General features: G+C 44.3%; 2 protein-coding genes across 5 annotated transcripts in view; both read left to right on the forward strand.

Annotated features, from left to right (window-relative positions):
* Nucleotides 1-37,283: 37,283 nt before the first annotated feature.
* Nucleotides 37,284-120,038, forward strand: PINX1 (PIN2 (TERF1) interacting telomerase inhibitor 1). 2 transcript variants are annotated; one of them, XM_004270718.3, is made up of 7 exons: nt 37,284-37,442; nt 41,727-41,836; nt 43,406-43,498; nt 45,229-45,307; nt 56,230-56,322; nt 62,392-62,468; nt 118,417-120,038. In XM_004270718.3, exons 1-7 carry the CDS (start codon nt 37,424-37,426, stop codon nt 118,888-118,890), a joined length of 945 nt encoding a protein of 314 aa, XP_004270766.1. In that variant the 5' UTR covers nt 37,284-37,423; the 3' UTR covers nt 118,891-120,038. The 2 variants fall into 2 exon arrangements, with proteins under 2 accessions (XP_004270766.1, XP_033285763.1); XM_033429872.2 differs by lacking the exon at nt 37,284-37,442 and adding an exon at nt 37,497-37,655.
* A 22,127-nt stretch (nt 120,039-142,165) lies between these two features.
* The window catches only part of SOX7 (SRY-box transcription factor 7), a 14,125-nt gene continuing 12,111 nt past the window's right edge, over nt 142,166-144,179 (forward strand). For 2 of the 3 annotated variants that reach the window (XR_007478006.1, XR_004483715.2), the window contains exon 1: nt 144,057-144,179. This exon is cut by the window's right edge and continues 612 nt beyond it. The gene's annotated coding sequence lies outside the window, so the exon portion shown is untranslated. Of the gene's footprint in view, nt 142,299-144,056 lie in introns of those variants that run through there. The other variant, XM_033429871.2, reaches the window with a different exon arrangement.

Here is a 144,179-nt window from a genome sequence, read left to right on the forward strand (position 1 = left end):
GCTAAGCAGGTTGGAAATCTAGCCCCAAATCAAAGCTTCTGGAAGTGCCCGCAGTCCCCTATAGTTTCAGGAATGCTCTTTCAATACCACTAGGGCTGTCTCCCAGAATCCTCAGAAATCTTCGTGCCCCAGAAAGCCATCCTCAGAGCTCAGCGGGGCTTCCTCTGTGTCTTAGAACCAGAGTGAAACCACCTGTTACTCTGAAAAGTATGATATGATGCCAGTCTTTAGGGAAAGAAGAGAATTACTTTCTCTGCCTTTCAGAGGGAAGAGGGAACAAAGAGAAAGGGAAGGTTATTAGGTTTGAAACGTGGCTCTTCTGTGGCTGAGAAAAGATGTGGGACTCAGTGGTCCACAGTGGTCCCCTCTACCTTGGATGCGGGATTGGGGGATCCCCGTGTGAGTTCCTTCAGGAACCCAAGGTAGTACAGGGGCTCTGGGTCCTTTCCTTCCGACCCAGGACCCGAGGAAAGGATGTCTTCAGCTTTGGCGCTGCCTGGCCCCAGAGCATCTTGCGCTCCGCGGCCGTCTCTCTGCCCTTCTCTAGCCTGTGCTCTCCTGACAGCTCCCAAAGCCCGGCGTTGATTCCAAAGGGCCTTCTTTCCACGAGGCCAGTCCTTACGCGCACACAACTTCCGGGTGGGGCCGCTTGTCCAGACTCAGCCCCTTCAGCCTCTCCCTGGCCTGGATGCCTCCACTGATGCGTGCTTCCGCTAACTGCGCAGGACTCCGAGCTGTGGCCCCAGCCTCTCCGCTGGCCAGCCTGCCTGAGGTCAAGGACAGGCTCCCTCTCTTCCTTCAGTTAAATACATACGCCTTTAAAAGGCACGGCCCTGGGTCCCAGCAGAGACGCGCGAGCTGGAGGGTGGGAGAGAGGGGCTGATTATGTTACTTAAACAGCCCGGGACACTCTCCAATAACTTAGGAGGCCAACTTGGGCCTCCAAGTGAAAATACAAGTTTTCTCAGTCCCTGGGCTACCTAGGGCATCCTCTCATCAAAATAACAAAAAGCCTTTGTGGAAGTGATTGCCCACAGCTCGGTAGGGGCCCCTCCAACCTCACAGGGGACGCTGTCTTCCTCCTTACCGAGGGCTTCATTTTTATTTGTTTGGAATTATAGTGATTATGAAATGCTTGAGAGAGAGAGTGGACACATAAGCTGTGAGGTGATCTGAGATTTTGAGATTATGGTGAATTGTGCAGAAGTGAGGGTCCTGATTGAAGTCCATGATCATATAACTGCATTGTAAGCTTCTTAATCACATCGAGATACATAAATATGCCAATCTTGGGCACGTATACGTATATATATACACAGACACGTGTGTCTGTGTATAGATATGCGCACACACGCGCACACACACACACACATTTGTATATGTCATTTTCTTAAAGGGCTTAAAAAGTTGCTCTAACAGAGTATTTTGATGTTAGGGCTCTTGCCGGACTTGAAATAGACCCAGCCTAGATGGGCTTTTCTTTCTCCCTGGCCGGGGCCATGAAGGCTCCCCTGGGCTGGGATGTGCCTGCTTCTGCTACACCTGGGACGGGTAGCAGGTCTCCAGAGCAACCCGGAGACTCCGGGCAGCAGCTCACTGAGGAGCTCCCCACTTTTGAGAATTCAGATCACACCTAGGAACTCTGATCGTTAGCACGGTGGTCCTCAGAGCGGAAGGAGAGGGAGGCACAGGTGGACAAGGAAGGTGGGAAGTTACTGCTTGGAGCCCAGGCAGCATTAGATGTCCTTCGGCCACCAGCGTCTCCGGCCACTGAAACTCACGCCTGACGGGTGTGGTCGTGCAGTATGAGTATCTGCAGATGGCGTGAGGCTGCCTAGTGAAGCCCCCAGCGACTCGGGGAATGTGACCCCCTTCCTGGCGACTCTAACAGAGACATTTCAGAGCAATCGCCCTTAGGAGGCAGAACCGACTTCAGAACCGGGCCACATCCCTCCCCAATGCAGTGACAGTCACAAGTCTGGGGACAGACCTGGGAAGAAACAGGTGTACATGGAGTGGAAAAGTCATTCGAATTCCCTCCCTCTCAGGTGACAGGATGCACGTGACCCAAAGTGCCAGGGGATGTGGCGATGCTGGAAGGGTCCTTCCACAGAGGGGAAAAGAGCTTTGGGAGGTACCAGGACGGAAAGGGTGCTGAACTTGTGCTTTGCGTCACAAGCCTCTCTTGACCTGCATCCTATTCTGAGGTTTCTCCTCTGACCGGAAGAGTGAGGGAAGCCAGGGGCGGAGCCATGTCCTAATGTTTGGGATCCAGACAAGAGCTGCCACCCAAAACACCTGTGTCAGGTGGGAGAAAAACCACAGGGTCTGAACAAGACCCCTGGAAACCTTTTCAAGCCCACTCCAGAGGAGCAGCTTTTGGGGTTCCCTCCCCTGACCTGTCACATGTGCACGTCTGTGCCTCCCAACCCCCGGTGGTGTGGCACGCTGCCAGCTGCTGCAGACCACCACGCCAGGAGCATGCGTGACACCTCCTCCCCCAGTTTTTTGTCCCTTTATCCCCAGCACCAGTCCCCAGTGTATAGTAGTTCCATTATCTTTTTCCCTGCATGGACTCTCGACAAGATGTGTTTCCAAGAAGGCTCTTTTCTATTGGTGTTACAGGGAGGGAGATGCGGAGGTGGGACCCAGGAATGTGGGAGTACCATCCTGGAGGGACTAATGTGGCTTTTTTCTTTTACTTAAAAAAAAAATGTGCACATTCGAAGAAAATCCATGAGCAGGAAAGGAAAGGGAGGGAGGGAGCAAAGGAAGGAGGGAGGGAAGAGAAGGAAGGAAGGAAGGAAGGAGGGAGGGAGGGAGGGAGGAGGAGAGAGGGCAAAGACAGAAAGAGAAATAGACTCTCATCAAGTCCCCGCCATCTCTCAGCATCTGCAGGTCGTCACTGTGGTTTGACAGCTGCTGGAGCTTCTCAGCGATCCGATTCTGTGTACGCCTGGCAGACAGGCCACAGAATTGTGGCTCCGGCCTTGCTGAGCTCACCCTGCAGGGGTGTTTGGGCACTTCTGGGCTCACCTGGTCACTGGCTCTCCCAACCCATCTGCCTGGTGAGGAGAGGCTGCCTGCAGGGTCAAAAGGCTGGAATCCAATCTCTCTTCCCCAGATAATGGTTAATTTTTAGGACGTTTCCTGACAGTTGCTTAGTTTTTCTAGGATACTTTTCTACCAATCATTCTTCCAATTTTAACCCCAATGAAGCTGATGACTTGCTAACTGACTCTTTATAGAGCAAAGCTATTCGAAATTCTCAGGTAATTCAAAGCTTTGAGTGCATAATATTTGTAATTTTCCCTAAAGGGCTAACACAATATTCTCTTCACTACTCTTGAGTGTGAGCTGGGTCTGAGAAACTGGTTTGGATGTGTATTTGAGGGTTTGAAGGAAGCAGAGTCATAAACACCGTTCATTTTGAGATTCCACCTATTGCTGCCCCCATCCCCCCCACTGAACAAATGATCAGACACGCACCTATAAAAGGAACGTTCTAGAACTTGGCAATTCCAATCGGATGATAAGTGCCCTAGTCTCTCTTGTTTTGCCGAGGTGGGAGTTTGCTGCGGGAGCTTTAGTCATCCTTCTGAGACTCGCCCTTGCGTCCCGCTGGGAATCTTTTCTTCCTCCCTTCTCCTGTATCTCATCTTCATCATCAGTTCCTCCGTTTCATGAAGCAGCTGGGTGACTAAATACAGCTTCCACCGCTCAGACCATGCCTTCCTTTACTCTTGAGTTTGCTGGTGTTAAAGATAACTTACAGTGAACTCTAGGCTGAAGGTTAAGCCTATCAGCTGAACCTCCCAAATACAGCAGGTTTATGGCCACCTTGCTGTCGACAAAATTCTCAACCTAAGGGAATGTAAATGAGCCTATTTGTAGCCCCTTCTCTCCTGAGCAGCTCTATGTGGAAGTGCCTTAGCCAGAGGTGGGGGACGGCTAAGGAGGTACCCTTGCCCTTTATCACACCTGACCTGCACAGGTACTGCGTATGGGAAGCCTGTGTTACAGGCCAAGGAGAATCCTTATGTCTTTGGCTGATAACCTAGGCTGCCTAATTAATGGACCCCTTTGGATGGAAAAGGAAGCTCTTAAGAGCACCTGTTGTATACACAACACAGTCCTGGCCCATGGGTGATGCAGCAAGAGAGGAAAAACAGTGCCTGGAACCGTGGAAGGTGTAAAGGCTAAGAATGGCATTCCACCTGTCTTAACGGGGCAGTGTAAAGACTCCCAGTAGGAAATCAGTGTGATCTTAGACCAATGATTTAGCCTCTCCAGTCATCAATTTCTTTGTTTCCAAAAAGTTCCTTTTGGCTCTAACACACTCTGGCCACTATGACTCAGCTGGAAACTCAAAGCACTCCACCAGAAGGCGGGCTGATAAATACATAGAGATGCAGAGGGAACGCTGAGCCCCTCCAGCCGAGGCAGCACTTGACTCTGAGAGTAAGAGGAGACCTCTGAGCTGGGCCCATCAGTATTTCCCTTCTCCAGAGCTACAGACCAACGGATCGCCTGGCCCTTGGTCTCGTTTAGGGACACATGTGGGTTTCCCTTCTCTCTGCCGTCTCTGCTGGCCGGCAGCGGCAGGAGAAGCTGGGGAGGCTGGGGGCGGGGCCAGTCCTCCCTGTCCTGGCAGCTCAGCACTGCACGTTCCTGTCCAGACTCTACCCGCTGTGGTTGCTGGGACTGTGGTCAGGACGCCAGTGACCTTGAGTCAATGGAGAGGCAGGGGCTTGGAGGGCAGCAGTGCATTTCTTGTCTAGAAGGAAGTTTGAGGAACCCCTGGAAGGAACAGATGGGCAGAGACCGTTCTCCTGAAGCCATGGGCAGACTGACTCCCAAACAGCCAAGTCTGTTACTGCAGGAGGCATGTGGGTGGAAAAGAGCTTGAAAGGAGACGTGGGGGCAGGGGCAGGTGGTGTGTCCAGGTGGCTTCTCTCTGTCCCAGGAAGGTGCTAGAAGAGGCCCTTTACAAACAGAGGTTTCTTCTGTCAAAAGCCTTTTGGTTGTCCCTTGTTGTCCATGCCCCCAAAGTAGGTTTGGATAAATAATTCAAATTGCTGGAAGGTGGTAGGAATAATTCATTTTTCCTCATACTGAAATGGGAGTATCAATTTCAGTATAGACAAGCATCAGAATTTGAACACCAACTTAGGCAAAACAACAACAAAAAACCAACCCCAATTCAAGAAACCAGAAGGAAAAGCAATAGTTCAATTTAAATACGCATGCCACTGAGACTGCTGTGTCAGACTCCCTCTGAGCAGGATCCTGTGTTGTCACATTGACTAGGGTTTGGGAAGAAGGGTCCCTGCAAGCCTTTTCTTTTTTCTTTTTTCTTTTTTTTTTTTTTTTGCGGTACGCGAGCCTCTCACTGTTGTGGCTTCTCCTGTTGCGGAGCACAGGCTCCGGACGCGCAAACTCAGCGGTCATGGCTCACGGGCCCAGCCGCTCCGCGGCACGTGGGATCTTCCCGGACCGGGGCACGAACCCCTGTCCCCTGCATCGGCAGGCGGACTGTCAACCACTGCGCCACCAGGGAAGCCCCCTGCAAGCCTTTTGATCCTGGTCTCAGGCGCCCCCATCCTGTCACCGTGGGCTTAGACAGCAAATCCCGGGAGCCTTGCAGGTCACACCAGCATGCCCAGTCGGCTTTCCTTCTTCCAACCCAGACCAGGTGCGAGGGAAGGAAAGTGGCTGGTGAGGAAGGCTCTGCCCCCCTCACCCCACGTCCAGACCTTTCTGCAGCAACCCCGTGTGGAGTGTGGCCCTCGCCTGCAACGAGAAACATACGAAGGGCTATTTCAAGGCCGGCAAGTCACTAATAAAAATTAAGATGCCATTTACCATGCACTCTGCAGTCCGCCCCCTCTTCTTTTCTGGTTCGTCAGTGGCACACATCATTCTCGGTGCTCCGAATGGCCAACGACTTCCCGTTTTCTTGGCCAGACTATAAGGATGGAGTAGTTCTAATGTTGATTTTAAGCCAACACTCATGGTTCTCAGCGATGTGGACAGGTGTGGACATCTCTCTGTCCTCATTAATCTAGAGCCGGTGCTATTTGTGGCTAACAGTGCCTACGGATGTAATTCCTTCATTTTCTCTCTTTTTCTTCCTAATGCATTGTACCACCAAGGAATCATATTAGAAAGACAGATGTCCGTGGAGGACTTTCCTTAGCACAAGATTTTGGTTCTTATTCTCACTTTTTTAGGAGGTATTGGTTTCTAGTGTCTCAGTAACCGCCCCTCCCCACCCCCGGCTTCTTTTAAAAAATGGAAACGTTTTCCTTTTCTATTAGCCAAAAAAAATTTACTAAAAAGAACCACATCAGGCTCTTTCTTCCCTCTCTCCCTGGTGAGTTGAAATGGACAGGTGTACCTGAGTTGGGGTCATTTTTGAATCACTTGCCCCAGGGTTCTTCTAAAGATGAAAGATTTTTCTTTTCACCTACCACAACGAGGTCAGGGCGGTGACGACAAACAATTTAACTTCTCGAAACCTTGTGGTGCCTTTTCTCGTGGTGCTTCTCTCATGTAACTCCAGACAAGGCAGCCACCTGCAGCAAACAGCAATGCCAGTGCTTTTCCTTGGTATCGTGTGCCCGTGCAGTAAAAGACTTAACGTATACATGTATAAATAGATATATAGAGATATCACTATAGTTATATAATTATATAATTGAGGTTCTGATGCAGCTTTGATGGGAGTTGATCATTCCTCTGCAAAAAAAAAAAATCGACACTACTCAACTGGAACTCACAGCTCTGGGGAGAGAGTTTTGACTTCCGGGAAGGACACCAACAAATGAGATGGGTTACTCCTGTGATGAGTTTTCTTCTCCTTTCTTGTGAAAGTTGCTGTCTCCATAACATGGAATGTTTGCTAAGGGAGCAAAGAGCAGCTTCTTTTGAACTTCCTTTGGTGCTGATATTTTTAAAATTGTTTGTTTGTTTTGCTTCCTCATCAGTGGCCAAAAAGCTGCTTTTCCAAAATCTCAGCTCACCAATCAGAGGTGACAGGGGACAGTCTGGGAATAAGAGGCTAGATGTTGGGGATCCCCGACTCTGTGACTTAATCCAGACGGTTTCCTCTGTGACCTGCATACGTCTCCCAGGCTCAGTTCCCTCATCTAAAATAGACTTCATATTTCCTTACCTCATAGGGAAGGGTAACTTCAAAGGATGCATCTGTGGCACTCAAACGTGAAAGCATTATTAATTTGGAGACGGCAACTTGACATGTTTTTAAGATTTTGTTTGTATGTTGCTAAGATTTTGATCCTGGGGTTTTGCTTTGTCCCCCTCCTGCTTCTCCATCTCCACCACATTGTATGCCCTCCCTTTGGCAATACCTATGAAAATCGTGTAACTGATAGACCTCACCTAAAGGGGTGGGTAGTGCTAATTTCTCCCAAGGAAACAACGTCACTAACACTGTATAAGGTGCTAGAATCAAACCTCATTTTATAGACTTTGGTTCTTAGAGAAAAACAAAACATGCAGAATTCTTTCTGTGAAGCCTTACTATTGATTGTTATAGCCAATTGTTTATCCAAAAAGAGAGAGAGAATAGAAGATAAAGATAAGATGCAGTGATTCTGTATAAAATGTAACTAAAAGACCTTTGCTATTTCCTATATTGATGTAAACTATCATATATATGTGTGTGTGTGTGTGTGTGTATATATATATATATATATATATATATATGCTTGAGGCAGATAGAAAGAATGAAAAAGTGTAACGTATGTTCATCTTTATTCTAATTTTCAGTTGGTTCACAACTTTTAGGACATGAGCAAGAGAGGTTTATGGTAGGATGAGATAAGGGATGCCCAGTATGATATAGGAAATTACTCTTATTTCTGTTCTGTTCTATATGCTATTAGAAGGAGTTTGGCTGAATGAGAGGACAGGAAAATCAATTAAAACAGAGACGTGCTTTCTAAATGTTCTGAGCATCGACGTTAGACTTCGGTGTTGTTTCCTCCTTATTCTAAGGTTTCTGATAGCACTGTAAAACACGTCTGCCGCCTAAGGTGTTAACAAATAATGTTTACCTCAAGAAAGCTTAAAAAAAGAGGCAGTTGTCTCCCCCCATCTCTTAGAAAGCAGTGAACCCCTAGGCAAAATGTGAGGCCTTTCCACAGAAGTTCAATAAGAGAATAGAACCATTTCTGGTGCTTTCCTCAGTGCCCCCATTCTCACCCGCCCCTTCCTTTGCTAAAGAGAGAAATAACCCAAAAGATGAGTTTTGACAGGAAATGGGGTTAGGCTGTAGCAAAAGTGTATCGATGAATACAGACTTTGCCCAGAACAAGTGTTGTGGGGTCCTTTTAAGTACGGCTGTGTAATTCAGGTGTTTAGTGCTAGCATGTGTGTGTGTGTGTACTGTATATATGCTTCAGTGGATGAAATGTTTGATGGACAGAGAAAAATACCATAAACAGACATGAACAGAAAAAAAAAATTATCAAATGCTATTTTATCAGACGACGCACTTGTTCACCTTGATGAGAAGCCACTGTTTCACAACTATGCAATCCCTCCCGCCTTCACCTCCACTCTCCACCTCCCGCACAGATTTTCCTTTGTACCAGAACCACAGTATCCAACCCCTGGTTCAAGGTGAGCGTGCTACAGTGATTCTTTTCCTAAATTTAAGAGCTCCCGAGAAAAATTTTCCTTTTCTTTCATTTTCAATGATTCAATGTAACCCTGTTTGGTTCTATAAGTGAACTGATGTGTATTTTTATGTTTCGGTTACATGTTTACAAACTGGTTTCCATCCTCTTCTTGATTCAAAATAATTACTTTCTTTATAAAGTGTAACTTTTATAGGAAGTTTGGGGGATGTGTTGACTTAACGCAAGAAAAAAAATTTGGCTTAAGTGGAACAATGAGCGTGTGACCTCGGGGGTTGGGGGTGGGGCGGGGAAATTTTGTGGACCTGCAGCTAAATTAGCACCTACACCTTGGTCCTGAATAGAGACCCTGGCGGGGGAGCCGGCTACTCTGGGCAGGATTTGACCTGGGGATTTTTATTTCCTTATGTGTGGTCCTCTATATGGAGTAACCTATCCCAGAGGGTGAACTCATATGTCCTACCCAGCTTTATGCCAGCCTCATCCTTCCCACCTACCATCCCTCCGCACTCTACCCAGTGCCAAATCCCAGTTCCCTGCCTTTGCGCTGCTTCCTGCTGATCCTTCTCCTCCCCTGGCAGCCACTGACTGGGGTTATTGCATCTGCTTTCAATGTAAAAGATAGACATAAAGAAAGTCTTCAAGAACCTGACCTCTAAAACGCTGAGGAAGTCAGTCCTCAGTTGGCATGTCATTTGAGGGTATTTGCAACACACTCTTAGCTACAGAGAAGAGCGGGTCCAGGTTCATTTACAAACTACCCAGCTTGGCCAAGCCCATCTTCACGAGGTGTTAAAAAGGAGTCGCTGGGAAGAAGAGAGATCCTGAGGTTAGACAAAGCACAACTTAGGCAGGGGCAGCCCTGCACACAGAAGTCAGGTCCTCTACTTCTCTGGTTGTCTGCACAAGTCTGAGTTTTGCACACGGTTTACAAATCTTGCACAAGGTGGCCGAGCCATCCGAGACAGTTTTCAAAAGATAAATTCAGACACTGCCTAACTGCTCCGGCACAACCTGCTTCCACTCCACGGCTGGTGGGAGCTCGGATGGAGTTCCTCTGGAATGAAAAAGGTCGGTTCTTTGACAAGAGTGCATTTTCTCTGTCAGCCTCATTCCTCGCCTGCTCATCCTACACATATTCTTAGTGACTCAGGGGATCTTACTTAAGTGCTGTGCATTTGCTTTCTGTCCTGTTCCATAGGTCACACCTGCTAAGACCCATCCCAGGAAGTTATCACTCACTCTTTCTCGTTTCCTCCTGAAAAGGAGTTCTCTTACCCTTGGAGGTACCATTCGAGACACTTTTAGGTCTATCAGACACAGACCCAGGAGCCTCTACCAGAAGCCAGCTTGTCTTTACAGCTCAGAAAACATCAAGGGAATTAGCTCCAGGATACTAGGAGATTTCTCAACTCCTGTCCTTGCTTAAAAAGTGGCTGGGGGGGCTTCCCTGGTGGCGCAGTGGTTGGGAGTCCGCCTGCCGATGCAGGGGACACGGGTTCGTGCCCCGGTCGGGGAATATCCCACATGCCGCGGAGCGGCTGGGCCCGTGAGCCATGGCCGCTGAGCCTGCGCGTCCTGGAGCCTGTGCTCCGCAACGGGAGAGGCCACAACAGTGAGAGGCCCGTGTACCGCCAAAAAAAAAAAGTGGCTGGGGGCTGGCGGGGCCCTGTCGACGTTGTGACCCCACTCTTCTCCTGCCTGCCCAACCGAGCTCAGTCCCTGGTACCAGCCTAGAGGACCCAGAGGCTCTGGGTCTTCTAAGAAGTTCAGAGTTCAGGGCCAACAACAAAGGTAAAGGGTGGAAGTGGTCTTCATCCCCCACTCCTCAACCAGGGCCGAGTCAGAGCGTCCAGCACCTCTTTTGGAGCTGTGACAACCTGCCTCTTTGGGAAGGGACATGCCCACCTCTGGGGGCTGTGGCATCCTTGAGTTTCCGCCAGAAATCTAGACCCGGGGATTGTGCCTGTCTGGAGGTGGCAATTCACCTGCAGCACGAACAGAACGTTTGCCGAGTAGAGCCCTCCCCCTCAGAGGGGATGAATCCTGCTGTGGGGTGGGGGCTGACCCTCTGTCAGGTGGGCTCTGGCCATCGACTGGCACCTGAGACCCTGAGGGGCCCAGAGGTATAGAGTTCCAGATGCCACGATGCCAGAGAAGTCAGGCGCAGCCCAGAGCCCACCTGGCAGTGGAGGAGGAGTCCCGTCAGAGATGTTGTGTGTCCTTCTCTGGGGGAGGGGACAGCTGCTTTAGAGGAAAGGAGTATTTAGGACTCCTGGAGTCTCAGGAACATCGAGGGTGTCAGAGCAAGACCAGCGTGACCTGCACAGGTGACGTCAGCCCTTTGGGAGGTTGGGAGAAGTCAGATGCAGCTAACATTAACTGAGGCCAATGATGACGAAGGCTTTGTCCCAGTGCCTTCATACAATGATCTCACCTAAATCCTTCTGATACTCTGGCAAGGTGAGAAACCCCACCCATTTTACAAATGAGGAAACTGAGGCTTGGGGAGCTTCTGTGATTGCACAGGGTCCCGTGGTCATCCAGGGGTCCAGCTGGGGGTCAGACCTGGATCTTTGGTCCCACTGGTCTTCCAGGCTCCCCCTCGTGCCATTTCCCAACAGTTCACAAAGGCCAGGTAGCTCAGAGTGCCTGGTAGGTACAGCTTGGGGCTAGGGCTGTCTTGACATTTTTGTTTCCTTGCAGATGGCCATAGAAGCTGGAGAAGTGTGAGGTTTTAGGGGACTAAAAGCTTAGTGACGTTTTATGAAATAGGGTATCCCCATGGAAAAGGACGCCTGTTTTCCATGTGAGTTCTTGGAGAGCTCCTCCTGCAAATGCTGTGAGATGTCTATTTTGGTGTCCTGAGAACTTCTGTATCTCCTTCTTTAGGGTTTTGTAGTGGTGGGTTTTGTGTGTCTGATCTTGAAAGGTGAGGTGACTTCCGGACAAGTGGATTATTTCTCTAAGGATCCCGTAGAAGAGTTGAACAGTTGGAATTAGGACAGAATCAGAAATTTAAGCTTCATGGGATAAATTTTGAGAAGGTTTTTAAAGATACTGGCTATGACATGACAGAGGGAAGGAGAATTCTAGACAGGAAACTCCCCATGCAAGGCTGGAGCAGGGAGCAGCCTGGGAACCTACATCGTCTTCCTGTCCCCACTTCCTGGGCCAGTCAGTTGCCTTCTGTGAGCCTCGGTTTCCTCATCTCTGAAACACAGGTGAGCTTGGTGACCTCCATGATGGGTCCCAACCAGAAAGGTAAGAAAATAGCGAGACAGGCAAATGCATTTGTGAACGTCTTGACAACTGAACTGATCCATTGGGATTTGGGATGATAGCTGTTGGGACCTACTGTAAGTTCTTAAGCCAGGGGATGAAATGACCAACATGAAACTACTCAGCTTAAGAAAGTGATTTTCACTGTCATGTGAACTGATTAAGGGAGAAAAACAAGATAAATGAGAGAGGAGGGGAACCCGGGAGAGGAAAGGGGCAGGAAAGGGCAGAATAGAGAGAGTTGGAGGAGGGGAGAGAAGAACCCTACGTGCTGTTTCCCCACAAACATAGGTCAGCCTCCTGCTTCATACGCTTGATTACAGTTATGTCAGCTTGATGCCAACTGGGTGTGCGCACACGTGCACACACACACACACACACACACACACACACGCTTAATCCTGCTATAGTCACAGCAGTTACCCACGAGAAAAATCCCTCAGTCCTTGGGCAGAGCTCGGGCTTCTTCAGAGCACAAAGGAGCAATGGAATCTCAGGGTTTGAAGGAGACTCAGACACCACCTAATTTTTGCTTGTCCGCACAGTCATAGACAAAATGATATCAATTTTTTTCTCAAGGCCTCCGAGGTAAAAACTCTTTGCCTTCGCTCCCTAGTGAATGCCTGTGGTCAGACAGTCCGCCCTTGTAATGACTCCAATGCTGTCTGTTGCTCACCAGACTGATTCCTTTTGCTTTGGGTCTCCGAGGGGACAGGGATCTAGTCTCTGGATTACTGAGCCCTCGGCCTCCCCTTCCCAGGGAACTCCTGGAGGGCAAGACTGGGAATCAATTGAGAAGGATGGTCATAAGCTCACCTTGTCTTTGCCTGCTGAAATTATGTGAACTTCAGATAGATTGCGCCACTCCCTCACAACCTGCTGGCCCAGCCGTGCTGGAGACAGCGGTCCACTTTGCTGTGACTCAGTTTTCACACATCCTCAGACAGATTGTTTTTAGTTCCTCTCCCGCTGGGTCCTGCCACTGTATTATTCCTTCTCAGGATAATGTTTTATGTTCAAAATTCACATGTGAGTCTTGCCTTGAGATGTACCTAGGAAGACAGGAGGAGGCTCCTGGGTATGGTCTGGGGGGAAAATGTAGGGTCTTTAAAGCTCTTACAACACTGTGGACACCTTCCCTTCTTCCCCAAACCATTCTCTGGGTGCATTTTCTAAAAACGCAATCCAGCCTAAGTGATGCCCTCCACGTGCCAGCCGCTGTGCCAGGCGCTGGGGAGGTAGAGGGGAAAGAGGGTCTCTTAGGGTATCCACAGTCCAGCAGGGGAGAAAGAAGACCCACAGACAAACGGGACAGTGCAGTCAGCACTCTGATTCTGGAGAACAGGGCCTGGCCGGGCCTGGCGTGGGTTGACTTCAAGCTTCCCTGGTGTGCACTTGCTCGGGTACCAGGCTTCCCACCCCGTCCCCTCCCCCATCCTGCCATTCTCCCAAACTCACCAGGCATTCTTCTTGGACCCCTCTGGGTTCCCTCTTGCTCGAGCTGACCTGTTCCCAGCTATTTCCCGGTAGAGCAAATCCCAACCAGAGCAGGATCACATCCAGAGTCAAAATAACTATTGAATAGTCTGAGGAAGCTTGATTCAATTCCACTCTTAGGCCCATCGGTGTCTCTGAGCCTCACTTCCTCTGCACTTTCTCTAGGGTCTCTGGAGCCTTTGAGTCACTGGCAACAAACTCAAGTTTCTCCTTGGCTTGCTGGTTGGAGCCCCTTAGATCTCCATCTGCTCTTGTCTGAGCTGACCCTTCCTTGGTTCGTCATTTCATGGTTCCGTCCTCCCACCGGTTGCCTCAATCAGCCAGGTGTCCTCTCCTGGTCCCTTTCCCTCACTCCATCCTCCTCCCGTTCAAGACATCAGACAAGGACGGAGTTGGTTTTTTCATCAGCTACCACTGCCTGACAGTGCATTTTACAGTGAAAATGCATTTATAGTAAAAACTGAGGCTGAAGATGGCCTTCTTCGTGGCCTTTTAAGCTCTCCATCGGAAAGACTGTAAATGGAAATGACAAAGGGAAAGGGACAATCCCAGCCACCCAAACCAGTAGGTGCTTCTGACCTCACCCCCTAGGAGAGCAGGTGATCCTAGGAAGGTAAAGTCATGCCAGAGACTTCAGGGCTAACTTGATGTCCAGCTGTTCCCAGGCACGTGTCAAGGGCCCTCAGAGGCTAGCGGTCCCTGGCACAGTGGCTGCAGAGGTGAGGATGCATCTACAGACCCTTACTGTCATCCCCCAAGCGCTGAGCTCCCAAGGCTGCTGCAACCCCACCCGCAGGGATACAAAGGAGAGCCCTGTGGGACAGGTTACTCCAATTACATAGGTGAAAATTATATATATCTATATATATATATATAAATATATAATTATATATATTTTCCTGGGCACAAAAGCAAAAACAAAAACTTTATTACACCAGGGCTTTTAATTGAACACGTCTGATTCCCTGACTTAAAAATATTTTTCTTTTCATCTTGAAGCAGGTGTTTTTTCAATGGGGCTTATTTTTGGGTTTGAGATCACTGGGCTTCTCGCCCTGTGAATCCATGCTTGCTGCTGTGTTGAAAATGCGTACACTGGTGACTGCAGTATTAAGCCAGATTGGAACTCTTTAGTCTCCTCCATCTGTAAGTGTTATGTATCTACCTCATTATGAGTTTTTTGGTTTCCTGTGCTTTCGTGTTGTGTACGATGTCAGAGGTGAAATGTAGATAAAAATATATATATAAAAAAATATATATTTTTTGCTTTGCAATAAAGTTCAAAGCTATAACACAGACTCTTCATGACATGTCATAGCCTTTTATTGTGCTCTATCCTCTTAGTTGTGAACTGTCCTGGGAGCCCTTTTGCCTATTCACTAGAGTCAATATTATTGTTTGTGATCTGATGAATTATTCTGATTATTTTAACGGTACTTTTTTTGACACGTTGAATAAGAAACTAGGATTCTTGAACAACTCTTGGTTCCAAAGGTGCTTTATTTCTGTGGACTCATGTGATCAAATGGAAGGCAAGCGTCTCTGCAGACTTGAATCTTCCAGATAGAAGTATCGATCTCGATGCTGTTGGGTTTAGAACAAAAGGTTTGTGCGTAGGGGGAAAAAGGAAACATTGGTTTGGCTTAGACTTCTTGAAGCTTTCAATGTTGATTTATGTCCAACTTCGGTTCTTTCATTTCGATCTCTCGGCATGGAACATGGTACCCACTGACTCCCTAGCATCCTCACCTGAGTTGGCAGCTTTCAACTTTTTGACTTCGCCGTTTTCTCTCGGTCGATTTTATGTGTTGTGCTGTTTGGTGGTCAAGTGCCCTGTGCCCAGCCCTTACATATTCTCCAAACCTTGTGAAACCCTCTTCCATACCATGTGTTCAGAGGGATGGCGATCTGGAAACATTTGTAGTCTGCAAGCCAGCGATGCCATAAAGACCCAAGTTCTTCAGAAGAATCCTGACCAATTACAGGACAGGGCGAAGGGATCTTGAATAGAAATCGCAAGGTGGATTGTCTGCAATTGATTCCCTTCTTCTGTAATTTGAACAGAATGACTTTCCTTTAACTAAGCAACTTAGGTCGTGAGCCCTAGATACTCTGTATGGTTCAGTTACCCTTGTTTTTCTGCATCTTTTGCCAAAATCTGGAAGACATTTCTCAACTTCAACGGGATAAAGAAAGGTCTACACGTTAAAGATCCTTTAAAATGTTACTTGAGTGAACATGTGTTTTTATCCCCCAGCTCCAGAGAGCTAGGGAAGAGTTGTAATCGAAGCGGGGGAGAATCATTTCTACATGTGCAGTGTTTTCCCTTAAAGTACTTACAATGACTACAAAAAAGAAAAATGCTTACAATTCAATTTCATAGTATGTTCCATTTTCCTCCTGTTTTGTTTTCTTCTGAAGATCATAAAGAATTGCTTGTGTGTATTAAGAAGAGACATTTTCATTTGTATTTGGGGAGGTTTGCTTTTCTCCTTAACAATGCTGAACCGGCATTTAAACAACTCTGGCTAGGTTATACTTTGCCTGTTCTCAGCTATTTCTCTCTTTTAATAGTATAATGGTCTGTGTATCAGTCGAAATGCAGATAAAATATGTACTGAAGTTGGAACACACTGGTGTTGACCTGAAGGGGGAAAAAATCTAATGATAAATATATATTTATCTATCTATCTATATCTATATGTAGGTGAGTGGAAATATATGATATATTCGCACACCCACACACAAAACACACACGTAGGCACAATGACAGTATACTTCCAAAGTTGGTTTTTGGTTCTGAGGAATTTGCCACCTCACTGAGCTTTCCAAGATTCCCAAATTTCTTTTGAAATAATTGTTTAAGAAAGGTTTTGCTTTGTGTTTTAGGTACTAGAAAGCACAATTCTAATTATTCCCTGTTCTTTTGGGGACATAACTATTGTAGATTCAGAGGAGCCCGTTTTTAGGTGAGTTTCTATGGGATCCTTTCTTGTACCACCACCTTCCAGCCCACCCAATGCCAGAAGAAAGTTACCTACAGAGCCATCCATACCGTCTTATCTTTGCTCTGTCTTTCCGCTCATCTCAGGTCCCCAGTTTTCCCACAGGGGAGGCCTTGTTTGCTGGAGACCCTTCTGAAGTTTGGATACTGGGCTGACTTCTCTCTCCATGTAGGTTCTGGGCATTTCCACACTTGGTGTCACCTTTCCTGGATGACCAGACCCGTTGTACCTCCAGATCTCTACAGGACACAGCTAACTAGGAGGTTCCGGGGTGAACAGAAGGAACTTCTTGCTGCAGCTGGGGTAGGTGTGTTTGTAGTCCTGAGCACCAGGTTTCGTCTGTTTCTTACAGAGGAAGGATCCAAATGGACCAGACGCTATAGGTGAGGGCGTGACGCGACTTCTGATCCAGACCAGCCAGTTTTGTCCACGTAGTGTCCCACTGCTGGCTCCCAAGCCAAGCTCCCTTGGTGGAGAGGGAATTCCCAACATGACAGAGCGAGCCTGGGAACAGGGGAAAGGGCACTGAGCTTCACCTCATTGTGAAAAGGTATTTTCTTCTCTGCCCTTCGTTTTCTGTCCAGAGACCTTGTGTCTGCGTGGCGGGTTGGTCTTTGGTCTTGACGTCGTTGTCGGGTCGTTGTGGGAAGTTTCTGTACTGCCGTGAGGATGCTGTCCATTTTCTTTCATTGTGACTAGTCTGGGTGTTTCTCCATCCCTGTGAAGGGAGAGGGCGCTGTCCTGGGATGTGATGGTTCTAGATAGAGAAGCTTGCAGCCCTGCTTACCGTTGTTCGTTGCTCCTGAACCTCCGGGGTAATCTCCAACTTGGAATCCACTTCTGACTCTTTGGCTGCTTTCTAGGTGGGCTGTTGTGAGACAAGGGCAGCTTCTGTGCCTGAGATACTTTGAAATCGCTTTGAAATTCGAGGTGGGAAGTGTATTTCAGTGGGATGTGGCAGATGGTTTAAGGATTTCTCTTACCTTGAATTTGAAGTATGGTACAGCAGTGGTAGAGACTTGTTGACCTTGGACCACTGGGTCTGCCACGCACTGACGCTCCTTGCGAGGACAAGGTGGTGGATGATGAACTGATTTCACCGCACCGGAGCTTTCCTGCCAGACAGTATTCCCACTTCAAATTCAGTCAGTCACCTGGCTCTCAAATATTTCTTGAACACCTACTATGCCAAGTGCAGGGCTAGGGCAGAAGGGGCTCCAAAGAGAAAACAAACCTCAAGGAATTAAATATGAGAGGGAAGAAACGTGCATAAATAAGTATAATACAGTGAAGAACAGAGCCCTAAGAGAGTGCACGGTGCTAGGGGCACCTCAAATGGGAAGCAAGGTTTCCAAGTAGCGATATAAGAGGAGACTTTAAAAAGACTGGGATTTGAGTTGGGTTTTGGAGACTCCGTAGGATGCCTGAAGATGGGTGAGTTGAGTTGACTGTGCCTACAGTCATGTGACGTCATTCATTCGAGACGTTGCCTGCCTTCTGATGAGAAAGCAAGACAATTTCCAGCAATGTCACCGTCTGTTAACATTCACCCAACCTCGTTGAAAGAATAGTCCTTCAAGCTGCAACCGGTTTCTCTGCAGTTGGTAATGTGATTCAGAGAATGGCTTTCCCTTGTCGCTAAACCCTCTCCCTCCTCGAAGGCTTCACGGAGCTCCCAGAGCCGGGCTTGTGGGTCCTCATGTGTGTTCACGTGCACATCTTGGCTCAAAGTTTAGTTCCCTGCAGCTTTGGTCTGTTTAAAACCCATTCCTCTGGTCCACCCAGTGCGGTGGAAGCCAGAGGAATGAGGCCTTCAAGTGGTGGTGATGGGCATATCTCCGCGGGTGAGGGCGAATCAGGGGATTGGAGGGTGTCCGTTGACCATTCCAGGTTTGAATTAAGGCCAAAGGGGAGGAAGGCTTGAATGATGAATGGGATTTCTGAAAGCCCAAAGCTGCCCACGAGACACAGAAGAGCCCAGTCTCTGTTTCTTAATGAGGTTTCAGTTCAGTCCTGCTCAGGCCAACCTTCCAGAATATTTGAGACCACTGCAGCCTCCCAGAGGGACTCAGGCCTGCAGACCTCAGCCAGCTCTGGGTGCTCCCTGTAGCAGCTGGTCACTATGGGCACAGCATATCCTAAGGGGGTCTGAGTCTTTGGGATCTGGGGAAGGGCCCAGTTTCTTCTATAATTATTGTGGTGGTTCTGGGCCTTTCCAGATACCACGAAAAGAGTATCGATGAAAAGGAGGCCAAGAAAAATTGGGGTTTGTCCGACCCTTTCCCCAGTGGCGCCCAGTTCCTTCAGCCTTACACACAGATTACCCCAGTTTCTTCGGCTTAATTTCATGTTCTGAGAGTAAATAACAAAAGACATTCAGACACTGGATGAGAGATGCAAGGCACAAAGAAGCAGGGCAAGCGTGAGACCCTACCCACTGATGGGTCCCTTCCTGGAATTCATGTTTCCCATTCGGAGTGGCCTGGCCTTTGGTACAGACCTCAGATTCTCAGCATGTCTAAGTGGACATGCAGGGGTGGATGTTCTGAACATTAGACCCTGTTAATAGAATACACGGGCTTGGCCCTCTAATTGGAATCCCCTAATTTCCTTGGTCTGGTTCATTATAGTCATTCCCTCTTTAACCTCCATAAAATAAGTCTTTGCTGCCAATCCATGGCCTGGACTCTTTCTAGAATGAGAGGGATGATGACCCCCTGCATCCCTGAGGCTGACAGACTAAACGTATCCGCCTAGCCTCCATCCAGAAAAGGTGGGCTGCTACTTTGCGCAAGTTATTTTTAAAGAATGAGTTAATAGTGACCTTATTATCTGTGGGAACCTCATGTAGGGCTTTATTTTACAGAGGAGGAAAGAGACATAGGGGTTTGAATGATTTGCCCAACTTCCCTTGATTAATGAAAGACAAACCATGACGTGGGCTCAGGTGTCTTGATTGAAAAGGCGCGCACCCCTACTTAGACTGGTGGGGTCATCTTACCTTTCTTTCCTTCTTGCTGCCTAATGGAACTCTGAGGGTCCACCCTACAGCGAGACGTTTATCTAAGCCTGTAACAACCCAAATGGCTTGACTTGGGTATAAACAACTCCTACTGAAATGGGCAAAGAGTAGGGCCCCTGCTACTCTATCAGGGTACGAGGCCCCTGATGCTCAAGGTATCAGCTTGAGTCGACATATGGGAAAGAAACCCTTTCCCTGATTTCCAGTGGTGCTCTGGAAAAAAAAAAAAAAGGGCCTAAACAACGTATTTTTAAGTCAATCGGTGTTCCTCTGATTTCTCCCGAGGGCCTTTTGATCAGGATCCACCCGTGTTGTAGAGAAGAAATCAGGGCATTGAGTGTCACCATTATCTTTCGGAGCCCAAGCTGCTAAAAAAAATAAAACAAAACAAAACAAAAAATGCAGACAGCAAAGCTCTGCCTTCAACAAGAGCTCCTGCCTCCAGAAGGACTGCCCCACAGACCCGGGACAACCCTGGCTCTAACTCTGCTTCAGGAAGCTTGTGAAGACCTGGCTAGGCCTCACCCCGGCTGTCAAAGCTGCAGCAATCTTTCCTGAGGTGAAGGAGAGCCCCTCCTTTGAGAACCAAGGGCTCAGGACTCTTGACTCACGGCCAGTCTGTTCATTCTCTTCATAATTTAGTCTCCTTATTTACTCACTCACCCTTCAACCAGAAAGTATCCCAGGCATTGGACTAGGCCCTGTCCTCAAGTAATTCACAGTCTGGGCGGGGAACTAAAACCTGTACATGGAGGGCTGAAGGGTAAGCCTGAAAGTGATGAGTCCAGATACAGCTCTCTGAGCTCTAATGGGCAGGAGATGACATGGGTGTTGTCAGCTCTTTGCCTCCACCTGTCTTTCTGAAAGACTGCTGAGCCTTCCTCGTGGGTGGCACACTTTGGATTTAGGACCTTAACACAATGTGTCCCCTGCTCTTCCTCTCCTTTCCCTAAAAGTAACCCCCAGTGTGCGCCAATATATTGGTTCCCTTGACCACCATTTTTAGCAGATACCTCTTGTAAGATCACCAGGAGCCCTGCTCAAAAGCGATGCTCTCTTGGGAAAAATGGCTTGACCGGAAAGAAGAGACAGAGACAGGAGAGTAATGAGAAGATCCCCCTTTCCCGAAGAGAGATTGCTCTAGAAGGAAAACAGGTTGCTTCATCCATAATCATGTTAGCCTTGACCTGGAGCTTTAAAAGGGATGCAGATGAGGAATTCAGGAAAGGATTCTGTCTTAGTTTGGGTTTCTATAATAAAATAACATAGACTGGGGGTGGGGGGTTGCTTAAACAACGAACATTTATTTCTCACCGTTCAGGGGGCTGGAAAGTCCGAGATCAAGGTGTCATAGGTCTGGTGTCCGGTGAGAGGTCTCTTCCTAGTTTGCAGATGGCTGCCTTCTTGCTGTGTCCTCATGTGGCAGAAAGAGAGAGCTCTGGTCTCTTCCTCCTCTTATAAGGGCACTAATCTCATTACGGAGGCTCTACCCTCATGACCTCATCTAAACCCAATGATCTCTCAAGGACTCCACCTCCAAATACCATCACATTAAGAATTAGGACTTCAACATTCAGTCCAGGAGACCTCTTTCCTGCCTTGCCTCCAGGAGATGTGAAACTCAACATTCCTACCCCATTCTAGCTGTTGTTCTTAGCCATCATTTCTTCATGTCCACGAACACATACCTCCATCCTGAGTTTATGGGCTTACAAGGTGTAGGTTCTGCAATATGCTATGAACGTGTACATGGGTTACAGAGAACAAGAGAGAAGGCTATTCCCTTAGGAAGAGCCACGAGAGAAACGAGGCGCAATTGCATGACTGTATCAGTCAGCTAACCTTCTAAGGTTCCCTGTGAAATACGAAGCCCTGGGCTGGTCCCCACAAAACACTCACAATGCCCCTTTAGGCCAACGAAGGATTGTCATTAATTCCTCTTAAGAATGATCCTTCTGGGGGCACTGTTCTGTTCTCATGGTGAATGCTGAGGTATGTCTTGAGGTCAAGGCATATAATGATAATGAGGTCTGCATTATCAAAAGAGTTTTTGAAGTCAAGACATGTCACACTTATTGCATCCATCACTAACCAGGTGCCCATCTCTAAAATATTACATATTAATCTCCAAGTAAGTTCATTTTAAAGCTACAGATTATTCAGTAGGTGGTGGGTTTTTTTTTTTAAGTCCTCGATGTTTAACAGTGATGAGAAATAGTGGACTTTTAAAAGTTATTGTTAATTCATTAATTGTTAATTCCTAGTTCAGTTCAGCCACCTGGACCACTATAAGCCTATCAGTAGTTTATCCAGTTGCTCTAAGCATGGCTGGGTGAGAGCAGGGTAGAAGGACTTTGGTGGCAGAAACACAGATTGTTTAGGAAGATGTGCTGTTACATCACAGGGCCAAGGAGAGCTGTGCTCCAGCCCCATCTCCCCTCCAAGCAGGGTCCCGCTTCCCTGCAATCCATCTGCAGAAGCAGGGCCACTGGAATCACCACCAACCCACTGAATCAGCTCAAGGACAGTTTCTCTCCTGCCAAATGAAGACGACACTCCCTAAGGTCCCTTCCCAGCCTAAAATTCTGTTATCAATACACCCACTCACTCAACAAATGTCTGTGAAGCTCTTAATTGTCTCCAGACTGTGAACTAAAATACCCCAGGGGAAAAAAGGTAGCTTTTCCTTTTAAACTCATCCTCATGTTTATAAGAACCTAGGAGATCTTCCTTAAATGGAATGTAAACATCTCCGAAATCAATTCAACTATATTTCTCTTGCTTTAAAAGAAAAGATGAAGCCAACTTCTCACCGTCTTAATAAACATACTCAAAATATGTATCTTGAAGGTAAAAAACATTTTGTTTCCCTCAATCCCTCTTCTGTTGTGGTTGTCAAACAGTTTAAGTGTATTGGGCTAACGACCAGAGCATCTGCTCGTCATGAGAGGAGAATCAGCCGTATTGGAGGTGCAGAGATTACTGACCACCCCACTTCCCCCACCATTGTCCCCGGGATGATGGTACCTATGCTCTGCAACACCACTCCTGGAAATCTCTTTCAGCCAGGGCAGCTCCACAATTAATGGTAAATAGTACGAAATAGTCCCAGGAACCCAAAACAGGGCGTCACAGCCCAGTTCTGTACATTTTCACCAGGCTTCACGTTTGCCTGGGGACAGCAGTAGGAACTCAGCACAGAGGGATCTTGGAGCATTTCTTTCGCCTTCAAGCCACACTACATATCATTTCATTCCCTAACTTCATCCTGTCTCTTCGCTCGTGTAAATACACCTGTGATCACAAATCCTCAAATGATATTTCAGTGGCCAACTGCCAGATTAGAAACACACCACTTGGAGAGAGCAGATCTAGCCGGGCAGAGCTTCTGGAATTTAGCTCAGGAAGAACGCAGGCGTTTGCTGAGGCCATTCGGGCAAAGCAGCTTGCACCTTTGAAAAGTCCTCCACTGGAGGGGAGACCCATGGTCAGCGGTCCCTGTAGACCGCAGCCGGCTTGGAGGTAACCAGCCCCTTAGTGGCACCCAGAGCTGTGAGCAGAGGGCTTGTTTGGAGTCCCACCACCTCTGTACACCAGAGGACCAGGCTGTGGGCTGTATTTCGAGTCAGAGCTGGGGGACGAGCACAGAGAATGTTTCTAGAGCAACTGCTTTGCTAGAACAGGTCGGGTTGGGTAGTGAACTCTGGGTAGGCTGGGTAAGAAACGGGATCGGGGAGCCTAGGAAGGCGCAGGGTCTCTTATGGCCAAAGGGATAAGGATGCGTGAGCATCTTATGCTAAAAACGATGGACACACACACAGGGTCTGCCTGATTCCACAACCCCTAGGGTCAGAACAAGCCAGGGAGGTGTGCTGGGGGGAAGCCTTGTGCTTCAGCTGAGCATGGCCGTCCACTTCCCCACTGGGGAGCAGAGCCAGAGCTGTGCGGAGGCACTGGGCCTGCAGGGTCTGGTGGAGCTCTCTTTTCTTGAGGAACGTAGCAAAATGTGCAGAGCAAGCCCAGATTTCCTCCAGTGACCAGATCACAACCAAACAGTTGAGTGCAGCACCTCACACTCTATTTCGAAGGTAGAGGACGGAGGAATGTGTGCTTCTTCTCTTTCTCGGGGATGTGGGTATGAGTAAAGGGGTCGCTCACCTACGCAGGTCACTCGTGTGAGGCAGGTAGATTCCGCCACCCGGGCCACATCCCAGGGGGATGGGAGACTGGGCTGCCCACCCCTTATGCAGGACTGGCGGATCCCAGGCCCTGAGTGACAGCCTTGGCTGTCGAAAACTGTCCCTTTTAATTTCAACAAACCTGGGAAGAGTTTGCCCCACTGAGTTAGGAAGAATTCAGAGCGAGTTCTGCGTGGGTCTGGGCTCGAGGATGAGGCTCGAGACGGGCTGGGAGGAACGGGGGCTCTGTGTGGCCCCCGCAGGCTTCTGGCTTGATGTCTGTGCCCACGGCTGCCAACATCCGCCCGCTCCCCTTGGAACGGAGACAAGGGCTCTTTGAGGCTTTCCAGGGTGTCTTGCATCTCCTGACCCAGGCCAACGGTTGGTTCTAGAGTGGGAAAGCATGATTCCTCACTACCCTTCCTTCTTCTCCTCTCCCACAGCATGAACGTGAAGGCTGTCGCCTTGTCACTTCATTTAGCCAGCGGCCCTCTTTGGGCCACTGGCGCACCTCCCAAAGGCAGGCTCTGGGGCAACGGTGGCTCTTCCTCTGAGATATGATTTGCGGTTCTTGACTCCTTCCTCTGCATCCTTTCCAGAACTGGCTCTGAGAGTGGCCTTGACGAGGGCCGTCCTTTTGCCAGACGAAGGTTCCTCAGTCCCTGCCCCCCCGGCCCCCCGGCCCTTCTCAGCAGTTCCGTTGTCCTTTCCTGGGGGGCGATTCTTGATGGTACAAGGCCGTGACCTCCATCACGGTTTCCTTTGACCCCGTGAGGTGGTGCTGCTTCCTTTCCCAGCAGCCTGGGATGGGGGGTGTGGAGCGGGACTGAAGCACAAAGCAGCATTGCCCGAGGAGGCTCATGCTGAAACAGTTCTTTTTATTTTTAAGTACAATGGGAAAGCTCAGTGACGCGGGAAACTCCCTTCAGATGCTCTGCCCTTCAGCCCCAGATTTCCAGTCCTTTTCTTGTTGGAATTTTAATACCATCCGTTTCTTTTTCTTTTTTTCAACGGAGGAAGAAACTCACGCTAATGAGTTGCGCAAAGGACACCATCTTTCGTTACAATTCGAAGGGGTGAAAGCCCTGGTGAACTGTGTTTCTGTTGAGACATCCTTTTCTTGTGCTGGGTTGATTTCAGACTGGTGCATCCTCACTTATCAGGGACCTCTGATTCCAGCAGAGCAAAATCAGCTACTTACTCTAGTTACTGTAAGCAGACACATAACTTTTACTGTAATTTGAAAACACCTTGCACTGTAATGGTTTAAAAACAAACAGACACACGAAAAGCAAATCTTATCGAAACTGATTTTGTATTTTTGATTACATCTGAATTTTCACATTTTTGTATCTAACCGTGACCATGGTAGTGCTTCCATAGCTTGTGTTCAAGGTCTTGTTTCTTTCCAGGTTGAATTCTTAGGATCGTGTTGACGCCAAATATTTCAGGGGCAGGACTGGGGCCTGGCTAGCAGGCCTGTCAGTGGGTTGTGCACTCCCTCCACCAGATCACCAGCTGGCACGGGGAGCTTGGGGACCCAGTGAGCCGACGTCGCATTCCACTGCGTGAATTCCCACAGACAGCTCATATCTCCAACTAATCTAAGGCCAACGGTTTTGGCCAAACCTTTGCCAAGGACTCTCGAAACTCAGCTGCCCCGACCCCTGCACTACCCAGCTTCTTGGGTAAGGGAGGACATTTTTAAAACAAAACTTGTGAAATTAATTTGTGATTATGGTTTTTTTTTTTCTTCTCGCTGGAAACGTGCTGGGAACCAGACAGCATGATGTCAATCGCTCTTTCTGCTTTTCCAAACCAATACACCTGTTGTGCACTTTTGCTTCTTAGTGAAGAAAATTCTAGACACAGACCTAACTATGAACTCTCTTCCTCCTGTACTTCTGATTAGCAATTCTCCCTATGTATTCCTAACTTGTTGAAGTGTTTTCCTTCTTAGCATTGCTTCTCATATTTTTACTTTATTTTTTTTTTACTGAACAGCAACAAACCCACCAAGGAACAAATTATCTCTTTCTCTTTTCCTCTCTTTCTCTCTCTGATGTGTAATGTTGTGTTGTCCAGATTCTGTATAAAAATATGTATATGATATATCTGATACCTGGCAGCCACTGGCTGTTACTTTAACCAATATAATTAACAAAAAAAAAAAAATGCATATTGTTGGTGTTTGATTTTTTTACAAAAAAAAAAACAACCTAGTTAAGATGTCTGTGTATTTTTGCATGGTTAAAATGTACTTAGTGCATTGAGAAATGTCGTGGAGGTACTCAGTGAAAAGGCCGGTTTACTTTTTTGATTCTAACGATGATTGGTTGTTGACCAGACTATTCCCTATGATGTCCGTCTTTAATTTAGCATAATTCTATTTACAACTTGTTTTATGACTCGAGATTCAGCATAGTGTATCTATCTATCTCTATTGTATTTACTGTTCCTTAAAACCAGGTGGTGGAAGTTCACGTCATTTGGCACAGATGTCTCCATTGCTGATTTCTGATGAGTTGTGTTCCGTTTCATTTGCTGTACAGTCCAGATCTGAAGCACCCCCAGCCCAACAGACAAAGGCTGTCATCTCTCCTTCCAGAGGTCTGTTCCTCTGAGCAGTACTGTGGTTTTCCCTCGCCATGGAACATCTATTTTTGTTTCCAAACCAAGTTATGTAAAGGAAGAGAAAAGGACAGGGAGTTAAGCAGAAATCTACAAATTATTTATATTTTATACATAAGAGAACATATATTATAGATAAATAGACAGGTAGACAGACTTTAAATGTGAATGAAGCAGAAAGGCAATGGAAGATATCAAAAGAGAGAGAGAGAGAGAGAGAGAATGAGAATGAGAGAGGGAGAGAGAGAGGGGCCCTGGGTTCTCCTGCCAGGTGCGTCACTAGATCAGTATGAGAGCTGCAGAAAAACTGTTTGTCCTTGCTGTGCCTCAGTTTCCCCAGATGTAAGATGAGGAAGGGCAGTGTTTGGGGTGGGACGAGGGGAGGCAACTACAGTTTCCTGAATCTTCAGTGCACTTACAGCAAGAGTGGTCTTTACCTAAGAGATGTGACTGCCGTGTGTCTGGAGACCGTGCTGGTAGCATCCTCTCTCCTCCTCAGGACATCTAGGCCTGTTCAGGGGAAAGACGTGTCTTAAAAGGCACGAGCCACCCTGGTTTGGCACTACCCTGGCTTCTGAAGTCTTCTCTTCTGTGAGGTGGCTCCTGCCCAGCTTGGAAGGAGGTGGGATTGGTAGGCAATATCTCTGGTGAATGGAATTGACTTTCTGTCCCCTGGAATCCTATCTTTTCTCTAATCGAGTCAAAATCACAGGCTTGCTTTTCCCCGAGCACACAAGGAGATTGCTGCTCTATTTTTTCCCACCAAAAACTGATAGACTCTCCCTACCCTGCTAGGAAACAACATGCACAGTTGGTATTAGAAGCACCTGTATTTCCAGCATTTGTGGTTTTGCAGACGTTGGTCTTTTGGCAGAAAAATTCAACTGTCTCCAAATGGGCCTTTCCTTCCACCTCAGATCTAGAGACACAGCCAGTTCTCTGAGGTCTTCAGGCTTCTTGGCTTTGCAGTGAAATATCAGTCCTGACAGGCAACCAGGTGGCAACAAGCGCTTACTGCTCTTTTCACTCTTCTGAGTGGAGACCTCAGAGCTCAGTTGCTTGTCATGGGCACTTCATCCTGTTGGGACGTACGTGACCGTGAGCACCGAGCCCATTACTGACCATTGCCATGGACATCTTTCAGGATATATTGACATTTTCATTAGGTTGAGTAGCACTTGCTACACTCCCTCAGAGTCAAGGTTGACCGCATAGTGGCAAGATGAGGAAACTCCAGTCCAGAGAGAGGAAGTAATTTTCTCAAAGGAACACAGTTAGAAATTTACATCAGATCCCCAAGGCGATGCTCGTTTGTCCCTCTCCTGACTTATAAGCGGTAGCTCAGAGACCTTCTTTTAATTTGTGAAATTCAGATGATATTTCCCAAACCGTCATGTTTTATATAAGTTTCTGGGGAAGAAATGCATCTATTTTCTCAGTTACTGTGGGCAATGTGAACACACACATAGACACACGCCCTCTCCAAACCCAGCCCCCTGTAAACCAAGTTAAGAAGCTTAGGGTATTGAATAAAAAATGAGCTGATATCTTATTTAACCTATATTTTGAGGGACAAGGAAGAACAATGAGAGTAAGAAATAGCAGAGTTGAAATCTATAACTTAGTAAGTCTCTTGCCAGAACAGATTTTTCTAGATAATCGGAGGGGTCTGTCCATCCACCCAGGCACCCCATCTCTCCTTCAGCCATTACAACTTTCCTGGACATCTTCCATGCCCAAGGCATGTCATCTCTCTACGAGAACATTCCACAGTTTCTTTTAGCTGTTTCGGGAAGCCCACACATTTAAAATCCAGGCTCATGTTCATAATTCTTACTATAAATTCCTTCTGTTTTTTGGTTTTTTTTTTTCAATCTCACTTCTCTCTGCTAACTTGCATCTCAGCTGAGCCACCAGAACCCAAAGCGTGGTTTCCTTGTGCAGAATGATGGACCCGGAACTTTCCTGGGTGTTATTCTTCTAAAATTGGTGCAGGTCTTCTGACCTCACCTTCTCCCTGTTGGGAACATGGAACTGCCTGGCTTTTATGGCCTGATTTCCTTTGGGAATACACCCTTTGAGGTGTGTCCTCATAAGCTTACAAGGATGTATCTAGAACATTTTTAATTTTCAAACTAAAGTCTACAACTTGCTACCGAGGCCCCTTGGTTCCCTACCCGTGTCATCACTGTGAGAAGAGCCCCGTCTCCTGTCTCCCTTTCCCAAGCCTCCACTTCTTAAAAGTCTTTTTCTTTTTAAATGGATGAATGTCTTTGATTCCAATTAGATTACAGTGCTCTTTCTCTAAAGAGATCGAGTAACCTGGGTTGAAGATTTTTAAAGGGATTTATTCCCTTCAATGGCTGCCATAGCAGCCCTTTACACCTCTACCCCCCCCACCCCCCCACCCCCCCAACCCCCGTCGTAAGTGTGACACTCCCCTCCCCCTACCGGGCCCTCAGCCAGGCTCCAGAGAAAACTGCACACGGCCAGGAGCTCAGGAAGGACATTCAGTGCCCTTCCTGGTGGTGGTTCCCTTGAGAAGCAGCTACAGTGACTGCTTTGTCCCAGGAAACCTTAGGGGACAGTGTTTCCCTTTGAAATGCTGGGACCAAAGAGAGCCTTCACAGAAAGCGCCACTGGTGGCTTTATGGGAGAAGGGTACTTGCCATTATTATTATGTTCTTAGGGCTAATTGGCAGGATTTAAACCCAAAAAACAAAAGAATCCCTGCTTCTCAGCGTGGTAAGAGCAGAGCTCAAGAACCTGACATTGATTTAAGTATGTCAATCCAGCCCATGTATCTTAATCCCTACAGAAAGAACGCTGGGTTCTAGTACCGGTACTGCCTGAACTCCCCATGTGATTTTGGGTGCTTAACCACTGGGTTCTGTCTGGAAAATGAGGGATTAAGTTAGAGAACGTCCAAGGGGCCTTGTTTTGTATTGTGGATAATTTCAAAACATATATTTAAACACAAATGAAAACAATTGTACAGTGAATTCCCACAGAACTCCCAATGGGCTTCAACAATGATCAACTCCTGACCAGTCTTGTTTCTTCTGTACCCTCACAGCTCGATGATCACATTGACTTTATTATAGATTTGTTATTATAATCCTGGGATTCCTGGAAGAAATGTTACCCATTTTGCTTAGGACCAAAATCATACGGCTTCCACAAGAGAAAAGTCAGGCGGGGCACTGGCCCCCCAGACGGCATTTCTCGTTCTGCACATCGGGTCCCCATGAATGCCCCCTTTTGAGGGGGTGCTGAGTAATCAGATCACAGCTGCCACTGTGTCCAAGTCATTGCATCCTCGGGCCCCAGGCATCTCACGGAGAGCTCTGGCATTAGGCTGTAACCTAGTGCTACAGGATAGAGGGGATATTGCCTTGTTTACTGACCTCACATTTGCTGGAGTGAGTAGCTGTACCTTTTAGCAACTGCCTGAGAGTCAATTCTTCAATTCTAGGCCTCAGCGGTCAAATCACCCTGCGTTTTGCCAGCAGCCTGCCCAGAATGGAGGCAACTGTTAAGGTTTATCCTTCCCGTAGCATGTCAAGGTCTATTTCCTTCACTCCAGAACACGGGCAAAGGAAAAGATTCTTCCATCTGTTCTGTTCAGTCTTCTGTACGTTTCCCTGTGAGTGGATTCAGGTCAAAGGAGCTTCTTTCACTCCCCTGAGGACCCAGACATGAGCTCACAAACCTTCCCAGGACCTCACATTCCCATGGACTTCGTAGCCGTCATTCCATCTGATGCAGGGGGAACATTTCTGAACCCTGAAGGGCTAGTCCTGTTCTCCAGCTGAGCATAGGTCTCACGGGGGCATTCGAACAACAGGCCTTGCTTTCCAGGACACACAGTGTTCAAGGCCACTGGGATGGGCCAGATGGTCTGCGGCCAAGGACTTGCCCCAACTCTGCATGAACCTTGGTGCTTCCACTTTTCACTCAACAGCTGGGTGACCATAGCTTGCCCTCCTGAGAGGACCTCAGGAAAGAGAGTCTGGAGAAAGGAAACTTGGGTCAAGTTGCCCAAAGCCAGGGATGAGCCTTCTTTTCCATGGAGCTTCCAAAGGGCAAGCCCTCTGCTACCGCGTACTATAGATTCAGAGCTTTGTGAGCTGAGACCTCCCGTGCTTGGGGCGGGAAGGTAGCCGAGGAGAAAGGGACTCTTTCTCACCTTTTGTTTGCCTTCAATCTGGCTGAATTTAGCTGCCCTTAACTTCTAGTTTGCTGAAGTCCTTATTGCCTTAACAGCCACCTAAGACGGGAACCAGAGGAGGAAGCCCCTTCCGTGGCATTCATTGAAGCCCCACACCCGTCCCCGTCTCCCCCATGCTGCTGTGCCTGAAAAGAGTCCCAGCCCTGTCCCCAAAGCGCTGGGTTAGCCTCTTGCTGAGACAGAAACGTTCCCAGGCTGAGGGCAAACCCAGAACTGCTCAGGTGGGGAGACCACCCTGCCCCACAGCAGCCACTGTTTCCATCCTGCCCACTTGCTTTGCTTCAGGTCTGGACTCATGCTCTCAGCGCCAACACTTGCTCCAGAGACCCTCCACACCCCCATTCTCAGAGGCGTTCCTGAAGACCGTCCAGACTTTCTGTTCTCCTGTACATCCTACCACCTCCACCTCAGCATACTCCTTCAGCCTCTCCACCAAGCTCTTTAAAACGAAAGGCAGCTGCTGTCTTCCCGTGGACAATACTGAATGTATCTACTGTTAAGTGCAGACCATGTAGAGAAGTGGCCGGGTTCATCAAAAAGAGGGTTTTTGTAAAGCCTGTTTATTTTTTTAAGTCGGTTTTGAGCATTTCTATTTTATCACCCTTCACATGGTTTTGGGGAACCCAAATTGTATCAAGGTCTCATGCCAAAACAAGCCAAAAGTTGTTTTCTTTACCTTTTTCCTCCATGCACCATGATTTAAATGATTGTTTCAGTGTCATTTTAAATGTTTTCTTGTGACATGTACTGACGATAAAAGTCATCTTGACAAAAAAAAAAAAGATTTATACATGAATCAGAAAGTATTTATTTCAATTTTGTACCTTTCCATTTTAATACATTATAATGTATTGACTCAACTGAGATATATAAACAGTTCATTTTAATAACATGTGTGTACGTGTGCCTTTTCCTTTGTTCATGGAGGGGGAGGGACAGATGAGTGTGGAGTGGAAAACTCTGGGTGCTTACTGGCAGCAGTGTAAGCTGAGGTGGCCTCTGACTGGACCAAAGGCTTCTCAGAAGCAGCTGGCAACCCCCAGGAGAGGAAGAGACCTTACAGGGGGCGGGGGGAGGTCAGTGGGTGGGCCCTTCAGGCCCTGGCCACCTCCTGATACGCTGATACCACCCCCCCTCTCCAGGTAGGAAAAACCCCAGACCCCAGGCTACTGGCTCTTGGAGTCCGAATGCAGGCTGGCAATCAAAAGTTAGGATACGGGGCCATGTAGGGGACAAAAATCCTCCCTAAAATTGTGTTTACCTGCTTTGCTAAATGGTTTCATCAAAGGCAATGTAGAAGACCCTTTCCAGCTACATGGAGAACATGAGTCTAGAACGTCAGGGTCTTCCCCTGTGCCGTATGGATTTGCACTTGGGGATCTGTGATTCTGGGCCCTCTTTTCTGCGTTACTCGTAAAGACAAGTTCGGCTGTCTTGGTCCCTAGCAGTTGGAGTTGGGTGAGGGGCTAACTGGGTGAACCACTGTCAAGTTCCTACTTGCTGACCACACACACACACACACACACACACACACACGACACTCTACTCCCAACACACCACCCATCAGCCCCAGGCCCCCTAGCAAGTGCTGCTGAGGCCAGTTAGACTCACTTCTTCTGTGCCCTGCCCCGTCCCTCAGCTTTTCCACCTCGCTTTCTTCCTTCCAGCTCCTTCTTTAGCTTCCTGTGTAGTCTGGGCCTGGTCTGATCGCCTCTGTCCCCAGATTTCAGTCCATGCATTTGACTTGTGGTCCCATGAAGACCTTGAGTGCCACAGGAAGGGAGCGCTCAACCCAGGACTGGGAGTGCCTTGCACACGATATCACTATACAACGAAAATAGTGACAACACCAAATGCTGGAGAGGCTGCGGAGAAACCAGAGCACTCATACACCGTGGATGGGAAAGTGAAATGGGGCAGCAACTCTGGAAAACTTTCTGTCAGTTTCTGGGAATTCCCCGGTGTCCAGTGGTTAGGACTCAGCACTTTCATGGCTGGGGCCCCGGGTTCAATCCCTGGTCGGGGAGCTAAGATTCTGCAAGCCACATGGCTGCGTGGCCAAAAAAAAAAAAAAAAGTTTTGTCAGTTTCTTACAAATTTAAACATGAATTACCCGATGACTCAGCAATTGTACTCTTGCGCATTTATTGCAAGGCAATGGTTTTTATGTTCACACACGGGAATGTTTGTAATAATAGTTCAGAACTGGAAACAGCCCAGATATCCTACAACAGGTGGATGATGAAACAGTGATACATCCATACCTGGGAATGCTGCTCAGCAATAAAGAAGGTACAGACTGTTACACATGCGACAACTTGGATGAATCTACAGAGACCGAGACCATAGATGGCTGGCCTGCCTGCAAATACTGCAGATGTCATTTTAATCAGAAGAGAGTTGCAAAGCCATATGACTGATGTCTTCGCATTTGAAGCTTCCCTCTCAGATATCTAGAAATTTCCACAGAGTTGTGTCACAGGCCAATGCCAGGCAGGGCTGCCCGAATGGAGCCAGACAGGTGGTCGTGGTGTCTGAGCACCTGGGGCAGGAGAGGTCCTCAAGAAATCAGGGACCAGAAAACCAAAGAAAGTCGAGCCAGGATCAAGAAGTGGGAGCCTGGAGGTCAAAGATCCCCCAAAGGGAGAAATTCAGAAGTAGGAGCTGGAAAGCCACAGAGAATCAAGGTTGAGGGGAGTCTGAAGTAACATGGACTCGTGGCAGAGCCCACAGGTCCACAGGGTCCGCTGCTGTACCGCTGGGCATCATTCCCAACGGTTCCCTCTTTGTCTGTCTCTGCCTCAGGAACATGCTAAAAGTGTCCAGTGGTTTCCAAAATGTTGACAGATTACTGTCACCTGTGCCCGTGACAGGTTTCTAGTGTGTCTTGGATTGAGTGGATAAGATGGGATTAAATTTCCAGGCAAGATATTTATGTCTGTTCCACCAGACAACACTTCTATAGGGAGCATGCATATTAATACATAGGATATATATATATTTAAACTATTGTGATATAATAAAGAAGTAACGTGTTATTATGATTTAAAAGTTCTGATGATATACAAATATGTATTGCAGAAAATGAAAAGTCTTCCATAATTCCTTTCCCCACTCCCCTAAAAATGCCAGTATTAAGAGTTTGGAATATAGTCTCCCCCAGTTTTTCCATGCATATGCTAACTGTATATGTAGACTATTATATATACTTTTTATTTTTTAAGTGGAATTTTAAAAAATGGGGCTCCTACAGCTTTGCGAATGGTATTATTTACTTAATGGTATCTCTCATAACAAAGTTTTTTAAAAGAGATCAAATGTGAATGAACTCTGTGTAAGTAAAAGATGACCCTAAAACACTTATAGAGATTTCCTTAAAGTAAGATGGTGGCCTTGGTGTGCAGTTAAAAAACAAAACTGTGTGCACTCAAATACAGACAGAGCCATTTCTCGAGTTCCTTCTCCATGCCAAACACTGTCCTCCAGTACTTCAGAACTTCGTTTAAGACATTCATTAAATCACTTCATTTAATCAGCACCACAACCCTTTGAGGCAGGTACCAGCATTATCCTTATCAGCTAGATGTGGAAAATGATGCACAGGACATTTAGTGAGCTGCCCAAGGTCAACAACTGGTACTCGGTAAGAGATGAGAGAGGAACATGAAGAATAAGGATGGGGCAGATTCGACCCAAGACCTGCCCGTAATTCTCAGGGTAAACAGCCATGGCTGCCTACAGTATTATAGTGCTGTAGCCCACAAGGTGTCCTCATGTGTTTTCTACCTAATCCTCCCAGCAACCCCATGGGATAGCAGATGAGGAATCAGAGAGCAGACATAACTTGCAGGTGTCAGAGCCAGATCTGAACTCTGTAACTTTGGAGCCCATTCTGTTAATTACTGCACCAAGGAAAATCATGGTGGGGGGGACAGACCACGTGGACATAGCTCCCTGGGCTGTGCACTGCTTACCCAGAGAGCAGCAGAAGCCGGAAGGAAGATGCCAGAGGGGTCAGGGAGAGCCACAGTGAGGCTCGGGGAACCTCCTAGGGGATCCCAGGGTGTCCATCATCACTGCCACAGTGCAGTCCCTGCCTGATATGATGCTTTCCCACCCTCAGGACAGGGGTCCTCGGCCAGCAGCTCAGGTCTGGAAACCCTCTCACGTGGTGACCAAGTCAGCCCATCCTCCTTCATCATCCAACTCCAACCCTGTGTCTACGCATTCCCTTTGCAGGCATCTCCCTGCCCCCATCCCCCATCACCCTCCCCACTACCACCTACAGTCCTAAAACTATCTCAAGACAAGGAGACTGAAGTGTCACCACCTTGCTCCAAAACTAGAGAAGGCTAACCTGAGACAATAAAGAAAACGATCATAAGGCAGTCAGGAAATCAGATTTTTTTTCCCTTTGATGTCATTAGGTGATTTGATCTCTGGACACGATGTTCCATTGTTGAGCTTTACAGATTTTGTGGAGGCTAAAGCTTGAAGTCATAACATTTTTTTTTTTCCTTCGGTACGCGGGCCTCTCACTGTTGTGGCCTCTCCCGTTGCGGAGCACAGGCTCCGGACGCGCAGGCTCAGCGGCCATGGCTCACGGGCCCAGCCACTCCGCGGCATGTGGGATCTTCCCGGACTGGGGCACGAACCCGTGTCCCCTGCATCGGCAGGCGGACTCTCAACCACTGCGCCACCAGGGAAGCCCTGAAGTCATAACATTTTGATAGGGAGGATCAACAGAGGAGGAATTGCAGGCCAGAACTGCTGTCGGGGAGCCGGGAGGTGTTCCTGGACTAGGGTCAAGAGAGAGTCTTCCCTGCACAAAGCAGTTGGCTAGGGTTTGTCTTCCTATTTGAGCTTTGACAACAGACAAAGACTGCAAGAGAGGACAAGATAAACTACTCGGGAGGCCTGGAGGATGAGAGTCCTGAGTTGGCATTCACTGGCTTGTCGACTTAAGAGAAACAGTATCAGCGACACATTCCCCTACTCAGAGGCATAAGCAACAGAAATGGGGTGGAGTTTAAAGCGGATCGCAGGGGGAACAACCTGGCAAAACCAGACACCCCCCGCCCCCTCCCCCAGGATGGGTAAATAAATCTCAGCAAGACATCAAGCATCCATTTCTAGGGTACTGGATCTCAGGGTGGGTAGGTGCTTCTCAACTTGTGTTCCTTGTGGGGCCTGAGGAAGATTCGGTGAGGACCGCAGGAGAAATCCTCCAGGGAGAGATGAGCCTTCCACTCTCTGGGTAACAGCAACCGGATTGGATTAAAGTAATTCTCTGAAAGTCTTTTAGATTTGGAAATAATCTGAGATCATCCTTTTTTTCATAGATTGAAACAGTGATATCAAAAGAGGTGAAATGACTTGCCCAAGGACTCACCCCAAGCCGGTAGCAGAATTTAGGCTCTGTCATGTTCTCTGACTGCTCCCCTCCCCTCCCCCACCCCACCCCAGCCCTGCATTGTGTCACACTGGTGCCTCTTTAGGAATGAGCTAAATTCAACTGGCAAGATTCAGCTTTATTTCTTTTATAGATAAACTGTTAGTGATATATCTGGAATAGAATATAAAGATGTAATGCAACACATTAAGAATTCCTTTCTGTGACTGTACAGAATGTGTAGCTAGCTTTTACAATTCTACGCATGTGAACGGTGTGGGGATGGGAGGGATGGACATGAGACTTACCAGAGCTATAGAAAAGAAGGAGGGCTTCCCCAGTGGCCCAGTGGTTAAGAATCCGCCTGCCAATGCAGGGGACACGGGTTCGAGCCCTGGTCCGGGAAGATCCCGCGTGCCGCGGAGCAACTAAGCCCGTGCACCACAACTACTGCGCCTGTGCTCTAGAGCCTGCGAGCCACAACTACTGAAGTCCATGTGCCTAGAGCCCGTGCTCCGCAACCGGAGAAGCCACCGCAATGAGACGCCCGCGAACCACAACGAAGAGCAGACCCCGCTCGCCGCAACTAGAGAAAGCCGGCCTGCAGCAACGAAGACCCAACACAGCCAAAAATAAACAAATTTAGTAAAAAAAAAAAAAAAAAAAAAAAAAGAAGGCGTAACCATCGGTCCCTGATATTGGTCTTTACTTGCCTGATGGCAGGGGAATAGCATAGATGACTTACCTAAATACCTTCTTGGTTCAGTTCTTTGAAATATTTTGAAAGCGTTTATCACCATCACTTTATAAAGTGTTCTTCATAAAGCACTTTTCTTGAACAGGAAAAAAGAAAAGAGTATATTTTAACCCTGAGTTCACTCATACCTTTGGTTGTTTAATGGCCTGCTACACAAAGTAAGCCCATCATCATCCACGTCCTTGGAAGCTTGTTAGAAATGCAGAATCTCTGGCCCCATCCCAGACCTGCTGAACCAGAAACTGCATTTTTAACAAGATCCCCAGGTGATTCACCCAAACATTAAAGTTTGAGAAGTCCTGCTCTATGCGGGTCTGCCATGAGACTGAAGAATAAGATGGAATGTCTTACACTGAATCACCTTATTTTTAAAAGTGCAATATCTACTCCCAGCTGACAATTTTAAAATATCAAGATTCTGTAATAAAAAAAACCCTCCAAACTTAATAACAGCTCTTTTTAGTGGATGATCCTTATAGATATTTCATAGACACACGGAATGCTGGAGTTGGAACAAACCTTGGAAACCGCTAGTCTACCCAGCATCCACCCAAATGCAGTCCCAGGCTTCCCGCGCCCCGCCCATTCGCCGCCGCGCGGTCCGGGAGCGAGTCGCGCCTCACTGACGTCAGCAGCGCGCGCCCTCGCCCCTGCAATTTGCCGGGCTTGCGAGGCTCGTGGTTCTAGCTTCTCCGCGAGACCGCCGAGCGGTATCCACCGTCGCTCAGGTCCCGAGGCCCGCGGTGTCACAGGGTCGGCGACATGTCGATGCTGGCTGAGCGTGAGTGTTGGGCTCGGAGGCCCGACCGGGCGCGAGGGTGAAGGTTCCGGGTGACGCGGCGGCCGGACCGAGTGGCGGTGGGCACCGGTCGCCGGCGCACGGTGGGCCGGGGGATGCGGGGGGCCGGGGTCCCGGACGCCCTGCTCGGCTTGCCCTGGCTGCCGCGGAGATTTCCCAGCCCAGCCTTCCCCGAAAGTTAGCTGCGGTCTGCTGGTGAGAGACTGCGAGTGCCCACTTGGGATGCTTGTTCTCACGTTCAGACCTGAACACGCGAGTGGTGGGTTCGAATGGGGGTCCGGACACCGGTTGGGGGAACCCGGACTGGCTCTTTCACTTCCCCGGGCCTCAGCTTCCTCTGGTTAAAAAGAGGCGGTTGGGCCAGCAGAATCTCTTCAGGCAGTGAAATCCCGTTCTTGAAAGTGTATTGAATCAAGAAAAAGAAAAGCAAAGGGGTTAGAAGCATCAAATACAAGAAGTTAGCGTTTTTTAGGGGAGGCGGGGCTAATGAGTGATTATAAGTAAGACAGTGGCGGTTTTGACTTTAGTAGTTGGAATTACTAACACTCTACTATGGAAGGAATGTTGGCCTCAACGCCCCACCCTGCCTCAGTTTGCCTTTGACATTTCCCATCACTTTGTGAAGTTCGTTAATTCCCTCCCTCTGGAGAGGCTGTTTAACTTCTGAACGATACCTGTAGCTAAGGCTGCCGGCCACCAGATGGCAGTCGTGCCTTGGTCCTGAAAAGCCGGCCGGTATCTTTGAAAGTGTCTGGTGAGCGAGGAGCAGAAACAACTGCTAAATTTTAACAGACCCAACAGACGCTACACAGGGATTCCATGAAATAAATGCTGTCGGCATCCTCTAAGGGGGTGGAGGAATGGGAACACAAAACGGAGTGGGTAAGGCACCATTCACATTTTACAGGGGCAGAAATTGAGGTTCAGAGGAAAATAATTCACCCCAAGGTCATTGAGGTGGAAAGTGACAAAATTGATCTAGTTATCGCTATATCTTTACGTTCTTGTCACCAGGGTCAGCAGATTTCTATTGTTTTTTAAACAGGGACTTAAAGAAAGGAGTGTGTTTTAGAGTGTGACCCTGTGGGCTCTATTTCTTCATCTGTGTAACCAGTGTGGCTAAGATTTCTTGTGGTTTTAATATTCTTTGATGTATGCTTAGTTCAGCATGCACTTGAGAACATTAGCCCTGGCTCTGCTATTCATTTATGTTTCTTTCCCTGATCAGTTTCTCTGGGGCTATTAAAAACTTCTTTGATTATGTTCATTACTAGGTTGGCTTAAATCAATGAGATGGTGAACGTGAAAATAGTTCAAAGTATGAAATGATATACAGATGTGAAGTGCCATCTGTGGACATCAGCAACTCAAGCTGCATAATTTCATGAGAATATTTTCCGTTCTCTTCCCACCATGACTCCAAAATATCAAATCTTTGACATTAATAGTATATAATATTTTGTGTTTTTTTAAACAATTTACTAAATTAATGTCAGTGGCATCCCTTATGATTAGATATTTGGGACTGGTGTTCTTATTTTAGAAATGAGAAAATAGAAGCATAGAAAAGTCCCAGTCTGCCATTTCACTACCTAGCAGTTATTTTCTCTGATAGTTTATAAAATTGGGATAATTCTGTAGGTACAGTTTTATAACCTACTTTTTTCCCCTAATTAATCTTAGTGAACATTTTCACTTCAGTAAGTATGCTAATTTCCTTTGTTTTCTCTTGCCATATGGACTATATTTTGTTTTCTTTCATCTTCTCCACAGTCACTTATCCCATTTTTAAAATCTAGTAGTTTGCTTTGTTTCTCAAAAACATTTTTTATCCTGCATTTCTCTAGTTATCAAATATTATTTTATTGGTTCTCCCCTATGTAAGGTAAGAAATCTCGCTTATATAAACGTAAGAGAAGAATTTCATTTATCACTGTCACTTTTCAGTCCTTATTTAATTCAGAGTCTTAGACCCATATTTTATCAAGATACTACTTTTTTTCATAGACTCTTTTCAAGACCAGTTTTTGACACTTGCAGTTATTACATTTTCTAATCAAATGACAACACGATAGTTAATGGATTTCATTGCATTAAGATTTTATGCTGCAGTTTCTGTAACCTTGAATATGTCTTGAATAATATTTTAATAAGAATATATGAATGATATATTTTTTGAGGTCTTGAATATCTGAAAGTGTCTTGGGGCAAAGAAAAAAAAAATTCTGTCCCTGGCTCTTGGAACTCAGCACACTTTTCAGAGTAAGCTGAATCCTGGCATAAACCTTATGGAATTAGGCCTGGCAGCTGTTGTGTGCAGGGCTGTTTATTGGGGTTACCCTGGAAGTATCCTATTAGATCTCCATGTAGGAGGAGTCCCTGCTAGAGGACGGTTATCCCCGCCCCGCCGCCGTCATCCCAAGGAGTGATTGTGCAGATTCAGGGCACTCTACCCTGAGCGGAGTAGCTGACCTACTCCGCTGGGTGAGGCTACCTGCCATTTCCCTGGGGAAGAGGAGCTGACCTCGCTGCCTCTCCAGTCTTGTGTCAGCATTAGAGTCTGCTGTATAGACGTTTGTGACATAAACTGTATGCCGTCTTTGTTGCAGAGGGTGGGTGCAGTCATTCTCAAAAATGTCTCCTTCATACAAGCCCCAGTCGGAGACCCTTGGCAGACACTACAGTAGAGACATGAACTCTGACACACACCAGGAAGCAGCCTTACAGAGAGAGAGGCTTGGTTAACAAGGCCCATCTTGTATGCTGTTCATTAGCTGAGTATTTACTAGATAAGTGGTAACTTAGTCACATGTAGCATTTTGGGGTCACCTTTTTTCTGCAAAGCACTCTAAATTGGAGCCCAACTCATTTTTCTTTGTAAGTAGTCTTTTTCTGCCTGCATGCTTAGTAAAGGTTTACTTATTTTTGCTAGGGTGTGGATAGTTACAGGTCTCTGTTGATTTTACATGCAGTACACTGAGCCTCTCTGACTGGAGACTGATATTTTTATACTCGTTAGGAGACTGCCACGGCGTGAGCAGCTGTTGACAGTGAGATGCTCTGCTTCCATTGGTGCAGTAGGTGAATGATGATGACACCTGACCTCCAAATTCCCCGCTTGGCCAGAGTTTACTTTTGGGTTTCATATGCTTGTTTAATAACTTTTGGAGTTCATTCTCTCTGCCATAATTGTCCTTAAAACTATAGCGATAAACTTGAGTTTCTAATGGTCAGTTATTTATATATATTAAAAAAAAACTTGTAGGGACTCAAAGCAGTTCCTCAATTCAGTTATCTTCCTTCCTCTTTTTTTTATCTTTCCCCTTTTCTTGTCTCCTTTCTTCAGCCTCCCCTCCTTTTTCCTTTCTCAGTCATTCATACATTCATTCATGTTTTTCCTGAATGCTTGCTGTGGGCAAAGTGTTTTTCACTTCTTGCAGTGAAGCATAGGAAAGAATAAGACATGGATGTGAGCCTTAAGGAGATTATGGCATAATAGCAACCATAAGAGATGGATAGAAACAGCCATAATACAGAAGAATGTTAATTAAATGACAAAAAAAAGCAGCAGGTAATTTACTGTGTGAGTTCAGAAAAGGGGTCATATGGCTTTAGGGCGTTTCTGTGAGAAGGGATGATTAGTATCTGTAGGTTGCACCGAGGGTGACTCTCCCCAAGATCATGACTCGTATGCTGTGAATTAAAAATACAAGCTTTGGAGTTGGTAGGACCTTGGTTTGTATAAAGACTCTGTTTTTTGCTTGGGGGCATTAGGAACATTCTTTCTGTAGGCCTCAGATTTTCTCATCTGAAAAGTGCAGATCTCTCCTCATTGGGTTACTGTGAAAATTGAACCTGAGAATGTATGGATAGCATTTGGCACTTAACGTATGTCTGTGATGACTGCTGCTGGTGATAGTGACACTGGTGTCACAGGTGCCTTAGGTTGCTGCCAGTTGCTGAATTGGAAGGCCCAGCTGATGGTACCTCATGTGTTTCGATTTGTCACATTTGGGGGAATATTTTTATTTTAATCTTATAAGGTCAGTTTGTATGTTCAGAATATACAGTTATTGGGGAAACCAGGATAAATGATCCAAGCTGATACTCTCCATTGGATGCCAAGTCTGCATCTGTATCTAATAAAACATAATGTTTGTTGTATTTATGCAAGTATCGTATGTATGCATTAGGTATGTGTGTACTTGTGAGGTATTCTCCAGGTTTGAAAGATAAGTTGCTAATGAGATAATTTGTCATTTACAGGTCGGCGGAAGCAGAAGTGGGCTGTGGATCCAAGAAACACTGCGTGGAGTAATGATGACTCCAAGTTTGGCCAGAGGATGCTAGAGAAGATGGGGTGGTCTAAAGGAAAGGTATCTTGGGGAAGAGCAAAGAAATTGGAGCCAGGCAGAGAGATTTCAGATCAGGAGAATACATCTTCCTTAGGAGACTGGGAGAAATTTATTTTGGATCAATAAGTGATTTTGGAGAAATAATTAAATTATAATGACCTTGTGATGATAGAGTTAGAACTGAACATAAACGTCAGCTGTCTTTGTTTATTGTTTAACCTGCTGTGATTTTCATAAATGGTGCCTTTTAATTAGTTGCGTTTGGAATCATACTTAACCATCAGAGTTTTATGTTGCTTAGAGTAAGATTTTATTCACCCTTAAAGCTAGACTACACATTTTCTCCTTTTTCTCACATTCCCTTTATTCCTGACTCACGTAGGACTTCTGCTGATATCTCTGCACTTAAACGGTTCTTGTCAAGGTGTTTAAAGATCTTGCTAAATCCAATGGATCCTTTTTTGTTCTCACATTACTTTATCCCTTAGCAGCACTGGACATAATTGACTTGAAATACCACTGTCTTGGCTTCCACAATACTGCCCTCTCTCCCGGTTTTTCGTCCTACATTACCAGCCACTGCTAAATTTTTGTTGCTGGCTCTTCCTCCTCTAGACTTTTGAGCTTTGGAATTCCTTGCGGTTCAGCCCTAGTCCCTTCTCTGTCCTCATCTCAAGTAGATCATTTTTATTATAAAACTCTTGATTCCCCCCCGCCCCCCACAAATCTTTTTCTTCCCAAGTTTTCCCCATTTTTGCAAATAACACCCTATCACCTTACTCAAACCAGAAACCTGGGAGTCGTGCTTGATTCCTTGACCTCTCTCACTTCCCGAATCCCCAGCCATTATTCCTCTCTATCCGGGGCCCCATCCTGGACCAACCACCGCCATTGCTTGCCCTGATCAACGCAGCATCCTCTCAGCTGCCTCCCTGACTCCCTTCCTTTCCTCCTCTGGGCCATTTGCCATATAGCAGCCTTAATGAGCTTTTAAAATACAGAAATTAGATCATGTCATTCCTTTGCTTAAAAGTTCGGTGGTTTCCCATTGTTTTAAAAAATAATATCCAAATTCTCCCCATAGCTTCCAAGGTCCTTAAGGTCTGGCCCCTTTATATCACCTTATTTTCTCCATCCACTGTGCTGGAGCCACTTGGGTGCCATTTAGTACACCAGGCGCTCTGGGACTCTTTACAAATGAGGGTTAATGATGCGGGGGACTTGGGGTCCCCTTCCTCAGTGTTGTTTTGTAAAATTATTTAATGGAAAGCACCATAGACTTTAATGCCTCTGATGGGCTTCTGTTAGTTTGGCAGTAGCACTCTGCTTTTGAGCATCAGAGAAAGGATGTTCTCCTTAGTGTTTCCATGGTCCTTGAAGTGGGTCACAGGTTGCAGGATTGGCATTCATTATTGTAAGTGCATCCTTGATATTACAGAATCTTGTAAGAATCCATTAGACTGTGTCCTCTTTGAGAACAAGGATAATGCCTCCTAGATGTTTAGTGATTAATCAAACAGTTGATGAAGGAAGAGAGGTATTTTTATACCTGATAAAAATGCTAACTCTCTTTGTGTTTAATCTCCACAGGGTTTAGGGGCTCAGGAGCAAGGAGCCACAGATCATATTAAAGTTCAAGTTAAAAATAACCACCTGGGACTAGGAGCTACGATCAATAATGAAGTGAGCAACAGCGTCTGCTGGGGGTTTTCCTTGCATAATTGATATTTTTGTCAGTGTAAAAAATTTAATCCAGTCAAATTGATTGATCAGTTTTAAGCTGTTCAAGCGTGTATCATACATGTTTTCGATAACTGAGGAGCCCATAACTAAGCTGCTGGGCATCTGTAACGTGTCATCGTTTTGCCTCATTGCCCTATGGGATTCTTTACTTGCTTATGCATAAGAGATCCAAAGTAGCTTTATTGCTGAACTTTGCAAAAAGTGTTCTTTTTAAAGAAATATTCATTTCAGGACAGAGAGGAATTTTCATCTTTCCCTGCGTTGTAATATTAGCTTATATTGTTAAAATTGGTGGCATTTCATTTTGGAAATACTGAAAGAAAGTGTCTGTCCCGTTGTCTGACTGTTGGTGTATAGCACTTGAATTTATTCACATTTCCCCTTAAAACACTGACACTTTGAAAATATGACCCTGTAATTAAAAGTTCATGGCTTACCCTGCCTTTCATTTTCAGTATCATTGCTCACTGTAGAAAGGATCTAAACTGAAAGCTTTGTTCTTACATTTCTGCAGCCAACAGAATCTGGTAGGAAATCTGGGGAATTACTTTAGGTAAACTGGGTTACATTGCTTAGTTCAATAGCTCAGAGTAGTGGACTGGAGCAGCTAAAATTGTTTGGGCTAACAGCTAAAATCTTAAACCACTAAAGGAAGAGTTTAACATATACATGTTGTCAAATCATCATGTTGTACACCTAAAACTAATATAATGTTATATGTCAACTAGATCTCAATACACTTGAAAAAAGGGGCAGGGGAATGTTCTATTTCTGAGGACAAAATCCAGGACCAGTACTTCAAAATGTTTGGAATGTCACACACTTACTAGATGGAATGTTTAGCAATATTGTCTATTTTCATCAATTAATAAACACACCTTGGACAATTTAAAAAAAAAGAGTTTATGTAAGGTTGATTTTGAAGGTAGTTTTGAAGAGGTGGATATACAGATACACTTAACTTTTTAGGAGAAGCATTGCCCGGTAAACCTATTCAATATACCTTAACCTTAAGCATTCTTTAAAAAGTACGCATGAGGCAAGTTCCCGAATTGAAACCCTGATGCCCACAGGTTGATATTGTTTTGGAGATGTTCATTCTCTTTTAAAGCTAGGTCGTCTTTGTTACGATGAGCTTATTAACTGAGCCCCTTATAAATGGGTGCTGATTGATTCAGGGAAGCTGGAGTCCTTCTTCCTCCCGTCCCCACTGCTGTTTTCTGAAATTGGGCTGGATGCAAGCAAGCAGAATTGGGCAAAATACTTTCAGCTCAAATGAGCAAAGAAGAGAGCCCTCAAATCTGTCACTGCTTTTTTCCTTTGACCTACATAATTTTCCCATAGTGAGAAAAAAAATATTTTATTTTGCTTTATTTTAACATTTAGCACACAGGTTGCCTGTTGTTTATTTGACTATAAGTTGACTTGATAAGTCACCTACATTTGAAGTCAGGGCTTAAGCTTCCAAGCTCCTCATTTTTAATAATGATATAGATAAATTACATTTCAAATTATACTATTTCTTTTTCATTCAAATTTATAAAATAATATTTTGGTGAAACATTTAAAAATTCACATTAACTACCAGATTTCCCTGATTCCAATATATATCTTATCGCAGCTTAGGTAGACTACAGGCTTGTCTCTGATTGAGTTTTTGGCATTTTCAGGACAGCTGGATTGCTCATCAGGATGATTTTAACCAGCTTCTGGCCGAACTGAACACTTGCCATGGGCAGGAAACAGCAGGTAAGGAAACTTTGCTTTTTATCCATGAGGCTTATAGAAGACGTAATCTCGATCTAAGATACTTTTATCAACTCTTTTTTACTGTAAGCATCCTATATCTGAAAGTTAATCGATTGTAGCTCTCACAAATAGTCATTTCTGTTTATGTTTTAGGGGTATTCTCATTGAATTAACCTTAGTCATAAGCAAACACTTTTTTCCCCATTACGAGTTTGAGAATGATAAGGTAAAGCTTTTATTCAGTTTACATTTCTCTGTTGCCTTTCCCTTATCCCAGCCTGACAATGTCCGGGGTCCCGCAGTTCCGGCCTTGGCCCTCTCTCATCTTTCCTTGGCCCTGGCTCTCTTCTTACGCCCTCCAGTCTCACGGGGCGATGTGTGGTGACCGCTGCCACACTTCCCTCTACTCCTTCACCCTCTCTCCTGAACGCCCTGCTCAGTGTCTGCATTCAGGGTGTCGTCGACTCCTGGCACCTAGCAGGTCCAGACTCCTCCCCCACCTGCACCCTGCAAACTGTTTGACACCCGTAGCCCACAGCCTGTTTTCTCCACCATCTTCCCCATTTCAGTTGATGTCAACTTCATCCTTCCAGCTGTTCCAGCCAAAGAACTTTTTCCACTAGGAAATTTTGTTTGTTCTACCTTTACAATATATTCAGACCCTGACTGCTCCATGTCACCTGCACGGTAAGCAGCATGGTCTGAGCAGCTGTTATCTCTTGTCTGGATTATTGCAGGAGCCTCTGAAGCCGGTCTTCTCAGCCATGGCACTGCTGATGTTTTGGGCTAGATAATTCTTTGCTGTGAGGCATGTCGTGCACATTTTAGAATGATTGGCAGCATCCCTGACCTCTACCCGCAAGGTGCCACTAGCACCCCCTCCCCCTAGTTGTCGCCACCGAAAATATCTCCAGATAGTGCCAAGTGTCCCCTGGGCAGAATGCCCTGACAGGGAGCTGCTGCTCTGAATTGATCTTTCTCCGTCCACGCGCAGACTCCTCCAGCGTGTCTCAGCCCAACAGCCAGAGTGATTCTTTTAAAATGTAAGTCCGTTTGTGCTGCTCAGGATAAAAGCCGAAGCCCCTGCAGCGGACTCGCAGCCTTACACAATATGGACCCTCTCCCTTTCTGACTTTGTCTCCTACCCTCCCCCTTCTTACCAGTTCCATCCTGACCACACCGACTCCTGTACTGGTTTTTGAATACACCAAGCGTGCTCCTGCCTTGGGGTTTCGCACTGGCTCCTCCCTCTCTCTAGAACACTCTTCCCCCAGATAGCTTCTGTGCACCTTCTCAACAAGGTCCATACTCAGTTGCCAACTTAAAACTGCATCCTGTTCCTTAGTTCCGTTTTTGGAAGTCAATTGAAAATTGGTAAGAAATAGCAGCATGAGAATATTATTGAGAAACATGTAGTAAGGAAAATGAGAAGAACCAGCTAAGAGTGCGGGGTCAGGGGACAGGGCAGGGAGTCGCTGCACTTTTTGTTAACAGCTTTGTTGAGGTGTAATTCACATGCCTACCATTCACCCATTTACAGTGTGCAATTCAGCAGCTTTTAGTATATTCAGAGTTGTCACCAGAACCAATTATGAAACATTTCATCACCCCCCAAAGAAACTCTGTACCCAGTAGTATTCATTCCCCACTTCCCCCAGCCACCCTAGGCAACCATTGATTTACTTTCTGACTCTAAAGATTTGCCTATTCTGAAATCAAAACTGCAATGAGGTATCACCTCACACCGGTCAGAATGGCCATCATCAGAAACTCTACAAACAGTAAATGCTAGAGAGGGTGTGGAGAAAAGGCAACCCTCTTGCACTGTTGGTGGGAATGTAAATGGATACAGCCACTATGGAGAAGAGTATGGAGGTTCCTTAACAAACTAAAAATAGAACTACCATATGACCCAGCAATCCCACTACTGGGTATATATCTGAGAAAACCATAATTCAAAAAGAGTCATGTACCACAATGTTCATTGCAGCTCTATTTACAATAGCCAGGACATGGAAGCAACCTAAGTGTCCATCGACTGATGAATGGATAAAGAAGCTGTGGTACTTATATACAATGGAATATTACTCAGCCATAAAAGGAACGAAATTGAGTTATTTGTAGTGAGGTGGATGGACCTAGAGTCTCATACAGAGTGAAGTAAGTCAGAAAGAGAAAAACAAATACCGTATGCTAACACACGTATATGGAATCTAAAAAAAAAAAAGTTTCTGAAGAAACTAGGGGCAGGACAGGAATAAAGACGCAGATGTAGAGAATGGACTTGACACGGAGAGGGGGAAGGGGAAGCTGGGACGAAGTGAGGGAGTGGCATGGACATATATACACTACCAAATGTAAAATAGATAGCTGGTGGGAAGCAGCCACATAGCACAGGGAGATCAGCTCGGTGCTTAGTGACCACCTAGAGGGGTGGGATAGGGAGACGCAAAAGGGAGGGGATATGGGAATATATGTATACGTATAGCTGATTCACTTTGTTATAAAGCAGAAAGTAACACACCATTGTAAAGCAATTATACTCCAATAAAGATGTTAAAAAAAAAAGATTTGCCTATTCTGGACATTTCATATAAATGGAATCTTGCAACATGGGTCTTTTGTGACTGGTTTCTTTCACTTAGCATAATATTTTCAAGGTTCATCCTTGTTATAGCATGTATCAGTACTTCACTCCTTTTTATTGCCACATAATAGTCCACTGTATGGATATTCTACAGTTTGTCTGTTCATCAGTTGAAGGACAATGGGTTGTTGTCACTTTTTGTCTATCTTGAATAATGCAGCTTTGAACATTAACTTACAAGTTTTTGTGTGGACATATATTTTAATTTCTCTTGGGTTTATACTTAGAATGGAATTGCTGGGTGATACCAGCAGTGTATGAGGGTTTTAATTTTTCTGCATCTCAGCCAATACTTTCTATTATCTGTCTTTTTGATTATGGCCATGCTAGTTGGTGGGAGTGGTGTATCTAATTGTGGTTTTGATTGGCATTTCTATAATGGCTAATGATGCTCAACATCTTTTCACATGATTATTGACCATTTGTGTGTCTTCTTTGAAGAAGTATCTATTCAGATTTTTTGCCCATTTTTAAACTGTGCTATGTGTCTTTGTGGTTGACTTGTAAAGATTTTTAATATATACCAGGTACAAGTCTTTTATCAGACATATGATTTGCAAATATTTTCTCCAGTTCTGTGGGTTGTCTTTTCACTTTCTTGAGGGTATTGTTTGAAGACTAAGGATACAGAAATAGATAAAAAGACTCATTCCCCCTCTGAAGAAACTTCAAATCTAGTGTGAGAGAAAGAAATGAAGTAAATACCAAAATAACTAGATCTCCCAATTTTTTTCAGTTCCTGAATAGTTGAGAGAGAGTAGCAAAGATAGGAGGGATTTATTTGAAAATTTATCCAAATCTCTTTGTTTCCTAAGCTTTTTCTTTCCCGTCAGGTATTCATAAGTTTGCATTATTGATGACTTTAGGTGGCTTCTAACACACAGGTTTGGATACTGAATGTGCTGTTGGGTTTAATAAAGTAGACACAGCTGAAGAAAGTGTAGACCATAGATTAGAAGGTAGTATCCATAATGCAGGTGTGAAAGACGAAAAGATGGAAATATGGAGTAGAAGTTTAGATGGAGGATAAAGTGAGAAAATCTAATATCTAATAAAAGTTCAGCAGCACAAGAAGAGAGAGAATGGAACAGAGGCAAAATTTAAGGAGATAGGGGCTTCCCTGGTGGCGCAGTGGTTGAGAATCTGCAGGGCACACAGGTTCAATCCCTGGTCTGGGGAGATCCCACATGCCGCGGAGCAACTAAGCCCGTGTGCCACAACTACTGAGCCTGCGTACTGCAATTACTGAAGCCCGTGGGCCTAGAGCCCGTGCTCCACAACAAGAGAAGCCACCACAGTAAGGAGCTGCTCACCGCAACTAAGAGTAGCCCCCGCTCACTGCAACTAGAGAAAGCCCATGTGCAGCAATGAAGACCCAACACAGCCAAAAATAAATAACTAAAATAAAGTTTAAAAAAAAAGAGTTCTGACTGAATGGTACTTTGAAAAAAAAATTTAAGGAGGTAAGGGCTGAAGACTGTCTAGAACTGGTGATAAAGCAAATCCACAGATTAAGAAAATTGAGAGAGTCCATGCAGATTACATTAAAAGTCTCTACTCGCAAATGTAATAACAGATGTGACAACATAGCATCATGGCAGAACAGCATACACACACACACACAAAAGAGCGAGAAGATTCTTAATGCAGCCAGAGACAATATACTTATTATCTTCAAAGAAGCAACAGTTATATATGAAAGCAGAGTTCTTAACAATGGGAGCCAAAGACATTGGAGTAATATATTGAGGGAAATATAACTGGCAACCTAGACTTTTACATTCAGCAAATATATCTTTCAAGAATAAATTTTCAGACAAAAAGTTTACCATCAGTAGGCCATAAATAAAGGCAATTTCCAAGGATGCACATCCTTCAGTCAGAAGGAAAGAATACTTAAAACACTATCTGTAGTATCCCCAAACTGGCCATAACCCAGATGTCCGCCAACAATAGAACAGAAAAGTAGACTGCCACATTTGTAAATACAAAGAAATGAAGAATAAAGTACAGTTACATGTGAGAGTATAGGGCAGGGTTTGGCAGACTTTCCACAAAGGGCCAGATAGAGATATTCTGCAGACCGAAGCGTCTCTGTCACAACTGCTTGGCTGTTGGAGTATGAAAGCAGCAAGAGATGATATATAAACAAATGGCTGTGGCCATGTTCCCATAGAACTTTATTTACAAAAGTAGGTGGTGGGCCGGATTTGGTCCACAGGCTGTAGTTTGCTTCTGGTGTCGAAGACTCTCATTAACTCAATGTTGACTGAAAGAAGTGGGACACATAACATGCAGTGTGATTCCACTTACATAGAACTTCAAATGGAATGCAGAAATATGATATTTAGGTACTAGACTTGGGTGGTAAAGTTATTTTGTTACTTTGTTAAAACAAAGTTATTTTGTTATAACTTTTGTTATAAAGTTACTCTTAGTAGAAATGAGTACTCTACTGTGAAAGTCACAACAGTGATTACCTTTGGGGAGGGGGAGGGGTTTGGGATTGAGAAGGGGCTCATGGGGAACTCCTGGGCTGTTATTCTTGTTCTGTTTCTTGACCCAGTTGGTAGTTACACAGGTATGTGAGTACATTGTGCTTTAGGCACTTTCTATGGCTATTACCCCCTCTCCCCCCAGAATGGTTAAAAGCAGAACGAAAAGTAAGGGGAGGGTGGTTATCCCCAAAATCATGGTAATGGTTACTGTTAGGACAATGGTTCTCAACTGGGGATGATTTTGCCTCCCATGGGATATTTCACAATATCTGTGGACTTTTTTGGTGATCACAACTGGGGGGATGTTACTGACATTGATTGGGAGAGGCCGGAGATGCAGCACAGCTGTGTCTCTCCTCCTTGCCCTGAACAAATTATTCAGCCCAAAATGCAGTACCTCCGAGGCTGAGAACCCCTGTTACAGAAGGAAGAGGCACAGGGGTGCAGGATGCTTCTAGATGCAGGTAGTGTTCTGTTTCTAACCCTGGAGGTGGTAACGAGGGGTTTGCTTTATAACTAATTGTACAGACTTCAAGTACTCCTACGTGTGGTGATGTTTGTGGTGATAAAAGATTCCTGAAAATTGCATGGGCCCTTTTCTGGAGGTAGAACATGGCAAGTGTAATTTATGTCATGTTAAACCTGTAATGAAGGTTAACTAAAGAGTACGGCTGCAACAATTTGAGTATCAGGAATCAATGTCTACCTTAATGAAAATCTGGTGTTGTATAATGGCCATCACTTTTCGTAAACAGGTTCAATGACATGATTAAGGTGTCAGACTGAGGTGGCCTTTACTGTGACCATCGTCATGGAGGCAGAAGCTCTTGAGTTTGGGTTCTTTTACCTAGAGGCATTCACAGGTTCATTTTTTTTTAAATAAATTTATTTTATTTTTATTTATTATTTTTGGCTGCATTGGGTCTTCGTTGCTGCACACGGGCTTTCTCTAGTTGCGGCGAGTGGGGTCTCTGTTGCGGTGCGCGGGCTTCTCAATGTGGTGGCTTCGCTTGTTGCGGAGCATGGGTTCTAAGCGCGTGGGCTTCAGTAGATGCAGCACGTGAGCTCAGTAGTTGTGGCTCACGGGCTCTAGAGCACAGGCTCAGTAGTTGTGGCACACGGGCTTAGTTGCTCTGTGGCATGTGGGATCTTCCCGGAGCAGGGCTCGAACCCGTGTCCCCTGCATTGGCAGGCGGATTCTTAACCACCGCGCCACCAGGGAAGCCCCACACGTTCATTCTTGAACAGGGAAAATTCTCATCTTGTTTGGTATCATAACTTTCTCCTTTGATGTACTGAGTTAGAGAATACTTTGTAACTTTTCAAGTGATAGGGTTGCCCAGAAATTATCACACCAGGATTCCATAGAGGAAGGAGCTATGAGATTCATTTTTGGAGCTGTGGAAAAGAGAAAGCAGATTTTTGAGCAGTTTGCTTTTGAGATTTGACAGTGATAGCTGGAAAGTTACTTTTTTCCAATTTGATGGTATCTTGATTACTGTTTGCTAACTGAGAAATGCCATTGTAATAGGCATGAAAACCCTGGTTCGGGACAGGTCCCTTTGTGCTGATTGCCCAGGCTGAGCACAATCACTGCAGCTGGGCCTTCCTGATGGATTCCCGCAAGGGCGGTCAGGGAAGTGTTGAAAGTGACTCGGGGAAGCCTGTGTTATTTGTCAGGAAGGTGGCGAGGGCATAACAGACTCCAGGTGGTGGTGCCTGTCCGTGTGCAACCCCATCCACTGGTTCACCTGTGCAGGCTGAGTCTTTTTCTGCGTGAGCCATAGAAGTGTAGTAAATCATTAACTGAGTTACTGATCTATAGGTTAACTTCCACCTCAAGACCACTAGAGGGTGCTGCACCCCTGCGGTAGGGACAGGGCTGTTAGCTCTGCCTCCGTCTCACTCAGTACCGTCCAGCCTTTAGAATAGTCCTTTAACAGAAAAGCTGGCCCGGAAATGGATCAGGAGAGCTGAGATTATTTTTCTGCCAAGTCATCTTTGGTAAATACAGTATCTTCATCCAAATGAATTTTTGGTTTTATTACTTGAATTAAAGCTGACAAGCAGATGACACGATAACCTAGTAACATATTTTTCTGGTATAATAATATTTTTAGCTCCTTAAGATTGCTTACCGAATCAACACAGTTTGCCTTTCAACTAAACAGAAATTTTATACTATTCTCTTCGTAGAATCTTGCAAAGATTCTAGAAATAACCCTTATTCCTTTGTGGGACACAAAAATCTCTATATTCTTTAAAATTTCATTTTTAAAAATTATCCTGTCTCAATTAGTTACTCCCAGACTCAATCCAGCTTTTTGATAGACTTATCTCATGGTTTAAGAAGTGCTTTTTACTTCTGTCAGGTATCTTGTCCCTTGTGGTTTTAAATATTTTGGAAATAAACGGGGATGCTGCTAACCTGTCATCCACAGAGGTGTGGTTTAGGACAGGCATCTTCAAATTGTTTTGCTCCCAGGGCTCCTGAGGGAATTTCGAAGAACAGTATACCCTATCTCACAGTTTTAGATCGACATCTATAATGTTTTTAATCACAGCTTTAAATAGTTACAAAGAATGTAATACCTGCCTACTGGGAAAATTGGCATTTTAAAATAAAAGCATTCCGTCAGTCCCAGATGTATCCAGTGGATGTTAAATCCCAGAGCAACTTGATATCCATGGTCATCTCTTTAGAAATAGAAAAGTAAGTCCTTTAATATTCAGAGATATTATGTTTCCTAGTATCTTTTCCTCTGAAATATTTCCTTTGTATATATCCCATAATATGTTAATATATTTTTTTTGCTTGAACTTTGAAAAATTCATTACCCTGTCATGTTTCTCCACTACAAAACAAATACATATAAATTTTGGGTTTATTTCTCATAGCCCCAAGGCCTAAGGGTAAATACTTTTACTTTGGATTAGGTTGTCTTTATTAATTAGTAGATTGTAATGCACAAAACCAGGAAATAATAAATTTTGATAAATAATTATTAGAACAGTAAAACCTTTTTGGAAATGCTGGGTTTGCGGCTTTGAATAAAGGATGCCTCCATGACACCAGTACTGTGGCTTGTTCCTTATTGATCCTGGTGAGAGGAGAGCTGTGCTCCCCTTGTGTAAAGTGGGAGGAGGATGCAGGGGAGAAGCAAAGAAGGAGGACCAGATTGATGCATCCACATAGAACAGAGCAGCTTTAGGAAAGCGTGTGTGTGGACAGCCAGGTAGAAACTGCTCCCCTAGGACGTGTCCGGGCTCGGGTTTGCTCTGGAAAGGCTGTGTGCTCGGAAGGTGGCGAAGCTCCCAGGAGGTTCTCAACGTCCCCAGAAGTGTGAGCGCAGCTCCGCTGGCACACAGTGTGGAGGTTAAGGATGTGTGCTCTCATGTAGATCTTCCTGGGTTCCAGTTCCATCATAGCCACCGCCTTGATGGACCTTATTTTAGCCCTCTTGCTTCAGTGCCCTGTGAAGTCGGTTTATTAGTCCTAGCAGCTACCTTCCAGGGCGGTTGCCGAGATGGAATGCAGGATGGCACAGAAAGCTTACAGCCCAGCGCCTGGTGCTTCATAAGCCTTCAGTGGGTAAAAGCCACTTCAAGCTGGTACTGTGCTTGGTAGTTTGTGTTTGGAACATCAAAATTGAGACTGTTGGGCTTCCCTGGTGGCGCAGTGGTTGAGAGTCCGCCTGCCGATGCAGGGGACACGGGTTCGTGCCCCGATCCGGGAAGATCCCACATGCCGTGGAGCGGCTGGGCCCGTGAGCCATGGCCGCTGAGCCTGCGCGTCCGGAGCCTGTGCTCCGCAACGGGAGAGGCTGCGGCAGTGAGAGGCCCGCGTACCGCTAAAAAAAAAAAAAAAATTGAGACTGTTATGTGCTATGTAAAGTGTTTGGCCACAGAAAAGAGCAGAAAGTTTCCTGGTGGGATGTTTTTGAAAAAGTCCCAAGCTGATCTTGGGAAGTGACCGCGGAGGAGAATGTTTCAGGTTGTTGATGTGATTAAGCTGTGCTAGGCATTGTCTGAAAGCTTGAAACATCTACCTTAACATTGTTCAGAGCCTTGCTATGTAATTTACACTTTGCTTTTGAAATGACTAATTTCCTGGGAGGGATTACCCTTAGCTAATGTGTTTAATGGACATGTGCTTGTTTTGCTTCACTACTAAGGTGAAAATTTCCTTTTTTCTCCTTTCTCTAACCTCGTATTTATATTTCCTTATGACATAACCATAGGAAAATTCAGTCTCTTTTCTACCTATGATGTGCTCTTTCTGCTACCTAAACTTGACAAATAGATAAAGATGAGGGAACACAGGCAGCTACTGAGATTCCTGTCACTGACTCTCACCCCGGATCTACGTGCTCTGATATTTCAGGCAAAGGACTAAGACTGCTTTCTGGCTCACGTTTTCCTGTTTTGTCAAAGGAGTAACCACATGAGTTTATTCCTCAATGATTTGTTTTTGTTGTTGCTTTTGTCCTGAAAGGCGAGCCTCCAGTGAAATCTGGTGTTTGAGGCGGTGGCTCAGTGCCAGCTCTGCGCCTTCACGCTCTACCTAATTAGCATCTCTGATCTGTTTTTGATTATCATTAATCTATCTTACCTTTATTCACTTTTTTTTTTTTTTTGCGGTACGCGGGCCTCTCACTGTTGTGGCCTCCCCTGTTGCGGAGCACAGGCTCCGGACGCGCAGGCTCAGCGGCCATGGCTCACGGGCCCAGCCGCTCCGCGGCATGTGGGATCTTCCCGGACTGGGGCACGAACCCGTGTCCCCTGCATCGGCAGGCGGACTCTCAACCACTGCGCCACCAGGGAAGCCCCCTTTATTCACTTTTTAAAAGAACTTTTTATTTGGAAACAATTATAGACTTACAGGAAATTGCAAAAATAGTAGTAGAAAGCGTCCTGAATACCATTCACCCAGTTTCCCCCAACGGTGGCATCTAAGGTAGCCGTAGCATAACATCAAAACTAGGAAATTGACACTCATGTTGACTATTAACTAGAACGCAGACCTTATTCAGTTTTCACTATTTTTTTTTTAGCCTTCATTCATTTGTGTGTGTGTATGTGTGTGTGTGTAGTTCTGTACAATTTTATCACATGTATAGATTCATGTAGCCACCACCACAATCAAGATACAGAATTGCTTCATCACCACAAAAGAGCTGCCTCATAATGCCTTTTTGTGTTTACACCCACCTTCTACCCCTCCAACCTCCAAACTCCACTTTCATCTTTGTCCCTAGAAACCTTTCATCTGTTCCCCATCTCTGTAGTTCTGTCATTTCAAGAATGTTATGGTCTCGGTGGGTCATGTAGTGTGTAGAGTGGCCTTTTCACTTAAGCATAATGCCCTTGAAGGCCATCTAGGTTGTTGCAGTATCAGCAGCTCCTTCCTCTTTACTGCGGGGTCGTGTTCCCATATAAGGGAGTACCAGAATTTGCTCAGCCATTCACCCATTGAAGGAATTTTGGGTTAATTCCAGTATTTTACTATCACAGATAAAGCTGTCATGAACATTCATGTGGAGGTTTTTTGTGTGAACAGAAGTTTTCGTTTCTCTTCTTCCAGGATGTTATAAACTTACGGAGAATAGCCCTGCCAGATCCATGGCACACAGTTTAAGAATATTTCTGATCATTTTTAGAGTTCAGTAATACATAAGAGGTCTCACAGGATTTTATTTAAATAAGACTGTGTCACTGTAAGAATGAGAATGGAATGCAGAGAGTTTAATGTAATGCTTTTCATGCTTTTTTAAAAGACTCCTCAGACAACAAGGAAAAGAAATCTTTCAGCCTTGAAGAGAAGTCCAAAATCTCCAAAAACCGTGTTCATTATGTGAAATTCACAAAAGGTAAAATGAAGCATTTCTTTACTTGTTTGAAATCTCTGTGTTCACACTGGATTTCTTAAAGCATTTTTAGCTCTTCACTAGCATCACTTGTTTTACTTACAAAATGGGGAAGGAGGGCCGCGCTGACTGGATTGATCTAAAGCAGCGCTGACGTTTCAGCTCTTGCTGTGAGTCACCGGGGGTCTTGTTAGGATGCAGATGCAGACTCATTCGTTCTGAGGTGGGCCCCAGGTTCGGCTTTAGACTATGTACGAGTCCTTTGGTAAAAAGCTGAGTGTGGAAGCTAACTTGCTGTTTAGAAGAGAAAAGGGACTTTATGTGGCTAGATCAGAAAATTTTAATTTATCGCTCAACATTTTTATTTACATTTTCCTGTTTTTCAGAGCTTAATGTTGGTGTTGAACAGCTCCTAAAATGTGCCAATTTAGAGAATTATGCGCCATGTTGAGATCTCCAGTATGAGAAATCTCACTCCCGAGTTGACTCTTCTATTATTCCACACCGTTTCTGTGTTTCATGCAGTGTTAACTTAGGTGTTCCATGGTCATTGCAAAAATGGTGTTAGAAAACATGTCTTCCTTCATCACCACCTCCCCACTCCCCAGTGCTGTACCTACACGGTCAGCCGTGGGTGCAGGTGTCCTATTTCACCACTAGGTGGCAGTCTTGTATTGGAAAGAAACCATTTAACTTGAACTCATCAACTCCCCAGATGTTTTCCCATGGAACAGTGTTGTGTACTAAGTGTACTTTTCAGGCACAAAACGTTATTTATTACATTAATATACTTAAAGTGTAAGTATGATAACTATGTTATCTAGTCACCATTTGATGGTTCGTCTATGGGAGAGTGGCTGTATGTTTCTACCTCTGTATGCCAGGAAAAGCACGGGTCTTTGCTTTAGTCTCGTTGGCATGATTGGGAATTCCCTGACATCTAGAACCCTGCTGAATAGCAATGGGCACTGGAATTCTCACTACTCTAAACTGTTAATGGTGGCTCTCATTTGGAGCCAGGACCCCAAAAGGTAGACTGGGTTTGGTTTGAGGGAGGGCTCATGGCAGAGCTGAAGGGAGGAGAGAGCCGATTGGGTTCGGGGACGCGTGCAGGGAGAGACTGGGGTTCCCCTTCCCTGTCCCGGCAGGTATGGCTTGTCTGGCTCGTCGTGTTAGCCTCTCTTCTTTCTGTCAGGGTAGAAGCTTCTTTGTCGTTCTCCCGTATGGCTTCTGAGCAGGGTTCCTCTCCACCCCTGACCTGCTGCAGGACAGAAAGCAATCCTTGTTGGCCCCTCTGTCCTTGTCGGGAGAGGCTAAATGGTCACTTAATACCCATCCCCTTAGGGAAAAAAAAAATAGTTACAGCAGGAGGGGTGCTGAGCACAAATGAAATTAAAAGTGCGCTGTGACTTTTGGGTAGTACAGCAGTCTTTTAAGCTCTGACTTTTGAGAATAGAATCTTCTCATTTTCCTTTTGTACCTGACTACATGCATAATTTCATCTGAAGCATTTGCCGAAGCTGGGATAAAACTCTTTAATCTAATGGATGCCGGGAGTATCTCCTTTCTGTTTCTAGTTAAGCCACCCCCTTGCCAGGTGACCCTATCAACCTGCTTGGTTTGTTGTGCTTTCCTTTTCTCTCTTTTAAAATGAGGTTTGCTTATTTATTAGCCTTGTTTGGGGAGCAGGGGGCATTGGTATGTAGGGAGGGTAATTCAACATATATTGTAAGAAAGGTAGCAGAGAAGATTGAGTGGAAAATAGAGGAATTGCAGATTGGGAATAAATAGGAAAGATAGAGGGAGGCAGAAATCCAGGTAGTGAGGAAAATACTCATTTACTGTCCATCTCAGCAATCCACAGTGAAAGTTAATTTTTATTTACTTATTTATTTATTTTTAATTTTATTTATTTGGCCGTGTGGCGCGGCATGTGGGATCTTAGTTCCCTGACCAGGGATTGAACCCATGCCCCCTGCAGTGGAAGCGCCTCCATGCTGGACCGCCGGACCGCCAGGGAAGTCCCCAAACGTTTATTTTAAAGTTCTTCAACTTACTGAAAGAAATCTTTCCTTGTAGAGCAGCTGTTGTCACTGGATGTGAATGATAACCTCTCAGTTTCCTCCAAGAAGGACTATCTTAGGCCACAGGAAACTGGATTCTGGCCATGACTGTCTCACACAAATCACTCAACCTCCTCCCCTCTTTTAGCCTCAGTTTCCATTTTTGTGAAATGAAAGATTTTTAAGTCATTGTTGAGTTCTAAAATAGGTTGTGCTTTCGAACTTACCAGAAATGATGCCGTTGTGTGGACATTTTGATGTCCACAGCATAGTGGATGATAAGGAGTTTTGCCCATGGGTATGCTCGTAGTACAGTAACTAACTCACTTGTTTAATGAGGATGATTCATACTGTAACTCCATCTATGGTCCAGGAAACTAAAACATGGAAAGACGGCATTTTATTTAGCTTGGTGTGAAGAGTGAAGATAAAGATTACAGTAGCAAATAGCATTGTAAAATTTGTTACTGCCTAAATATTGGCTGTAGCATTTTAGTTCTGATACATAATTATTCCTTTCTTTAGTCCTAAATTTATAATTTAAATTTGACATCATTTATTACATAATTTCAAAATGTTAGTTTCATCCATATTTGTTTAAAAGCCTAACTTCAGCAGTGGTTTCTTTTAATTTGAAAAATATTTGGCAAGGCCATATCTGCAGAGAAAAAACAATAGGGAAAATATAAATTCCTCCAAAGCCGTTTTCGAGGTTTTTAGTATTATACAGTGAGAAGTTGTCCAGAGAGCATTGCTTGTTGCTCCCAGTCATGCAGTGGGTGGGTGGAAGGTTGTGTACACTGTACTTGTGTGGCTTCACTGTGGTAATTTATTCAGGCTTCTCATTCCTGTGACAACTTGTGATACTTCACTCCTTAAACAAGGAAACTACACTCAGAGTGCGTGTCCGTGTGGTCGGCTCCTGGTCTGGACGCGGACTGTAGTGTCCTGGCCCAGCTGGCCCCCTGCTGTCAGGCTCGGGTGATGGGTGTTCCGCTTCCTCTTCAGGCTCTGGCTCTTCTGACATTTAACTGTGAAGTAGCACCACTGCAGGCTTTTAAAAAGTTCTGACTGTCTTATTATTGGTTGTGAGGGTCTCACTTATTTTACCCCCTGCTCTGATTCTCTCAGGTTTCCTGATTTTCTCACATTATTACCCTTTCAGTGAAGTTTTCTTAATCTTCTGTCCTAGGCTTATTATCAGTCCTATGTGTTTTCACTAAAAAACAAAATCAAAATATAATATCATTTGTTTTATCCTTCTTGATTGGGGAATGCAAATAAATTTTCTAAGCAAGTGAAGCTACCTACGTAACCCTTCAGTGTTTTTTATTTAACGAACATATTTCTCAAACCTGCATTTCCTTACCCTTGCCCCTTTACTCTGAGTAGAAGAACTCAGTTTTTTGAGTCCTGGATATAATACAGTGCTATAATACAGTTTTCGCCTTAGCACTTGTTGGGCTCTATGTGACTTTTGTCCTTAAACTAAGAGGTTCCAAATTTCCATGATTATCAAGTTCTTACGTTTATTTTTTATCGTTTTATTTGCTTCCCATATGGACTTCTTGGTGTTGTAAGGGTGTCTGGCTGCGGTCATGTTCCTCTCTTCCCATTTGCTGCACTGATAGACAGGAACACCTGATAATCCTCATGATTAGAAAAACAGCTAAAATGATCCTAAATAAACTGCTGTTCTCTGAAAGTATCAGATCATCCTTTCATGGACTTTGTTACATCAGCTTGGCTACTAGAACCTTTTTTCCTCGGTTCTTGAAATGATATGGACGGTTGAAGACTGGTAGATAAATAAACCAAATCCAGGCAGATAACATATACTTCATATTCTGTTCAGTTTTTTGACTGTCATTTTCTCTGAGACAAGTTTATCAACAGTATTTGCTATGATTTGACCGTCATTCAGAACTGAGGCCAATAACTTTCAAACTCATTTTTAATATGTATATTTTATTCAAAACTGGCCATAATTTTATAACATTTGTAAACTATTCAGCCAGGACCATTAACTAATAACTATTTCAACATCACTTCCATCTTCACAGTTTTATCTACCTTTAAGTTCCTTTCCATTGGTCTCTGTTAATTCTTCTCTGTGTTTTGTTTTCCAGATCAAATCCAGAGCAAGGCCTGTAACAATCCTGGTTTCTACATTTACTTAAGTGAACTTTGCTAAAGGGTAGACATTTCTGATACGAGAACACATCACCAAAACTTTAGAAATACTTGCGCCTTCATTGGTACATTCTTTACTAGCTTGACAGCTTTCCCTTTGATTCTAGATTTGTTTTTCATCACTGCGTGTTCATGTTTTGACATCCTGTTTTAGAATTGTCATCTTGCATGTACCCTCCCTTCCTTAACCCCTGCAGCATTCCTTTTAGTTCAGTTGCTGTAAAAGAGATTGTCATTTGCATTTCTTTTAGGGTATTTGTTCCATTTCAGGAGCTAGCTTAGGGATGGGTGGCTGCCACGTATTTTGAACTCAGTACAACTCCTTTTTCTGAACTAGAAACTGCCACCCGAATGTGCTCTGCCGTGCAGAATGGGTTCTGCTGAGGGCAAAGCTTGGAATAGATCTCAGACCTCATGAACGTTGTCCACTTCTCCCCACCAGTTTTATTCCCTACTTTTCTGGTTCATTTTCTGACTTCCCATCTGGGATAGGCTTCATTTTGCTCTTGAGTAGCTTTCCTTTGGGGTCTTCTGTCTGGGTTCTACGTAATAGCCAGGTAGAACCAGGAAGCTTCATTTATTTCCAGCTCAGGAAGAGAGGCGAGAGCAGCACAGAGCCACGCACGAGCCTGTCCTGGCAGGAACAGGTTGCACTGACTGGACCCATGAGTCTGGTACTGCAGCCTAGGAAACTGGTTTTGGCGCCTGGTTTTGCATTAAATCGAAGGGTGTTTGTTTTTTTAATTTCATGGAGTCACTAAGCAATATCATATTTGAATGCCCCAGTGATAGTCAGTGAACTAGAACCCTTCTGGGTCATGACGGTACTTTGCCAAGTCAGTTTGCTGCAGGAAACCAAGAAGATAAGTGGGTCTGTGACAGTGGAGCTCAGGCTTCCAACGCAGAACAAAGACTCTGGTGTCTAACCCAGAGCCTCACTCCCCCGGAGCCTCAAGACTTTATATGTAGTAGTTACATTTTAGAATACATTTACCGTGAAGTTGACAAATGGGACTAGATTTGGTCCACTGCTCACAGGGTATTATTGGTAGAAGTGGAAATTCCGTAGAAGTGAATTTTAAATTAGTTGGTTTGTGGGTTTGAAATTAAGTTAAAGAGTTTAGGGTTTTTAATAAGAATCAAGGATCCTTTGGACACTGTTTTTGCCAGAAGCCATTTAATTTCCGACTCTTATTATGTATCCCTTTATTTAAAAAAGATATAGCTATTACAGTAAAAAAATTTAAAGAGAAAAATCTGAAACCCTTTCACCCTAATGCAATGAATTTTATTTGCATTTATTAAAAAAATTCATTCATTCAATTAATTATTGAGCTTCTATGTGTCAAATGCAGTATGTTCTCATTCCTGTGCTCATTTGGGGTTTTGGAGCTACGTTTCTTAGCAGCGTTTTTTTTATCCTGCATTTCATAATCCTAAGTAAGTAGCTCATGTCTCCTTGAAGTAAACAGGATCTGTTTTCTAAGTGGGGAGCCCAGAGGCCCAGAAATCATACCTTGAAGGCATACCAGTAGTAGAGCTGCTGTAGAATTGAGCTTTCCTCTCCATCTCCATGCTCAGGCCTGTTTCTTACATTAAGAGAAAGTCAAGGGTTCTGGTTCACTTATTTGATTTTTAAGTGATTTTTAAATTTATTTAATTGCAGTAATCTGTGAAGGGGAAACAGAAGGTCAGTAGTTTACAAAATTGTTTATTTCTTTTCCAAAATCCATCTTGCTTTCAGGAGTTTCATGGTTTATATTTGTATTCCTTATTTTAGAAAGAATATATTACTGAAGGTGTCATGTTTTTCTAGGGAAGGATCTCTCATCTCGGAGCCAAACAGATCTTGACTGCATTTTTGGGAAAAGACAGAATAAGAAGACTCCGGAGGTATTAAGCCACATACGATTGATTTTTCAACTGTGTATAGAACTATGTATATTTATTATTCATAGCACTTTCCAGGCAAAGTTACCAAAAAAACCTTCTAGAGGCTTCATACAAAGGCTGAATGGTATCCTCTGAATAGTAATACTTGATAGATGATATGTATTATAAGGAACTTTAAAAAGAATGTGTGTTCTCTGGGCTTTTTTCCCTCCTGGTGTGAGGACTAGACTAACCTCCGGGAAGAACGCCTGTTGCTGATGGATTCAAAGGGGCCAGCGTCTCCCGGCTGCACGAGAGAGGGAGGCGCTCGCTGCAGGCAGCCATTTTGCTCGCTTTGCTCAGAGCGCGTAGCTCTCTCTGGAGCATGGCTGTGGGGAAGACCGTCAGACTCACGCTCAGTCCTGGGCTCTTCCACCTGAAAAGCATTTTGAGACAGTGTTGGATCGGCATGGAGAATCTGGAAGGGATTTAGATGTGGTATTTCCTCCATTGTACAATATTGTTTGTTTCAAAACTAGAAGACAAGAATCGAGTGACTAAACTGCACCCTGAATGGGGTGCATCCGTAATTCATGATCCTAACTATTAAATTGGGCTCTGTAAAACAGCACAGAGTTCTTTGTGCCATTTCCAACTGTAAGACACAGCCCTGGATGTCGTTTGCATATCAAAATATTAGGATTCTTAGAATATGCATTTCTGGAGATAATGGGATAAAAATATTTAAAATTGATCTTATTGATATCTATGAAAATCTGAAATATATGGTTGCTCTCACTAGCTATGGTAACTATCACTCAGCTAATCTGATGTGTCATACTCACGTTCCTTTATTGGTTCCTAGTCAAGGCCCTGATGACTACAGAGCAAAAAAGACGTGTTTCATTTATTTCTGACATTTCTCCAGACTGTCAGAAAATTTTCCAGGATGGTAGCTATTTGTTACTTAATATAATTTTCAAAGACTTCAGAATTACCAGTTATTGGAAATTTTGTTTGGTGACTTCTTTTGTAGGTTAGGACCAAACTCCTAGTCTTTCAGCACTTTTCTGCCCCCGCATGTGTAGCCATGAGGACAGAGGAGGGAGGCCTGGGCCCTGGGGCCTGCTGAGCGGCACTTCCTGCAGCTCGACTGAGTTACGTCCAGGCAGGTGGGTCATTAGGGAGGGAGCGTCCCAAGTTCAGGCTGCACTGGATGCTTCATTCACAGGAGGCTGTTGAAAAGAGCCGGGGTCATCAGACAACCCAGCTTCTGGTCACACCTCTGCTCCGCCCCTCCCTGGTTCCTGTGGGATGTGGATTAGGCCCTCTGCCTGGTTCACCAAGGACTTCCGCCCCTGGCTTATCTCAGTTTTCCCCTCCTTCCAGCGTCCTCAGTACCCTCAGGGATGCTCTCTGAGCCTCTGCTCTGCCCTAACAACCCCGCCTGGCCACACCCTGCGCCTTGACCTCAGTGCCTCGCCCCTCCCTGGGTCCCCGGGGACTGTCTTTCTGTCCCAGCTCTCCCAGTCGTGCATTCCCACTGCACCGGCTTTTCTGAATCCTTGCCTTGGATTACTTGATTCTCCCTGCTGCCAGCCTTCATTGCCCCCAGCCTGCGTCCTCTCTCTCCAGCATCCTCTTTGAAATTGTACAGTTGAACAGATCGGGGAAGGAAATATTACTTATGGGCTTCTGGTAGAATTTTAAAAGAATTTATGTGGTAAGCACAGGAAAGCTTTTTGTTATAGGAGATGAGAGGTTTCTCATCCTCTGATCGCCGTCTATTTGAGGGCTTACTGGTGTGGGATGCCATAAGGTTTTTCAGCACTGTGCGGTACTTGACTTTTTGGCGGTATAGTCATTTATGATCTGGTTAAAGCGAGCTGTTCCCCTGTATTTGAGGAGTTCCAGAAACAGTTCCCTAGTACTAGCCCAGGGAAAATCTATTTTGGTACACTTGGTGTGGAGAAGACCAACCTTGATATAATTCTGTGTTTTGTGCAAGAATGATATCCAGGCACATCTTAATCTCTCATTCTGCTGATGCAGTTAAGGTCCTGCTTGGTGGAGAGGCTGTGTTCTATCAAGGTGCAGCTCCTGCTCTAGAGCTGTGCTTCTCCACCACGGTTGCCCAAGAATGGGCTGAGGAGCTTTAAAAAAACTGCTCTTGTCAGGGTCCCACCCCAGATCAATGAAATCCAAAGTCTGGGTTAGGGTTTGGGCATCAGCACGTAAGAAAAAGAGAGAGCCCTTTTGTGTTTTTTTTTTAATTAAAAGAAAAGATATCCTACCCAGATGATTCAGGTGTTTATTCTGCCGTGTAATGAGGAGTAAGGCTTGAGAACCACTAGTAGAGGCCCTGACGGGTAACTCTGCAGGTGGAGCCTTGGCTGTAGTGTCAGGACTATTGCCTAGAGCAGGGCTTCTCAATCCTCATGTGTACACAAATCCTCTGGGACTTTTGTTAAGCTGTGGGTTCTGTTTCACAAGGGCTGGGTGGGACCTGAATTCTGCATTTCTGAGGAGCTCCCGGGCGATGCCGCTGCCGCTGGTGGCACTGCCGCATGTGCCGCAGGGAGCGCATGGGGCCTCTGCAGTGTTTTGTTTTGTTTTTAACATCTCTATTGGAGTATAATTGCCTTACAGTGGTGTGTTAGTTTCTGCTGTATAACAAAGTGAATCAACTATACGTATACATATATCCCCATATCTCTTCCCTCTTGCGTCTCCCTCCCTCCCACCCTCCCTATCCCACCCTTCTAGGTGGTCACAAAGCACCGAGCTGATCTCCCTGTGCTATGTGGCTGCTTCCCACTAGCTATCTATTTTACGTTTGGTAGTGTATATATGTCCATGCCACTCTCTCGCTTCGTCCCAGCTTACCCTTCCCCCTCCCCATATCCTCAAGTCCATTCTCTAGTAGGTCTGTGTCTTTATTCCCGTCCTGCCCCTAGGTTCTTCGTGACCTTCTTTTTTTTAGATTCCATATATATGTGTTAGCATACAGTATTTGTTTTTTCTTTCTGACTTCACTCTGTATGATAGACTCTAGGTCCATCCACCTCACTACAAATAACTCAATTTCGTTTCTTTTATCTCTGCAGTATTTTACATTTGACACACACCTGCATGTGTATATGTACTTAAATCTAATCACATTTTTTAGGCACCAAATAAAACACCTGTCTGTAAAGCGGTCACTTTTAAATTTGTCTTTTACACACATATGGATTTTCATATATTGAGTTCGCTTTTATTGAGGCATACCTGCACCTTCGTTGTTGCTAAGTAAACCGTTGCTAAGAAACCTTACCATGTTAATTACAACAGCCCTTCTAGCTGAGGGCTGGAGTCCTTTGATCAGATCTGTTTGAAAACACCACCTCTTTTGGCTCCAGTGTTCAGCTGGAAGGAATATTGCTTTGTTTTACTCCCTTGACCCCCATAGCAACATTGGCCTCAAGTCAATCTTTGGCATTACCGAGGCCAAGGCGCTGCTGGAGGTCAGATTCTGGAGTCTCAGAAACCGTGGTGATATGAAATGTTAAAGTGGTAGTACCTCTCTGGGTGCTTTGGATAAGGTGCTGATACTGATCCTGTCTTTGCATCTAGGTGTAAAGAACCTTGGGCGTTGTCCACATCAGGCTTGGGGAGCATCATGCCTCTCACATGAAGCCCAACCCGCTGATTTCTACACCCCCTGGCTGTTACGATAATAGAAATTACAGCTTTATTAAGCATTTGTGTGCCAGACGCTGTGCTAGACACTATTTAATCCTCATAACTATCTTATGAAGTAGGCATCATTATCGACCTTCTTGCAGAGAGGCTCAGAAAGGTTTGTTACCAAGCTCCGAAGTGGCACATATGGGATTGAAATCCAGGTCCCTCTGACTCCAAAGCCAGTGCTTTTTCCCCTATACCACACTACTACCAATGTTAATTAACTTTTGTTGTGTTAAAAGAAAAAACATCTGCATTTTAATGATCTAGTTATGATGTAGAAATTTTATTTGAGATTTTGCCAGAGACATAAATAGTTAATATTTTAACAGAACTTTGTGGAAAAATGATTCTCATTTTGCTGAAAATAATAGTTTAAGTTTCAAAACGTCACTACCTTGCCTTCAATCAGAGTTGAACTGTTAGGGGTTTGGAAGCATATTACCAAATGCCTGGGCCAGCTTTGGGAACATTTTACTTTGTCATTGGAGCTGTAGGCAGGTTGAATTAAGAACAAGCTAGCTTGAGTTCCTGGAGCATAGGTACCATGTTACTTGTGTAATTTCCGGTCTCTCAGATGAACTGAATGATCTAAATACACATACACATACACACACATATATCCCCAGAACATTAGCAGCCCTTAATTAGTACGTCATGAGGTTTTTTTGCTTTTTGTTTTTTTAAAACTTTTAATTTTGAAATAATTATAGATTCACAGGAAGTTGCAAAGATAGTACAGAGGGGTTACATCTTATTAACTATCATACAAGATGAAAACTAGGAAACTGATGTTGGTGCGATCTGTGTGTAGTTCTGTGCCATGTCATCACGTTTGTGGATCCTGTAACCACTGTCGAATTCAGATGCAGAACTGTTCCCTCACCACGAACGTCTCCCTCATGCTGGCCCCATTTATAGTCACACTCCCTCCACCACAGTTCCTCCCCGCAGCAATCACTGTTGCTAATTGAATTGTCTGATCTGAAATAGAATATCATGTATATGGCTCATTGGATCTCTCACGGTCTGATGCTGAGTCTGCTCATATCAGTAATGATCAATACCCAAGTTTTTAAGGGCTGATTGTAGTTTCAGTGACCTGCCTCCTGCACTTTTCCATGCTAGATTTTATGTCTTCTGTCTCATGGGTCTTTCGAGAACGCCTTGTAGAATCAGATCATTTGATGTCTCTAAAGCCCAAGGTTATCGGTTAAGTCATTTACTTTAGTAATTCTGGAAGTATATCAAACCGTAAAGTGATATATAAATATAGGGTGTATCATAATGTGACAGGTTTGCCATCTGTAATGTGTCAGCATGGGAGAGCTCCTTGGGCAGTGTCTTGGGGTACACTCATTATGGGGAGGTTGGTGAACTCTTTTAAATTGCATAAAGAATTTGGGTGTGGGTCTGTCTGCATGTGTGTTTGGATATATAAAGTCCAGTGCTTTCATCTGATTTTCACAGGAGTCCTTGAACCCTAAAGAAACTTTAAATCCAGGACTATGCATAAAAACAAAACAAAACAAACTCTTCCCAATCCAAAAAAGAAATCACTTAAAGTGAAAATTTTCTTTGTGAGGGTAGTACGAGTTGCTTGTAATATGTAGAAATAAAAAGAGATTCACATCAAAACAAAACAACAACCCAAGCTAAACTCAAGATGTCCAGGACACGTTTATGAAGTTTAAATTACGCCTTCTATTCTGTCTCTGACCTTTATACATTTAATGAAGAAATCGATCCACTGTATTTTTTTTTTTTTTTTTTTGCGGTACGCGGGCCTCCCACTGCCACAGCCCCTCCCGTTGCGGAGCACAGGCTCCAGACGCACAGGCCCAGCGGCCGTGGCTCACAGGCCCAGCCGCTCCGCGGCATGTGGGGTCCTCCTGGACCAGGGCACGAACCTGTGACCCCTGCATCGGCAGGCGGACTCCCAACCACTGCGCCACCAGGGAAGCCTGATCCACTGTATTTTTACATGTGGACTTTCTCATCTGTCACATACACTGGACAATGACCTACTTAAAGAGAGAGGACTTATGCTGTGCTTGTTCCTGGGTCCCCAGTGTGTGATCTGTTCAGTGCTTGGCACACGGTAGGGATTCAGTAAATTGAAATTTCATTGTACTTCTGTTTTTAAAAAAATAGACTTGTTACCCATCTTAAAAATCATGGCTTGTATAGCTTTACGGTTGATATTTGAAGTATTTTTTTCTTTTTGAAATGTTTTGATCAGTAAATAACTCCCTCTTCTCTGAGAACAGGAAAATTCCATCAACTAGTTTCAATCCAATGCCAAGCGTAATCCACTAGTGTCCTGAGTAGATTTTTGAGGAAGGATTATTGAATGAATGTTTGCTTATGCCATTTTATGTTTTTAAAAATCAATCCTGTTTGCCAGAAATTGGTTTTCCAACATTGCATTTCACTCTGGAATAGTTTTTCACAGGCTTGACTGTTTTTCATTGCGGTAGAAGTTAAAGCCTTCCTGTCTCTTCAGGGACTACACTCTGACTATATTCATGGGAAGACGGTAACTCTGGATTGGAGTACGCCTAAACTGGAGATGTATGCGCTTCCTACGGAGACAAGGAAATGATTGAATATGTTGAATTGAAATTACTAGGGCCCCGTGAGACCTGCAGCGGGTACTTGTGCTGGCCAGTGCCTGCTGGGAGTTAGAGGCGCAAGTGTGTGTGTGTGTGTGTGTGTGTGTGTGTGTGTGCACGCGCGTGTGTATGTGTCTTTTCTCACTTGGTTGCAAGTTGAAGTTGGAGATACTGAAAAACAAATTCTGTTAGTTCCTATCTTGTTGAACTTCCTGATACTCCTTTTTTTTCCCCCTTCTCTCATTTTTTCCCTCCCCCACCTTCCCAGTTTCCTTCCTCTATCCAGCTTGTTTCCTGATTCAGCCTTATCACTAGAGAAAATACTCCTAAACCATAGTGAGGACTGAGAGTGTGTTACCAGCATTTCTACTTTGTTTCTCTAAACAACACACTTCTGGCATAGGCTTTGGGCCACATAATTGTCAATTTCTTCACCTTTATAACCTGACTGAATTAGAAACCATGTATTTCTTATGTTCTCTCAGGATACCCAGCTAATGATCACTTGCCGTGCATTCCTCTGATAGCTTTCGCTTTTTGAACCAAAGCATGACTTCATTGTGGTTTGTGTCCCTTTCTCATTAATCATCACCAATCCCCTTTCCCATATCTTGCTGACTGTCAAATCTGAAAACTAACTTCCAAGCAGACTCTTCTCTTTTGGGTGGTTGAATTCATGGGGTATTTTAGGCCAGTCTTTCTTCTAGTTCTATAGACTACCCTAAATAACTCAGAGGGGAAGATCACTGGGAAAAGAAGTCTCTCTCTCTCTCTCTCTTTTTTTTTTTTTTTTAATTTTTTACTTGAAACACCTTTGAAATGAAGGCTGTTTCTCACTGGTTCTGAATTTTCATGTTCGTAACCCGTATTTGTGAACTGGGTTGAGTTTTGTAAATGGCTTACCAGCTGTGGGCTCTTACATTTGAACGTCCCCACTTCCTGCAAACCTCTGTCACTCTGCCTCCTGCCTCACCCAGATCTGCATCACCATTCGAAAGGTGAGCAGCCTTCTAGCCTGGTGCTTGCTTAAGGTAATCTTATGATGAAGAACCTTTTAGTCAGAGGTAAATTTAAACTAAGCCCACAAACAAGCTAAATAATACATTTATATATAATACTATATAAATAATACTAATAAATAACATTTTTAATAATGTAACTGTTATAATAATATAATGTATTTATTAATACTAATAAATAACACTATATAAATAATACATTTATATAGTTTGTTTTCTGCCAGCAGTGATGACGTCGGTAATTCTTGTCAGCATGTGTATTTTTTTTTTTTTTTGGCTGCGCCACATGACATGCAGGATCTTAGTTCCCGGACCAGGGATCGAACCCATGCCCCCTGCAGTGGGAGCACGGAGTCTTAACCACTGGGAAGTCCCAAGTGTTTTGACCACTGATAACGGAATCAAGATTCAAAATAATCTCTCTAAGCTGGGACATTTGGCCAAAACTAAATAGATGAAATTTTGTGAAGGTATGTAAAGTCTCATTTAATCCTTGGAAAGAACTAATCTGGTAGCAGTTGAATGAGAATTACCTTAGAGCCTGGGACATGTAACCTGACCACAAGTTTAACCTAAGCAAAATATGCAGTGTGGCAACTGTCCTGAATGCAGGCTTGGGCTGCTGCTTTAGAAGCAGCTGAAAGCAGCAGGTGTTTGGGGTGTTTTCTGTACTGGTGACTGTATTTGAACTGTTCTGTTCAGGCCTGGGTCCCATATTTTATAAGTATATGTTCAGAGCATGGCATTAGGGACAGAGGTATCTGGAAAGCATGTTATACACAGGAACAATTAGATGAGCAGTTAGGAAATTCTGCCTGGACTACAGAGAGATCCTGACTTCGAACTTTTGAATGGTTTCAGGGGTCCTCTAGGAAAGGAACAGATTTGTTTGGTAAACTTCAGAGGAGGAACTAGTACTGATGGATGAAATTCACAGAAAGATTTCTACTCAGAGAAGGGAGGCAGCATGGACCGGCAGAGCTGGCCAGCTGGATAGGATGTACCTCGTGGTTAATTTCCTGGAGGGATTCCTGTAATAGGTGAGAGTCTGAACTACGTGCATGTGAGCTCTTCCAAGTCTAAGGTTCTCTGATTCTGGAGGAAGGAGAACACATGAAATACTCACATTTGAAAAGGTACTTGACTTGAAGTTTTACATTTTGCTAGACTACAAAGGAAAGAACATTACCTGATTCCTCTCCCTTATTCTCATGTACTTGGGCAGTTTTGACTTTATCTACTTATGATCTTTATCCAGGAGATGAATGTGAAAAGTGTTTGATGTGTTCAAATACCAAATTAACTAATAGTGAGGTAAAATAGCAAGTTGTCCTAGAGATTCAAGACTTAAAAGAGTTACTAGAAATGGCGAGTGTCAAGGTGAAGGTATCCTGTCGAGACAGTTGTTGTGGGTATCCCCATTTTATCTGTCAACTTCATGTTCTTGTTTATAAAATGAGAGTGTTGAATTATATGTTCCTGTAGTAGATTCTGTTTTCCAAAGGCGGCCTCAGTGATGCCTCGCATTCCACATACTCTTCTAGATTGACCCCTGCTGGTTTCTCATCAGGAGATGGAGCCCGGTCCCCTCTGCTTCCATGTGGGCAGGCTTGTGACTTGCGTGTAGCGGTGGGGATTTGTGTGACCTTTGAGGCTTCGTCAGCTAAAATTCTTGCTCTTGAAGCCTTCAGCCTTCGTGTAAGCAGCCCAGCTGCCATGAGCCCCCAGATTGTCAGAAAGCCCAGAGCCCAAAGTAGCCTGCATGGAGAGGCCGTGACGTGGAGAGTGATGCGGGTACCCAAGTCTACACAAAGAGCAAGAAGTGCCTGGCCAGCCCCCTGCTATGCCAGCTCTAATCCCTTTTTGACAGTAGCCACGTTAGAGACCCCGGGCAGACCCAGCCAGCCAGGCCTTTCCTCGAATTGCTGGCCCAAAGAAATAGTGTGCTAATGAAATGGTTTTTCTTGTTTTAAGCTGTTCCTTTGGCGGGGGCGGGGGGCGGGTGGGGGTTATCTAGATAATTGAAATGGCTCTTCTAGGACCCGTCATTCTATGGTTCTGTGATTATCCATTGATGGTGAGCCTGGTAGAATTATCTTAACCAAGAGACGGAGGAGATGATGTCATCTAATGAAATGTTCTCTTTCTCTGGTTTCTTCTAAAGGGAGGCTCATTAAGTGGAATATAGTATTGAGAATAGACACTTCAGAGTTTCATAAACCTATATTTGAGCCCATGAGTAGTTTGAAGACTGTGTGATTTGGGGTAAGTTATTTAACCTCTCTGAGTCTCAGCTTCTTCCTTCATAAAATGGGGATGATAACATATCTAGCAAAGATGAAATAACAAGCCATGTAAAGCTCTTAGCAAAGTCCCTAGCATATAGTAAGTGCCCAATGCATCTGAGTTGCTGCTGCTAAGAGCACTGTCATCACTGGAATTAACACACACAAAGTTATGATGGTGAGTAACAACTTCCACTGAACGCTTAGAAATGTGTACATAGTCACATGCCGACTGACATTTACTATAAATGTACCGACTAAACCCACTCATTGCCAATGAGTCCTTCCTTAAATTTCTCTAGCAGAGAGGCTTTTGTCATTTTGCCATTACAGCCATTAGAGAGGACTTCTTAGCACATCAATTCTGTTTCAATTAACATTTAAGATAGGTAATGACTAAGGTGGTAATCTTCCTTCTAATATGATGTCCTGTACAATTTGGGGGAGAGGTATAGGCATTTGTTTAGAGTGTAAAGAACTCATTGCTTTTAAAAAATGAAAGAAAACTGAAATGGAAGCTTTTTATTGTCATCGTTTATTGAGTATCCATGGAGATGATGGGAGTGAAGTTAACAAAATGTTCAAAATGGATTTCGTGCCGTCGCTAGTCCCAAAAGATTTATAGTGTTTTAGTACCTTTGGAGTCTGTTTGTTTATATAAGGATAATGGATCCCAAGGACAGAAAGACCCTTAGGATCATCTAGTTTATGCCCCTGTACCCAGCAGGACTGTTTCTGTCATCATCCTGCAAATCGGTCTGTTTGCATTAGCAGTAGAAAGGGAAAACATTTTTAATGTGAATTTCAGAGATTAAGTGAGATAGAAAAAATGTTCCCGTTTAAAGAGGGTGTGGACAGTACAGATTATCTAGAGAGGTCCTAGAAAATTTCACTTTTGCAGACATTTACCAGTAGAATCAAATGCCTAAGAGAATTGAGGGACAGTCTGTTTAAGAGGTATCAGGACGCCATTATCCTATCCTTTCTTTTCACTGAAATCCATCTAAGCAACATAAACATCCTTGGAGATATGAAAACTAAGACAAAATAGTAAATAGTTTACCAAGGATATTAAGTTTTGAACCAACATGATTCTTTGTACCTAGTATGACCTTTACTTACTGAGACACAAAAGGTATTCTCTTACAGGTTATATATAGTTCTGTTTTCTTCTCTTCCACAGAAAGTATAGTTTCTTGGTACTTATTAATAGAAAAGCAGGAAAAACTTCAAAGTTATAAACATTTAACCATTCTGTAATTATTTATTGAGTACCTAGTGTGTCCCAGTCATTACTCTAATTGCTGAAGCTACAGGACAATAGGACTCGGCTCCTTCACAGAATTCGTGGTCCTCTGCTAGAGGAGATGGCCATATAAACACCTTGACCATGATGTGAAAAGTTACCTGTGAGAATCTAATACATAGAATCTTTTCTACAGAGTATTTTTCCCAGAGCAGCTTGAGTGATCTTTTGAAAATGGGATTGAGATCATGTCACTACTTTGTTCAGAACCCTCCCAAGTTTCCCTGTCACACTCAGAGTAAAAGTCCAGTCCTTACAGTGGCCTGAAGTCCCGCGTGACCACACCCACGCCTGGCGGCTCTCACACGCGCTCTCACAGTCGCTGCCATGCTCACCTCTGGTTCTCCCTGCCTGCTCTGCTCTTGTCACTCTGGCTTCCTTGCTGTTCCTCCAGTGGTTCAGGAGTGTTCCTGCCTTAAGTTTCAGTACTTGGCGGCTCCTCCGCATGGAATGTTTGCCCCCTGCCTACTTCACGTTTTTGTGCAAATGTCATCTCACTTGGCCTTCCTTGATTTACCCTGTTTATAGCTGGAAACACAAACAATAACAACAAAAAACCCTGACACTCCTGTACCATCTCCTTTGCTTTATTTTTCTCCATAGCAGGAATCCGAGATTCACAAAATAGTAACAGTGATGGCGGAGGTGGTGAATCCTCTTCAGGACAAATGAGACGCGTTTGTGATCTCATCTGACACAGACTGCTGGTTTGTAGTCAAGTGCTCTTTGCACAGCAGAGGCTGGCTGCTTAGACCCGTCTTGTTGAGTGTGCTCAGCAGCGTACTAAGCATGGTTAAGATGTGCTTCCTGTCCCCTGGATATGTGAATACTCACATCTGTCCTCTGTAGGAACTCATATTCCGCTGATATTTGAACGTCTACTTCTCCGTGCTTTGGTGCCTGTCAGGGGCGTGGAGAAGGGTAAGAAGCTTAGAGAACTTGGAGCACAGTGGGCAGCTGCCTGCCTGCGGTGAGGTCGGTGTATAAATAGTGCCTTCGATCAGGTTCCTCGCTAGCCTCGTCTAATTCAGAGTGCAGGTGAAATCGTTCCAAGTGAGGAAGAAGCATTGCAGAGCTAAGTTTTCTATTGAGCACAGCTTTTGATAAAAGCAAGAAGAGCTAGATATTGACTTTTTGGTGCCTGTTCTATCAGTGGTCTGTTAATCAACAGAGAATAAATTATTGCTCTTCAGAAACAGGAAAGGATCCCCCTTGGCTTGAACGGGTTTCCACCTTTCGTTTCTTTGTTTTTTTCTCTTTATTGGTAGAGGATCTTTCCTCCAGCCATTTGCTCCTTGGGGGTTTTGTTAAGGACTGAAGGGAAACTGAAGGGAGCTCTTTTGATTTATCTTCTATCCTTTCCTTTTGGTCACTCCACAGGGTAAAATAGCCGAGTTGGCTTTAATGTGTCGCCATTAGAGACCAAACATTAGCTGGAATAAACCATCATGCCTCACAATGAAAAATGTCCCCTGATTGGCTAATTAATCAGTCAAAGGGGAATGACATGGCTCTTGGCTTGAGGGACTCTGCTGGAGAGAAACAGGCTGTTGATAAATGGTTTTCCAACAAATTCATATATCAAGGAAACTTAGTCATTTTTTAACTATAGTTTGTGTGACTGCAATTTTTTCCAACTTTCCCTTTTCTGCTGCTCTTGCTGTTTAGGCTGCGTTTTTTGTTGTTGTTGATAGAAAAATATAGGATTTTAGGTATGAGAAAATAAATGCCTTCTCCTTACTCATGTCTGTTAGTCTGATTGGTTTTGATTGTCTAGGTTTATCAGTAGGTGAAAGAAAATCAGATAGCTTTTTCCAATATTATGGATTATAAATTTTCCTGGCTTACTTCAAAGTTAAGGTCTTCAGATTTTAGTCCACACTGTCTAAATTTGAATCCCGGTTCCATCAGTTGCTAGCAGTGAGACACTGGGCAGATTACGTAACCTCTCTGTGCTTTAATTTCCTCATCTTTAAAACGGAGATAATAATAGTTTCATCTAATAGAATTGTGAAAATTAAGTGATATCATCTATAAAGCATTTGGAACAGTTCCAGCACAGCGTGATTACTCATTAAATATTCATTGTTAGTTTTTAATCAAAGTAATATATGTACATAGATTTAAAAAATTAAGCTGCCCTAAATGTCACGAAAAGCAGCATTCATCTTTTGTACCCCTTGCCTCCTTACCTCCTAAGCCTGCTTCCTACGGCACCTTCATTTCTTACATGGTATCTTGTGTGGTATCTATAGGGCAATTATCTTATGGTATTTATCTTCATATTTAAAGCACATATCTTGCATTGACTTTCTTGATGTGTTAGTCTAACATTACCTGGACTTTTATTTTGGTAGGTTAGGATTTAGGCCTTTTACCATTCAAAATACTGATGTATTACACTTATTAGTTACTTTAGTGTTTGGTGTTTATATTTTTATGACTATGTAAATATTGTTCACTGCTAAGCCAAGTAGTGTACCATAACTATATTTCCTTTTACAGTTTTGTGTTGTTTTCTGGTGGGGAACGAAAGGCATAACCATGTAATTTTCCCCGTGCCCTCTACTAGCCACGTCATATAAAACTTTCTGCAGTGTCACACGTGTCTGATAATCTGTCAGCTCAGTCTTTTCCCCAGAAGTCCGCCCTCCTCGGACCCTTTCTGCCCGCTCACTCTGGACTGCTTGTTGGGTTTGCTCTGCGCTGTCATCCTAGACATTCCCCTCCATTTTGCTCCTGTTACCTCCTCTGTCCTGCATCCTGCGTCTGTCTCCTCACTCACCTTCCAGCAGCTTTCTGGGAAGGCATGCAGTTCTGAAGATCTCTGTCATAATGCCATGGCAGATTGTGTGGGTATACAATTCTGGACTGAAAATCATTTTCTTTCAGAATTTTGAAGGCATTGCTCTAGTGTCTTCTGATATCCGTTGGTGCTGTTCTTATTTCTGTCCATGACATATATCTGTTTTCTGTTTTCTCTTATTTCTATCCATGACATATATCTTATTTCTATCCATGACATATATCTGTTTTCTCGCGGTTCTTATTTCCATCCATGACATATATCTGTTTCCATATATATGATATATGGATCTCATATATCCAGAGAAAACAGGATCTTCTTATCCTGGGATTTGTAAAATCTTGTGGAAATGTGAGTTGTTGGATATTTTTATTCACCAGACACACTTGATAGGCCTTCCAATGTGAAGTTTCATGTTCTATCAGTTCTAGAAAATTACCTTTTATTGATTCTTTGATTATTTTTTCCCCTTTGTTTTTTCTGGAATCATTAGTTATGTGGTGGACATCTTGGCTTATTCCTCAGATTTTTCTTATCTTTTGTCTCCTGTTTTTCTATATTTTCTACTTTTGGGGAGATTTTCTTAGTTTTATCTTCCAACATTTCTATTAAAATTTTAAGTGTTATGCTCATATTTTTAATTGCCCAGAGCTATTTTTCATCATCTGACTGTCCCTTTATTTTTTTTTTATTTATTTTTATTTTTATTTTTTTTTGTGGTACGCGGGCCTCTCACTGTTGTGGCCTCTCCTGTTGCGGAGCACAGGCTCCGGACGCGCAGGCTCAGCGGCCATGGCTCACGGGCCCAGCCGCTCCGCAGCACGTGGGATCTTCCCGGACTGGGGCACGAACCCGTGTCCCCTGCATCGGCAGGCGGCCTCTCAACCACTGCGCCACCAGGGAAGCCCCCTTTATTTTTAAATAGCATCTTGTTCTTGTTTCATGGATATAATATATTCCCTTGTCTCTGAATGCATTATGTTATGAGATTTACAGGTGGTTTTTCTTTTTCCCCCGAGCTCCTTTTCTCTTTTGGTTTTGGTTTGTTTCTTTCCTGCTGGAGCATTTCCCCACAGCCTGACGTTCCTTTGCTGTCTGCGCTGATTTCAGAGTCAGTGAGCAAATGTTGAGAGCTGCTCAGGCAGCACCGCTCAGCTGGTGAGTTGTGCTGTGTGGAGTGGTCACGGCAACTTGGCTTTTTCCTTGGGGAACCCCCAGATGTCAGAATTTTTGCAGGTCTTTTTTTCAGTGGATTCAGTTTCTCTAGAAGGCACTCTTGCTTGGGGAACATGGGTGGAGGTCATTGCATATGTGCTCTGGCCTCCCTCTTCTTGGGCGGCTGTCTCACCCTGCCGTCCAGCTGCATCCTAGCAGAGCTTCTGTGTAGCAGAGCCTCTCAAGTTGAGTCTTACCAAAGATTAAACCTTTTGTCTCCTCACACATTTTTATTTTAGAGGAAAAAATCTCTATTCCCCATTCCATAAGAGGATAGGGATATTCAGCTAATAGTTACTAAAGGAAAGAAGGTTAGAAACACTAAGATCCAAGCCTTTCACAACAAAAGGAAAATTTGTTCAAAATTTAACAACCCTTTTTTCTCACCCATCAGTTCCAAATTGTAAACTGTTCTGTCTCAAAAGACTTGGGCAGGGGTGTTGTTTTCAAATCCTGACCCTAGTTTTATTCCAATTTTAAAACAAAAAACAAAAGCTTACCCTATTTGCTATTCAGATTTACTTCCTTATGTGAGGCGTCTGGAAATAACCTAAAATTTAGATTGCCCTGGGCCTCTCCTGTGGGCCTCCCCTCCCTCCTCTTCTTTCTCCACTCCCTCATCCTCATCCTCATCCTCATCCTCATCCTCATGAGTGTCTCCTACTCAAGCCATTAGAACGTGAGCCTGATGAGACTGCAGAAGCCCCTACTTTGAAGTGAAGGAGGTTGTGTATTTGTCGTTACCCTCCTTTCCTTCAGCTCTAATATTCGTTCTTCCTGTGAATTTAAGTGCAAGTCATTCGCTGCACGCCTCAGTTGTCTACAGTGTGTCATGGAAGCATGCAGTTCCTAATTCAGCCCACAGAAATGTGTGAGTGGATTGCAGAAGGTACTCTGAGCATGCAGAAGTGCACTGTTGTTGCTGTGAGTCCGGCGTGGAAGCCATTTGGGCTCATTCCTGTAGGCAGCAGGAAGCCATGGGTCACGTGTCTGCCGCTGGCTCCCATTTTCCTCTCCCACAGAAAGAGTGCAAGGTGCTCTACCAGGAGAGATGGGCCTCACCTGCTGCAGGTGTGCCTTTCTTAGAATTACAGTTGCTCTGTTGGGAAAGATGAGTGGAAACTAGTATGATGTTGAAGTGGAAAGAGTCATGAACTGAGTGACAGGAGTATCTCCTCTTTAGTCTTAGATCTCTCTTGGCAGTCACACTTGTGACTCCGAGCCAAGCCTTTAACTTCTCTGGTCCTGAGTTTTAGATTGAGGCATCAGCGGGGTCACTCCAGGTGAGAATGACGATGAGTGAATGAAACACATACCCGAAGTCGCAGGGAAAAACGTAAGAGCGTGAAGCATCTTTTTCATCATTGTGCGCCTTATTTACCCTGCATAGTTGAATAGTGGACTTGAGTATGATATTTGATTTCTTTCTTTCCTTTTACCTTCATATCCCTTGAGACCATCACCAGCTCCTGTTGATTTTGTATGTTTAACATACCTACCGCATTCATCCTGCTTTTCCATGTTTACCGATGTCCTGATCGTTATTACCCCTGAATTTCTCTCGGAAGTGGTCTCCCTGACCCCAATTTTTCCTTTTTTCAGCGTGTCCTATTATCATCAGTTTCTTCAGAATCTCTCTCTTGTAGTGTTACTGTCCTGCTCAGTCATCGCCAACATCACACACACACACACACACACACACACACACACACACACACACACACACACACACACACACACGCCCTTAAACACCCGCACCCCAGACCCTCCACCACGTTGCCGTGCTCTGTCTTCCCAGTGCTAACGCCTGTTGCCCCACGCTGCAGATCTCCCCCAGGACGGTTCCAGCCAGCCCCAGGCAGCCTTTGTCCTACATCTTTGTTTCCCCACATTACTGCCTCTTCTTCCATTGCCCTCACCTGGTCCACTCTGCCTGTCCGAGTCCTTCCAGTGCAGTTCAAGTCCTGCTTCCCACCACTGAGGAAGGAAGAGGAGGCACACATAGTTGTTCTGCTGAGCAGCCACTGGAATTAAAGTCCTGGCTCGTTGACGGCTTCAGCAGATTTTTACTAAATGCCTCTGTGCCAGGCACTGTTCTTGGCTCTGGGGATGCAGCAGTAACGAAGCAGACAGGAGTCCCTGCCCTCGGGGGGCCTGCGTCATAGTTATACCTTCGTGAAGGGGTTCCTCTCTGCAGCCTCTTGCTTCACCCACCTCTGCATCCGTCTGAATTTGCTCTCCATGTGTGCTGCCTCAGTGTGCTACCTCTTCATTACGCTTCTAATAGTGTCTGTCTGACTTTTCTACCTTAGATGGCGGCCGTGACTTGTGTCCATTCACAGGCCCTGGCCCAGTGTCTTTAATAGTTGCTCACTAAGAAACTAGGTAACTGTGAGTTAGACAGATTGAACTTTTTTAATATTCATGGGAATCCAAATGTATTGTTTTAATTGCAGGTTAATTTTCCTGCTTCTTAATTGAAAAGTACATATAAGCATTGTTAAGTTTCTGGTTACTGCTTTAAAATTACATTAGCAAAGAACAAAGGAATGATGTAATGATGTGGCAGAACCTTGTTAACTGTTGATAGGAATATTGAGAGTTCACCAATTTTTGTATAGATCTGAAAGTTTTCATAATACAAAATTTGTTGGGGAACCTACTAATTATAATATTCTTTAACATTTATTTAGCTCTGCTCAAAGAATGGTTCAGTTATTTCATGTGGTGCATTCACAATGTCATGGTCATTCTTCAAGTGCGAAGCTGTTAGTTCCCAGTTTTTGTCATAATGTGTCCTAGTTTGCTCCTCCCTTAAATCCTTTCAACAAGTCTTCTTGTCATCTATGTTAATATTAATAGAAATCAAAGATGGAAGCTGGAGGTGAGAGGGAGTAAAGGTGGATGAAAGATGCCTGCCACAAGAGAATAGATATTTTGATTCTTTTGCAGAATGTAATTCCCCTGTTCTGTGAGCACTTCCTCCCCCCCATACCTAGAGGGCTGCTATGTTCCTTACTTATGGTTCATCTTCTTGATTGTGTGGGACAGAGTTGAGGCGTGGAAACAGTAGGGTTCTTGGTTCCTCCTGGGCCCACTGTCCTCTGTCTACTCGTGCCTGCTTGGGAAATCTAGATCTGGGAGTAGCAAGCAGGAAGGAAGATTTAGGAATGTAGGGTAACTCATAGGTTTTTGTCATCATTTGGGTTCTGGCAAAGGGACTGCAGTCCCAGAATGGGAACAAGTTCAAAAAATGGTGGTTTTATCATCTGACTTAGGAATGGAATGCAAAGCTCTTCCAAGCCTGGAATATCCAAATTAGATTGGTGTTCCAGGAGTGAAAGTTGTTTTCATAGTGAAGTTTACCCTTGTACGTGGAGCAAGAAGTTCTGAGGGAATTGTCTTTGGTGCGTGAGGAACACACTGCGTAAAGTCTCAGAGGTTTGTTTCAGCAGTCCAGGTGACCCAGGCATTGTCAACTCCCTGAGCTTATTCCTGTAGTTGTTCCGTGTGCTCCTGGGGAGGGAGTTCCTTGGACTGTATGTGATGGGATTTATGACTTGTATGTCCTTTACTTCCCTTTCACGCTGGAGGGACAGTGCCATAAGTTGGCTACATTTCAGTGGCTCCCTTGCATGATACGATGTTTTCTTTACCACTTTCAGTCTGTGACCAGCAGAGTCTCTCATGGGGCAATGATGAAATCCATGGTCAATGATAGAAATGCTTTTGTCTGGCTAGTAGTTAGGATTCTTGAGACACTGATCACAAGCTCAAAGCATCCAGGATTGGGTTGGAATGATAACAGTTGTTCTATTTATTAGAAGGGGGCTTGGCACAGTTCAGTGAGTATTGATTGTTTTAAAAGCCGGAAGTCTTAGGTGCAAGTCCCAGTTCTGTCACTTAACCCTCAGTGCGACTTTGAGCAAGTTGTAGGGTTTTAGAACTGAAAGGGACCATCTAGGTCCTCCCTTGACTTGAGGTCCATAGAGGTTGAGTGCAACCACAGGCGGGGTGAAAGGGTTCCATTCTTCACTTCTGGTTGAGGGACCACACTGCTGTCTGGCCACTTACCTGCTCTGTGCTTCTGCTTCCTCACCTGGACAGTATGGATGAAACTGTGTGTGTGTGAACGCATTTTGGAGACTCATTAAGACGTAAAGCAAATGTAAAGAGTGTCATTATCTTTGAAATGGTAGGAAGTAAGTACAGGCAAATAACCTAGATCGTGTTTATTTTCTCCTACTTTAGTATATGAGAAATTGAGTTTGAGGTGCAGTTTTGTAAGTCTTCAGTGGAAATCCATCCCGTTTCTTTATTTATCCCCACCTTCTCTCTCTGCAGGATGAGGCAGGATTAATCTGTGATATTAGGAAGAATTCACCTAAGTTTTTATATGTTCTAGCATTCTATTTTTAGTAGCAGTGTACACATGAAACGTATTTGTCCCTGTCTTGCTGAGCTCGTGATAATAAAATGTAGAGCTGAAAAGACCTATGACAAGGATCCAGCAGGGTGGCGACTACCTAAACTTAGGGTCTGCTGTGCAGAAAGGAGAGTGGGGTGGGTTTATTGTCCCTGCTAAGCGAGCGCCTCAGTAAGTGCTGTGACTGGAGGCCGTGGGGAGGCGAGGCGAGAGAGTGGTGTAACCTTAGGCATTTGTACTTTATTCTCAACCAGCTCGTGTAGATAAACTCCATTCTATTGTTTTAGTTAACCGTGACTAAGAGAAACCCAGTTTACTCATAACAGCACTTGCAGTAAAAGAACCACAAAATAATTATCGTTGACATTGTGTAGAACCCTGTGGTGACATCCAAATGCATCAAGGTAGTTTAGCAACAGGGTCACCCTTAAATTGGCTGCTTCGTTCACACATTTGCCGTGTCAAAGCAGTCATGAAACCTCAAGGCTCGTACCCAATAACAGACTCTTCCTAGGTAATGTCCCTGTGCCCAAGGTCTCACTTTGTGGAAGTGACCAGTGTAGATAGAAAAAAGTAATTTAAACTAAGAAGAACAAAAGTCTTAAAGAACAGAAGTAACGGATGGTAAACGGTGTAGGAGAGTGGGCGGAGTGCGGGCTTGCTGCAGACCTGGTCTCAGTCTTGACTCGGCCCTGTGAGTGCTACCACCTTAGACAGGAATTTTACTAGCTTTCCAGGAGTCAGGGAGTGACAGATAGCCCAGCAACGTTTTCCTAGACCCTAGTTTGGAGCAGGTTCCCTGTTCAGCTTTGTTGGAGGTCACCCGAACTTGGAAAAAAACCTGTTTTTCCCGATAAAATTTCTAAGATCCATGTTCAAGTCCGTAGGCCTTAAACATTGTACTCTGACTCCCTCTCCGCTGAGTTCTTATCCCATGGACCCTGGCTGCTTGCTCGGATGCCAGGCCCCTTCACTCAGACGCATGCAGACACGCATGTTTTGTCCACTGCGCCCAAACTGAGAGTGGCAGTGGGTGATACTAGACAGCTGTGGGCTTGTTGCCCACTTGGCTTTGGCCCAAGTATCTGCGCTGTTCCCTGCATACTTCCTCTAGGTTAGGCCACTTACCTGTGCATTTCAGACTCTATCAAAGACGGACTTTCATAAGCCAGGCAGATGCAGTGGGAATGAACTGGAATCTTTTATGGCAGCTACAGAACACAGAGTAAGGTGAATAGCAGAGCCAGACTGGAGAAAAATGAAAAAGAGCAGACAGGTCCGTTCGTCTCCCCAGCAACTGTCAGGCCTCTGGGGCCTGAAGGGGACTGTTCATCCTGTAATGTAAAAGCAACAACGACGAAGTGCTTCAGGCGTGAACACACATTTTGAAGTCTTGTCAGTTTTACTGAAACTGTCTTACATTGATAACATATTCAAGTATAGTTAATAGTATAAAACATAAGTGCAGGTCTGTCAGACATGTAACTGGGCCTACCATTTTCTGTAGTTTTTTTCTTCTGTCCAAATAGAATAGATTACGACTGCACTGAAATTAAAAAGTGGACAAAAGTAGAAAACCTTTCTGTAAATATTGAAGTTTATTCAAATACATTTTAAATATCATGCTGCACTTAATCATTTTTCTAAGAAAATAGGAAGAGCCCTCATCTCTTATTTTCTGTAGAAGTGTGTTTAGGTGTGAGCTCTCACTTTCCTGCAATTCATATGACGGAAGGAGCAAGTTTTCTTCCAAAGAGAGCAGAAAGTGATGTGCTGGCAAAACATGTACCTCAGGCATCATAGATAATCCCTAACCAAGTTAACAGGCAAGGAGAGGGGAGGGCTTTTCCCCATTAGGGCAAGCCTTTTTTCTCACCACTGGTACTGAAGATTTGGGTGATGATTGTTGTTCTAATATCAAATACTTGCTTCTTGTGCACAATTTGGGAAAACCGAGTATTTTCTGAAAAGCTGACACTAGGAGGCGCTACTAAGCAGTGATTTAGTCACTGCTTCCCATTCTCAATTCCAGGTCTTAACAGGCAGAAGAGTCACCTAGTGAGCTTGTTAAAAATGCATATTGTAGATTGGCTGGCCTCTAGAAATAATTATTTTTTAACAGACCCCTAGATAACTGCAGTTTCAGAAACACTGACTAGGTCATTAGACTTGAAAGAATTTACCTTTCTGAAATTAGGGTGGTCTTCCCCCTTTGAGAGAGTTGCAAAAGCAATTGATGAGGCTATGGAAGGATGTCGGTTTCCAGCAGCTTGCTGCCAAAGGAACTTTCCTAAGTACGCACCAGTATACAGCTTTTGAATCTCCTGGTTGACTTTTCATAATCAGGAGTCCTAGCTGTAAGCTTGAGTGATACCAAGAAGTTGTATTTTTTCTCCTTTTTAGTAATTTCTGTTTTATGTTTTCTTTTATGTATATATCAATTGAAAGTATACCTTCATATTGACTTTTCCTTTTTTAACCATGTGCTAGTTAAAAACTGGTAAAAATAGTATGTAGCCACAATACCTCGTTCACCAGTTATGTTTAGGGCAAATGGATGTGGAGGGTATGGAAGTCACCTTTCAGTAACTCCTTGGGGCTGCCCATCGTACTTCTCTCAGTATTTGAGCCGCACACATATGCACATACTTTAGTGGGCATTAAAACCTTTACCCAGATCACATGTACTCGGAGAAGTTAAGTTTTCCAAAAATTTGGCTGACCAATTTATTCAAAAAAAGCCTACCTACCTATGTCTTATAGTCATCTCAGAAGCACATCCATTGCTAGGGTAAATCCAGAGTGGACTCTGTCTCACCATCTATTCTTCATTTTTAGTATAGCTTTTACTCATGAGAAATCAAGGCAACTACTTCATATTTTCTCAGCTTAAAAATACTTGCTTTGGGTTCTGAATCAGGATGGCAAGTAGGAAGATCCTGAGCTCACCTCCTCCCGTGGACACACCAATACTACAACTACATATAGAACAACTATCTCTGAGAACGACCTGAAGACTAGCAGAGCAGATTTCCTGCAACTAAGGATATAAAGAAAAGGCCACATTGAGATGGGTAGGAGGGATAGAGATGTGGTCTAGTCAGAATCCACCCGCCTGGCTTATGGGTGTGATGACCCATAAGCTGAAGGGATATCACAACCGTGCAGGTCCCCCATGAGGAGCAACTGGTCTGAGCCCCACGTAGGGCTCCCCAGCCTGGGGAACCTGAAGTTGGGAAGACGAACCCCCATAACATGGCTTTGAAAATCAATGGGTCTAATGTCCAGGAGAGCTGGAGGGCTGTGGGAAACCGAGACTCTGCTCTTACAGGGCTCATGTATGATTCACTCACTCTGAATCCCAGCACAGAGGCAATAGATTGAAAAGTGCCTGGCTCATTGAAGAGTGCTCATACAAGAGGGAGATTCATTGATAATTTTAGGGCTCTGCTGGGGGGACAGGGATCTGGTTGAATTTCCTCCAGGGACAGAAGTGCTAGTGCCTTTTTTTTTGTTTTTTTTTTAATTCTTCTTCCACCCATCGGGGCTAGCACTGATGGGTGCCATTTCTGTCACTATCCATCAACCTAGCTAACACAGTATGCTCCACCCCAGCATTCCCTTGAATACTGCCTGCCCCACCCCAGCCAGCCCCTCCAAAGCAGTTCCCACCCTGCCTCACTTGGCAGGTCACCTCGGCTAGCGCTGGCACCCCTCCAAAGCAGCTCCCACTTTGCAGGGCCAGCCTTGCACACCAGTACACCCACAGCAGTCCGCAGCCAGGCTTCACAGACAGCCAGGCTGGAGGCCAGCCCCACCAATCGGTATGCCCGTAGCAGTCGTGGCCCAACTGTAGCAGGAAGATTGCAGCCCACGTGGGATATACCCCTGGAGCACCTAGCTTTAGTGACCAGGATGATTGCGCCACTGGGCCCCACAGGACACCTACACAAAGCCACTCTTTCAAGACCAGGAGACATGGCTGCTTTACCTAATACATAGAAACAGCACAGACAGGTAAAATGAGGAGACTAAACGAAACAACAGGGCAAAACCCCACAAAAAGAACAAAACGCAACAGAGATACAAAATTTACCAGATAGAGTTTACGGTAATCGTCATAAAGATGCACTCTGAACTCAGGAGAAGAATGGATGAACTCAGTGAGAACTGCAACAAAGAGATAAAAAATATAAAAAAGAACCGATTGGACCTGAAGACTATAATAAGTGAAATGAAAAACACACTGGCAGGAATCAACAGCAGATTAGAGGATGCAAACGAATGGATCAGCAATCTGGAAGACAGGGTAATAGAAGTCAACTAATAGGAACAGCAAAAAGAAAAGAGAATTTAAAAAACTGAGGATAGTTTAAGGGAACCCTGGGACAACATCAAGCATACTAGCATTTGCTCTATAGGAGTCCCAGAAAGAGAAGAGAGAGAGGAAGGGACAGAAAACCTGTATGAAGAGATAATGGTTGAAAACTTTCCTAACCTGGCTAAGGAGATAGACATCCAAGTCCAGGAAGCACAGAGTTCCCAAAATTAGGTGAGCTCAAAGAGACCCACTGTCAGACACATTGTAATTAAAATGTCAAAAGTTAATGACAAAGAGAGACCCTTAAAAGCAGCAAGAGAAAAACAACTAGATACATACAAGGGAACCCATATAAGACTGTCATCTGGTTTTACAGCCAAAACTTGACAGGCCAGAAGGGACTGGCATGATGTATTTAAAGTGCTGAAGGAAAAATACTTGCAACCAAGAATACTCTACCCAGCAAGGGTATCATTCAGAATTGAAGGGGAGATAATAAAGCTTCCCAGACAAGCAAAAGCTGAACTTTAACTCCTTTGGTTCATCACCAATAAACGGGTCTTGCAAGAAATGTTAGAAGGATTTCTTTAAATGAAAAAGAAAAAGTCATAACTAGAAACAAGAAAATTATGAAAGAAAAAAATCTCACTAGTAAAGGCAAACATATAGTAAAGGTAGCAGATCAACCACCTATAAGGCTAGTATGAAGGTTAAAAGACAACAAAATCATCTATATCTAAAGTAAATGGTTAAGTTTTACACAGAATAAAAAGATGTAAAATATGACATGAAAAACATAAAATGTGGGGCAGGGGAGTAAAAATATAGTGCTTTTAGAATGTGCTCAAAATTAAGCAACCAGCAACTTAAAATAGACTGCTGTATACATAGATTGTTATATATGAACATCATGGTAACCCCAAATCAAAAACCTGTAACACATACACAAAAAAATAAAGAGAAAGGAATACAAACATAACACTAAAAATAGTCGTCAAGGAAAGTCGTCAAGGAAAGAAGAGAAGAAAGGAATAAAAACTCCAAAAACAGAAAACAATGAACAAAATAGCAATAACTACATACCTATCCATAACTACTTTAAATGTAAATGCACTAAATGCTCCAATCAAAAGACATAGAGTGGCTGAATGGGTAAAACAAACAAACAAAAAAACCCACCAAGACCCATATATATGCTGCCTACAACAGACTCACTTTAGATCTAAAGACACACACAGGCTGAAAGTGAGGGGATGGAAAAAAGATACACCATGCAAATGGAATATGTCACACAAAATAGATTTTAAAACAAAGACTGTAATGAGAGACAAAAGCATTACATAATGATAAAAGGATCAATCCAACCAGAGGATATAACACTTTTAAATATATACACACACCCAACATAGGAGCAGTTAAATACATAAAGCAGATACTTACAGACATAAAGGGAGAAATTGACAATAACACAATAATAGTACGGATTTTAAACACTCTACTTACATCAGTGGATAGATCATCCAGACAGAAAATTAATGGAACACTGGCCTTAAACAAAACATTAGACCAGATGGACTTAATATATATATAATAATATATATACATATACATGTATGTATGTGTGTGTGTGTATATATATATATATACACACACATATATGTGTGTATATATATATATATATATATGAGAGGGAGAGAGAGAGAGAGAACATTCCATCTGAAAGCAGCAGAATACACATTCTTTTCAAGTGTATATGGAATATTCTCCAGAATAGATCACATGTTAGGTCACAAAACAAGTCTCAGTTAATATAAGAAGATTGAAATAATATCAGGTATCTTTTTCAACCACAATGATATGAAACTAGAAACCAATTTCAGGGGAAAAAGAAAACTGGAAAAAACACAAACACATGTAGTCTAAACAGCATGCTTCTAAACAACCAATGAGTCAATGAAGACATTAAAGAGCAGATTAAAAAAATACCTTGAGACAAATAAAAACGGAAACACAACATTCCAAAATCTATGGGGTGCAGCAAAAGCAGTCCTAAGTGGGACGTTTCAAGTGATACAGGCGTACCTGAGGGAAGAAGAAAAATCTCAAATAAACCACCTAACCTTGCACCTAAAGGAACTAGAAATAGAAAAACAAACAAAGCCCGAAGTTAGTAGAAGGAAGGAAATAATAAAGATCAGAGTGGACATAAATGAAATAGAGACTTAAAAAACAATAGAGGGCTTCCCCGGTGGTGCAGTGGTTGAGAATCCACCTGCCAGTGCAGGGGACATGGGTTCGAGCCCTGGTCAGGGAAGATCCCACGTGCCCAGCGAAACTAAGCCTGTGCGCCACAACTACTGAGCCTGTGCTGTAGAGCATGTGAGCCACAACTACTGAGCCCACGTGCTGCAACTACTGAAGCCTGCGCACCTAGAGCCCATGCTCCGCAGCAAGAGAAGCCACCGCAATGAGAAGCCTGCGCACTGCAACCAAGAGTAGCCCCCACTCTCCACAACTAGAGAAAGCCCGCGCGCAGCAACAAAGACCCTACACAGCCAAAAATAAATAAATAAAATAAATAAATTTTTAAAGACCAATAGAAAAGATCAATGAAACTAAAAAATTGAATCAGTAATCAAAAGACTCCCAACAGACAAAAGTCTAGGACCAGACAGCTTCACAGATGAATTCTACCAAACATTTAAAGAAGAGTTAATACCTATTCTGCCCAAAAAATTGAAGAGGAAGAAACGCTTCCAGACTCACTCTATGAGGCCAACATTACCCTGATATCAACAGATAAAGACATTACAAAAAAACATAATAATGAACATAGATGCAAAAATCCTCAACAAAATATTAGCAAACCAAATTCAATAGTACATTAAAGAATCCATACACCACAATCAAGTGAGATTTATCCCACGGGTGCAAGGATGATTCAGTATCTTCAAATCAATCAATGTGATATACCACATTAATGCAATGAAGGATAAAAGCATATGATCATCTCACTGATGCAGAAAAATTATTTGATAAAATTCAACATCTTTTATGATACAACTTCAACGAAAAGATATATTCACCCCTGTGTTCACTGCAGCATTATTCACAATAGCCAAGATATGGAAGCAACCTAAGTGTCCATCAATGATAGATGAGTGGATAAAGATGTGGTACCTATTCACTTTGGAATACTACTCAGCCATAAAAAAGACTGAAATCTTGCCATTTGCAACAACATTGAGGGTATTATGCTAAGTGGAATAAATCAGACACAGATAAATACTGTACGATTTCACTTATATGTGAAATCTAAAACATGAAAAAGAAATGAACCAAAAAACAGAAACAGACTCATAGATACAGAGAACAAACTGGTGGTTGCTAGAGAGGAGAGTTGTTGGGGGATTGGGCAAAGTAGGTGAGGGAGATTAAGAGGCACAAACCGCCAGTTATAGAATAAGTCACAGCATAAGGAATATGGTCAATAATATTGTAATAACTTTGTTTAGTGACAGGTTGTTCCTAGACTTATCGTAGTGATCAATTCGTAATGTGTATAAATGTGGAATCACTGTGTGGTACACCTGAAACTAATACAATATTGAATGTCTGCTACACTTCAATAAAAAATTACTTGTTTTTATTTCTGACTAAGTAAAGTAGCAGTTGTTTTGGGTTAATCCATCATTTAGAACTAAACACATTGTAGGAAGACTGAGATTTTTCCAACACGTGTTAATGAAGATTTCTTCTCTCCATCAGAAACTGAAAGGACGTTAGTTGCTGTTGTACCATTTTGTAATTACCAAATGTTTAAAGAAATTTATTAATTTCTTTATGACTGGAAGTATGCTATTAGTTTTCTTTTTCCTCGGTTTAACTAGAAATTGCCAAAAGATGGCTTTGGAGCTTTTTGTCATGATGATGAAGCGCTAGGAATACAAGTGAATTTCAGACGTCTCTGGTCCCAGCCAACTGTGCTTAGATTTTTTTTTTCTACATCTCTGATTCAGAGGTTCTTTTTTTATTTTGAATAAAATAATTGTGTATTAATACTCCCAGACTGCAATAATGTACATGACTCAGACTTTGTTTGTCTTTAGAAGGTTTTTGTTGTTGTTGTTGATTTTGGATAACAACTATATTGCCTCCTGTAACCATGTGTTCAAAACTTTCACTGAGAACAGTAGAACCACTGTTGACCAGTTCAAGCTCTCCCTGGCAGGTTTGAGCTAAATGCAGAAGGTCCATGCTGTTAAACTGGAGCCTTTTTATTAGACAGGGAGTCGTTCAACAACAACAATAATAACAATGCCATATTTCTTATGGGGCTTTTGGTTTAGAGAGTACCGTCTCGACATTGTTTCATTCTACATCATTAGATACCAACCCTGAGAGGTAGGCAAGGCAGGTGTTAAATATGAGGAAGAGGGCTTCCCTGGTGACGCAGTGGTTGAGAGTCCGCCTGCCGATGCAGGGGACATGGGTTCGTGCCTCAGTCCGGGAGGATCCCACACGCCGCGGAGCGGCTGGGCCCGTGAGCCATAGCCGCCGAGCCTGTGCGTCCGGAGCCTGTGCTCCGCAACGGGAGAGGCCACAACAGTGAGAGGCCCGCGTACCGCAAAAAAAAAAAAAAAAAAAAAAAAAAAAAACTGAGGAAGATTCAGAGGTTCAGTGACCTGGTTGAAGATTCAAACCAGTGTCAGGACCTGTGCTGTAAAGCAGGTGTCTTGATTTCAACTCAGCAGCAGCCTTACTGCAGTTCTGCCATCCTGTGCTATAGATTGACATAGGGGAGCTGTGCTGAAGTCAGGGGATACAGAGACTGGATCAGCTTTAGTTCAAGCCTTGATACTGTTTCTTCTCATTGGTTCTTACTGTCAGCATTGCTGTAGGGCAGGGTTTCCCAAAAGGTATTCCCTACAGCACTAGATGGTGTTAATAGCTGTTGAGGGGGGAAGGGAGGGCTGGGGGTTGATGATTGTCATGTCACATGTTTGAATACATTTGGGAAACACCTGATGAAACATATAATTATAAAGCAAGTTTTGTTTTGTTTTGTTTTTTTTACTGCACCCTTCTTAGAGTTTTTTATGTGGTAATGGACATGGTGTATCTTCAAAGCTTCTCTGACTTATTTGACTGTGGACGCCTCTTTTTGAAAAACCACCTATTTATGCCTCTTAAAACAAGCTGAGGAACACTGCTCTAGTAGGCAGAGTAACAGATTTTTATAATCTATCTGAAGTTAACAAGTTCGTTTTCTAGGTCTTCCTATGTCCTAAACATTTTATGTTTTAAAGAAAATGTATTACCAGAATAAAACTAAACGAATAGAACAGCAGTGTCCAAGCCATGCCTCACCAGCTGGGTCTTCAGTATAACAGAGAACTATTGTCATTTCTTTTCCCATTCTGTTCTCTGGAATGTGATTTGATGGGCAAGTGAATATTAGGATGGAGGCTAGAATATAAGGTAGAGAAGTTCTGACTCATCAGATTCTTATAGATTATCTCCACTCGGGTTGAAATTAACCAAATCAAAATTGCTGTCAGCTCCACTTGGCCCGGCGGACACCAGTGCCCCTCACCTGGCCGGGGTCTTTGACTTCAGATGGGCGCCTCCTCCTCAGGCTGCCCTCTGCCTGGTTTTTGCACATAGCTGCATAGAAGCCTTTCTTACCAGAGCAAGCAAGCTGCTTCATGCCTTCAGTGGTTATTGGATGTGCTTTTCTCACCATTATTACCTGCAGCCCTAGACACCTTCCATCTCATTCTTACTTGAGCCCACTGTTTCTCCAAATCTCTGAGCTCTGTCACCACTTGGCATCCAAATTCTTCAGCAAGTTCTCTTCATGAAATACCTTTACCTTTCTTCTGTGGGGATAATAGCTTTGCTTAAACCATGCCAGGCAATTGAAGGAGTCGCTTCATTTTATTCACCCTTACAAATTCTGTGTTCCGGAACTTCCCTGGTAGCGCAGTGGTTAAGAATCTGCCTGCCAACGCAGGGGACACGGGTTTGAGCTGTGCTCCGGGAAGATCCCACATGCCGCGGAGCAACTAAGCCACAACTTAGTTGCGCCACAACTACTGAGCCTGCGCTCTAGAGCCCACGAGCCACAACTACTGAGCCTGTGCTGTAGAGCCCACGAGCCACAACTACTGAGCCTTCATGCCTAGAGCCCGTGCTCCACAACAAGAGAAGCCACCGCAGTGAGAAGCCCGCACACCACAACGAAGAGTAGCCCTGCTCGCCGCAACTAGAGAAAGCCTGTGTGCAGCAATGAAGACCCAACGCAGCCAAAAATTAATTAATTAAAAAAAAAGCTGTCACAAGCATTAAAAAAAGAAAATTATGTGTTCAGTTGAAAGGGAAGGACGCTAAGGTAGCATGAAAAGGATTCAAATGATTTTTGTGGGTAGGGGCCTTTTGGTGGTTTTTTGATGACTATCATAATATTTCGAATTCCCTATCATAGATTTTAATTTTTTAAAATGTGAGATCACTTTAACTTTACCTATTTAGGTAATATAGTATTCTTTGAGAGTCTTGGATTTTTTTTTATAAGTAGTGACTATAAAGTATGTCATGAAGTTACAAGGTAAAGACGTTCTTTTACTTAAGGTGACATTGATTGTTGAACATTTTTGTTGGCACCTTTAGAAAGGACCCTTTCTGCCTCATTGACTATAGCAGCTAAGAAAGACTGCATGGGAGTGAGCCAAGTCCTTCGTCTGTAACCAGGTCAGGGGAATTCTATGACTTACTTGGCTGACGTGGAGGCTTGATAACCCTTAGCCATGTAGGTCTGGTGATTTTTCTTTCTTTGATATTAGCACTTTACCCAGTCCAAGTGATTTTTGCTGTTGTTGTTGTTGAGTGAATTAATCTTAGAATTTTTCACTGTTAAAATCAAGAAACTTCTGAATTTTCTGATTCTCTAAATGAATGCCCACTTTCTAAGTGGGCATAACGTTGACCCTCTTTAAATATTTGGAAAGCTGTGATGTGTTTATTTCTGACTTCCACCTCCTTTATCACTGTTTCTCTTCTTCAGTAATGTTAAATTTCGCATTCTGACATGGACAAGGAAGTTTGCCCTGAATAAATACAGTAAATAAATGGTCTTTCTCTTCCTGGCAAGAATTCAGAGCACTTTGTTTTTGATGTCACACACACACAAAAATGCCATCTTAAAAATATTGGTGCACTTGGATTTTAGTTTTAAATTCTAAAAGTCTAATTTGAATGCATATATTATTTTCCCACTCATTTAAAAGTGATAATAGGCAAAAGGTTTGATGCTTTTTACTTTGCAATATTGTTTCAGCCTTAAGCAAATGTATAACAAAGCTACTTCTTGTGAGAAAACAAAAGTTCCTTTTCTTCTTGGTTAAAGGAGGTGTTTGTGTGAATGTTTACAGAATCTATATATTTTTAAATATATTTGTAATTGCAAATTTTAATTGGTGATAAATTACCAATCAGTGAGCATTGGTAACTTTAGTTCTTATGAGTCCATTCCTAGAAATACCCCCTCATTGCCCTTCCATAGCATTCTCATTTTTGAAGAGAAAAATCAATGAAGAGAGGTATTATATTACTTGACAAACAACTGCTAGGCAACGAGCAAATGCATTTTTTAACAGTTTACATTTGTTCAGATTCCTAAATCTTTGAATGTAGTTTTCTTATAAAAAAGCTATGCGGGCAGCGTAGCTTCCCACACACCCATTTGAATTATTTTGCTCCTTGCTTGAATGTGTTAATAGATATCTGTTAATAGATATCCATTACAATAATGTTTGTTTTAAGTTTATCTTAAGTTAAATCTCCACAGGTAATAAGGAGTATACTAAAATGGTCTTAAGTGTTACCATGATTTGTTATAACAACGTTCATTAACTATATTCATGTTGCTGCTTTGACAGAGATCCCTGAGGCTAAATGACTTGTAAACTCTGGCTACTTTTATTTTTGAAAATAGACTCCTTTTTGTTTGGTTATTGAGACTAATGACCTTTCGTTATAAAAATTAAAACAGGTGCCTACGTTCCACTGGACCCGTGTGTTCTTCTTTTAGCATTAGCCCATTAGAAGCTTTTGAGTGGGAAAATAGCGCAAGACATTTGAACAAACCGGGCTCAGGAGCATAACTCTTGGCTCAGAAAACTCTTGTGTCATACATAATAATTTGGTTTGAAACTTTTTGTAGACCAGCTAATAGAGGATTATATAGACAATATGCTCATTAAAATAGTTTAGGGAATGCAGACACTAGTAGATACGTATTTGAGGGCAGGAACTACTCAAGCTTACGCTTCTAGAAGCTCCTGAAGGCAGATCTCTATCCCTAGCAAAGTCCTAGCACATAGTAGGCACTCAGCGGATGTTACAAGGGTTGGAAGAGTGAGTGCACTGAGAGCCACAGCCAGGGGAGCATGATTTGGGAAGAAGGCAGTGTGGAATGGAGCTGGGAGTCCGAGTGGAGAGTCAGCATCCACGTGGGTGTGGGAGATGCCTACCTGGGGAAGAGGTTGAGCTGTAATGTATAATTACAACTGTAAGTAATACATGTTATGATATAAGTAATATCACAGGTTATAACTATATCATATATATGTGTGATGTGTATACATACATGCACACACAACATAGAATGCCGTTTGTTGCTAATCAGAGTCATGTACACTATAGGCCATATATCTCACATTAAAGCAATCCTATCCTGTCCCTTAACTCAGCGGTCCCCAACCTTTTTGGCACCAGGGACTGGTTTCGTGGAAGACAGTTTTTCCATTGGTGGGGGGTGTGGTTCAGGCAGTAATGAGACCAATGGGGAGCGGCAGATGAAGCCTCGCTCGCTCGCCCACTGCTCACCTCCTGCTGTGCGGCCCGGACCGGTACCAGTCTGCAGCCCTGGGGTTGGGGGCCCCTGCCTTAATTAGTGCCTTTTTTCTACTACATTCACCTGTTGATAAACTGTTAGTCTGAAGATCTTAAAATTATCATCAAACCTGCAAGAGTCCCTTTTCTGCGTATGGTGCGCCATTTGCAAATCTCTCATAAATTCAATCACTAAGATTATTTTACTGTGATATGCTTTACTTCCTTCATTAATCATGAACAGTTCTTGAGTGTGTGCTGTGTGCCAGGCGCTCTTCAATGCAGTGGGCTGGAAGACAAGGCTTCCCAGACAACCCTGTGCAGACACGTGCCGGGAACTTAGACCATAATGTCTGCATGCATTTGGAAGCAACTGAGGGATTTGAGGCATAGAAGGGGCATGATTATTTTTGCAATTTAGAAAGATCCTTTGGCTGCAGGATATATGGAAGTAAGAATGAAGGCAGGAGGAGGAGGCAATAGGCAATTCAGTGAAGAGGCTGTTGTTCCAGAGAGGCATGGAAAGCCTGAGCCAAGGTTGTGGCAGAGAGCTGGAGCGACAGGAACAGATTTGAGTGACACCAGGGGCTGGGGTGGATGCCCCAGGACTCAGGGTCTGACTCGGCTTAGGCAGCTGCATGAGTGGATGGTAGTGTGGCCCCCTGGGCTGAGGAATGCCGAGGGAGGAGCAGTTCCGTGTGTGCTGATCAATTCAGCAGTGAAGTACCAGCTTGCAAAATGTGCATGTCGTCCTGGGCCTTCCCTGCAGTCACACTTTTTAACTTTGTTCCCACTCGCTGTATATTCACTTGCCTCTCATTTCATTGCTGTTTCTATTAATTGGTCTTTTCCACGCTTCACCTGATGCTGTGCGGTCCTCTTTTTGTGGACCTATCCACGTCTGCCAAAGCCTTTCTTCCCTGGAGCTGTGTCTTCCTGATAAGCCTCCTTCGTTGTAATTGGGCTACTTTCTCCTGTCACTTCATGTGATTGAAGGCTTTTTTCCTTGGGTCTCATTAGAATCCCCGTAGACAGGAGCTGGTGGGTTTGGCGGGGAGGAAGCTTGAGAGAGGCATAGGGACCATCTGGAGATGAAAGGGATGAAGCAAGGAGCTGGGCGAGTGGCAGAGGGAACTCAGAAAATGCCTCCTGGGACTGGTTCAGAGTCAAGGGCCACACCTGCCACTTGGCACGACAGCAGTCTGCCCTAAGTGCAATTATCCTGGAGGAAAGAGCACTCTGCCCTAAGCTTGTGGGGGTTTTTCTGTTTGTGTGTGTGTGTAAATTTCAGATGACTTTTTTTATTATAAAAGCAGTAAATATTCGCTGTAGAAAAACTATTGCCTATAGGTATGCATTAAGAAGAAGAAAAAAGCCATGATCCAAACACCCAGCGGTAACCATAATTAAACCTTGGGGTGTGGAGGACCGTGCGTGTGCTAGAGATGGTGTCCACCACTTCCTGCCGTCTCAAAAGCAGGATCACCGTGTACATACCGTGGTGCACCTTTTTAAAAAGTCACACATTCTGTCCCTTCAGGAGCTTGCGTTTTTAGCTCTGCCGCGGAGCCTGAGGCACGTGCTGCTTATGGGCCCCAAGCTCCCTGGCTGTGCTCTGAAGGCGCCTCGCTGGACCGCTGCTCTCTTGACAGCGGAGGGAGCTCATCCAGCCTGCCTCCCCACCTTGCTGGCCCTCTGTTCTTCTCTTTGCCTAGCATCCCCTCAGTCCTGCTTGTCAGCTATGGAGAAGATAGGCTTTTTCACTCCCCCAGCATGTTTTGATGGCCTAAAAGTTGCCTGGTAATGGAGGGAAAGAAGGAGCTGGCTGGAAGGGGTGAGGCTGGCAGGAAGCCGTCCTGGGCTGGGCCCCTTTAACAAGCCCACGAGCAGTTTCCATTCCCCGCCTCCACCTTCATCCTGTGCTCTTCTCTACCCCTCATCCTGCTTTTCCCAGTCTCCTCAGTTCCCTGGTATTACATAATATTCCTGTTAGGCTCAGTTCCTGTTTTGCTAGCAAGAGGAATTGTGACTCTTTCGGGGAAAAACCCTGTTCTAACATTAGCAGTGGCTCTTGGTGGCCAATCCATGATCTCATATGGGAAACACACCGCTTTGCTGGCTTCTGTGTTCCCGTCCGAGTCAGTGCACAGATGGGATTACCTTTCTGCCTCGGTTGGGTTCCCCTCTGCCTTGTCCCTTCTGTGGGAGCCCGAGGTGGTATCTCTTAGGATAATGGAACTGCCAGCTTCAGTCCAGCCAGTTAGTGATCACTTTCACTCACGAGTAGGTGCCTTGGGTTACTCACTACACTCCGGAGACAGTTCTAATATACTGGCAGACAAGACGTACATTCACTTCTTAAAACATTTTATTATGGAAAACTTAAAATGTAGGGAAAGTAGAGAGAATAGTAAGGGTCCCCACCTATCTGTTCCCAGCTCAACAATGATCAGTTCAAGGGCCAATATTATGTCAGCTGTACTCCACCCACTTTCTCTCCAATTATTGAAGCAATTCCTAGACATCATATCACTCTATCTTGTTATCTGATTTTAGCATTTCATTATACATCCCTAAAAGGTAAGGACTCTTAAACACACCATCCCAGTGCCGTTATCATACCTGAAGAATGAACCACAATTCCTGAATGTCATCAAATCCAGTCAGTATTCAAGTTTTCCCAGTTGCCTCTTAATTTTTTAGTTTGTGTGTGTGTGTTTGAATCAGGATCCTAAGAAGATTTGTATATTGCAATTAATTGATAATGTCTTTTAGACTCTTTTAACCTATAAGTTCCAATTACTCCTCTCTTTTTTCCTTGCAGTTTATTGTTGAAGAAACCTTGAATTTCTTGTCTTACAGGATTTTCCATACTCTGGATTTTGTTGATTTCATCTTCATACATCCTTTAATACATTTAATACATTCACTTTTTAAACCCTACAATGAATCCTTTTATAACATAAATTACCATCCCTGCTGAGACCCCTCTTTTTTTTTAAATTTATCTATTTATTTATTCATTCATTTATTTATTTTATTTTTGGCTGCGTTGGGTCTTCGTTGCTGCGCACGGGCTTTCTCTAGTGGGGCTACTCTTCGTTGCAGTGGCTTCTCTTGTTGTGGAGCACGAGCTCTAGGCGTGCAGGCTTCAGTAGTTGTGGCTCGCGGGCTCTAGAGCGCAGGCTCAGTAGTTATGGCGCAGGGGCTTAGTTGCTCTGCGGCATGTGGGATCTTCCCGGACCAGGGCTCGAACCCGTGTCTCCTGCATTGGCAGGCGGATTCTTAACCACTGCACCACAAGGGAAGCCCTGAGACCCCTCTTTTATCATTTAGGAGCCCCTTGCCTGGCTTTTACCAGGTAAATGGTTCCTGCCTTCATGTAACTCACAATGTACTCACAAAGACAGTAGTTAATATTGTAAGCTCTTCCAAAGTATTAACGTCCAGTAACAAATATTATGAAGCATAATGTCAAATATAGGCATCCCTGTTATAACACAATATATGTGTTCTTGAAAAATGTTACATTTTGCAAAATGCCATGTTAAGAATGATAGAGCTTGTGGGGAAAATCAGGTAAGAGGTAAACTGCTAAAACCTATGCAGTTTTGTAACCAAGACCACACACGTTGCCTGCCTCGCCACACCACCTCTTTCTCTCTCTGACACACACACACACACACACACACGCACAGTTGCCTCATGAGATAATTCACTCAGACCAGGAAGACTAGTTCGGGGGATCTTTAAAATGCTCAAAAACAGTAGAATGAACACATTGGCTTATAGGTGGTGAGTTACTAAGGATGGAAGTGGAGCTCTGAGCTGTGGGGACGCCATTAAGCTTGGTTCCCTGGGAAGCAGACCTTCAAATGGACATTAATTAGCATGAAGGAAATGTATTGGGAGGTGCTTCTGGAGTCTTAGCTGGGAGGGGTGCCCGGGGGGAGGAATCAGGATCGGGCACGGGGAGAGGTTGGGCTGCCATGATGTAGTCACAAGTCCTCTGCTGACTCCACAGGGACCTCTTCAGAATCGCCCCAAATCTTTGCAGGATGCTGGGCCTTCACGGCCCTGCAGTGACCACTAGTCACTAGGGCCAGGCCCCTGCCCGCCGGGAATGGGAGTGTGACCTTAACGCCAGGTGGCTGCTCCCAAAGAGGACTGACCCAGGAGCAAACGCTTCGGTCCTGAAGGGCGGGTCTGGGGATACAGCACAGCAGTTGCTGCTAGAGCTAGTTTTAGTTTTCTGAAAATAGAGCCGAAAGGGTCCTGCCTGAGCAACAGCCAGACTGAGAGGTTTGGGGTTTTCTTCCTTTCCTTCGGGGAGTATGTTTCTACACACACTGCCCTGGCTCCCCTGGCCTAGGAAACATCACACAACTTCCATGTTTTACTATGACTATTCCCCTGTTTACCTGTGGCAGATGAACCGCTTGGTGTTACAGAAAGAGATGCTGTCACGCTGCAAACTATGCGAAAGAAGAGTAAAGGAATAATATCAGGGCCTCTTCACTTTTTCATTGACCTCAGAAAGTGTCGCCATTCACAGGCGTGGCCTTGGCAGTTAATTGTCAGGCTTAGTGGCCCTGAGAAATTCACCTAAAATGTAAGGCTCTTGCCATGGTTGCACATGATATATTGTACCTAACTTAGGCATCCTCTCCCACCAGATGTCACATCACAGACTTACAATGGTTGGTTACTACAGAACATCAGAGGAACTGAGAAAGTAGTCATTTCTCTGGCCATCAAAACACTGCTGACTAATTCCTTTCAGTGACTCTTCAAATACATTGACAAGGAAACAAGTGATGAAGGATAGTTCTGAAGCATTACAGGGCATTTTGGATTAATGAAAATGTGAAAGAATGACTAGGATCGTGAACTCCAAATAGTTTTCTAACAAGTGCTTAGACTCATTTTATGTCTGACTTCAGTAACCTAGATTCAGTGAGGTTTCTGTTTCTATAGACAGGGAAGCTATTTTACCTAAGTATAATCTGAACATTTCAGGTCCTGTGGAATCTGTGCACCTTCAGAGATAAAATGGATGGCCTAATCTTGCTGCTGACCGTGTCCTAGTTCTGACATGTTAGCCATACAAAATCCCTTCATCTCCTAGCAATAGACCCAGCCCAGAAATTTTAGGCAACCAATCCTACCATCTTCAATCTGATTTCCCTGGCAACAAATTGGAACACTTGTCTAGCTAAGGAGGAAAGAGCTATTCACAGTACATTGCTTGTTCCTCTTAGGATGCATTACTCCGTCCTCACATGGCAAGTGTGTACCCACATATATAGAGAGATGTAGATAGACATATACCACAGCGTGCACTCATGAATTGGGTACTTAAAAATTGATCTTCCAACACTGGTTTGTTCAGTGTTGTGAAAAGTATTTGCATTTAAGATTTTCTTTCATTTCTTATTTATGTATGGGGTTTAAGAACCTTTGTTCCATAGGTAAAAAACAGCTTCAACCCCAGCTTATTGTTTAAACTGTTCCAGTGGGATTGCTTTGATAAGAACTAATTATAATTAGTACAGCAAATATTTATAAATGAGCATTCCTAAATTTCTTGAAGCCACCTGAAAGCATTTCTTTTAAGAAATTTACATAAGTATTTATCTGAGCCTTAGGAGTTCTTTGTAATTTAGACTATTTTGTAATTTAAGTCATCTGGATAATTGATCACTGAAACACTATTGGATAGAGCTTAAGAATCTTGTCTTTTGTAGACTTTGGTTGTAAAGTAAAGTATTAAGGAGGATTCTGATTTGTTTATTTGCTAGGCCATAGAGATAATGTGAGAAGCTTAAACCCAGCCCTAAATTAGTAAGATTTCACTAGGAGCTCTAGGTGTAGTTTAATATAGTTCTCAATGTTTATCAGTCATTAAATTGTAATCCTAAGTAATTCCACTGGATCCACATTATAACAGCCAAAAACTTCTATTTAAAACTCAATCTTTAACCTAAAGCTTTACAGGAATTTTCCAGGTAATTTTTTTCCTCCATAAGATGTAAATGATAAATAAGTTCTCTGTGTTTATTGGGAGTCAGCATGCTGGTAGGTCTTTCTGTTAGTCAGGGTTCTGTTACTTCTTAATCTGAAGCCCAGTGAGCCACGAGCAGGAAGTTCACTGGGAGTTTTATTTCTTTGAACAGCGCTCAGCCTCTGCAAACAGCACAAGGCCAAAGTGTTTGGGTTTTGTTTTGTCATCTGGTGTCCTTTGACAAGTATATCTTTTCTGCATCAGAAGGTGTCGTTTTAAGCATCGTAGTAGCAGTAGTGACAGCCAGCCTGCAGTCACTTGTGTCCCCTGACCTTTGTCCAGGACTCCTTTTATAATTCTCATTCCAACTCTTAAAATCATATGGAGGATCTCAGTTTTACTTGACTGGTTTTGAAGCATTTTCTGGGCCTGAACTTTAAATAGCTTTTTTTAAAATATATATATAAATTTATTTTAATTTTGGCTGCTCTGGGTCTTCTTTGCTGCGCACGGGCTTTCTCTAGTGGCGGCGAGCGGGGGCTACTTTTCGTTGCGGTGCGCGGGCTTTTCATTGCGGTGGCTTCTCTTGTTGAGGAGAGCGGGCTCTAGGTGTGTGGGCTTCAGTAGTTGCAGCACATGGGCTCAGTAGTTGTGGCTCACGGGCTCTAGAGCACAGGCTCAGTATTTGTGGCCCATGGGCTTAGTTGCTCCGCAGCATGTGGGATCTTCCCAGACCAGGGATCGAACCTGTGTCCCCTACGTTGGCAGGCGGATTCTTAACCACTGTGCCACCAGGGAAGTCCCTTACATAGCTTTTAACAAGTACTTAAATTTATTTTATGTCTTGATTTTAGTGACCTAGATTTAGTGGGGTTTCTATTTCTCAAACAGAAAAGCTGACCTGGGGAAGGTACTTTACCTAAGAACAATCTGAACAGTCATGTCAGTGCCCTTTCTAAAAGGAAGGTAGCTTTTATAGGAAACTGTTGAGCAGACTTTGGAAATCAGTGCCGTTAATTTATTCCTGTGTATCACTGAAACCTGTGAATAGAGTATCAGCTTTAGATATTCATCTAATTCTTATTCCAAAGTTGTTGAAGTTTCATATTGGAAATTGTTTACCTGCTTACTTTGTGATCCTAAGAAAAGCTTTTTTAAAAATGTATGATGTACTTTTTAAACAGTGACGTTATTCATTTAGTTAAAGCAGTTATTTAATTTGAGTCACCCTCATGCCCATCCTATCCGTTCCTGCCTGTTAAGATGATAATTACATTTTTAGGGAGTCAAAAGCATAGCATTTGTATTATTCTGTTTTTTAATGGACCCCAATTACTAGATCCTGTAGTTTAGGCTGTAGAACAGGCTATATAACTATATAACAGGCTATATATAAAGAGGCTCGAGGCTTGGTCACGACTCCCTGCAGTGTAATCTATCATTATTTCATCATTCTTCTTCTGAGTAATGTTATTTTAATTGCTTTCTTCGTTTCTAGTTCCCCTGATCCAGACCCTTCCAATTCCTTTTTCTTCTTAACTCAGATGTTTCTCCTTGCCATCCAAGAGCATTGTTGAATGACAAATGATTAAACGAATAAGACACAACCCATTTTCACAGTCTAGTTGGGAAGTCAGAGATGTGCAGAATCAACTGGAGCAAAGGCCTCGAGTGCTGTGCAAGAGGTCTGGGGACATACGTGATGTAGTGATAAATTCAGCTTGCAGAGATTAAAGCAGGTAACGTATGTGTGTCGTCTTAAAGGAGTAGCAGTTGCCAGGTTGAAAGGCCTTGCAAGGAGAAAAGAAAACCATACCCACAAAGACAGATCCTTGAAAAAGCAAAGGGCCTTTGGGGAGCAGCAAGCACATTTATAGGGCTAGACTGTAAAGGTGGGTAGAGACAGGCAAGCACCCCATACACTTATACACTTCTCCCCCCTGTGTTACTATAAATAAATCCCAGAAATCATAACATTTCACCCACGAACACTTCAGTACTTCAGAACATATCTCTAAAAGGTACTTCAGGACATATCCCTAAAAGATAAAGGACTTTTTAAAAATGTATAACTCCAAGACAATTATTATACTCTGTAAAACTTGGTAAAAATTGCATACTATCATCAGTAAGTGTTCAGAGTTTCAATTTTCATAAATGTCATCAATTTTAGTTTTCTTTACAGTTTCTTTGTTTGAGTCAGGCTCTAAGTAAGGTTCACATATAATGATTGGTTGATGTATCTCTAAGTTTCTTTCAATCTGTAGATTCCCTCTCCATATCTCTTTCTTTTCCTCTCTAATTTTGAGAATGAAATTTAGAATAGAGATTTTCACATATCTACTATTTGATTACCTAGGGGTAATAAGTAATATTTTGTTTATTTCCTCTATTTACCAGTTTTCAAATGGAAGAGCTTCTTTAGCGTTCTCTGAAAGGGACCAGTGAGTTTTCCTTTTCTGTATCACTCATGGATTGAAATATATTTATGTTCCAATGTGTTGCATTTGTCATGTTTATTTTTTATTTTTTTGCGGTACGCAGGCCTCTCACTGTTGTGGCCTCTCCCGTTTCGGAGCACAGGCTCTGGACGTGCAGGCTCAGCTGCCATGGCTCACGGGCCCAGCCGCTCCGTGGCATGTGGGATCTTCCTGGACCAGGGCACGAACCTGTGTCCCCTGCATCGGCAGGTGGACTCTCAACCACTGCGCCACCAGGGAAGCCCTGTCACCTTTATTTTTTATGATGAAATTTTCCATCTGCCCAGTGAGAACCTCTTCAAGTTGGTTCCTAAATTCTTTTGATGTGACCCTAAATGGTATTTGATCACTCCTTCTACCTGGTATAAGCTTTTTCAGACCCACCTTGTACATTTGCTGCCCCAGGTTTGGAGTCATCCATTTCTCCCTGGTTCCTTTTGGTGGTAAATGATATTTAGAGGCCAAATCTAGGCAGTAGGGTTGCTCAGTGCTACTAGGTTGGTCTTTGTTCCTGGGCCTTAGAACACTGATAGAACTGTAATTTTTTTTAATGATAAAGTATATTATGAGTCTATATTCATATTGCTTTTTCAAATTCAGGACCACAAGACTTAACCTCATTAATCGTTTATCTTTATTTATCCACAGTAAGATTCTTGGAATCTATCAATTCTAGAAATAAAAAGCATTAAAATATCATGTTACTCATTTGCTTATTTCCCATCGTATGTACTGTAGTCACAGAATAACATCTATAATTTGATTATTTAAAAAAAAGTACATTGAGGGGTTTTTAGAAAAAGGGTTTTTTTGGCCAATTCTTCTTGTCCTTAGGGTATATCCCATTAGGTTATGTACAGTCAAATTACAGTGTTTTAAAGTCATTTGGAATTTTCTTCTGTGAAAGGATTCAAGCAACTGGTTGCAAAGTCAGGTTCATTTTTCTTTTTAAGAAATTGCCTTCTTAAATTTTAATTGTGTTATATGTCCATTGATTCCTGATTATGTTCTCCATTTTTATTCTCTTGATTATTTTGTAAATTATTCACTGCTGTAATTTGAACTTTGCACAGACTTTTACAGGGAACCCGATTTCCAGATCTTTCTTCTTTACTTGGTTATCCCACTGGTCAGACCGTGCAGCTCTTACTGCTTGCACGTAATCCCAAGGAGAAAATATGGTTATATTGTAGGCAGTCTTTAACCTTGATACCTACATACTTGGCATGATTTAGGACATATTATTTCTCTGCCACCGTCTATTCCAAGGTGGAAGAGTGATTTTTCTGACTAAGCCTGGGAACAGATATTCCCATTTCAATAATGGGATAGCTAGGGAAGAGCTAGCCTTTTCTCCCAAAGTCACCTAGCAGACTGGTTGTTCATAACGGAATGCTTACCTGGTCCTCTTTTCACCTCCCTACCAGGTATCTGCCATTTTTGGTAAAAGCTCACCCCCTTAGACAGGCCAAGGTAGATCAAAGATTTAGGAGAACTACTCATTTTATCCAGATCATGGCAGTATCTGTGTGAGCAGACCGTCTCAGAGTAGGTTCAGCATAACTATGCTAATTCCATGGGATGGCCGGGGATGTTATACCCCAAAGGGTTCCAAAGTGAAATAAGTCTTGGAAATTCTGAAATTTAACAACTACCGATCTCTCAGATGATGGTGTGCATTATGAACTGAAGGGAGGAATAGGTTTGTTTCTCAGGCTCACTTAACTATGAATCCATCCCAGTTTGTCATCAGGCGACATGTTGTGCTGGAAAATAAGCCTCCTTCTAGATTTCCCTTTACAGGACATAGGCAGGACAGAGGAGCATGTTAACCCATGTCACAGGGATCCACTCAGCAGAATTCAGATTCTGAGAGAATTCTGTGGGACACACGGCTTGGTTCCATCAGCAAGAACTTGAAAAAACAAAAATGACAGGGGGTGGGAACCTATAGTCTGAAAGAGACAGGAGACATATCAACCAATCACAATATATGAACCTTATTAGGAAATAGATTCAAATGAATTATAATAAGAAATAACTTAAAAGTCAATAAAGTCAATGTGAACACAAACGAGATACTTAGTGATGTTAAGGGATTTTTGTTAAATTTTTTATGTGATAATATAGTTGTGGATTTTTCTTGGAGCTGTTGTCTTTTAGAGATACATACTGAAATACTTATAAAGTATATGATACTTTTGATTTGCTTTGAACTAATATGAGTAGAGATGGTTATAATGGTGATGGTTGTTGTGATAAATTTTGAAGCTGGGTAATGGGTACGTTGTGTTCATTATACTAGTTTATCTGCTTTTCCTTATATTTGAAAATTTACATGATAAAAACATTTTAAAAAGAAGACTGCCAGGACTTCCTTGGTGGTCCTGTGGTTAAGAATCCACCTTCCAATGCAGGGGACGTGGGTTCGATCCCTGGTCGGGGAACTAAAATCCTGCGCACCACAACCTGCCTGCCACAACAAAGATCCCACAGCTGCAACTAAGGCGCAACACAGCCAAATAAATAAAATTAAATACATTACTTAAAAAAAAGAAGAAGAAGACTGCCAAATCTGTATCACTTTCACATGAGTTCCTTAGAAATCACCGAGGCCATAACTGATTTAAATTACCTTGCTCAGTTTAGCCCAGTTTAGCTGCTCCAGCAGCCTTGTTCCCCAAAGAGGTCATCAGTGACATCCTCCTACGTTTGGAAGAGTATCTCAAAGCCTTGCTTGTTTCTTTGCCATACGGAAATGGAGTGGTGAGTGGCCCCAGAAAACACTGGTTGTCTGAATGGAGGCACGTGTGCCTGTAGGAAGCATTCTCTCTGCAGCCTCTGGTTTATAGGCCCCTGGCTGGAACATCGACAAGCAGATCGGACTTGTGCTACGTGCCCGGGAGCCAGTAGCACAAAGCAGTTAGGGGCAGGGCTCAAAGCAAGGAAGGTGGTGGTGCATTCCAACCAGAAAGGAAGTTCTTGTAAAAACTTCTGTCCCTGTTGCTGCAGTTTTAGCAAAATGAGATGTAAAATTTGTGTTTTTTTTAAAAGACAGTTTTATTTGAGCCAAACCATTTTAAGGTATGTTAAAAACCTCACCTCTTTTCTTCATTCTACACCCCTTCCTACCTCCCTCCCTCCAATCCCCAAGCTGCTCACCACCCAGCCCCCCTTAGGCTAGTTTGTTGCCAGTCATGGTGCTGTCCACTCTGGAAAGTAGCAGGAAGAGCTGATAAGGTGCTGAGGACAGAAATCTCTGGTCTTATCTCTGTCTAGCACACGGTGCCGAGAGTGCATCCTTTTCCTGTCCTCAGACAAGAGACATAAACCGACCATCTCCTGGAAGCAAGGACTTCAAACAGGGCTTGGGGGCCTGCCTCTACTTTCTGTAAGGCCAGAAAGGAGAAAGTGGGTCATTGCTTTTTTTGGAGGTTGTTTTAGTAGCAGTAAAAATGTATGTTGTCTTCTAGACCAACAAACATAACTTCATAATAAGACATGAATTAAAAGAGCAGAAGAAAAGAAAAAGAAGCAAGGGCTGAGGGCAAGGGCTACCAAAACAACCAGAGCTGTAAGTCACTGGGCTGTTTTGTTTGGTTAGACTTTCTGTAGGTTTGCCTGAAAGGATTAGATTTGGCTTTTTGTTTGTTGACAGATCAAGCAAATGGTTTTAAGAGCTTTTGTGATAAGAAAACATTGATACCTAGGTGGCCCAGTGTTGGAGGAGAAGAGTGAAATATTGGTTCATTTTTCCTTCTGCCCCTCTGTTATGGCAGGAAAGCAGAAATAACGTTCTCTCCCAGATTTTCATCCTGCGATGTAATGAAAATAAGATGAAGAGGAACCTTCCTTTGGGTTTTAGCGCAGCTGGTGGCTGGTGAGGTGATGCTTTGCTTCTTATGCTATAGTCTGGAGTGACCGTGGTAGGGACACCGGTGACATGGGTGTAGGCGTTACCATCTCCCTCTGGGTCCTCCTTGGAGCCTCACCAGGTAGACCCAGAAGAGTCAGTCAACCTCAGCTTCATCCTCAGTCATCTGGATCCTCATAAAGATCCAGTTTGCAACATAACACTTTACAGTATAGAAGAGACCAGGCTTGATGCTTTGTTACCATTTTTGGAAGACGTTGGTCACTGGCCAGTGCTCACAACAGCCAACTGTTGGAATTCCAAAAGTTAATGACACCTTAAGAATTGTGCTTGTTATATAATAGTAAAGGTCCAATTTTATTCTTGCAAGTTTCTTAGTCTCCTGTTACTGAGTGCTGTGAAATTATCTAGGCTACAGTGAATGTTAGAATTATAATGGACCTTAACAACATAGCTGTTGCTTTTCAAACTGTATTCCATAAAGCCCCGAGAGTTCGTCAAAGATGCCTCGGGGGCCTTACAAAGGGAGAGGAGGGTCAGGACATGAGCTTTGGGTTCCCCCAACGCCACCTCAACCACTGTTCCCCTGGTATGTTACACATTGGCCTTCTGTTTAAGATTTCGTCTGGAGAAAGACACACACTGCTAAAACCGTGTTTGAAAAAAGTCACTGAGTAGCCCTCCTTCCTTGTTTTGCAAACGATTTGCTTTGAGGCCCAGAAAGTACAGTGACTTGTCCAAGATCACACATTCTCTCAGATGTGAGTCAGATTTCTTGACACCCAGGTCATGGCTGCTTCTACTACACTGAACTTAGCACCTTTCTTACTTTCCTTTGAGTATTTTATACCAGTGCCACTCAAAGTATCGTCCACAGGCCAGCCCGTGACAGGACAGAAATTGAGAGTAAGCATTTAGAAACTTTTATAGTGGTGTGATTAATTTTTAGAAATTGGAACTTGTGTGTTATATGTCTTTTTGAAATTTTGTTTTCTAATTTTTTTTTTTTAACAAAAATCTTGGCCCACAATAGATAGGAGATTTTTAAAAGAAAAATAATTGGCCCTTCACCCCTGGTAGTTTGGGAAGCACTGTGATGCAGGGCATTGAATCTCCACAGAGGTTGAGCCAGTTATGGGCTGCAAACAAGAGGCAGGTCTTGCTTTAAGGAACTTTTTTGGATTTTGAGCAGGTAAAGAGGCAATATTACGTCTTCTTTTTCCTTAATATGTTTCTTGCTTATAAAATAAAATTATAGCTTGCATGAAACTAAGAGATGATATATTTAAATATATATGATAATAATATATGAGAATTATCTATTTAATAGCAGTAATAATTTTAATTTTTATGAACTCTTTGGAATTGTAATCTCAGTTTAATTGGTTAGAGGTTTTGTTGAATGGAGTTTTATTGTAGTTGGTTTTCTTGTTTAGTTTCTGTCTATTCTAAAAAATAAATTCTCCTGTTGCATTTTTTTTTTTAATTTTATTGTGGCAAGAACACTTAGATGAGATCTACCCAGACCTTTTTATAATTTTTTTTTTTTAACTGTGTGTCTCCCACAGATGGGAGCTCCTGTCTGGGCCCCGGCCCTGGTCAAGTAAACAGTAGCTGCTGGGGCTGCTCAGTGGATGTTTATGAAGGACTGGATGGCCACAACTGTGGACCTCAGCCTCCTCAAGATCTTATTTTTCTTGTATAATTTACTTTTATTACACGACTCAGTGATTTCAGGATTTTATCTAGTTATTCTTACTAACTTAAATATCCTTTAAACATAGAATTATTTTGCCCTACCAAATTTACTCCTAGAAGTATTTTTAAAATATTTGTTACTTTAGTTTCTGGTCAATTAAAAAGAGGTCTATATAACGATTAATCCCATATAGTATACAGGAGCTGAGGGAGAGGACTTTAGTAATAACTTCATTCACCTGAATTAATTTACCCTTCTCTTCTTATTCCAAATAACTATTCATACTCTATTCCTTGTTTCAGAATAGTACGTTCTCTAAAATCTTCAAAAGATGCTATGCTTTCTATAATAAGGAGCCTAAATTTGAGTTGTTAATGATTCCTAAGCGATTTTCAAGTCAGTGGAGTAAAGGTGGAAGAGACAGGCCCTTCGTCAGCCGCTGCTTCTGCTTTTGGAGGCTCAGGCATTAGGCTTCAACTACTTACAAAAGCTTTTTGTCCTGTCTCCAGAGAGCAGGGAACAGAACCAGTTGACCTAGAATCATAAACGATAGCCAGTTTGGATTATTTTTAGGCTTCAATCAAAGAAATTGGTACCTGTGTCACATTGATCATTTCTAGCTTTGGAGGAGCCTCGTTTATCTTGTAACGGCCAATGTGTTGTGAAATGTTGTCACATGGATCACTGCAACTTTCCAGGCCTTAAGACTGTTGAGGGAGGCAGGAAACCTGCTCCTTTTTTCTTTTCCCTCTCTTTCCCCAGAGGCTGTATGACTCTTGTCAGTAGCTCTGATGTCAGTTACTTGAGAGAGGTTGTTGCCATAGAGAACCATCCCTTTAAAACATGTTTATGTTGGCTTTTCGTAATGAGTGGTAATTTGAGCAGCTGATGAGGCAAGTGGAAAAAAGAAAATGAACAGCTTTGTTAGCACTGGCCTTCCTACGAGGCATTTGGCATTATTTGTAGTTCTTTGCTGTTGTTCAGGGAAAAGCAAGATATTCTGTCCCTTCCAGTCCCCCGTTATCTTCTCTGAGCTGTCCAGTTCATTTATCTGAGTCTGTAAATTCCAGGCAGGGTTCTAATGCCTAACGTTAGAGAGGTATCTGCCTGCTTACAGTGGGTTGGGAGTTCTCTTTGATGTCAGATCACTTCGTAAGCAAACTTCGTCCTTGTCTGCCAGAAATCAAACGGCAGATGGCAGCCCTCTCTACCCCTCACTAGCATAATTCAGTAAGTTAACAAGAGACTGAGATTGAGAACTTCATCAAAACCCAGAGCCCTCCAACCAACTCCGTGTGTGTGTGTATATACTTCACATACATCTAACATTTCCGAAAAGCAGACTATATTTCTTAATAAATTTTATTCATTCAGCAAATATTTACATAGCATCTGTTATGTTTACTTATATACTAGAGAGAAAACAAATTTTTCTTACTGATAAAATTCAAAACTTTATTTATGGACACTGATACTTGAAATTCACATAGTTTTCATGTCATGAAATAGTTAGTCTTCCTTTGATTCTCTCCCCCTCCCTCCCCCCATTTAAAGTGTAAAAACCATTCTGATCGGCAGCAGCCGGATTTGGCCCTCGGGGCATGTGCCAGCCAGAGAGCCCTCCTGGAACCCCTGCACAGGTCCTGGGTTCCTAGAACCTGTTTGCATGAGCATACACACACTGTACACATGTACACACTCACATAAAGTTAAGAGTTGCTGTGTAGTTCTAGTTCTGTTGTTGTATTTTTTTCTTTTTAACCCCTCTTCAAATCAAAACTTCCCGTCAGTCAGTGGTGTCTTGTATTTATTTTTAACTCTTGTGATGCTTGCTAATCCTGCAAGTGATTGTGTTTCCCAGGCAGATTCCATGAGGCTGGTTATTTCTGAGACTTTGTGTGTTTATCCTAACTCCACATGTGAGTGAGTGAATGATATCTTGAAAAAAACACCAGATTTTACCCCTGAGTAAACTTCTTGTGAGTGCAAACATAGCTCATTGTCAGTGAAACAGTGTTTTCAATCATGTGGAAACCAAAAAGGTACCATAGAAAGCAAGAGAAGAAATGCTGACATAGTCGCACAGTCTCTGCTTTATGACCAACATGTTGATCGCTCCTTGCTTAACCTCTGGAGGCAAACCATTCTGATGACTCGCGGGAATACGCAGCTTCCCAGGTTGTGTGATGAGCTCAAGATAACATGTAGGCTGCACCTTAACAACCTGCTGCCGGGGGCTTCTCGTGGAACTTGATCCACCTGTTTGTCTTCTCAGAGTCATCTCCTGACTTTGCCTTGGATGTGCTCTAGAACTCGCTTGCTTTCCAGCCTCTTCTCTTGATGGCGAGAACAGTCACAACCCACGCATGTCACCTTATTGCTGATGTTCAGCCCGCCCCACATCATGCATGTGATAGTTCCATAAAACACAGCACCCCATTTTCCCGATTTACCTAATCTTCCAGAAGGTGACGTGATGACCTGTGGAATAACAGACCAGAAGAGACATGTATGGATCGTTTGACTGAGCTGTTCATCGCTCAGGGCCACAGGGAGTGATGGGCTGATCACACTAAAAGGCACTGGGATGCACCTGCAGAAGTTAGCGGAGCGATTTGCACTGGGAGGCAAGGTGGCATCTGATTAGAAGGGTGTGGTTTCATCTGGGTGGGAAGACTGTCCACTGCAAAATGCTGGTTCTCTCTTTGCTTGCCACCCTTCCAAGCCCCTTCTAGTCTTGAGCCCCGCCTGGCACGCAGAGGAACCTGTGCTGACAAATACAAAGCTTCCGGTTCAGTGGGGGGGTGGGAGTGCTTCCCAGCCTGGATCTGCCTGGGGCTGGTGTCTTTTGTGCTTTCCTGGAGCGCTCACCATGTGTTTGTTCTTCATTAGAGGCTGTGCTGAACCCAAATGAAATAGGCATGATTTCTGCCCTCAAGGAACTTAGAAATTCCTTGGGAAGATGCTTAGAAAGCAAATTATACAAAACCAGAAAGTACAAGTAACCAATTGCTAGTCACAGTAGTAACCAAGGGAGGTTGTTCACAGGGGACCAGCTTCTTGAAGGAGGCAGCTTTGCACTTGATCTTTAAGGGAGTGACGCACACAACTGTGTATGAAGAATCTGGAAGAGCGTCGCGGGGAGCATCACAGGCGACCGCGGCAGTGCCTTCGGCTCCCTCTGTTGGCGAAGGGTTTTGTGCTCACATGTCCTGGCACCCCCTCACCTCAGCACTGCCCCCATCTTGACGGGCTTCATACCTGAAATGGCTTCATACCTGAATTCATCGCTGTCCTAAGTGGATGGGCGCAATTTCTGCCTCCCAGGAGACATCAAGACATAACTTGTGTTTGTCAGAGCTGTCCTGCCGGAAAGTTTAGAGAAGATGCAAGTGTTCTTTCAAACTACTCACTTGCCAAGCTTTCTTAACTCTTCACAGACTAATGCAGCACAAGCTGATGACACAGGCTGGGGTGGAAGTGTGCATTTGTTCATCACAGGCAGTAGTTCTCAGAGCTAATGACCCTGTTGCTAAGTCCATTACCCTTGAGCTCTGGCTGTCTGCTTTTTCTTTCAATGAGAAAGTTCATTGAAGGGTTACTGTTGCAGCCTGTGTCGCAACGTGGAAATCAAAAGGCTTCAATCATCTTGTCACTTAAGATCGGCAGTGACATATGAGAAAGGCTGGTGAGCTAAAGCGTTGTGCCTTTGAAAGCTCGTCCTGGACTGTATGCTTATCGTAACTGATAAGATTTTATGCTTGTGGTGCATCTGCCCCAAACACCTCCCTGAATTCTCTATCCAAACTGCTGTGATCCCTGCCCCAAAAGTTACTAACAACATTCTTCTGAGAATAATAAAGAGAATCCTCTATATTGGGGCAATTCACTGTTAATCCATCTCAGTAGACATGTTTGAATGACACCGAGGACTGGGAACCCAGAAGAGCTTGAGCAGACAGCTCACTGAGCTGCAAAGCCTCTGGGCAGAGCACCTAAAAGAAGTGAAGAACAAGCCCATGACATTCTGTAGCCATTTGAGAAAAGGCGACATGCATCTTTCAGGCACCTGAGATGATTATGGTATATGATAGCTAATTTCTTAAGTGTCTCTCTCTGCAAGGTCTTGTGTCCTTTGCATCCAACTCTTCCCGCCCCCCGCCCCTACCCCATTTGTAATTCAGAATGGCCAGAGATAGGTTGAGGCCTTAAGATTCTCCAGCTCTAATTATAAAACTCTTGGGCTTCCCTGGTGGCGCAGTGGTTGAGAGTCCACCTGCCGATGCAGGGGACACGGGTTCGTGCCCCGGTCCGGGAGGATCCCACATGCCGTGGAGTGGCTGGGCCCGTGAGCCATGGCCACTGAGCCTGCGCGTCCGGAGCCTGTGCTCCGCAACAGGAGAGGCCACAACAGTGAGAGGCCCGCGTACCGCAAACAAACAAACAAAAAAACAACAACTCTTAAGCCTGGTTTCAGGCTATTTTTTTATTTATATGAATTGCAAACTAGATAATAGAGTTTTTTTCTATTTAGAAAGTAGTATCTATTTCTTGTGGCCTTTTTTTCGACCTGAAGTTTTAGCATCAGTTAACTTCTGCCTCATAAAGTTGAGCATGGACCAATTGATATATACTTCAGTGTTGGGATGATTTCTGAAGAGAGAAACAGTGACAAGTGGGTCTGTGTGATGCAGGCCGGAAGTTGGGATGCTGGCATGGAGGGCGTGGAGGGAGGATGGGCTCTGCGCCTGGCAGCCTTGGGCCAAATCCTACTTCTGCCAGTTCCCACCGTCAGGCCTTCTGAATATTAAGTGCTTTGAGGTTCGGTTTCTACCCCTGTCAAGGTGAGGTGACATACGATAATAAGTGATTGCCACACTGAAGGCATTCAAGAAATGATAGCCGCTTGCTTCAGTGCACCGGGCTGCGGGCACTCTGGGTCAAGTCTCCACACATGATGGAGGGAGTAGTCCCGCCGGGCTCTTCTGGCTTTAAGCCACTGAGGTTCTGTGAGCTGGGGAGCAGTCCTCCTGGGTTCTGACCCTCAGAGTGTTTATTGGTTGGGGTAGAAATTAAGGCCCTTGCTGTCACTTGGGAAAATCCATCGTCGAATGTTTTTTTAAACACAGGCTGTACACTCATAGGTTCTGAAAGAAATGAGAACACTGCGGGGTTTTCTGAGACAGACAAGATTAACCCATGAAACAGTGTTTTAGAACAACACAGACTATTTCATTTTATATTTTTAAAATAGTAGCTTTTAAAATATATGGAAAATAATTCAAGATTCTCAATGTAGCTTAGGATCTTTCTTTTTAATTAACAAAAAGGGAGGTAGAGTAGTGGATATATTACAAATTTAGGGAGAGATCTTTTAAACTGTTTTGTTGTTTCCCTTACCGTTTCCCCTCATTGACCGAACTGTGTCTTTGGAAAGCTTCTTCGTCTTAGGTGCACTGCATGGCCTCGGATATGCACAGCTGCAGGCGACATGTCCCTTCCCCAGCTGAGTGAGGAGACCAGTGAACTGACGGGACATCAAGGCCAACAGAAAGGCTGGAGGTTCTACAGAGAGACCGCTACCTAGCTCCTACTATAGAGACTCTATCCCTCACTGTCCCCAGGGGAAAGCCTGACTGTCCTTGCGTATGCCGTGACTGGACAGCTATTTTATCTCTTGGCATTCAAGCAGGACTTAAGGAATCTTAGACTGTAGAGGCATGAAGCTGAGGGAGAGATTGCCAGGTCATTCGTTCCAGAAACCCATCACATTTCCGCTTCCATCCGGATAGCTTCATTGGTATCTTCCCGACTCTCTGCCTCTTGAGAACAGAAATTTTTAGGGTATGTAAAGGATCAGTGGAGACTTTCAAGCCAAGGTATCTAAAAAGAGAACCTTCAAAACCTTAAGTACAAAATGGGAATTTATTATCATTTTAAAAGTTCCAGCTTCTTACTACCTTTCTTAGAAATATTAGGATGATTTCCACGACTTAGGTTTAAAATAGATTCATATTCCAGTTAGTAGTCACCCCAGTTTTTTGCTTTTATTGATTTTAGCTTCTAATATATAGTGTCAGTTCTTTTAAATGAATGCTTACAAATTATTCATTGCAAAATAGTATTTGGCCCTTTCTGTTCTCCTAAGTAGTATTACTAGATCTGCTCCCCAGCTGTATGCTCTCTTACAGGTGGTGTAAAATATTCTCTGTGGATGGACTTGTAGGTGCATTGCTGTCACTCCTGCATCTTGGCCTGACAGTTGGGGTGACAGTGGTCTATGAGCTGAGCTCACCTGCTACCTGCTTATAGAGCCTCACTATCCCTCGTCTGCTGTCTGGTGTCACAGAGGAATGGCCAGCCCAAATGTCATTTCATAGTTCAGTAAATTTTAGACTTTCAGGTCTAATTTAACCTACTTATTTGACTTGATTAGTAACTGAGACCCAGAGAGGTTATGGGATTTATCTAAGGCTCTCCATTAGTTAATAGCAGGAATTGGAATTTTAAAAGAAAAGGTTTCCTAAATCCCTAAGCTTAAATCAAATGTTCGGTAAGATCATTAGTTAACCATACCTCCCTTGCTAGTGTTTTGTATGGAACAGGAAGTTTTCAAGTTATTTGTAAATTTATTTTACTAGATTTTAGAACACTGTTAGCAAATTGGGATTCTCAAAGTTTATGAAGCAGTGAAAGTCACATTTGGTATTACAGATTTTTTATTTTTTGCTGGGGGGGTTGCATTATACGTTTAGTGGAAATGTGGAAAGAAGCGAGTTTGTTGCTATTTCAGAGTACTAAAAAGTTGCCGGTGCTTTTCTCAGTACTTGTTTACTTTGAAGAAGAGACCAGATATGAAAAGTACTCATTTTCTTAAAAAGGTGTACATTGTTCACATTCATGCATTCATGGCTGAGAATATAGAAACAGGGATTGTAATCACTGTAGTAAAACTGGGTTTATGATTTGTAAAGTCATGAAATATGAGACCTGGGCTTTGCTTCTACAGCAGTCAGGTCTGCAACCTATTCCTCCTTTGTTTCCATGGTTTTCAAAACAGGTACATTCCTGGAGTGTGGGAGGCTGCCCACCGCTCTCCCCTGCAAGTCATTGTTTCGCCTCCACTTTCCTTGGGTGCTGGCATCTCTCTGGCTTGTCTCCACGCCCCGCTGAGCTTGGTGTGCAGTGGCCCATGATTATTAAAATCCTTATCACCAGAGGACTTGATTACGAGCAGAGTTATTTTCTAGGATTAGAAAGACCCGCAGAGTTCAACAAGTGACTCAAAAATGATCTTGTATTTTCTAGTAATTAAAAGTGTGATTAATACCAGTACTTAGTTCCTGTGATTTAACTGTTAAAAGCAGGAATTCAGAAGGTAATAAACAGGTGAACAAGGTAAGGAGCCATAGGATATGACTCGAATTTGAGTTCCTAAGACACAGATACACTCCAGAGGAGGTGGCCCACGTAAGACCAACTCCTTTCATACTGTGAAGCTAAGTGAGACCTATTTTATGTAAACAGGCCTGCTTCATGGAGACTTGCCGTGTGTGGCTGTGTGCCGTTACTGAACGGAAGGCAAGACCTTTCTCGTCCATCAGGCGGGGATTGGCTGGGATCAGGAGAGCCTTGAGAAGATTTTTCATCCTGCTGTGCAAAATTTCAGCTCTTTTTCAACATCTGAGGAACAAAAAGACAAAGTGACCTTGTGTTTTTTGGCTCCTGTGGCAGCTATTTTTAAATTTTTCTCAAAATTACCTCATGGGATTCCAGCCCAAACTGAATATTGATAGATAACATTTAAAAAGCTCATTTGGTTTATTCCACATGTTCTGCATTTTACCTTTTGAAATTTAAGAAACTGACTACGTGATTTTGTGGTTTTAGCCCTAAGTAAAATAAGGTTTGTGCTGATTAGATAAGCTGTGATGTTGTTGGTAAGGTACCCTTTGGGGAGAGCTTGCTGGGTCAGCGGCCATTCAGAGCCCAATTGCCCACTGATATAATACTGATTCAGCCATAATTTCAGACGGGACGCTACTTTGATCCCACTGAGCCGGGTTTTGAGTGCTGCTGTAACAAGAAAATACCTGGTCCAGTTATATGTGTGGTTATAATAAAGTTAGCTGCACAAGCAGAGCTTTGCCCGCCCAGTTCAGAATCATTTGCAGACTCCTAATTTGGAAACTGATTTATTCAGAAAACTGTTTTCCCACCTCATGAAAGGGTCGGACCACCCATCTCGTCCTGTGTGAATAAGTGAATGTGAAGGGAGAAGCCAGGTAATTATGAAAACCTAAGTTTAGTGTATTTGTTTAAGGGCTTGATTATTTTGAAAGACTGTGGGCAGAATTATTCCAGACACTGACCTTACCTAAAGCACAGTCCTTATATGCTTCCGTTCGAAGGTGCTTCCTTTTTCACGCACACCTCCTCATCTCCCTACTGCCAGCCAGCCACAACCTATATGGTGTGATACCAGCATTTGATCTTTTATCCCAGCCTATTAAGTTAGCGTTTTTGTTTTCCTCTTCTCAAGCCTTCTCAAGCCTTCCAACTGAGTGTATTTATGTAAAATTAAAATGTAAACCACACTTAATCCCGGCGGTTAGGAGTGAGTAATTCCTCCATTTAGAAGCAGACGGACACAGCCATGGGTGTCTAGTTCACGGCAATGTAGGGGGGGCGCGTCTCATGTCTCCCACCCCCAGCTGAGGGCAGAGGGCACCCCAGCTCTCCTGTTCCTTCCGGGAGGAAGGGGGCACACGGGCCCTTCCAGCCCCGGTGCCTCCTCTCTCGAGCGGCCAGAGGGCCACGCTCTGGACACACCAGGGTCGAGGCTGGCACGTGGCTCCTGGTTTAGCAGGGGCTCCCATATACGCGTGGCGTCTGAGCTTGTGGGTCAGGGCGCAAAGGCCTGTGTATCCACAGCGAGACCAAGTAGGTGTCTGACGACACCCCAGAGCTCCGGGCTTTTAGGGTCCTTGTTTCTGATGGAGACTCTGGGAACTTCGTTGCCATTTATAAGGTTGTTGCCAAGGGGCCATTCTGTCAGAATGGCGTCCGGGTGACTCACCATCTACCTTGTGAAGTTAACCTCCGACTCCCCGGCCTCCCACCCCATACGGCCCTCAGCTGGTGCGTGTGGCCACTGCATTCCGCACCGTGCGGCTCAGCTCTACCCGACGGCCGGCGAGGGGTCCAGGGGGAGCCCGGCCCCCCAGCCACGCGGGCTCCGGGCGGTGGTGAGTGACTAGCTGATGCGTAACCGGTGTTACTCTTCTCCCCACCTCAGGGCCAGCCCAGTCCCGACGCTGCAGAGGGGACTGACGTCTCCCCCATGACCACCAGTGCCTTCACCATCCGCGAGTACTTTGCCAGGCGCATGGCGGAGCGCAAGAGTAAGGCGCAGGGCACGGCCGTGGGGCCAGAGGCTTCAGAGACCCCAGTGGAAAGGAAAGCAGGGAAGAAAAGAAAGAAAGAGGCGAAAGATAAAAGTGTGGAGAATTGCACCCACCCCAAGGCCAAGAAGAAGGGAGACCAAGTTGAGTGGCAGCTGGGAGATCGCCGCTGGGACGAGAATTCTGGTTCTGCTTCTGAGGGTGGAGAGGGTTGCGTGGCGCCACTCGATGACCGGGACCCTCCCTCGAGGCCCAGAAACAGGAAAGAAAAGAAAAGGGGACAGAAGCAAGCTGAGACAGCAGAGGACGGTACGCTGGATGAAACACCAGTGAAAAAGAAGAGGAAAAAGAAGAAAGGTTCCAAATAAATTCTCTGGAGCCAGGGCCTCCCGGCTTCTCAGCTGTCAGGGCGCTGCTGGGGCAAACTCCCTGGCCCGACGGCAGAGCCGGTTCACTCCGGGAGCCGCGCACAGCCTCGGACACGCCCGGCCCTGCTGCATCTCGCCCTCACGCTTTCCCAAATCGGATTCCCAGAACTTCTTAGTGTCCCAAATCATGGCTCTCAGAAACAAATACATTTCTTTCTTAGACTCTGAGTCCACCGTATTTATTCCCCTTCATGTGAGTACATCGTTATGTGCACGTGCTTGTGTGTGTAGGTCTCTCACAGTCTGTATTTGCTCTTGATTTCTTTCAGTAACAGTGAACTGTGCTTCCTGCTGAAGGACTCGGTCTAATTAAAGGATTAAGAGGCAATAGTTGGCATTCAGATAGCTCTTTTTGTTCTATAGCCAACCGTATGTTTCTGCCAAGTTGCTTTTATATCATTACATTCCCAAATCAGAGAGTTGTTTTGGTCTGGTTTGGTTTGGTTCTGATGGGGAATTTGTTTTAATGCCGTCTTTTCCACTAAGCAGTGGCAGCCGTGTATTTTGAGGAGTTTGAGCTGATGGTGGGGGCAGTTTAACTTCCCAGCGCTCTCACAGGAGCCCTCTTGCAGTTGCTCAGCGAGAGTCGGTGGTCGGATACCTTTCCATTAGGTGTCCTCAAGGACAGGTGCCCTAGAGTGGACTCCTCCTTAACGGTGACCGTCAGGGGATCCTCAGGAAGTTGAAAGAAAAACGGAGACTCTAAGCTTATGAAATTACTTTCATCTAGACTGGGACTGCCTTGTGAAAGCTCCTAAAAGTATAAATATCACATAAAGAGCAAAAGACACCTTCAGTCCTGCTCACACCGGATGGTGTCACCTCCTGGGTTTATACGGCCTCTGCCATCCCGTGGCGTGTCTCCCCGTGTGCAGCGTAAACCCTCCCCACGCGGGTTTCCCCGGAAAACTGCAGACACCTTCACACCCTCTTTGGGACACAGAATGCAAAAGAAAGCACGTGTTTAAGATTTAGAGGTCCAGCACTGTGGTTTCCTCTCTTCTGCTGTCTTTGTTCTCTTGACCTCTCCCTCCTTTTCTTTTTCATCCTTTCCCCCTTTTACTCCGTCTTCCTTGCTCCTCGCCCCCAAATTTTCAGTTCCCAGTTTTCTCTTACCCCTTGCTGGCTGCCTGCTCCGGTCCTGCAGACCTTTCGGGAACTCTGAGGATGTGGTACAAGGGCGGGTCGTGTGCTGCCTTCCACCTGATTTATAGATGCTCCTGGGTAACAGTAGCGAAAACTCACTACCACCTGATGAGCTTTTGCCCTGGACTTTAACCCTCGGGGTCACACGTTAGAAATGAAGCATGGCCCCAAGTTTCTTAAAACTGAGAAAATATATGAAGAACGTTTGATTTTAGTCTCCTAAGAATTCCGAATGGTGCTAGTTGTTTAAAAGGATACACATGCACACACCCCACAGAGAAAATTCGTATGAATTCAGAGCCTGAGTTGTAGTGTCTGAGTTTATTGTGGCCCTCAGAGTTTAGAATCCCAGGCAATGTCCAGTCTAATAAAGCACCAAAGATTTGTAAAGTCACTTTTCTTCACAGAGGGCACATGCCCAAGTTATCTGTGCTTGTCCTATCTTGTATATGAAACTAGAGTTCCAAAAGAACTAGAGTTCCAGAAGGGAGTTCCAGAAAGAAACTAGAGTTCCAGAAGGGAGTGGGTATGTATGAAACCTAAAGAGAATTATCTTTATTTATATATAGATATAGATATATGGAGATATATTAGACTGGGGTAGGGTTTTTTGCCTTTTCATTTACTTTTAACTTCATTTGCCAATAAAAATGAGAGCCAGGAGGATATGCTGAATTGTATGCAGGGGAAGGAAACAAATGGGCATTTAGGGAGCAGGGAGCTGCATCTCGGCCAGGTGGGGTGAAGTGGGCGGTGGGAAGACCAGAGGAGGGAGGTGCTCAGGGGTGCTCTCAGAGTTGGGAACCCAAGGCAGTCGCATCGCGAGACTGTTGCAGTGCGGCTCTCGTGGAGAGCACCTGTAGACCGTGGCAATTATTATTTTAAAGCGTCGCAGAAAGAACTGAATAATTTTAATAATCGAGTGGGTAGCCTGAGAAAAAGGTACACGCTCAGCAAAGAGCAGACATCGTGACCATTTGCTTTGAATAACACAGAATATTTCCTCTAGAAATGCTCAGCTTTCATTTTTCCCAAATGTCTCCTTTTCAGGCCACTTAGTTTTCTGAATCAAAGTGGAATTTAGAACAATGAAATGTACGCTCTCTGGACACTTGGATTTCATAGGCATGATATTTTAAAAATTGTTAACATATGAGCCCTATTTTTTGCCTTAATTTATTTCACTCGGTGAAAATGTATTAATTCTGTAGTCATCAGTGCTTTTCTTGGCATCCTTCAGTTTTAAGAGGGAAAGTAAGTTCCCGGGAAAAGATTTGTCCCATGAAGAGGTGCTTAAATGTTGTCTTGTAGTGCCCTTCTTTTGTTTTCTGTTAATTGTAATAGAAAATAATTATCACTCTATGCTGTTTTATGTGCCCGGCCCTGTTCCGAGCACTTTAAATAAATCAACTTGTTTAGTCTTCAGACAACCCAGTAAGATAACCATTATTGTTTATCCCCTTTTACAGATAAACTCTGCTTTATAAAAGGACCTCTTTTGATTTTTATCGCTAGGTTTATGCTGCTCCCAGGGAACCAGCAATGCTCTAGTCTCCTCTCTGCCCTGGCCGCACGCCCGCACTGCTTTATTTAGTCCTCACCCTTGTGACGTCACCTGTCTTTAGCAAGATTTTCTGTGGCTGTTGCTCTTCACATGCCATTGTTACATTTAAATGAGAATATATTTGAAAGCAGCTGGCAAACTGTGAAGAGTCTTGCAGTTAACTTGAGTTAGTATTGTTGATACGAACTGTTGAAAATGCTTTCTAACACCGCATGTTAGAAATTCTTGATGAGTTTTCCTTTCCAGTGTGGTCAAGAGGTTGGTGGGAAATTGTTTAAGTAACTCAGCTTCATAAGGCCTGTTTGCCAGTCTACGAAACAAAGACAGAATTTCTTCCAATTTGTAGAAAATACTGATCCTTCTGAAAGGTGAAAGCAAAACGAGCATTTGTTCTATACCACAGTGCCTATCCCTGCTTCTCTCCTCACCTGCTGGCTGACCCTGGCAGGAGCAAGCCGGGGCCTGTTTTTTGTTTTGTTTTGTTTTGTTTTGTTTTTTAGGAACAGCATCAAAGAAATGTTTCAGCACCGTCTCCCCGAGCGATCTCAGCCTCTGGACCAGCAAGCAGCGCCGTACTTAGATTTGAGTAAGAACTTCCCCACTGTCACCCTGTTTGTCTTTCGGGTTCTGCAGCCACTGCAGTTCAGAGCCTGTTGCGCTGGCTTGTGAGGCTGGGGAGGTCAGATCGCTGCTCTGATATCTGATTTTATAGTGCTCAGTTATTAGTGAGCAAATTAGTATGTCCTAATAAAGAGGATGACTAGACTCCTTGTATGAAAGTATGCTCTCCAGTTAGGAGACACTGAATACACTCAAAAGACATGCACAAAGCCCATAGGGACAGGGCCGGGGATGCCGAGAGAGGCGCATGCAGGGAAGGGTAGCTGGGACAGGGGCGCGTTCCGGTTGCTGGGGCCCTGAGGCTGCCTGCAGGGCGTGGGCTAAAGCACGCATGCCCACCGCGTGCTTTCCTCCCACCTGTGCTGAGCTTATTTATATAAGCATTAGCAGTCAACTTTTAAGGAAAACTACAGTGAATTATTTGACCAAAGGAAGAATTTGGTAATGAGTTACATCTCAAATTTTCTGTTGGTATTTCCTATATTGCGTTTCCTTAGAGCAAAGTACATGGTTGCTGAAAGACATTTATTTGTTCTAAAAACATTTACTGAGCTGCAACTTCAGGCGGAGCCCAGGCCAATTCAGGACGGGGAAACAAATCCACTATAGGGTCTCCCCACCCTCAAGACCTATCAACTCGTGCCATTGAGAATGGGCCGCTGTGCCCTGGGACGCTCTCTGTGGGACATACCTGGGACCTGGCTGCGTCTACAAGGGCTAGATGGTGTTGCATCTCCTTCAGCTTTTGTGCGGGTGTTAATCAAGTTGGGTGGTAAGCTGTGAGACATTCTGTGCTCACTCATTTGACTTGAACCTGAGGAATGACTTTCTACTAAAATCTCCCTATTAACAGGATTTCTAAGTGTGTGATACATAAGCAGAGTTAATGTGCACATTCCTCCATGTAGAGTAAACTAAAAATGTGTTTTGTGTAAGTGGGGAGTGTGAAAAAGATAGACCCCAGCTTCTCTCTCTCGTCCTCCCCTCCCCCCTCATCCCTCCTGCTACCAGCACATCGGCTGAGGGAACCAGGTGTGGAAGTTCTAGGAGGGGTGGCCTTCAGGTAGCCTCACATCACCTAGCAACCAGGACACCCTTTGAACATAGATGGAACAAACAGCTATTGACACACATTTGTTAAGGAAATGGAAAATGGCTGAAGGCAAACCCCAACTCCAGCCTTCAGAACTTGGGGAAATGAGGGTGTGAGAACTCCAGGGGCGATGTCCAGCACCTTAGCTGGTGGAAGCGTCCCCTTCTCCCTCGTCCTCGTGGCTTCCCCCCGCGAGGGGCTTCATTCCAGGCTGTCTCCGTCTTCCGCCTTCTCCTAGACTCCCTAGAACTCCCTTCCTGAGTGTCCTTTCGTGAATTCCCCTCGGCCCTTCCTCCTACTACTGTCAACTAAGCATGAGAAGGAGGCAGGAGGTCTTTGAAGGTTTCGGCCTCACTCTGTTCTCTCTCTCCGTTCCCTGTACATATGTATTCATGGCTGACATTTCTGCTCATTTCTGGACGAGTCTTAGCGCTGTGTCTCTGTCCCTCACCAGTCAGTCTCAAGCCAGGTGATGTTTTCATCCGGCATCTCCAGCCAGCCAGCCAGCCCGAGGGCCCCTCAAATTCAGTGGGTCTGGAAGGAATTCTGGTTCACCCTTCCCAGGCCACCTTCCGTACCCTGTTACTGCTGTGTGTACCCCGTGCTCTCAACCCTCTGACTTTAGCATCTGTGGTTGTTTGTAATAATTCAACCTGATTAAGTGACCATCGTCAGTGTCCTAGGTGAGTCATCGCCCCCACGGGGCTCACAGCTTAGCGCTCCCTCCCTCCTGCCCCCTCGGCCTGGCTCGTGGCCTGGCTCTCCTTTCCATTCTTCCAGTTCACTCTGTAATACACCCTCCCGGACCCTTGCACCCACTGCCTTGAGGGTCCCCCACCCTGGCCTGCAGTCTCTTGTTATTGCCCATGACTGGCTCTTCTCTATCCCCGCCCCCTCTCTCCTGCTGGCCCGTCTTCTTCACCTACTGACCTTCAAGGCCTGCCTTCGATGCCATCAACATTCTCCAGCCTTTTCTCATCAGCCCCCAGAAGCAATCTCTCCTTCTTGCGAATTTTCATAGCGCTTTCTGACTCAGAGTCTACCCTGTAATAGAACTTTGGGGTGTATCATTTTCCCCATGCAGGTCGAGGGCCTCTGGAGGTGGAGTTACTCTTTGTATCCCTAGAGCACCCAGGACAATGCCTTGCACACAGCAGGTGCAGGAGGACCCTTAAATGAAGGAGCAAACGAACCGAAGGCCTGAAGTGTATCCCAAGACCAAGATGACTAACCAGGGCTGCGCGGCTGTGGCCCCGGCCCCGCTTGGAGATCCTTCTGATTCTCAGCACGAGAACCCGTATGTGTGAGACCTCGCCCAGCCTGAGGGCTCAATCGTGAATTCCTCCCCACTCCGCCTGTACCTTCCGTGTGACTGTCACCCTGCCACTGGGAGCTCGGATGACCCCCTCCCAGGGCCCCATTTTCAAGACTCCCTTCCTCAAGTGGCGGCGGTAGGATTAAATGGAAAAAGGACCCAGCGAAACACCTGACAGAAAGCCCTCAATGCATTTCCTCTCCTCCTCCAAGCACAAGAGGAGAAATGAGAGTAAGTGCTGCCTATACAAAGCGGAGACCCCGGACGCGGGAAGGCGCTGGCGTCCCCGCCCTCCCAGTGCCCCCTGTCACCGGGGCTCCCGAACCACTTCTGTGCTCCTGCTCGAGGCCGACCAGCTCCAGGGTGCAGCACAGGAAGGCGTGGCCAGGTCATCCTGAAGACACCAGAGTCCCAGGAGGGCTTAGGGCTCCCCACTGGGAGGTGAGCTGCGAGCTGGGCCCTGGGGCAGGTCAGGTGTGGTCACATTGACTCAGACTTCTCAGGTGACAGGCTCTGGGACCCTGCCCTCCCTGGGTCTCCTTGGTGGCCCAAGTCAAGCAAGTTGTTGCAATTTGGCCTGGAGGGATTACAAAATCCTGCCGTGATGGGGCGAGGCGCTGCCAATCTGAGATAAACTATGTTAGCTGCGCCGGCAGAGGGGGAACAAAGGGGGGACAAACGTACTCAGGCTTCCAAACCGGAGGATCCCTCCAGACATTCATCCCTGAGACCAGTGATCCTGCTCGCCTCAGCCTCAGCCTGTAAGGGCTGCAGTATTACATTCCTTGCTTTGTAGATGAAGAAATAGGCTCAGAGTTTCTAAGTACCTGGACCAAGGTCACCAGTTCATAGAGCAGCGGATGGAACGGTGTCTCCCCAGCCCTAACCCGTTTTTGATCCTGGAAAGGTGATGGATACTACGTTCGAGTTTTGTTTTGAATAGTTGAATTTATTCTGCTCAAGGTGTGCTTTAGTCCATTTGGGGACGGAAGGTGCCTCCCTAGCCCCCGCAGGGTGATTCACCAGTAAGGGGAGAGTTGTACTTACTCTGAGGCAGAGTATTGTCACATGTGCCCACTTCGTCTTCCCACAGACCTGAAGCAGCAGGGGCTAGGAATGCAGATATGACGAAGACACGGCCCCAGCCCTCAGGAAGCTCATCGTGCAGTGAACTGTGTCACAAAGGTTGGAAAAACTAAGCCGTATGATTCATTTGGATAGTCACAATCTTATGTATCCAAATGCAGGAGGAAGTTGTCAAGAGATTTTGCAGGCCAAGGAATGCTCATTTGCTGTGCATGGGCAGCAGGACCCCTGTGAATGAAGGCATGAGTGTGACAGTTCAAAGTCAAAGGAGCTGCTTAGTGCCAGAGGACTTTATCAGAGAGGTGATATCCTTGAAGTCCCTTTGCTGGGATTTTGTGTTTTGAATTTTGCTTCATGGATCATGGAGTTTTAGAACCGGAAGGAACTTTAGAAATTTCACTAGGAAGATGCAAGTCAGAGCAGTGATGTGGTGCAGAACCACCCCAGGCAGAAGGGAAGGCACTGGATGACTTCCTGGGTCCTCTGCCAGTCCCTGGGCCAGGGCCATCTCCTGGCTGGCTCCTGAGAGGACACTCCACCCCGACTGCACTGGTCATGACACTTTGTGAGTCTTGACTCTCAGGGGTCCCAGTCACCTCTTTCCTAACCCTCGTGTTTGACCAGGATGGTAGAAAGAGTTTATCATAAATGGCTGAGAATGGCTGATACGTGTACCTCATTATCAGTTATTAATGACATCCTTCATTAAGCTGGATGCTTTGTGATTATTTTAACATTTATTTTCAGAACAACCTACAGATAATTATGATTACCCTGATTCTGGGTATGGAAAAAATGAGTTTCTGCTTGATTGACATTTTTGCAAGGTCCGACAGCTAGTCAGCACCCAGACCAGCACTGGGGCCCACATCTGCCCGACTGGAAAGCCCCCGCTGTCTCCTCTGCGTTACAGAGCCTCCTAGCTCTCCCTGAGGATCGCCATGTGAACATGTTTGGGAAGGAGGAGCACAACATATTCATGATTCCAGATTTAGCTCAGCAGCCGCCTGCGTCCCTGACCACTCTCGGTCCGGGCTACACGTCCCTCTCCTGTGCTCCTTTCGAGCCTTTTCCTAAACTTATCACAGAATAAGCTTTGTCCCTCTGTATCCCCAACACCTAATCCTGTGCCTATCCCCTAACACGTATTTAAGAAATATTTTTTAATAAATAAATAATGGAATCAATGAGTAAATGAAAATTGTTTCCTCTTATTCCACATTTCTGTGTATCTTGGGGCAGTGGGCACCTGTAGCCCAAAGAAATCTGTGCCTAGCACTCAATTTTGTACTTTTAAAGTCAGACTGATTCCAATGTAATTTACAAACGGTAAATTCACCAATTTTAAGTGCGCCATTTGATGAGCTTTGAGAAGTGGATACAGTGTGTCATCATCACAACTATTGTGATTAGAACATTTCCATCAACCAGTAAGTTTCCTTGTGCTCTTTTGCAGTCAGTTCCCTCCCCCCGTGCCCTGGCTCCCTGGCAACCACTGATCTGCCTTCTATCATTGTAGCTTTATTTTTTCTAGAATTTCATGTAAGTGGAATCATTTCAACTTAGCATAATGCTCTTGAGATTCAACAGTGTTATTGTATTTGTCAGTGGTTCATTTTTATTACTAGATAAATTACATTTTGTGGAGAGACCACCGTTTATCTATCTATCACATGAACATTTGGGTTTTTTGCAGTCATGTACTCTTGTACGTAAAACTGCTGTGAACCTTTCAAGTACAAATTCTTATTTGGATATATACTTTCATTTCTCGTAGAGAAATACCTAGGAGTGGAATGGCCAGGGCATATGATCATAGGTTGCTTAACTTAGAAACTGCCGAGCAGTTTTCCAAAGGCTGCCACGTTACATCCTCACTAGCTGTTCATGAGGCTTCCGTGTGTCCCACATCCTCACGAACACTTAGTATTCTCATATCTTTTAAATTTTAGTCATTCTAATGGATGTATAAGATTATCTCATTGTGGTTTTAATTTGCACAGTCCCCTGATAACTAATAATGTTGAGCATCTTTTCAGGTGCTTATTGGCATTCTTATACCTTCTTCTGTAAAGTGTCCAAATTCTTCGCCTACCCCTTCATTGCATTTTACTCAATATTGAGTTGTAAAATGATTGTCTACGTAGAAAACCTCTAGGAATCTTCCCCCCAAATCTCCTTGAACTGATAAGTGAGTTTAACAAGCTCACAGGGTACAAGGGCAACACACAAGTATCTTTTTTATACTTTAATGAACTATTGGAAGTAGAAATTAAAAACACAATAGTATGTTCAGTCACTCAGAAGAATTAAATACTGGGGACGTCAGCAAGGTGGCAGACTAGGAAGATCCAGGCCCTAGCTCTCCCACAAAAACATCAAATAAACAACTATATGCTAACCAAAATAACATTTCGAAGCTCTGGAAACCAGCAGAGATCTGCAGAAACCAAGTGAACACTCAGTCAAGAAGCAGCTTCACTCAGGATGGTAGAAGATTCTGTGATGCCTTTACTTGCCCTCGTTCCACCCCCCACCGTGCAGTCAAGAGGAAGGGGCCCGATCTTCATTTCTGTCCCTTGGACCAGAAAGAGTCGAGTGGAAATTGTTAACATTCTAGCCTATCTGTGGGCTGCCCAAGGGACTGGTATCTTTCTTCCTGACTCAGAACTCAGGGAACAGCAGCAAAGTTTGGATCTTAGTCTGGAAGCCATGGAAGGAACTGGTGGGCACCTTGGCATGTGAAACTGCAGGGGAACCACAGGTCCACAGGTGCCTGGGGGCAAAAGATTGTGGGCAGAGGAATACACAGAACATCTAAGACCCTGAGAAAAAGCTGGAGTGAGACTCTTTGGGAAATAAATACATTTATTATTTTTTAATTAAATTTTATTTTTTTATACAGCAGGTTCTTATTAGTTATTTTATACATATTAGTGTGTATATGTCAATCCCAATCTCCCAATTCATGCCCCCACCACCCCACCCCCTGCCGCTTTCCCCCCTTGGTGTCCATACGTTTGTTCTCTACATCTGTGTCTCTATTTCTGCCCTGCAAACAGGTTCATCTGTACCATTTTTCTAGATTCCACATATGTGTGTTAATATACGGTATTTGTTTTTGTCTTTCTGACTTACTTCACTCTGTCTGACAGTCTCTAGGTCCACCCACATCTCTACAAATGACCCAATTTCGTTCCCTTTCAAGGCTGAGTAATATTCCACTGTATATATGTACCACATCTTCTTTATCCACTCGTCTGTTGATAGGCATCTAGGTTGCTTCCATGACCTGGCTATTGTAAGTAATGCTGCAATGAACATTGGGGTGCATGTGTCCTTTTGAATTATGGCTTTCTCAGGGTATATGCCCTGCAGTGGGATTGCTGGGTCATATGGTAGTTCTATTTTTAGTTTTTTAAGGAACCTCCATACTGTTCTCCATAGTGGCTATATCAGTTTACATTCCCACCAACAGTGCAAGAGGGTTCCCTTTTCTCCACACCCTCTCCAGCATTTGTTGTTTGTAGATTTTCTGATGATGCCCACCCTAACTGGTGTGAGGTGATACCTCATTGTAGTTTTGATCTGCATTTCTCTAATAGTGGTGTTGAGCAGCTTTTCATGTGCCTCTTGGCCATCGGTATGTCTTCTTTGGAGAAATGTCTATTTAGGTCTTCTGCCCATTTTTTGATTGGGTTGTTTGGTTTTTTTAACATTGAGCTGCATGAGCTGTTTATATATTTTGGAGATTAATCCTTTGTCAGTTGCTTCATTTGCAAATATTTTCTCCCATTCTGAGGGTTGTCTTTTCGTCTTGTTTATAGTTTCCTTTGCTGTGCAAAAGCTTTTAAGTTTCATTAGGTCTGGGAAATAAATACATTTAGAAGCAGCCAGGGGAAGGGGGTGGGCGGGGGCAGGGGTGGTTGAGAGCATATACACACGGGCCCAGACAGGATATATTCCCAGAAGAGATCTTAGAAGCTCTTAAGCCTTCACCTTGTGCTGATCTCCAGGCTCAGGGACCTGCTAATTAGTAAACGTCTCCCATGCCAGTCTGCAAAGACTGGTAGAGTGGCTGTTTTTTCAAATGCCTGGTTTTCAATAAAAGATCACAAGGCATGCAAAGAAATAGGGAAACATGGCCCATTCAAAGGGACAAAATAAATCTCCAGAAACAATCTCTGAAGAAACACACACAGTGGACATGAGAGACAGAAAGCTATAAGCATACAGACAAGTACGTTACAACAACTGTCTTACATATGCTCAAAGAACTAAAGGAAATTAGGAAAACTACATGTGAACAAGGCAACGATATAAAAATGAGCAAAACAGAAAATTCCAGGATGAAAAATACAATAATGAAATTTTCACAAGAGGGATTCAACAGCACATTCAAAGAGGCAAAAGAGGGCTTCCCTGGTGGCGCAGTGATTAAGAATCCGCCTGCCAATGCAGGGGACATGGGTTTGAGCCCTGGGCCAGGAAGATCCCACATGCCATGGAGCAACTAAGCCCGTGCGCCACAACTACTGAGCCTGAGCTCTAGAGCCTGCGAGCCACAACTACTGAACCCACATGCCACAACTACTGAGGCCCACGCACCGAGAGCCCATGCTCCACAACAAGAGAAGCCACCACAATGAGAAGCCTGTGCACCTCAACGAAGAGTAGCCCCCGCTTGCCGCAACTAGAGAAAGCCCACACGCAGCAATAAAGACCCAGCACAGCCAAAAATAAATAAATAAAATAAATAATTTTTTTAAATTAAAAAACCAAATAGGCGGAAGAAAATCAGTGAACTTGAAGGCTGGACATTTGAAATTATCAAGTCTGAGAAGAAAAAAAGAAAAAAAAGGAAGAAAAATGAGCAGAGCCTAAGAGACTCGTGGGACAGAACAAGCAGACCAGTATAAGAATTATGGGAGTTCCAGAAGGAGAAGAAAGAAAAGGGGCACAGAGAATATTTGAAGAAATAATTGCTGAAAACATGTCAAATTTAGGGAAATATACAGATATAAATTCAATAAGCTTAACAAACTCCAAGTGGGATAAACCCAAGAGACTCACACCAAGACACATTATCATCAAAGTGTTGAAAGCCAAAGGTAGAGAATCTTGAAAGCAGCGAGAGAAAAATGACATCACATTGATCATCACAAATGATCCCCAATAAGACTATCAGTAGATTTCTCAGCGGAAAACCTGCAGGCCAGAAAGCAATAAGATGATGTATTTTAAATGCTGGGGGAAAAAACCTTCAAGTTGCAATACAAGGACACTAGAGAATATGTCTATACTCTCATATGAAAATAAATGGTTTTCTAGTAAAGGTAAATACTTAGACAAATAGAAAAAAATATATAGTAATTTTGGTTTGTAACTCCAATTTTTGTTTTCTACAGTCTTTTAAGACAAATTAATTAATATAAATCTATGTTAATGGATATTCAATATATAATGATGTAAGTTGTGACATCAGTAACACAGAGTGAGGGGAGTGGAGCTGTAAAGGAATAGAGGTTTTGTATGTGGTTGAAATTAAGTTGGTATCAATTTAAGGTAGATTGTCATGACTTTAGGATGGTGTATCTAATTCCCATGATAACCACAAAGAAAACATCTATAGAATATACAAAAAAAAATGAGAAGAGAATAAAAATGTGTCACTACAAAAAGTCAGCTGAACACAAAGGAAAGCAGTAATGGAGGAAATGGACAAAAAAGCTGTAAGCATACAGAAAATAAATGGCAAAAGTGTTCTTATATCAGTAACTAGTTGAAAAGTAAATGGGTTAAACTTCTCAATCAAAAGACATAGAATGGGAGAATGGACCAAAAAAAAAAAAATAGTATCCAACTATAAGAGACACTAGATTTTTTAGATATAAGGATCATAGGTTGAAAGTGAAAAGATGGAAATGTATACTAGAAAGAAACTATTTCAACATACTAAAGGCCACATATGAAAAGCCCATAGCCAACATGATACTCAGTGGAGAAAGACTGAAAGCTTTTCCTCCAATATCAGGAACAATTCAGTGATGCCCACTCTCACCATTTCTATTCAACATAAGACTGGAAGTTATAGCCAGAGAATTTTAGGAAAAAAAATTAATAAAAGCTATCCAAATTCCAAAGGAAGAAGTAAAACTACCTCTGTTCACAGATGATATTATCTTATATACAGAAAACCATAAGATTACACACATACCAAAAAAAAAAAAACTGTTAGAACTAATAAATTCAGCAAAGTTGAAAACTCAACACACAAAAATCAGCTGCATTTCTATACACTAACAATGAACAATCCAAAGAGGAAATTGAGGAAAATTCTCATTTAAAATAGCATCAAAAAGTATAAAATAGGAATAAACTTAACCCAGCAGGCTAAAACTTGTACACTGAAAACTACAAAATATTGCTGAAAGAAATTAAAAAAGACAAATATCTGGAAAGACAGCCTATGTTTATGAATTGGAAGACTCAATATTGTTAAGATGTTAATAACTACCCCAAACGATCTACAGATTCAATGAAATCTTGGTCATAATCGCAATGAGAGATTTTTGCAGAAATAGAAAAATACATCCTAAAATTCATATGGAACCTTAAGGGACTTCAAATAGTCAAAACAATCCTGAAAAGAACAAATTTGAAAGTCTCACATTTCCTGATTTCAAAACTTGCTACCAAGTTCTGGTAACCAAAATTGTGTGGTATTGGCATAAAGACAGGCATATAAACCAATGGAAGAAATATAGAGCCTGGAAATAAGCCTTCAGGTATATGGGCAAATGATTTTCAACAAGGGTGCCAAGACCATTAAATGGGGAAAGGACAGTCTTTTCAACAAATGGTGTTGGAAAAACTGGATGTCCACATGCAAAACAATAAAGTTGGACCATTGCCTTATACCATATACAAAAATAACAAAAGGGATCAAAGACCTAAATGTAGTGACTAAAACTATAAAACTCTCAGAAGGAAACACAGGGGCAAAATTGGATTTGACACTGGATTTGACAATGATTTCTTGTATTGACGTCATAAGCACAGGCAACAAAGGAGAAAATAGATGAAGTTGCACTTCATCAAAATTAAAAATTTTCGTGTGGCAAGGAACATTATAAACAGAGTGAAATGCAACCCACAGAACGGGAGAAAGTATTTGCAAATCATATAGCTAATAAAAGATTGATATCCAGAATATATAAAGAATTACAACTCAATAGCCAAACACATCTCTATTAACAAATGCTCAAAGGACTTGAATAGACATTTCTCCAAGGAAGATATACAAATGGCCAATAAGCACAGGAAAAGATGCTCCACATCACTAGTCATTAGGGAAATTCAAATTATATGCAAGATACCATTTCACACCTACTAGGATGGCTGTTATAAAAAAGAAAGGAAAAACAACAGTAGCAACAACCATAAAGTTACAAGTGTTGCAAGGATGTGCAGCAATCAGACTGTTCATTCCAGTCTCTCCTCCTTTGGATAATTTCTGAAGAGAAGCCCCATGTAATTCGTATTCTTGCTGCTCTACTGGTAGGACAATTTTTCCTCTGGCTTCTATCAGGATTTTTTCTTTGTCTCATTTTCTGCCGTTTGAATATGATGTGCCTAGGTGTAGTTCTTTTGGCGTTTTCCTATCTGGTGTTCTCTGAATTTCCTGAAAATGTGGTTTGGGGATTATTATTATTGCTTTAAATATTTCTTCTGTTCTTTTCTGTCTTCTCCTTCTGGTACATGGGAACATGCATAATTTCCGTACATATATGCTACACCTTTTGTAGTTGTCCCACCATTCTTGAATATACTGTTTCAAATTTTTTGTCCTTTTTCTCTTTGCTTTTTCAGTTTGAGACGTTTCTATTGACATATCCTCAGACTCACTGACTCTTTGCTGTGTGCAGTCTACCAATGAACCCGTAAAGGCATTCAATTCTGTGACAGTGCTTTTGATTTTGAGCATCTTTTTTATACTTTCTTAGGATTCCCATCTCTCTGTTTACATTACCCATCTGTTCTTGCATGTTGTCTAGTTTTTCCACTAGAGCCCTTAGCATATTAATCATAGATTTTTTTTTTTTTTTTTTTGGCCTCGCCACGTGGCTTGCAGGGACATTCGTTCCCCAGCCAGGGATCCAACCCATGCCCCCCTGCAGTGGAAGTGCAGAAGTCCTAACCACTGGACCGCCAGGGAAGTCCCAAACATAGTTATTTTAAATCCCCAGTCTGATAATGTCAACATCCCTGTCATATCTGAATTTGGTTCTGATGCTTGCTCTTTCTTTTCAAACTGTGTTTTTGCCCTTTCGTATAATATAACAAGACTGCCCCCCACGAGACACAGACACTTCAGACAGCAGTTGCAAGCCCAGGTTATCACCTGTGCTTCTGACCAACAAATTACAGATCAGAGTTTCCAACAACCCTCTCCTTGGGTTTGATTAAACTGCTAGAGTGTTCACAGAACTCAGGGAAACTCTTACTTACGTTTACCAGGTTATTAAAGCATATGATAAAGGATGCATATGAATAGCCAGATGAAGAGATACATAGGTGAGGTCTGGGAGGGTCCCCAGCGCAGGAAATTTTGTCCCCATGAAGCTGGAGTGCATCCCTCTCCTGGTGTGGATGTGCTCACCCACATGAACACTGTGCTTTGGGGATTTTATGGAGGCTTCCTCATGTAGGCACGAACAATTAATAACTCTGTTTTCAGCCCTTTTCCCTTCTCTAGAGGATGGAGGGTGGGGCTGAAAATTCCAAGCTTCTAATTGTGGTTTAGTCTTTCTGGTGACCAGCCCCCATCCCGATGCCCACCCAGAGTCACCTCAATAGAACAAAAGATGCCCCTAGTGCTCTTATCACTTAGGAATTTACAAGGGCTCGAGGAACTCTGTGCCAGGAACCAGAGGCAGAGACCAATATATATTTTCTATTATCTCACATCCTGTGGCCTAATTCTCTGATGGATCTAAGAAGAGTTGTTGATTTTCAGTTTGTTCATCTCTTTGCTTGTTGTTAGAATGTGACTGATAACTTCTAAACCCCTTCCATGACAAACTGGAAACCAGCATTCCCATTCTTTTACTTTGAGTTTATCTGTGTCTTTGTGTTTAAAGTGGATTTCTTATAGTCACCATATAGTTGAGTCTTGCTTTTGTATCCAATCTGACAATCTCTGCCTTTTAAATGGAGTATTTAGACCATGCTTAATGTGATCATTGCTTATGTGATCATTGACATGGTTGGGTTTTAATCTAACATCTTACTCTTTGTTTTCTATTTGTCCCATCTGTTTTTTGTTTCTTTTTTCCTCTTTTCCTGTCTTGTATAAATTGGATTAATTGATTTTTTATGATACAGTACTATCTACATTAATAGTCTATTAATTCATTTTTTAAAAATTGGTTGCTCCAGGGTTTACAATATTTATCTTTAATTGATCAAAGTCTACCATTAGATAATGTAATACCACTTCACATATGGAACAAGAACCTTACAATTATATTTTCATTTCCCTCTTCATGGTCTTTGTGCTATTTTATCGTAACATTTTACTTCTACATATGTTACAAATTCCATAATATATTGTTTTTATTTCTTTTTTTCCGGCTTGAAACAATTAAGAGGTTTTTAAAAATAGAGAAAAAGAAAAGTCTTTTCTACTTACCCGTGTGTTACCATTTCTTTATGTGGATCCAAATTTCCATTTGGTTTCACTTTCCTTTGTGATAGGACTTCCTTCAGCATTTTTCATAGTGCTGGTCTACTGATCATGACCTCACTAAGCTTCTGCATGTCTGAAAAGTTTTTATTTTACCTTCATTTTAAAAGATATTCTGGCTGGGTACAGAATTCTACGTTCAGAGTTTTAAATTTTTTCTTCCAGTGTTTTTAAAAATGTTATTCTGGATTGCCTGGTTTCAAGCACAAAGTCTACTGTAATTCTTATCTTTGTTCCTCTGTATGTAATGTGTCCATTTTCCTCTGGTTGATTTTTAGATTTTCAGAAATTTGATTATCTTGTGCCTTTATGTGGTTTTCTTATGTTTTGTCTGGTTAGAGATGGTTGAGATTTTTGAATCAGTGGGTTTATAGTTTCCATTAACTTTGGGAAATTTTCAGCCATTATAGGTTCAGATGTATATTCTGATCCCTCCATTTCTTCTGGAAGTTCAATTGCTTTTATGACAGGCCACTCAATACTGTCTCACAGTTGTTGCTTCTCTATTTTCTGTCTTTTTTCTCTCTGCTTTTCATTGTGAATATTTGTCTCGTGTTCACTAACATTTTCTTCCGTAATCTTAGCTAATCTTATGTTAATCTTAGCTAGTGTATTTTACATTCCAAATATTGTACATTTCAACTTTAAAATTTTGATTTTGGTCTTTTTAAGATCTTTTCATCCCTTCCCCATCATGTTCTTGTTTTTCTCTACCTTCTTGAACATATGGAGTGTATTTAAAACAGCTCTTTTAACATCCTTACCTGCTAGTTCCATTATCATTTCTGGTTCTATTTCTATTGACCGTTTTTTTCATCCTGGTTATGCACTGTATTTTTCTGTGATGTTTTTCCCCCAAAAGCCAATACTCTTCTGAGGACACTACCTGATGCACCATGTATTAGGACATTTTTCCACCCTGGCTGGTAGTAACAGAAACTCCTTCTTTGAAAGAAACTCTTTCAAAAACTTTTTTTCCAGTGTTTTTTCCACAGTCTTGGTATTTTTTTTTCACACATGTGCATATGAGTACTCAGCCCAAGATTCAAGGAGACTTTCTGCAAATACCTGAGGCTCTCCCTCTCTGCAGGCCCCTCTTCTTTGCTTTGTCCTCCCTGAATTCAGAACACTGTCTCCTCAACACAGCAAGACCACTAGTCTCTGTTTCAGTTTCTCTTCCCTGTGCTGTGACCTGGAAACTTTGTCCAGACAGGGAGCAGGGGAACTGACTGGGTTCACCTCGTTTGTCTCTCATTTCCAGGACTATTGTTCCACATCGTGTACAATGTCTGGAAACTTTTGTTTCATATATTTTATCTAGTTCTGTGTTGGTTCAAGGTAGGAAGAGAAATCAGATCCCTGTTTCTCCATCATGGGCAGAAGTGGAAGTTTCTATAATTGAAAAGGTGACTTTCTTAAGTGCTATTGTTCGTTTGGATCCAGGCTCATTTCCTTCAAGCCCTACATCTTGTGGAGAATTAAGCGATGAATGGGTGTCCTTGAGAGAGCCTTGGAATGAGTACTGTTTTGCCACTCACTAGCTGTCATTTTATTTCTGTGGGCCTTAGTTCCTCATCTACAAAACTAGGGTAAGAATGAAATTACTATTACCCTATTTCTACTATTTTCTTTGGGGGAGCTTTGAAAAACCTTTTGAAGGAAGGGCATTGTGTAATGTATGTGGGAGGAAGGGGTGAAGAAGAAGGTGACACACTTCTTTGCCTTGACGTTGGCCTTGGGGAGGGAAGGAGTACTGTTATGAGTTACTTAGTTTCTTATCAGTTTTAAACCTCTGATCTTCTCACCACCACCCTCTCACACATACACACACATCATGGTAGTTTGAAGACATGGCCACAATTCTTTGATACTCCCCATATTGAGAATTGGGGATCTATGTTCTTTCCCCTTCAATCTGGCCAGGCTTCTGACTGCTTTGACCAATAGAGTATTGGTGACGACAGAGTAGAGGTGATGCCATGTGATCTCTGAGCCTAAGTCATAAAATACCATGAAGCTTTTGCTTTGTTTGTGGAACACTCATTCTTGGAGCTGAGCTGACAGGTAAGAAATAAACCTCCTCTAAGGCCGCCATGCTAAGAGGAAGACAAAATAATATGGAAAAGCCATGGATAGACACTCCGGCTAATAGTCCCAGCTTAGCCCAGCCTTTGAGTCATCCTAGCCTTGGTGTCAGACATATGGGTGAAGAAGCTTCCAGATGGTTCCAGCTTCTGGCCATTCGAGTTACTCTGAGCCATTCGTGTCTTTCCAGCTGACACCTCAGACATCATGAAGCAGACACCCTTGCTGTACACTGTCAAATTCCTGCCAAATTCCTATGTTCAGAGTCACTGAACATAGTAACAGTGGTTGCTTGCACTGCTGCGTTTGGGGTGGTCTGTCACACAGCCATAGGTAACTAGAGCACATCTCTTCCCTGATCCCTGTCAGATACCAGCAGAAATGCAGGGTGAATGGTTCAAGGACCAATTTAAACAGGTAGTCTAAGTGATGTTGAATGAGGGGCGTGTTTCCCAGTGAAGGCTTCATAAAGGGACATCTAACACTGCTGAGACATCCCAACTTTCTGAATATAAATCCAGGAGCTCTTGAATGGGGTCCCCCCATGAGCTGCTGTGGGCAACTCCCTTTGACACTCGTGGGGAGCGAGGCTATTGAAGTCAGCCCTCGTGTTGCCCAACTAGCCAGCCCACTGTGCGCTGTCCCCTTGTGTCCTCCCTCACTCCCTCCCTTCTCTTTTCCCTCCATCTTTCCTCTTTTATTGAGTGCCCATTACATGCCACACATTATTTTAGGTTCCGGGGTGTGAAAGCTGAGTGTATGTTAACCATGTCTCTTATTGTCTGTGTGCTGATGCTTTGACACCTGGGGCCCTGCTGACTCTGGAGGGGCCGCCCCTCCCAGGGCCAGCTACTTCCCAGAGCAGTAAACACCTAGCTGGCTAGTGCACTTCTCAGGTATAAACCCCCACCCTAAACACCTCCTTTAAGGAGCGCTTGCACTCTGGGCCACTATCCTCCAGTCCTAATCACCCCAAGGCCAGTTACCAGACAACCAGGAACAGCCCCTGTACCCCAGAGACCACCCACATTATTCAGCCTTGCCAGTCCTAAGCCTGATTTGCCTCCCTCCCTCGTTCCTTCCTGAGGAACCCGTAATAAAGTCTCTTGCCCAGTCTCCCCGCCCCCAGTCTTCCCCACGTGGCCCCCATGGTGTCGTGTGCCCTGCTTTCAATGGCAATTGACTCCTTGTCTGTTGGCCTTGCCATGCCTCACATTTTCTCTTCATATACTACATTTTAAGACACAATGACACCCAGTCCCTGCCCTAAAGGAACTTAAAAGTCAGTGGTAGTGGGAGCCTTAGCCCAGTAGGGCTGGCAGCATTCTGTTTCGTGCTGTGCGCACTGCTTACGCAGGTGTGGTCACCTGTGAAATCTCCGCCACCACGCACGTCTGCGCACTTCTCTGTGGGCACACTGTACTTCAATGAACATCTGATTAAAAAAACAAAACGTAAGATAATGGTAGCTTGAAATCTGCCCATTAAAGCAGTCTCATAAGCCAAGCAAGTATCCTTGGTTTCTCACAGCAGAATTGTTGGCCGATGACAGAGTGATCCGTGTTGAGATCGCTATCAGTCCTGCCTCACGTCACTCATTATCCTGACGTGTGTGCACCTCGGCTCAGAAAAGACTTACTTTCCATTTTGTATTATTTACAGGCGGTTTCTAGTCAATTTCTCTTCTTCCTCTTAGGCATCTGGAAAGAAGAGGCAATAGGATTAAAGAGATCGAGCATACGTCCTTAAACCAACTCTTAGTTTTTCTTGTCATCTGTTGGTTTTTCCATTTAAATTTGTCAGAATTTAACTTCTGACCAATTAAGTAAAGATCGTTTCAGTGCAGTAATCCTGCACACGTGCTCCCTTACAGAAGGAAATCTGATCGTTGTTCAGAGTGGAGCGGGAGAAAATTAATGTAGCAAAGGTTTGTTCTTGGCTTGGAACTCTCCTGGCCCTCAGGGCTAGGAGGAAGCAAACACAAATCCCAGGATGAACAGAGCTTACGTCGGTACTGTCCTCGGTGTACACACAGCAGAGGCAAGCCCGTCATTGGTTCACTGGGCCTCCGAGGCTCTCTACCCTGTGCACTGGCTAAGAGACTTGCTCAGCCAGTAGTGGCAGATGGGACTGGACTTCTGTCTTCTGGCTCTAAGTCAGGATCCATCCAGCATTCGCTGGGAGACATGACTGATCAGAGACGAGCACACACATGTAGAGGGGGCAGTCTATGGTAACCAGAAAGTCTGATCTGGGGAACTTGGGTTTCTCTACCCCAGTGTTTTGTTACTATAAAGTCCCTCTTACAAAAGAGTTTTGATGTTGCCAGGGGGTCTACGCTACCCATGCTCAGAAGCAATGTCATCTGAAAATCCTATTCCTTTCCCCCTAGTCCCCTGTAGAAGAGCTGTTAAACCTAGGACACTGTGAAACTCTGTCCAGGTGTCCTTGTGTCCACTCAGGTAGGCCCTCAGATATATCTTAAATCTCTGAATTATTCTGAATCTGAGACCTTGACGAATTTCTCCTAGATGACTATGAAGAGATTTCTGTCGCTTGAAAGAGAGGAACTCCGCTTCTTGGAGGGAAGCCAGGCGCGGGGCCGGGTGGGGTGCATGGAGGGGAGAGGAGAGGGCAGTCAGCAGGCCTGGATGAGGTCTCCTGGCTCTCCAGCATGCACCTTACCCGTGGCCAACAGGGTTTACCCATTTGCTTTTCACCTTACCTTGAACTTCCAGTGCCCTTTGGATGAGGAAAGGTCCAGTGGGACTTGAGCGATGGGTCTGGAAGGGCACACAAGCAGGGGGAGACGCAGCAGCTGGTTAGAAGCCCTTCTCTCTGGCGTGGGGCTCTGCTTTGAGCTGGAAGCTGACCCGGGGTAGCCCCGGAATGGGGAAGCAGAGACCTGAGGACGAGAGATGCGTATTCAGGTCTCTGCTGTGCCACCTGCCTCATCTGGGAACTGGCTTACTACTACAGCCTGGGCCGCCCAATCCACAGAGGGTTGTACAGAGGCAAGGATGAGCTGGGAATGACCTTTGCAAAGACTGTCAGTCGAGTACAGATAAATCAGTGTGAGCAAAGGTGATCGCGGTGATGGTGATTTCAGCCACCAGCCAGATGTGAGGGACAAAAAGCACCAACAGACCATGTGCACAAAACCGTTGCAGAGAGGAGTGCTGGGAGCCACGGCAACTCCAGCCTGGCACAGCTGCCAGCACTTGGTCTTGCGCAGGGCTCCAGTGCCAGGGGCCAGGGCTGGAATCGGTTCGAGGCAGGAATGTGTGCCCTACTCCCTTCTTTCTCCTTCCCCTAGAATCACCGAAACTCTTCAGTTTGGAATAGAGTAAGGAAAGCTCCTCACGGGGAAAGTTTTGTGAGCTCGACCCTATTAATTTTATATTTAGAATTCCATCCATTCATTACTTTACTATATTTCACAGTTATTTAAGTGTACGAGGTTCTTTCACAAACACCACATCAGTAATCCTGTATTATCCCCATTTTACTGGTGAAGAAACCGAGGCTGAGATCAGCTGAATGAATGATCATCACACTGCTAGAAACTTGAAGCAACCGGTTTCTGACTTCAAGTCCTGTGTTCCTGTAAACCCTGTTCAGTGAACTACAGACCTAAATGAAGGTGGGAGGGAGGGGAGAGATGGGGGAAGGGAGGAGAGAGGGGGGAGATTAGAAAGGGAAGGGGGGAGGGAGGGAAGGAGGGGAGCAGAGAAGTACAGAAGGAGGAAAGGGAAAAAGCAAAGGAAAGAAAAGTCATTTGAGAAAGAGAGCAGCGTTCACACAATACACACCGCAAGAGTAAGATTCAGTCTGTGGGCAGGCAGGCCCACTGTGCCCCCGAATCGTCACACGCGGACCCGCCGCTCTACCCCATCCCATCCCGCTGCGGGTCCAAGCACCGCAGCCCCATACGTTTCGACCCTTCTCGGCACGGTTGCTCTCTAATTCACCGCGCAGAGTCTCCATTGATGAGCCTCTGCCAGCAACTGGCCGCGGTCCAGGGCCCAGCGCTGGCCAGGCAGGTGTTGGGGATGCCTCGGAGGACGCCAGCACTGACCCTCTCGCTCAGGCCTCCGAGCCCGGGGCTTTGGGGACACTTGAGGTCTATGCGGAGCTCGGCGGACTGAAGGTCGCAGTGACCCAGCATCCCTGAGCGCCGCCCGCACCAGGGCGCGCTTGCATAAAGTTGCCCAGGTGAATCAGTGCAAGTGAGTGAAGAAATAAAGGAATGGAACGAGAGAGAGAGCCCGGTTCCCTTGTGCACACAGCTCACGTGCTCGGGGCGAAGCCCGTGCTGGCGATGTGGAGTTTTAACACCCAGGTCCTACACAACCGAGGCTCGCGCGCGCTCTCCGGACGAAATGCAAGACATTATTATTGGAGACAACAATCACAACATGTATTCTCTTTGTCCCCGCCCCCGCTGTTTTCTCCATCTTTGCTGTCGGACTCTGGAATCCAACTGGACCGCTCTGCGCTCCCCGGCGCCCGCGCAGCTTCCTAACCTGGCGCCTGGGGGCGGCCCCACAGCGCGCACGCTCTGTTCTGGAACCGCTCACGGAGGGCGCCAGGGGCTGCGAGCCGGGAAGGGGACGCCCACGGCCGGCAAGGGGGCGCTGTCCCCAGAGGCCTCTGACCCTGCGGAGCATCGTCCCGCCCTGGAGCGACGGTGAGGTTAGAAAGGGTAGCAGTCGGTTCCTTCCAGGGGCCCTGGGCTGCCGCGCAAATACCCCTGCGGGGATCCCTTCTCTCCCCCAACAACGAGCTGCACCCCCGGCCGGGCGCGGCCCTAGTTCCCCGCGGTTCCCGGAGCATTCTGGTCTGGGGATTTTTCTTAAGGAATTTTTGGCAGAGGGGTTCAACACGGGAAACGGCCTAGGCTTCCCAAAGTAGGGAAGTCAGCCTAGACCGCGGACACATTCTCTCCGCACATCACCCCCTTCCCGCCGGATCCCCGGTGCCAGCCAGCCCCGCCCGCTCCACCTCGGGTTCCAAGATGCTTTCCCGGCTCCCGACACCCACTTTCCAGCCAGCGCTGCGCCGCGCCCCGCGCCCCTCGCTGGTCACCCTCGGCCCGCGAGAGCGGCGGGTGGAGGGCCCAGGCCTAGGGTGCTGCTTCTAGGTCCTGGCTGTAAGGGAGAGGGAAACTACTCAGTCTGTTCTCTGTGAAGTCCGGGGCTCTGGAGGTTGAAAGTGGGACTTAAAAACGGAGAAGTTGCACTTCTCCACCCACTTGCCCGGTCTTAGCCGTGGGGCCCGGTCTGGGAGGGCATGTTGCACACGAGGCATGTGTGAACTCAGTCATTGAACGGGGGACCCTGAAATCCAGGGTTAGAAGTTACGGGATGCACGTGAACAGTTATATTAACATCAACCATCATATATGTGTAGAGTTTGAGCTTTCACACACAGCCCTGTGAGGTCAGTCTTATCATCCTCTTCCTTCTAGGATTGGGAGAGGAGGTCTGAGTCATGCACGGAGTAACCCACCACTGAAGACAGGTCCTGACTGCAGACCCCTCGGTCCTCTCCCAGTGCCACCTCCTTTCAGGGTTGCCTCTGCGGAGCCCTGCATGGGGTGGAGGGGGGCCGCTCAGTAAATATTTGTGGATGGGATTCCAGGATCTCGTCAAGCCTTATGACTGCCCTGTTTTATACAGTAGGATGTGTCTAAGCCGTATCTTCGCACTCATTTATTCATTCACTTATTCTACATTTCCTGAGTGCCTCCTGGGTGCCTGCACGGAAGTGAGCGCCAGGGGAAGAGCCCTACTCACACGGAGCAGCGGGACGCGGAGCTGTCCTCTGAGCAGGGAGTTCGCGTCCGCGAGGGATGGCCCTGAGCTCCCAGTCCGCAGCCCTTGGAGGTGAGCGCAGGCCCAGAGCCCGCAGCCCCGTCTACTCTGGGGTGTCAGGGGGAGGGGAACTCGGGAGCCCCCGGGTCGTGCCAAAGCCTAGAGCACGCGGGAGGGGAGGGCCAGGATGACTCTGCTCGGAGGAGAAGAGAGAAAATACGAGAAGGGAATTCCGCGAGGGAAGGGCTAGAGGTGAGGGAGCGGGAAGCCGGGACACCGGAGACCAGGGTGGTGTAGAGGTGTGAGATGGGGGTAGAGGTGTGAGAAGAGAGAAATCAGACCAGACGGCAGGGTGAATAAGGGAGAACTGAGGACGCCGACGTGCTCTCCGAGAGCCAGGGAGCCGCGGGCCGTCGAGGGGGCCCTCGGGTGGGCATCGCGGCGAACCCGACGCGGGATCCAGCCCTTGCCAGCCTCTCTGGTCGCCCAAGTTGGCTGGGGGCGAGGTTGTCGCTTCTTAGGTCATTTTAGAAAAGCAGTAGGTGTGTTCTGTCACAGGCCGGGATTCACGGTGAAAGTCACTCGTGCCCGGCCACCCCCAGCGAAACCTGTTTGGCTTCTATTCTCCGCAGGATTCCACACTCGGGAGAAGCTGGCGGAGCCTGGCCCAGGGAGGCCGCGGCCAGTCGGGACAGGGGACTGGAGTCCGGCTCCCGCACCCGGGCCCGGTGACTGCGGGCGGCGCCCGCCTCCCG

The sequence above is a fragment of the Orcinus orca genome, chromosome 6 (genome assembly GCF_937001465.1).
Source record: "Orcinus orca chromosome 6, mOrcOrc1.1, whole genome shotgun sequence".
NCBI classification, from domain to species: Eukaryota; Metazoa; Chordata; class Mammalia; order Artiodactyla; family Delphinidae; genus Orcinus; species Orcinus orca.

Excerpts from the sequence above, each read along its gene's own strand:
- PINX1 (XM_004270718.3), top strand. Across the intron at positions 41,837-43,405 it reads TGGGGTGGTCTAAAGGAAAG|GGTTTAGGGGCTCAGGAGCA; the intron begins GTATCTTGGGGA and ends TAATCTCCACAG. Across the intron at positions 62,469-118,416 it reads AGAATAAGAAGACTCCGGAG|GGCCAGCCCAGTCCCGACGC; the intron begins GTATTAAGCCAC and ends TCCCCACCTCAG.